This window comes from Scyliorhinus torazame, chromosome 12 (genome assembly GCF_047496885.1).
Source record: "Scyliorhinus torazame isolate Kashiwa2021f chromosome 12, sScyTor2.1, whole genome shotgun sequence".
NCBI lineage: Eukaryota > Metazoa > Chordata > Chondrichthyes > Carcharhiniformes > Scyliorhinidae > Scyliorhinus > Scyliorhinus torazame.
Genome location: NC_092718.1, coordinates 92,554,835 through 92,695,468, shown reverse-complemented (window position 1 = coordinate 92,695,468; position 140,634 = coordinate 92,554,835). Strand labels below are relative to the sequence as shown.

Below are 140,634 nucleotides of genomic sequence, written 5' to 3'. Positions count from 1 at the left end.
TCGCTATCCGATAAAGACACCTAGCCATCGACCTGTAGCAGCCTTTTGAATCCCGCGGGCCAGATCCGATTGGATAAGCCATTTGTTTCCCTGACCTGGTGGGCTCTTCCTAAAGTTAAGTATTGGCCAGTAGTGATAGGTTTATTATATAGATAGTAGGATTATTATGTAAACATTACTTGTATATAATAAATGACCGTTGATTTCAATCTTACTAAGCGGTGTGCTGACTTATTAATCATAACTTGAACTTGAACCACGTGGCGGTATCAGAAAGATACCTGGCGACTCGTGAGCAAAGGTGACGTAATCAGAGCTAATAAACTAAGGCTAAAAAGAGCAACATAATTGGCGACTCCGCCGGAACCCGACATAGAAGTGGAAAACCACTCCGGGAGAACCCCAACAATTTGAATAGAATCCAATCGAAAACAAAAACAAAAAAACCACAAGTGTTCAAGCGGTTCTGGTTAATAATTCACAATTCGGAAGTGTGTGTATGCATGCGTAACTAACAGGGTTATAAGGTAAAACTGATAGATTTTGTTGCGTCAAAACTGTCGGAAGTCGGTATTTTCGGAAATTAGCGTAAGCCGTACCCGCATCTACGACACCACCTTAGCCCCCTGTTCCAAATTTGAACTTAACGAGCAGATAAGAGAGATAGCCATGCAGGCAATGCAGCGCCTCATGAACCCCGAAGAATTTGCGGTCGCATCGATCAGCAGCGTTAGAGTGGGACAGTGTCCCATTTGGGAAGTGGAAATTCGCAAATTTCTGCAGGGCAAAGGATGACCCATGTGGAATGATTTCTGCAATAATGACGATTCAGGTCCCGGAAGCATAGGACATACTTGGTGGGAGAACCTGAGTGAGATCCATAAAAAGAGCTTAGCAAAAGCGCGCAAGCCGATGGCAATTGTATCCTGTCTGGCACAATTGCGAGGCACAGAGGAGGTCGTCAGGACGCTCCACAAAGAAATAGAAGGCATACATCGTATGAGTAAAATCGATGTATGCGATGTTGAGAAAGAGAACTTGGAATTAAAAAGGAAATTAGCAGCAAAGGACGAAGAGGTGGCTGATGCCAAACGAGGTCACCAGTCTTGTCTGGCACTTGAGTAGTTTCCAGTCCCAGTATGAAAAGGCTTAGCAGGGAACTTCCGGGTGCGGCGATGATCAGCTGAGTCGCACGTTTCGGCAGCTCCCTGTGAAATGGACTTTTGGGCTCTTGATAGGAGCCCCAACAGCAATTTTGACGGCTAAAAACACTGTGCGGTAAACCAGAAGGGAATCCCCCCTGGATACGGATGGAAAAAGGAGGAGAGAGTGGCCAGATTGCAGTGGATCCTTTAGAACAGCGGCAAGGAAGGCAAGCAAAAACCAAGATGGCGTCGGAAGGTGGCAGTTTAACATGGGGCCCTGAACAACAAGAGTTCTTGAAATGCTGTGTGGAAGAGATCAAAAAGGAAATGAAGAAAGAGCTGTTGGCCCCGATACTACAGGCGCTCGAAGGGCTAAAGGAGGAACAAAAGACCCAGGAGCGGGAGCTTCGGGTCGTGAAGGCAAAGGCAGCCGAGAATGAGGACGATATACAGGGCCTGGTGGTGAAGACGGAGATGCAGGAGGCACATCAGAAACAATGTGTGGAAAGGTTGCAGGCACTGGAAAACAACGCAAGGAGGAACAACCTGAGGATTCTTGGTCTTCCTGAAGGTGTGGAGGGAGCGGACGTCAGGGCATATGTGAGCACAATGCTGCACTCGTTAATGGGAGCGGAGGCCCCGGCGGGTCCGTTGGAGGTGGAGGGAGCATACCGAGTGATGGCGCGAGGACCGAGAGCAGGAGAAATTCCCAGAGCCATAGTGGTGAGATTCCTCCGTTTTAAGGATAGAGAAATGGTCCTTAGATGGGCGAAGAAAACTCGGAGCAGTAAATGGGAGAACGCGGTGATCCGCGTTTATCAAGACTGGAGTGCGGAGGTGGCGAGAAGGAGGGCGAGCTTTAATCGGGCCAAGGCGGTGCTTCATAAAAAGAAGATAAAATTTGGAATGCTGCAACCGGCAAGACTGTGGGTCACATATCAAGGGAGGCACCACTACTTTGAGATGGGGATGAAGCGTGGACTTTTATTGTGGAAGAAAAACTGGAAAGAGCGGGTTATTAAAAAGAACGTTCGAACAAAGTGGTGGGGCGAATGTGGGGGGCAAAGAGGGGTTTTGTGTACTAATCCTGAGATGTGGTAACTTTTCTCTCTCCCACAGGTGGTGATGGGGGGAGGAGGGGAGGTGGAGGAGATGGGGCGTTGGCCATTGGGGGCGGGGCCAAGGGAGAAGCGCGGGCTTGGTTCCCGCGCTATGATAATCATGGCGGGAATAGAGAAGCAGGAAGGAGGGGGCGTCGCACGGTGCGAGCCGAGGTCACGGGGGGAAGCCGAGGTCAGCCAGAGTTTGCTGACTTCTGGGAGCAACATGGGGGGAGTAATTACGCTAGCGGGGGATCTAGCGGGGGGGGTGGGAGGGGGGAATTACTGTGTTGCTGCTGCTGGGGAGAGGGGGGAGCTGGTATGGGAGAGGATGGGCGGGGGGGCACCGCCTGGGGGAGATACAGCTGCGTGGGAACCGGGTGAGGAGCTGGAAAAAGGTGATGGCTAAGCGACAAGGGGGGGGGGGTGTAGGAAGCCCCCCAACTCGGCTGATCACGTGGAACGTGAGAGGGCTGAACGGGCCGATAAAGAGGACACGGGTACTCGCACACCTTAAGAAACTTAAGGCAGATGTGGTTATGTTACAGGAAACGCACCTGAAACTGATAGACCAGGTTAGGCTACGCAAAGGATGGGTGGGGCAGGTGTTCCATTCGGGGCTAGATGCGAAAAACAGGGGGGTGGCTATATTAGTGGGGAAGCGGGTAATGTTCGAGGCAAAGACTATAGTGGCGGATAACGGGGGCAGATACGTGATGGTGAGTGGCAAACTACAGGGGGAGACGGTGGTTTTGGTAAACGTATATGCCCCGAACTGGGATGACGCCAATTTTATGAGGCGGATGCTAGGACGCATTCCGGACCTAGAGATGGGAAAGCTGATAATGGGGGGAGATTTTAATACGGTGTTGGAACCAGGGCTGGATAGGTCGAAGTCCAGGACTGGAAGGAGGCCGGCAGCAGCCAAGGTACTTAAAGATTTTATGGAGCAGATGGGAGGTGTAGACCCGTGGAGATTTAGCAGACCTAGGAGTAAGGAGTTCTCGTTTTTCTCCTATGTCCATAAAGTCTACTCGCGAATAGACTTTTTTGTGCTGGGTAGGGCATTGATCCCGAAGGTGAGGGGAACGGAGTATACGGCTATAGCCATTTCGGATCACGCTCCACACTGGGTGGACTTGGAGATAGGGGAGGAAACAGGAGGGCGCCCACCCTGGAGAATGGACATGGGACTAATGGCAGATGAGGGGGTGTGTCTAAGGGTGAGGGGGTGCATTGAAAAGTACTTGGAACTCAATGATAATGGGGAGGTCCAGGTGGGAGTGGTCTGGGAGGCGTTGAAGGCGGTGGTTAGAGGGGAGCTGATATCAATAAGGGCACATAAAGGGAAGCAGGAGAGTAAGGAACGGGAGCGGTTGCTGCAAGAACTTTTGAGGGTGGACAGACAATATGCGGAAGCACCGGAGGAGGGACTGTACAGGGAAAGGCAAAGGCTACATGTAGAATTTGACTTGCTGACTACAGGCACTGCAGAGGCACAATGGAGGAAGGCACAGGGTGTACAGTACGAATATGGGGAGAAGGCGAGCAGGTTGCTGGCACACCAATTGAGGAAAAGGGGAGCAGCGAGGGAAATAGGGGGAGTGAGGGATGAGGAAGGAGAGATGGAGCGGGGAGTGGAGAGAGTGAATGGAGTGTTCAAGACATTTTATAAAAAATTATATGAAGCTCAACCCCCGGATGGGAGGGAGAGAATGATGGGCTTCTTGGATCGGCTGGAATTTCCCAAGGTGGAAGAGCAGGAAAGGGTGGGACTGGGAGCACAGATCGAGGTAGAAGAAGTGGTGAAAGGAATTAGGAGCATGCAGGCGGGAAAGGCCCCGGGACCGGATGGATTCCCAGTCGAATTCTATAGAAAATATGTGGACTTGCTCGCCCCGGCAAAGGAAAGGGGACAACTGCCCCCGACTATGTCTGAAGCAACGATATCGCTTCTCTTAAAGAAGGAAAAGGACCGCTACAATGCGGGTCCTATAGACCTATTTCCCTCCTAAATGTAGATGCCAAGGTCCTGGCCAAGGTAATGGCAATGAGAATAGAGGAATGTGTCCCGGGGGTGGTCCACGAGGACCAAACTGGGTTTGTGAAGGGGAGACAGCTGAACACGTATATACGGAGGTTGATAGAGGTAATGATGATGGCCCCACCAGAGGGAGAAACGGAGATAGTAGTGGCGATGGATGCCGAGAAAGCATTTGATAGAGTGGAGTGGGATTATTTGTGGGAGGTGTTGAGGAGATTTGGTTTTGGAGAGGGGTATGTTAGATGGGTGCAGCTGTTGTATAGGGCCCCAGTGGCGAGCGTGGTCACGAATGGACGGGGATCTGCATATTTTCGGCTCCATAGAGGGACAAGGCAGGGATGCCCTCTGTCCCCATTATTGTTTGCACTGGCGATTGAGCCCCTGGCGATAGCGTTGAGGGGTTCCAAGAAGTGGAGGGGAGTACTTAGGGGAGGAGAAGAGCACCGGGTATCTTTGTATGCGGACGATTTGCTACTATACGTGGCGGACCCGGCGGAGGGGATGCCAGAAATAATGCGGATACTTGGGGAGTTTGGGGATTTTTCAGGGTATAAATTGAACATGGGGAAAAGTGAGTTGTTTGTGGTGCATCCAGGGGAGCAGAGTAGAGAAATAGAGGACCTACCGTTGAGGAAGGTAACAAGGGACTTTCGTTACCTGGGGATCCAGATAGCTAAGAATTGGGGCACATTGCATAGGTTAAATTTAACGCGGTTGGTGGAACAGATGGAGGAGGATTTCAAGAGATGGGATATGGTATCCCTGTCAATGGCAGGGAGGGTGCAGGCGGTTAAGATGGTGGTCCTCCCGAGATTCCTCTTTGTGTTTCAGTGCCTCCCGGTGGTGATCACGAAGGCTTTTTTTGAAAGGATTGAAAAGAGCATCATGGGTTTTGTGTGGGCCGGGAAGACCCCGAGAGTGAGGAAGGGATTCTTACAGCGTAGCAGGGATAGGGGGGGGCTGGCACTACCGAGCCTAAGTGAGTATTATTGGGCCGCTAATATTTCAATGGTGAGTAAGTGGATGGGAGAGGAGGAGGGAGCGGCGTGGAAGAGATTAGAGAGGGCGTCCTGTAGGGGGACTAGCCTACAGGCTATGGTGACAGCCCCATTGCCGTTCTCACCGAGGAACTACACCACAAGCCCGGTGGTGGTGGCTACACTGAAGATTTGGGGACAGTGGAGACGGCATAGGGGAAAGACTGGAGCCTTGGGGGGGTCCCCGATAAGAAACAACCATAGGTTTGCCCCGGGGGGAATGGATGGGGGATATGGAATGTGGCAAAGAGCAGGAATAACGCAACTGAAAGATCTGTTTGTGGATGGGAAGTTCGCGAGTCTGGGAGCGCTGACCGAGAAATATGGGTTGCCCCAAGGGAATGCATTCAGGTATATGCAACTGAGGGCTTTTGCGAGGCAACAGGTGAGGGAATTCCCGCAGCTCCCGACACAAGAGGTGCAGGACAGAGTGATCTCAAAGACATGGGTGGGGGATGGTAAGGTGTTAGATATATATAGGGAAATGAGGGACGAAGGGGAGACTATGGTAGATGAACTAAAAGGGAAATGGGAAGAAGAGCTGGGGGAGGAGATCGAGGAGGGGCTGTGGGCAGATGCCCTAAGCAGGGTAAACTCGTCGTCCTCGTGTGCCAGGCTAAGCCTGATTCAGTTTAAGGTATTACACAGGGCACATATGACTGGAGCACGGCTCAGTAAATTTTTTGGGGTGGAGGATAGGTGTGCGAGGTGCTCGAGAAGCCCAGCGAATCATACCCATATGTTTTGGTCATGCCCGGCACTACAGGGGTTTTGGATGGGGGTGACAAAGGTGCTTTCAAAAGTAGTAGGAGTCCGGGTCGAACCAAGCTGGGGGTTGGCTATATTTGGGGTTGCACAAGAGCCGGGAGTGCAGGAGGCGAGAGAGGCCGATGTTTTGGCCTTTGCGTCCCTAGTAGCCCGGCGCAGGATATTGCTAATGTGGGAAGAAGCCAAGCCCCCGGGGGTGGAGACCTGGATAAATGACATGGCGGGGTTTATAAAGCTAGAGCGGATTAAGTTCGTCCTAAGGGGGTCGGCTCAAGGGTTCACCAGGCGGTGGCAACCGTTCGTCGAATACCTCGCAGAAAGATAGACGGAATGGGAAAAAGAAGGCAGCAGCAGCAGCCCAGGATCGGTGGGGGGGGGGGGGGGGGGGGGAGGGGTGGGGGGGAGGGGTGGGGGGGGGGGGGAGGAACCAGAAGGACTCTCAGGGTTGTTAATATATACTGTATAGTATGTATAGGTCGTTGCTACAGATAATTATATATTGGACTGTTAAATTATATTTTTGGAGAGTGTTACTTGTGACAAGGCAGTTGCCAATTAGGGCTAGTTTTCATTTTTTGTTATTTATTATTTATTCATTTTTTGTTTATAAAATAGGTCATTGTTATTTGTGTTGTTATAATATTGTGTAAAGGATGCACAATGTACTGTGTTGGTTGACCAAAAATTTTCAATAAAATATTGAATAAAAAAAAAAGAAAAGGCTTAGCAGGACACGCAGCGTGCAGTCCTGGTAAAGAAAGAAACAGAAAAGCAGGTAGAGACACTCCAGAAACAATGCAGTGATCTCAAGGCAGCCTTGAGAGCGCTCCACGCTGCAACCATGGAACAAAGGCAGAGTACCTTGGACCATGCAAAGTGCAGAAAGCAAATTGCAAACCTGCAAGCAATGCTTTCTGTCCAAAAGGGATTCCAAGACACCTTTGGGGCAGGTTTAGACCAGGAAGACGGCCCTGATTGGGAAGAACTGCAAGAGACAGCGCAGAGATATGTTCAGGGAGCATGTGCGCAGGGAAAACCCCAAAGGAGGAGAGCACCCCCACCCCCCCACACAGCAGATAAGACAGGCTCCTATGAACCCTGTAACAACCCACTGCACCGCCACAGCAGACGAGGTGGAAGTCTTATATTCCAACCCCTCACAGTGACCCAATTACGGGACGCATGTGCGAAAATCACACCGTTCCTCCCCGCTTCAGACCCACACCATTTCTTTGCCACCGTCAAACACCAGGCGACCATGTACGGCCTGGATGAAAAGGAGCAGGTAAAGCTCACGGTCCTCAGCTTAGACCCATCGGTCGCAGCAGCCCTTCCCGACCCACAGAATGTAGGAGGAGGCACCCTTGCAGAAATGCATACCGCGATCCTGGATGCGATCGGGTACAACCGGGGCGACCCCGTAGACGGTCTGAATAAGTGCAGACAGAAAAGTTCTGAACACCCCACAGCGTTCGCAGGACGCTTGTGGATTCACTTTGAAGCCGTTTTCGGCAACGCAGACCGTGCCCATTTGTCCACAGACAATATGGCCAAATGGACCCGCACCCTTATCTCCCTTGCCACGGAAGCAGGACAGAATGCCTGTAGTAATTATGACCCCTCGGAGGAGGCTCATAATGAGAAGTGGGTGGTCAAAAGATTGTCCCGCGTTTGGGAACAAGCGGCTCACGGTAAACCCGCAGCTAGAACCCCTGAGGAAAACCAAGCTGCTGCAGACGTGCAGGCAGTAAGAACCACTCTCCACAACCCCGCCTGGGTAAACGAGGGAAAGAGCAGCCCCCCAGCAAAACCGCAAGAATGCTACAATTGCGGACCCTTGTACCCATCCAGATCGGAACCATTAATACAAAACACCCCATAGTGTTAGTCGACCTGCCCCCAACAGCAGAGCACATTTTAGGGATTGACTTTATGAACTCTCACCACCTCTCTTTCGATCCAGTCAACCAGTGTGTCTGGAAGATGGCGAAATCCCGTAGAGCCCCCGCAACGCTCAATATAGGGGACTACATGAACAAAATTAGCGCAGTAGGCGAGTTTTGGTTCAACCCCACCACACTCAGCACGGACCGACAGGTTAGGGCAGTCCTGCAAAAGAACAGGGCAGAATTTGCAACCCACAAACACGACTGTGGACGGATGACCGGTTCCGTACAGATAACCGGACCGGACCCAAGACCCCAAAAACAGTACGGATTTCCCCTAGAAGCAGAGGGAGAAATCCTAAAGGTCATAGAAAGCTTATTAGAACAGGGCGTCCTAAGATCAGTAGCCTCAACTAATAATGCCCCGATTTGGCTAGTAAGGAAACCCAACGGATCATGGCGTTTGACCATTGATTATCGGGAACTCAATAAAGTCACCCCCGCAGCAGCCCCCACCGTTGCAACAAGTCCCGAGACCATGCTCAAACAGGGACTCCATGCCCGATATTTCACGGTTTTGGACGTCAGTAATGGGTTCTGGTCCATTCCATTGGCAAAGGCGTGCCAGTATAAATTTGCCTTCACTTTCAGAGCGCAGCAGTACACGTGGACATGCCTGCCACAAGGCTTCCACAACTCCCCTTCCATTTCCACCGACAGCTGGCAAACGGACTAGCAACATTTTCTCGCCCCGAATGCCTGGTACAGTACGTAGACGATCGACTACTGCAGACAGACACAAAGGAAGAGCACATTGAGCTTCTGTCCGAACTCCTGGAATTACTACACTCCATTGGCTGTAAAGTAAACCGCAAAAAGGCCCAGATATTGGAAGAAAAGGTGATATATTTGGGTACTATCATCACACACGGCAAACGCGAGATCGAGCACAAAAGAATTGACTCGATCGCTAAATTGCCCCTTCCCCAACATGTTTCAGCCCTCCGGTCCGCAGCATATGGAGGCTGTGGAATCATTAAAACAGGTGCTCATAGCCGCCTCCGCACTACAAGTTCTCGACCCGCTTTCCCCTTACGCCATAGAGGTAGCGACCACAGACCGCACCCTTTCAGCCGTGCTCCTGCAGGAACGGCACGGCCAGCTAAGACCCGGAGCTTATGCCTCCCGAATTTTAGATGCTGTGGAGCAGGGATTCTCAGCCTGTGAGAGGCACCTGCTTGCAGTTTTCTGGGCAGTCCAGTACTTTTCCTACATTACCGGACTGAACCCCATCACCATCTTGACCGAACACACCCCCACCCAACTTTTACTAGACGGACGACTTAAAGACGGTACCGTCAGCCAAATCCGCGCTGCTAGGTGGACCCTTCTCTTACAAGGACGGGACATCACAGTAAAACGGACAAAGACTCACACATACTTAGCGGACAATCCTACGGTGACCCGGAACCCCCCATGAGTGTGAAATCATCTCGCCCCACCATAATACAGGCCCCTTTATAGCCAAAACACCCCCCAGAAAACTAGCCACTCCATCTCAGAACCCCCTCACCCGGACACGTGTGACCCCATTAGGATTTATGTGGATGGATCTTCCATGATCCTGGATGGGCAACGCATAACAGGTTGTGGGATTTATGTGGAGGACGCGCAGGGACGCACCCTCGAGGAAATCGCATTAAAATTACCCGGACACTTAGGCGCGCAGGCAGCAGAGCTTGCGGCCATCGCTTACATTGTAGAGCACCCAGATTCCTTCCCCAGCCCAGCAGACATATATTCAGACAGTCTATACGTCTGCAACAGCCTCACTGAATTTCTGCCCCTCTGGGAAACAAGAGGATTTGTTTCCGCGGATGGGAAACCCCTCCCCTCAGCCCCATTACTCCGCCATATTCTGGAAAAAGCCAAGAACATGACTTTTGGCATTATAAAAGTCCGCAGCCACCATCGTTCCTCCCCCCCTGGAAATGTAAAAGCCGACGCGCTGGCTAAGGCAGGATTCAGGCATGGGTACTTTTGGAAGCCCCCCGAGAGCGCCCCAGTGAGTGCGCCAGTGAGTGCAGTTCAGGTCACACAGACGAGGATCGAAGATCTAGTAGAGGCCCAGAAGCAGGATAGCGCTCTTACTGAAATCGTGAAAGGGAAGTTTCCAGCCTCCTACGAAAGGTACAGAAATACCATAACCACACATGACGGTGTGGTGCTAAAGGACACCCTTTATGTAGTTCCTGAGCAGGATAGGAATCAAGTGATCTGTTTCTTCCATGATGGTCATGGACACCAGGGAATCGAACCCATCGCAGCCCACCTCAAACAGCTTTGTTGGTGGCCTAATCTTAAAGAGGATGTATCCCATTACATCGAGAATTGCCTCATCTGCGCTCAGAACAACCCAGATAGATATGCCAAAAAGGCACATCTCAGCCACACCCGACCCGTTAACGGCCCCTGGACTAACCTCCAGATCGATTTTATAGGTCCATTGCCCCCTTGCAGGAATGGCTATAAATATGTTCTGGTGGTCATTGACACTTTTACAAAGTGGGTGGAAGCATTTCCAGCCCGCACCAACACCACGAAAACCACAGCCAAGATCCTAACCCACCACATTTTTACAAGATGGGGACTCCCCCACAGTATTGAGTCGGACCAAGGTTCTCACTTTACGGGACGGGTCATGCAGAACGTCCTCACGATATTTGGCATAACCCAAAAATTTCACATTGCGTACCACCCTCAGTCGAGTGGTATAGTGGAGCGCATGAATCGGACCCTAAAAACCACCCTTAGAAAAATGGTCCAGCAAAACAACACCACTTGGGATTCTGTCCTCCCCTTTGCGCTGATGTTTTTGCGTAACACTGTTTCCACCTCCACAGGTTTCACTCCACACACCCTCATGACCGGACGCCCCATGAAAGGGACAGAGTACTTGTTGGGTTTAGACCTGACCAGCCCTGAAGTTACGGCCCTCACCCACGAGAAAGCCATTGAACAATTACTTATAAATGTAAAAACGGCTCAGTTAGCAGCCGCTGTTAAACTGGGCATTAAAAGAAAACAGAGCAAGGCCTGTTTTGTTAAGGCAGTACATGCTACGGAGTACAATATAGGACAACAAGTGATGTTGTCCGTGTATAACCCCAGCACATTTCTGTCTCCGAAATACTCGGGTCCGTACTCCATTACGGATAAAATAAGCCCATCGGTATATAAAATGTAATACCAAAATGGTAAGACTGCATTGGTTCACATAAACCAGCTAAAGGTTTATGGAGCACAGTCAAACCACTCCCACCACGTCATGCTTGACTCGGCAGACCAAACCCAGCCCACAGCCAACGTAACCACACCCACACCTTCCACGTCCAGCCCAGACACGGACTCGCCCCCGACTCCACCCACAAACTTTACGCTCCGCCCCGGAACGCCCACAGACTGCAGCAGCACAGACAGCGACTGTGACTCTGACGACAGCCACAGCACGCCTCCCTACCATCCTGGTCCCACACCCAGCAACTCCGACTTCGACTCCAGTGACCCCTTCCTCATCACCTACTTAAATAAACCCCACCACCGACCACCGAACCACACGGACGACCCCGGCTTTGTCCCCACCCAACTCGACCCAACTCATTGGCACCGCGACAACTCCTGCAGACTCGTCCGCAACGACGAGAGCGACCCCAACTCACACCACGCAGCCCTTTCCGCCCTAATTCACTCCAGAGTTTGGCACCCGGGAGAAGGTGACGACCTCGGGTCTGACTCCCAAGCGGCCAACCCCTTTGCGACCCTGTTCGCGACAGAGAACTGAGGTGTCCACATGATGATTTAAAGGGGACACTTGGTGAAAAGTGTTGCCCTTCCTGATGGAACCTGCAGAATGTTTTGCGTTGTTTGTATGTTTGTTTAATGTTGTTCGTCCAACAGGAGAATTTTCTCACCGCCACACACCCATTCACCTGAACTTTTTAACTTTTCCCACTGACACCCACCGCGGCCACATGCCCATTCTGCCGAAACCTCTGAGGACTTGCCTCAGACACCCACCGCGGCCACACGCCCATTCTGCCGAAACCTCTGAGGACTTGCCCCAGACACCCGATCGTAACTGCTCTTCTGATTTGACGGGAGATTCAGAACAGTAACCCCACCATGATGACTACATTTTTGTCCGTTCTTGTTGGTTGCTCAGGCAGTGGAGAAACGGCGTGAGACCCGCCCTGCCTGGGGACCCCCCCGTTCGTCAAAAACGCTCGGGTAGGGGACATACGGTATTGGTAGCCATCCTACCCGGGGACTCCATCCAAATCTTACCCGTCGCGGCCCATACGCACCTCATTCGACCTTTTCCTTTCGAAAACAGGTTTATTTATTTAGGCAACCTTTGGGTTGCCGCCAAATGCTATTTACATCCTAGAACATTTGGATGCTAAACTTAGCACTGGTCCACCATTGGGAAGTGTGCCGTGTCCTAACATTTGTTTTGAAAAAAAACTGGGGGAGCAGTCACATATTGTGACCAATTATAAGGGTTTAATTGGCCCCAAAAAGGACAGACACACTAACACACCGGATATTAAACCAAGGTAGTTACAGATACTATGCTTGTCTTACAGAACTCCAGAAGCTCCAAGACCGGAGAAAACCAGCGAACACAGAACAAGAAAAGAAAGAGGACAACCATGAGGACTTCGGTCATCGTGCTCAACATCCTTTTGGACTTTTGATTGCGCGGGAACGCGGACCCCATTACTCCAAACCCCCCTGCCGTTAATGTTTCACTGCCCCGCAGTACCGAGGGCCCAGTCACCAGCCACGCTGCATTATCCTGGTGTGCCAAGTTCATAACTTGGTACTTCTTATCGTACATCATTGAGGCACTGTTAGCATTGGCCATACTCTGCTGTGCAGTACAGACCATGCGCCTCCGCAAATGGAAAAGGAGAGCGTACCACGCTCGAACCCCGGTATATCGGATCCGATCCCCAATATTCGGCTATGACCAGACCCCAGACCCCCGCGACCTATAAAGAATAAAGAGTATTCACTTGCATTATTACTGTAAATAAAGAGATGTACCAACGGTTTTCATTAAAAAAAAATGTATGACCCTGAGCTTGACTGCCAAGCCAGGAAAGAGTATATTGAATGTTGTGATTGTTGTTGTATGTTTAGGAAGATGGGATAATGCAATGTTTAGTGAGTATAGAGTATTGAGGTAAAATTAGAGGTTCCCAGTTCTATTTTTTTGATACATGCCCCTGCCTGACATAGCGCCCTCAAGAATTGTTTAGGTAAATATTTGTGCATAGCTAGGGTCAGAGTAGTGGCCATGTAGGAGGTGCCCCCACCCCCCCGGTCAGGGAACGAAAAGGACAAAATGTATGTGATCCTTCACGCTTCGCGTTGGATCACAAGGCGGGCATGTAGCCACGTAAAATGGCTGCTTCCCGATTAATTTGGCCAAAACCCGATTTAAAATGGCTAACCGGAAAGGCTGCTGGGAAAAGCAGGTAACAAGACACAAACGGACAGCTGCAGACAGAATAGCATTTTTGGCTCTGGGGAAGTTGGCCCAGATCGATACTCAGGGCTATTAACAGCCCATCCACCCAGACATCTGCAGTTTAATCAGCTATCCCCGGGAACAATTGCAACATATTAGCAATTGAATACCGGGCCAGACCTGTCGGCGCCTGCAGTGGCCGAAGCAAAGGCAGGCGAACGACCACCCCCGATCGGGGAATCGCCTCGCAATTGGACGTATCGAACCCAGTGATTGGGAACAAGTCCAATCACTTGGGACTCAGGGTCAAGGGCCGCCCCGGTTGGCGGGAAGCCCCTGGGCCCTATAAAGTGAGGGGCCAAGTTCAGATCTCTCTCTCTCTCTCCCTTCTTCGCCTGCTCGAGACCTCCGCAAGAACAGCAACCGGCAACCGTAAGTTTGAGTCCAGCGATCGCTATCCGATAAAGACTCCTAGCCATCGACCTGTAGCAGCCTTTTGAATCCCGCGGGCCAGATCCGATTGGATAAGCCATTTGTTTCCCTGACCTGGTGGGCTCTTCCTAAAGTTAAGTATTGGCCAGTAGTGATAGGTTTATTATATAGATAGTAGGATTATTGTGTAAACATTACTTGTTGTATATAATAAATGACCGTTGATTTCAATCTTACTAAGCGGTGTGCTGACTTATTAATCATAACTTGAACTTGAACCACGTGGCGGTATCAGAAAGATACCTGGCGACTTGTGAGCAAAGGTGACGTAATCAGAGCTAATAAACTAAGGCTAAAAAGAGCAACACTACCTTCCGTTCACGTCTTCATAAAAACAATAGGCTGAGGCTAATCTAACACTATTTCACGTTTATTACTTACCTTACTTTTCTAAATATAACATTTATTTTTGAGTAGGGGGTAATTAAAATATTGTATCCTTATGAACACTTTATTGAAAAACATTCTTGTCCAGATCACTATCACGAGTGCTATCACGTTGAAAATTCACGTTCGCATTGTGATTGCCTTTTCAACGGCTCCCCTTTTTTGTTACGACACATCATCTACTGTTTGTATTTCTGTCATAAATGTTAATAGTGTTTTAAATTATTTATAATTTTATATTAAATATATTTAGAATGAAACATCCTTAATTTGAACATTTCTTCATTTACAGCTAGCCTACATGATACTTTAATAACCTTTTAATTTTTATTTTAACTATTATTTTGTATTGAATTACACTATATTGTTAATATTTTTTTTTTTTTAAACTCCTTCTCATACAGTAGACCCAAAACGTTTAAGCAATGTGGACTAAAGTCGCTTCAGGGGCCTCTCCGGGATTAGGGGCCCTGAAGCTTAAGCTTCATTAGTTTCATAATAGATCCGCCCCTGGCCAGGTTGCTGGCTAAGATTCTGGCTTTGCGGATTGAGAATTGTGTGTCGGTGGTGATAGGGGGGGAACCAGACGGGATTCGCAAAAGGGAGACACATATCAGCCAATATCAGGCACCTGCACAATGTCATAATGATGCCCCCAGAGGGACGAAATGTGGAGGTGGCGGTCACGAAGGACGCGGAGAAGGCCTTTGATCGGGTAGAGTGTGAGTATTTGTGGGAGGTACTGGGGCGGTTTGGGTTTGGTAGGGGTTTGTAGATTGGATTTGATTGTTGTATTGGGCGCCAATGGCGAGTGTAAGAACGAATCGGGTGAATTCGGGGTACTTTAGGTTGCAGCGGGGGACGAGGCAGAGATGTCCACACTCCCCGTTGCTTTTCGCCTTGGCAATAGAGATACTAGCGATGGCGCTTAGAGCGTCTAGAGGTTTGAAAAGGATTATGCGGGGCGGGGTGGAGCTTAGGGTGTCCCTATATGCGGACAACCTGCTGTTGTATATATTGGACCCACAGAAAAACACCGGGTATTAAGGACATTTTGGTGAAATTCGGCCGGTTTGTGAAACATGTGAAAGAGTGAGGGCTTTCCCATTCAGGCGAGGGGCAGGAGAGGAGGCTGGACAGGCTGCCATTTAAGGTAGTGGGGCCGAGACTTAGGTATCCAGCTGGTGGGACAAATTATGTTCCCCCACCATTACCTTCTCGCCGGCCAGGTACTCCACGAGTCTTGTAGTCGTGGTGGCCCTGAGGGTGTGGAGACAGTGGCAACAACACTTGAGGCTTCAGGGGGCCTTGGTTTGGGCCCTGATCTGTGGGAATCACAGATTCACTCCGGGGAAACTGGACGGGGGTTTCAGGGTTGCTCGTGGGCAGGGATTGTTTGTCGAGGGCAGCTTCTTGAGTTTGGAAGGACTGGTGGTGGAGTACGATACTTACAGGTGCAGAAGTACGTGAGAAAGCAGGTGCCGTCCTTTCCTGATCTGCCGCCCCAGGGGTTGCAGGTCAAGGTGCTTTCGAAATCAAGGGTTGGAGAGGGCAGGGTGTCAGAGATATAAGGAATTGATTGTTTGGTAGGGCACCCCGTTAGGAGTAGTTAAGCGAAAGTGAGAAGAGGAGCTGGGGGATGAGCTGGAGGGTGGGTTATGGGAGGGAGCTTTGAGAAGGGTGAATGGGTCCTCCTCATGAGCCAGGTTGAGTCTCATCCAATTTAAGGTAGTCCATAGGGCACATATGACGGTGGCTAGAATGAGTAGGTTCTTTAAGGGGTGGAGGGGCGGTGTGCGGGGGTGGGGGGTGGGGGGGTGGCTGCGAATCATGTTCACATGTTTTGGGCCTGCCCGGAGTTGTAGGCATTTTGGTGGTGCTTCGCTGTCGTGATGTCGGAGGTACTGGGGGGTGAAGGTGGTCCCAAGTCCCGAAATGGCAGTGTTTGGATTGTCGGAAGACCCGGGAGTCCAGGAGTGAGAGAGGCCGACGTTCTGGCCTTTGCTTCTCTGATAGCCTGGAGACACATCCTGTTGGGGTGGACGGACTCGGAGCCTCTGAAGCCGGGGGTTTGGGTGAGCAACCTCAAGGATTTCCATAGGACGGAGAAAATTAAATTTGCCATAAGGGGGTCGATGGAAGGGTTCGCCCGGAGTTCATTGACTTCTTCCATGTCAGTTAAGTCAGCGGGTGGGGGGGGGGGGTTAGGGTGAACAAGAAAAAGTGGAGGCAGAGAGGGTGGGTGATATGGTAGGGTGGGTGGGTTGCGGTTTTTGGCTATTTATTGAGTAATGCTGTGTTCTCTTGTTTGTTATTTGTTGGTTATCTTTTTTATCATGGTTGTGGTTTTATTTGATCTTTACTTATAAATGCCTGAATAAAAATGTTAAATAAAAACTGTGAGCCAAGTTCCTCAAGAAACCAAGACTTGCTTCAGATGAACCACAATGAGATCCACCAGCTCCCACATCATGCATGAACAACACATCACCTGACCCTCCATCTCTATTTTATTAGTTTTGGTTTTTAAACTTTTAAGATTTAAAAAAAACTTTTGTATTGTATCTCCTGATTACCTCCGTCTGAATCAGAGCAAATCAAAGATCTTACGAATAGATACAGTCATATACGGCAACTTTAAAGATTTAGCAAAAGAATGTGTGTTTGATCCCCTGACTGATGAATAATTCAGTGGATGGCATTGTCTGCGGGGTCCACAGTGATCTTGTCCGTAAACAGGTTCTTCACAAGGTCTAAATGCAATCAGCATCTGCGAGATTAACGAACAATCCGAGAAAAGCAGCAAGGGGTCAAGGCGTAAAACAGACGTTTTCATGGGACAGGGCAAGCCGCTCACCAATTGCAATGGCTATCACCTTCAGAACAGCATGTTTGGTGCTTGGTAAATGCGGCAATAAATGTGGCAAGTGGAACCAATTTGCAAAATGCTGCAGATGGAAACCACAGCAGCCTTCCTCTGCCACCAGTCACATTGCAGCAGGTCAGTCCTCCAAGATTCAGAGCGTGAGCAAGCTATATGAGCTGGAGCTCAGTCAGAGTAACCAAACCCACTGAGCCTCCACCAACACTGAGAGCATCAACACTGTCACAACCCTGAACGTTGCAGCAATGCAAAACTAAAGGTAAAGATTGACACTGGAGCAAAGTGTAACGTACTGCCCAGGCAAATACTGCGAGAGCCAGACTAATATGCAGCACCACACCCAAACACCAGGTTGACTTCATGGCCAATGGTCGACGAACCATCCGCACTGAAGGTGCGGCCATTCTCCATCTCCAGAACAGCATCACACTGGGGCTCAACCAACTTTGGGGCTCAACCAATTGCTGCGGATGCTGGAATCTGAAATAAAAATGGAAAATACTGGACTATCTCAGCAGGCCTGGCAGTGTCTGTGGAGAGGGAAGGGAGCGGACGTTTCGAGTCCAGACCCAGACTCAAAACGTCACTCCCTTCTTTCTCCATAGAAGCTATCAGACCTGCTGCAATAGTCCAGCATTTTATGTTTTTGATGCAGAGGTACATAAGAACTAGGAGCAGGAGTAGGCCATCTGGCCCCTCGAGCCTGCTCCGCCATTCAATGAGACCATGGCTGATCTTTTGTGGACTCAGCTCCACTTTCCGGCCCGAACACCATAACCCTTAATCCCTTTATTCTTCAAAAAACTATCTATCTTTATCTTAAATACATTTAATGAAGGAGCCTCTACTGCTTCACTGGGCAAGGAATTCCATAGATTCACAACCCTTTGGGTGAAGAAGTTCCTCCTAAACTCAGTCCTAAATCTACGTCCCCTTATTTTGAGGCTATGCCCCCTAGTTCTGCTTTCACCCGCCAGTAGGAAACAATCTGCCCGCATCTATCCGCTCTATTCCCTTCATAATTTTATATGTTTCTATAAGATCCCCCCTCATCCTTCAAAATTCCAATGAGTACAGTCCCAGTCTACTCAACCTCTCCTCGTAATCCAACCCCTTCAGCTCTGGGATTAACCTAGTGAATCTCCTCTGCACACCCTCCAGTGCCAGTACGTCCTTTCTCAAGTAAGGAGACCAAAACTGAACACAATATTCCAGGTGTGGCCTCACTAACACCTTATACAATTGCAGCATAACCTTCCTAGTCTTAAACTCAATCCCTCTAGCAATGAAGGACAACATTCCAATTGCCTTCTTAATCACCTGTTGCACCTGTAAACCAACATTTTGCAACTCATGCACTAGCACACCCAGGTCTCTCTGCACAGCAGCATGTTTTAATATTTTATCATTTAAATAATAATCCCTTTTGCTGTTATTCCTACCAAAATGGATAACCTCACATTTGTCAATATTGTATTCCATCTGCCAGACCCTAGCCCATTCACTTAGCCTATCCAAATCCCTCTGCAGACTTCCATGCTCTACAACACCAGGCTCCGGAAAGGATAAGAATGTAAAGATCTTTTCAACATCACGTGTAATACACATATGAGGCTAGGTGACTTAGTGCCACCCACAGTCTGTGCTCTGGGGAAAGTACCAATCAGACCATAAGACATAGAAGAGGAAGTAAGGCCATTCGGCCCATCGAGTCCACTCCACCATTCAATCATGGCTGATTTCAACTCCATTTACCCGCTCTCTCTCCATAGCCCTTAATTCCTCGAGAAATCAAGAATTTATCAACTTCTGTCTTAAAGACACTCAACGTCCCGGCCTCCACCGCCCTCTGTGGCAATGAATTCCACAGACCCACCACTCTCTGGCTGAAGAAATTTCTCCTCATCTCTGTTCTAAAGTGACTCCCTTTTATTCTAAGGCTGTGGCCCCGGGTCCTAGTCTCCCCTGCTAATGGAAACAACTTCCCTACGTCCACCCTATCTAAGCCATTCATTATCTTGTAAGTTTCTATTAGATCTCCCCTCAACCTCCTAAACTCCAATTAATATAATCCCAGGATCCTCAGACGTTCATCGTATGTTAGGCCTACCATTCCCGGGATCATCCGTGTGAATCTCCGCTGGACCCGCTCCAGTGCCAGTATGTCCTTCCTGAGGTGTGGGGCCCAAAATTGCTCACAGTATTCTAAATGGGGCCTAACTAATGCTTTATAAAGCTTCAGAAGTACATCCCTGCTTTTATATTCCAAGCCTCTTGAGATAAATGACAACATTGCATTTGCTTTCTTAATTACGGACTCAACCTGCAAGTTTACCTTTAGAGAATCCTGGACTCGGGCTCCCAAGTCCCTTTGCACTTTAGCATTATGAATTTTGTCACCGTTTAGAAAATAGTCCATGCCTCTATTCTTTTTTCCAAAGTGCAAGACCTCGCATTTGCCCACGTTGAATTTCATCAGCCATTTCTTGGACCACTCTCCTAAACTGTCTAAATCTTTCTGCAGCCTCCCCACCTTCTCCATACTACCTGCCCCTCCACCTATCTTTGTATCATCGGCAAACTTAGCCAGAATGCCCCCAGTCCCGTCATCTAGATCGTTAATATATAAAGAGAACAGCTGTGGCCCCAATACCGAACCCTGCGGGTCGCCACTCGTCACCGGTTGCCATTCCAAAAAAGAACCTTTTATCCCAACTCTCTGCCTTCTGCCTGACAGCCAATCGTCAATCCATGTTAGTACCTTGCCTCGAATACCATGGGCCCTTATTTTACTCATCAGTCTCCCGTGAGGCACCTTATCAAAGGCCTTTTGGAAGTCAAGATAGATAACATCCATTGGCTCTCCTTGGTCTAACCTATTTGTTATCTCTTCAAAGAACTCTAACAGGTTTGTCAGGCACGACCTCCCCTTATTAAATCCATGCTGACTTGCCCTAATCCGACCCTGCACTTCCCAAGAATTTAGAAATCTCATCCTTAACAATGGATTCTAGAATCTTGCCAACAACCGAGGTTAGGCTAATTGGCCTATAATTTTCCATATTTTTCCTTGTTCTCTTCTTAAACAGGGGGGTTACAACAGCGATTTTCCAATCCTCTGGGACTTTCCCTGACTCCAGTGACTTTTGAAAGATCATAACTAATGACTCCACTATTTCTTCAGCTATCTTCTTTAGAACTCTAGGATGTAGCCCATCTTGGCCCGGAGATTTATCAATTTTTAGACCTCTTAGTTTCTCCAGCACTTTCTCCTTTGTGATGGCTACCATATTCAACTCTGCCCCATGACTCTCCTGAATTGTTGGGATATTATTCATGTCTTCTACTGTGAAGACTGACGCAAAGTACTTATTTAGTTCCTCAGCTATTTCCTTGTCTCCCATCACAAAATTACCAGCATCATTTTGGAGCGGCCCAATGTCTACTTTTGCCTCCCGTTTGTTTTTAATGTGTTTAAAGAAACTTTTACTATCATTCCTAATGTTACTGGCTAGCCTACCTTCATATTTGACCCTCTCTTTCCTTATTTCTCTCTTTGTTGTCCTCTGTTTGTTTTTATAGCCTTCCCAATCTTCTGACTTCCCACTACTCTTTGCCACATTATAGGCTTTCTCTTTTGCTTTGATGCATTCCCTAACTTCCTTTGTCAGCCATGGCTGCCTAATCCCCCCTCTGATAACCTTTCTTTTCTTTGGGATGAACCTCTGTCCCGTGTCCTCGATTACTCCCAGAAACTCCTGCCATTGCTGTTCTACTGTCTTTCCCACTAGGCTCTGCTCCCAGTCGATTTCCTCAGCTCCTCCCTCATGCCCCTGTAGTTACCTTTATTTAACTGTAACACCTTTACATCTGATTCTACCTTCTTTCTTTCAAATTGGAGATTGAATTCTACCATATTATGATCACTGCCTCCTAAGTGTTCCCTTACTTTAAGATCTTTAATCAAGTCTGTCTCATTGCATAACACTAAGTCCAGAATGGCCTGTCCCCTCGTGGGCTCCATCACAAGCTGTTCCAAAAAGCCCTCCTGTAAACATTCAATGAATTCCCTTTCCTTGGGTCCACTGGCAGAATTATTTACCCAGTCCACCTGCATATTGAAGTCCCCCATGATCACTGTGACCTTGCCTTTCTGACATGCACTTTCTATTTCGTGGTGCATTTTGTGCCCCCGGTCCTGACCACTGTTAGGAGGCCTGTACATAACTCGCATTATGGTTTTTTTGCCTTTGTGGTTCCTCAACTCTACCCACACAGACTCCACATCATCTGACCCTATGTCGTTTAGTGCTATTGATTTAATTTCATTCCTAATTAACAAGGCAACCCCGCCCCCTCTGCCCACCTCTCTGTCTTTTCGATAGGTTGTGAATCCCTGGATGTTTAAATGCCAGTCCTGAACCCCCTGCAACCACATCTCTGTGATGCCTACCACATCATACCTGCCAGTCACAATCTGGGCCACAAGCTCATCTACCTTGTTCCGTACACTGCCGCATTTAAATTAATTCTCTATTGACCGTCCCTTTTTGTTTTCTTGGAGTGGTGGACCTTGGTTTACTGAGCCTTTCCATACACTGTGTCATATTTTGTGGGATGGGGACTATCATAACCTCTCCTGAGTTCTGTCTTTTAGTGCTTTTTTGTATTCCTAAGCAGCTATGCTTCCCGCTGATTACTTCACCTCTTGGTTCCCTGACTTTCCCTTCCCCCCCAATCTCTAGTTTAAAGTCCTATTGACCACCCGATTTACTCTTTTCGCCAGAACACTGGTCCCAGCTCGGTTCAGGTGGAGACCGTCCCAACGGTATAGGTCCCCCCTGTCCCAAAACTGATGCCAGTGTCCCATGAAAAGGAACCCCTCTTTCCCACACCACTCTTTCAGCCACGTGTTAACTTCCCTTATTCTTGCCTCCCTATGCCAATTTGCACGTGGCTCGGGCAGTAATCCGGAGATTATGACCCTTGAGGACCTGTTTTTTAATTTGAATCCTAGCTCTTTATAATCTCTAAACAGGTCCTCTTTCCTAGACTTGCCTATGTTGTTGGTACCGACATGGACCACAACAACTGGATCCTCCCCCTCCCTCTCCAGTATCCTTTCAAGCCGGTCAGAGATGTCCCGCACCCTAGCACCGGGCAGGCAACATACCATGCGGGACTCTTTATCCTGCTCACAAAGGATCCTATCTATCCCCCTGATAATAGAATCCCCAACAACTACAACTTACCTATTTACTCCCTCCCCTTGAATGGCCTGCTGAACCATGGTGCCTTGGTCAGCTGACTCATCCTTCCTGCAGCCCTGTCGCCATCCACACAGGGAGCTAGTGCCTCATACCTGTTGGACAGAGACAAGGGCTGAGGCTCCTGAGTTCCTGACTGCTAGTTCCCTTTACCTGCCTGACTTGCAATCACACCCTGCTGTCCCTGGCCACTGGCAGGATTTAAACTACTTACTCTGACAGGTGTGACTGCCTCCTGAAACACAGTGTCCAGGTAAGTCTCCCCCTCCCGGACATGCCTCAGTGTTTGAAGCTCAGACCCCAGCTCATCAACTCTGAGCCGGAGATCTTCAGCAGCCAACACTTACTGCAGATGTGGTCGCTGCAGCTCGCAATGGGATCTGCCAGCTCCCACATCAAGCAACTCAAGCACATCACCTGACCAGCCATCACTAATTAATTAATTAGTTTAATTTAAGTTTACGAGTTTAGCTGTGTTTTTTTTTAAATTTGGGGCAGATTTGCTATCAACCAATCAGATCACAGCTTCCCTCTGATGTCACGTTTGAAAAGTTATGAAGCAGAAGATAACAACAACAAGAACAAAGAAATGTACAGCACAGGAACAGGCCCTTCGGCCCTCCAAGCCCGTGCCGACCATGCTGCCCGACTAAACTACAATCTTCTACACTTACTGGGTCCGTATCCCTCTATTCCCATCCTATTCATGTATTTGTCAAGATGCCCCTTAAATGTCACTATCGTCCCTGCTTCCATCACCTCCTCCGGTAGCGAGTTCCAGGCACCCACTACCCTCTGCGTAAAAAACTTGCCTCGTACATCTACTCTAAACCTTGCCCCTCGCACCTTAAACCTATGCCCCCTAGTAATTGACCCCTCTACCCTGGGGAAAAACCTCTGACTATCCACTCTGTCTATGCCCCTCATAATTTTGTAGACCTCTATCAGGTCTCCCCTCAACCTCCTTCGTTCCAGTGAGAACAAACCGAGTTTATTCAACCGCTCCTCATAGCTAATGCCCTCCATACCAGGCAACATTCTGGTAAATCTCTTCTGCACCCTCTCTAAAGCCTCCACATCCTTCTGGTAGTGTGGCGACCAGAATTGAACACTATACTCCAAGTGTGGCCTAACTAAGGTTCTATACAGCTGCAACATGACTTGCCAATTCTTATACTCAATGCCCCGGCCAATGAAGGCAAGCATGCCGTATGCCTTCTTGACTACCTTCTCCACCTGTGTTGCCCCTTTCAATGACCTGTGGACCTGTACTCCTAGATCTCTTTGACTTTCAATACTCTTGAGGGGTCTACCATTCACTGTATATTCCCTCCCTGCATTAGACCTTCCAAAATGCATTACCTCACATTTGTCCGGATTAAACTCCATCTGCCATCTCTCCGCCCAAGTCTCCAAACAATCTAAATCCTGCTGTATCCTCTGACAGTCCTCATCGCTATCCGCAATTCCACCAACCTTTGTGTCATCTGCAAACTTACTAATCAGACCAGTTACATTTTCCTCCAAATCATTTATATATACTACAAAGAGCAAAGGTCCCAGCACTGATCCCTGTGGAACACCACTGGTCACAGCCCTCCAATTAGAAGAGCATCCTTCCATTGCCACTCTCTGCCTTCTATGACCTAGCCAGTTCTGTATCCACCTTGCCAGCTCACCCCTGATCCCGTGTGACTTCACCTTTTGTACTAGTCTACCATGAGGGACCTTGTCAAAGGCCTTACTGAAGTCCATATAGACAACATCTACTGCCCTACCTGCATCAATCATCTTAGTGACCTCCTCGAAAAACTCTATTAAGTTAGTGAGACACGACCTCCCCTTCACAAAACCATGCTGCCTCTCACTAATACGTCCATTTGCTTCCAAATGGGAGTAGATCCTGTCTCGAAGAATTCTCTCCAGTAATTTCCCTACCACTGAAGTAAGGCTCACCGGCCTGTACTTCCCTGGATTATCCTTGCTACCCTTCTTAAACAGAGGAACAACATTGGCTATTCTCCAGTCCTCCAGGACATCTCCTGAAGACAGTGAGGATCCAAAGATTTCTGTCAAGGCCTCAGCAATTTCCTCTCCAGCCTCCTTCAGTATTCTGGGGTAGATCCCATCAGGCCCTGGGGACTTATCTACCTTAATATTTTTTAAGACACCCAACACCTCGTCTTTTTGGATCTCAATGTGACCCAGGCTATCTACACACCCTTCTCCAGACTCAACATCTACCAATTTCTTCTCTTTGGTGAATACTGATGCAAAGTATTCATTTAGTACCTCACCCATTTCCTCTGGCTCCACACATAGATTCCCTTGCCTATCCTTCAGTGGGCCAACCCTTTCCCTGGCTACCCTCTTGCTTTTTATGTACGTGTAAAAAGCCTTGGGATTTTCCTTAACCCTATTTGCCAATGACTTTTCGTGACCCCTTCTCGCCCTCCTGACTCCTTGCTTAAGTTCCTTCCTACTTTCCTTATATTCCACGCAGGCTTCGTCTGTTCCCAGCCTTTTAGCCCTGACAAATGCCTCCTTTTTCTTTCTGACGAGGCCTACAATATCTCTCGTTATCCAAGGTTCCCGAAAATTGCCGTATTTATCCTTCTTCCTCACAGGAACATGCCGGTCCTGAATTCCTTTCAACTGACACTTGAAAGCCTCCCACATGTCAGATGTTGATTTGCCCTCAAACATCCGCCCCCAATCTATGTTCTTCAGTTCCCGCCTAATATTGTTATAATTAGCCTTCCCCCAATTTAGCACATTCATCCTAGGACCACTCTTATCCTTGTCCACCAGTACTTTAAAACTTACTGAATTGTGGTCACTGTTACCGAAATGCTCCCCTACTGAAACATCTACCCCCTGGCCGGGCTCATTCCCCAATACCAGGTCCAGTACCGCCCCTTCCCTAGTTGGACTGTCTACATATTGTTTTAAGAAGCCCTCCTGGATGCTCCTTACAAACTCCGCCCCGTCTAAGCCCCTGGCACTAAGTGAGTCCCAGTCAATATTGGGGAAGTTGAAGTCTCCCATCACCACAACCCTGTTGTTTTTACTCTTTTCCAAAATCTGTCTACCTATCTGCTCCTCTATCTCCCGCTGGCTGTTTGGAGGCCTGTAGTAAACCCCCAACATTGTGACTGCACCCTTCTTATTCCTGATCTCTACCCATATAGCTTTACTGCCCTCTGAGGTGTCCTCCCGTAGTACAGCTGTGATATTCTCCCGAACCAGTAGCGCAACTCCACCTCCCCTTTTACATCCCCCTCTATCCCGCCTGAAACATCTAAATCCTGGAACGTTTAGCTGCCAATCCTGCCCTTCCCTCAACCAGGTCTCTGTAATGGCAACAACATCATAGTTCCAAGTACTAATCCAAGCTCTTAGTTCATCTGCCTTACCCGTAATACTTCTTGCATTAAAACATATGCACTTCAGGCCACCAGACCCGCTGTGTTCAGCAACTTCTCCCTGTCTGCTCTGCCTCAGAGCCCCACTGTCCCTATTCCCTAGTTCTCCCTCAATGCTCTCACCTTCTGACCTATTGCTCCCGTGTCCACCCCCCTGCCATACTAGTTTAAACCCTCCCGTGTGACACTAGCAAACCTCGCGGCCAGGATATTTATGCCTCTCCGGTTTAGATGCAACCCGTCCTTCATATATAGGTCACACCTGCCCCAGAAGAGCTCCCAGTGGTCCAGATAACGGAAACCCTCCCTCCTACACCAGCTGTTTAGCCACGTGTTTAGCTGTTCTATCTTCCTATTTCTAGCCTCACTGGCAAGTGGCACAGGGAGTAATCCCGAGATTACAACCCTAGAGGTCCTGTCTTTTAACTTTCTGCCTAGCTCTCTGAACTCCTGCTGCAGGACCTCATGCCCCTTCCTGCCTATGTCGTTAGTACCAATATGTACAACGACCTCTGCCTGTTTGCCCTCCCCCTTCAGGATGCCCTCTACCCGTTCGGAGACATCCTGGACCCTGGCACCAGGGAGGCAACATACCATCCTGGAGTCTCTTTCACGTCCACAGAAGCGCCTATCTGTGCCCCTGACTATAGAGTCCCCTATTACTATTGCTCTTCTGCGCTTTGACCCTCCCTTCTGAACATCAGAGCCAGCCGTGGTGCCACTGCTCTGGCTGCTGCTGTTTTCCCCTGATAGGCTATCCCTCCGACAGTATCCAAAGGGGTATACCTGTTCGAGAGGGGGACAACCACAGGGGATTACTGCACTGACTGCCTGCCCTTTCTGGTGGTCACCCATTTCTCTGCCTGCACCTTGGGTGTGACCACATTTACATAACTGCGATCTATGACGCTTTCCGCCACCTGCATGCTCCTAAGTGCATCCAATTGCTGCTCCAACCGAACCATGCGGTCTGTGAGGAGCTCCAGTTGGGTGCACTTTCTGCAGATGAAGCCATCTGGGAGGCTTTTAGCCTCCCGGACCTGCCACATCTCACAGTCAGAGCACTGCACCCCTCTAACTGACATTGCGTCAATTAATTAAAATTTTTAAAAAGTTTTTTTTTTATATATGTATTTTTTTAAATTTCAAAGTTACTGCTAACTATCTGTTTCCTAGCACTAGATTTCTAATATAAATGTGAAAGTTAAATATAGTACTCTCAGATTTCTAATATAAATGCGAAAGCTAAATATAGTACTCAGTTGATGAGCTGCACAGGATGACAACACTCAGTGTCATAACTCCTATAGACAAGGCCAGAGAGTGGGCTTCAGCAATGTGGCAGAAAATAAAGATGGCACGGTCAGGATTTGCACTGACCAAAGCACTTCAACGAGGCGCTGCTCAGACCTCAGCATCAAGTGACGATAGCGGAACAGGCGAATGCTGACATGCCCAATGCAAAGATCTTCAGCATCTTGGATGTGAGTTCTGGCATATCCTGCTAGATGAAGGACACAGTTTGCCAGAGTGTCAGGCTGTGACTGAAAACTGGCGTGTATATGTCCAGATGCATGCTGAGTTTGCAGCCCAGGGGCGGGATTCTCTGGTCCCCCAGAGTCCAGTTCATCAACTCTGAGCCAGAGTTCCTCAAGCCAACCAACATTTACTACAGATGTGATCACTGGGAACCACAATAACAATTTGTATTAGCGTCACAAGTAGGCCTACATTAACACTGCAAGAAGTTACTGTGAAAAGACCCTGGGGTCCACCAGCTCCCACATCATGCAGGAACAACGCATCACTTGAACCCCCATCTCTAGTTTATTTAATTAGTTTTTAATTTTGTTTTTTAAATTAATTTTTAAATAACTTTTTTATATCTCTCCTTACTACCTCAGTCTGAAAGCAATTTATAACCAGTAATTTATAGGATTTTCAAATTCAGCACAGCTTCCCGATTAGCCAATCAAATCACATTTCAGTTTTTCTCCTAAATTGGAACACTCGAGTCAGCAAATCAGTGAATCCACTAACATTCCCAGGCTGCAATCCGAATTTCTCCCACTCTGCTTAGCTCCGCTCCCTGGTCAGTGAATACATCGACATTCCCAGACTGCTGTCCGAATGTCTCCCGCTCTGCTCAGCCTTGCACTCTGTTACTACCAATTATAGCTCTTACAGATTATAACCCACAAAACATATCTTCAAACTATAAGTGATAAAAGTTGTAAAGACTTACTGACCTTACCCACTACTTACCAATCAGCTCTCACCCTTGTAGCCTCTGCTGCAGCAGGGCAAGACCCCTCTCTGAAGAGGTAAAAGTTACAAAGCAAGGAGTAAAAGCGAATAGCACCTCTTCCCGCTCTGCACTGAATTCCCACCCTGTTTCAAATTCTCAAATTTAAAGCTCCCTCTGTCTGTGCCTCCCTCTGGATGTGGCCTCTCCCACTGCTCGTGCACAAAGCTCACTGTGAGTGTCAAGACTGCCTGGCTGCGGGACTTCCGGTTGCGACTATGCGGAGCTAAGTCGCACATTCGGCAGCTCCCGCAAAAAACGGACTTTTGGGCTCTTTTCAGGGCCCCCAACGGCATTTAATTGATATTTCCCGCTGTGGGAAGGAGAGTACAATAGTTCCCTGACAGTATATGGCTTTTACCAGGAGCAGGGTGATTAAAAAAGTGGTGGTGGACCCGAAGAAGGTGCGAGGGAAGAAGAACAAAATGGCGGCGGGAGGGGACCAGGCAGCGTGGATGCAGTGGGCGCAGGAGCAACAGGAGGGTATCCAGCGCTGCTTCAGGGAGATTAAAGCGGACCTGCTTGAGCCGATGAAGGCTTCTTATGATCAGCTGCTGGAGACACAGACGGCTCAGGGGGTGACGATCCGTGAGGCCCGACAAAAGATCTCCGACAACGAGGACGAGATCTTAGGCCTGGCGGTAAAGGTGGAGGCGCACGAAGCGCTCCACAAGAAATGGCAGGAGCGGTTCGAGGAGATGGAGAATCGGTCGAGGCGGAAGGATTTGCGGATTCTGGGCGTCCCGGAGGGGCTGGAGGGGCCGGACGTGGGGGCCTCTGTGGTCACCATGTTGAACTCGCTGATGGGAGCGGGTTCCTTCCAGGGGCCCCTGGAGCTGGAAGGGGCACATAGAGTGCTGGCGAGGAGGCCCATGGCTAACGAGCCTCCGCGGGCGGTGCTGGTGCAGTTTCATCGGTTCGCTGATCGGGAGAGTGTGCTCAGGTGGGCCAAGAAGGAGAGGAGCAGCAGGTGGGAGAACGCGGAGGTTCGAATATACCAGGACTGGAATGCGGAGGTGGCGAAGAGGAGGGCCAGGTACAATCGAGCCAAGGCGGTGCTGCACAGGAAGGGGGTGAAGTTTGGCATGTTGCAGCCGGCACAACTGTGGGTCACCTACAAGGACCGGCACCATTATTTTGAGTCTCCGGAGGAGGCCTGGGCCTTTGTTCAGGCCGAGAAGTTGGACACAGATTGAGGGTCAGGATGGGCGTTTGGGGATTGCGGTTGATATGTTACTTTTTGAGGGGGGGTCCTTTGTTCTTGTTTTTTTCTTTCTGGTTCAGTGAGGGTGGTTAGGGCGGGTTGGGCACTGTTTTGGTTGGGTTGGTCGGGGGGGCTCTTGGAGGGGGGTAAGCAAATGGAACAGGGGTGGATGGCCGGCAGTGAGATGGAGCCCCGCGGGGGAGGGGGAGGCCCGAGTCGGGGGTGAGGGCAATGGGCCTGTAAAAGGAGCTGCGTCAGAGGTGGCGGGGCCGGGTAGGTGGAAAGCGCGGGCTTTTTCCCACGCTGAAGACTGGAGGGGGCGGGGCCGGGGCGGGGAAGCAAGGGTTGTTTCCCGCGCTTGGGATGGAACGGGGAGTTGGAGAGCCTGCGGATGGGGAATGGAAGAGGAGGGTGTGTCACACAATGGGAGGAGTCGAAGGAGAGACGGGAGTGGCCGGGGTCAGCAGGAGTCAGCTGACTTGCGGAAGTGCAATGGGGGGAGTAAAGCAGCTAGGATGGGTCCTAGCCGGAGGGTAGGGGATGGGGGGTGGGGGGGAATCCAGTTGCTGCTGTTATGGTCAAGGGGGAGCTGGAGCGAGTGGGGGGGGTCGAGACGGGGGTCTGCCGCTGTGGGGAACGGGCCGGGTGTGGGGTGCGGGCGCGTGGCTGGCCGAGGAGGGATTATGGCTAGTCGGCGGGGGAGGGGGGCGGGTAGCCCCCTGATCCGGCTGATAACCTGGAATGTAAGGCCACCCCCTAACCTGGAACGGGCTGGTCAAGCGGGCCCGCGTGTTCACGCACCTGAAGGGGCTGAAGGCGGATGTGGTCATGCTCCAGGAGACACACCTGAAGGTGGCAGACCAGGTAAGATTGAGTAAAGGGTGGGTTGGTCAGGTGTTTCACTCGGGGCTAGATGCCAAAAATCGAAGGGTGGCGATCTTGCTGGGAAAGAAGGTGTCGTTCGAGGTGTCGAGCATTGTGGCAGATAATGGCGGTAGGTACGTAATGGTTAGTGGTAAACTGCAGGGAGAGAGGGTGGTACTGATCAATGTGTATGCCCCGAACTGGGTCGATGTGGGTTTTATGCGGCGGATGTTGGGTCGGATCCCAGACTTGGAAGTCGGAGGCCTGATAATGGGGGGAGACTTTAACACGGTGTTGGATCCGACACTGGATAGGAAGCCGGCGGCGGCTAAGGTGCTGAGGGGGTTTATGGACCAGAAGGGAGGGGTGGACCCTTGGAGATTTGCAAGGCGGGGGCTAGGGAATTTTCATTCTTCTCACATGTCCATAAGGCTTATTCCCGGATCGACTTTTTTATTTTGAGCAGGGCGCTGATAGCGAGAGTAGAGGATACCGAGTACTCGGCGATAGCCATTTCGGATTACGCCCCGCATTGGGTGTACTTAGAGCTGGGGGAGGAGAGGGACCAGCGCCCATTGTGGCGCTTGGAGGTGGGGCTGTTGGCGGACGAGGAGGTGGGTGAGCGGGTCCGAGGAAGCATAGAGAGGTACCTGGAGGCCAACGACAACGGGGAGGTCCGAGTGGGGATGGTATGGGAGGCGCTGAAGGCGGTGGTTAGGGGAGAGCTGATCTCCATTAGGGCCCACAAGGAGAGGAGGTAGCAGAGGGAGAGGCTGGTGGGGGAGATGGTGAGGGTAGACAGGAGGTATGCGGAGGTGCCTGAGGAAGGACTGTTGAGGAAGAGGCACAGCCTCCAGGCCGAATTCGACCTGGTGACCACCAGGAAGGTGGAGGTGCAGTGGAGGAAGACCCAGGGGGCGATTTACGAATATGGGGAAAAGGCAAGCCGGATGCTGGCGCATCAGCTTCGGAAGCGGGATGCAGCTAGGGAGATCGGGGGTGTTAAGGACACGGGAGGGAGTGTGGTGCGGAGTGGGGTTGGCATCAATGGGGTCTTCAGGGACTTTTGTGAAGAATTGTATCGGTCCGAGCCCCCACTGGAGGAGGGAGGGATGGGCCGCTTTCTGGACCATTTGAGGTTTCCGAAGGTGGAGGAGGGACTGGTGGCGGGATTGGGAGCCCCGATTGGGCTGGAGGAGCTGACCAAAGGGATAGGGAGCATGCAGGCGGGGAAGGCACCGGGGCCGGACGGTTTCCCGGTCGAATTCTATAAAAAATATATGGACCTGTTGGGCCCGTTGCTCGTTTGGACCTTCAATGAGCCAATGAATACCCTAACCCTAACCCTAACCCTAATTTTTGCCCCCGACGATGTCCCGGGCACTGATCTCCTTGATCCTGAAGCGGGACAAGGATCCCCTGCAGTGTGGGTCTTACAGGCCGATTTCGTTGCTAAACGTAGATGCCAAGGTGCTGGCGAAGGTCTTAGCCACGAGGATTGAGGATTGTGTGCCGCAGGTCATCCACGAAGACCAGACGGGGTTCGTGAAGGGGAGGCAGTTGAACGCGAATGTGCGGAGGCTTCTGAACGTTATCGCGATGCCGGCGAAAGGGGGGGAGGCGGAGATAGTGGTGGCGATGGACGCTGAGAAAGCCTACGATAGGGTAGAGTGGGGGTACCTGTGGGAGGTGCTGAAGAGGTTTGGGTTTGGGGAGGGGTTTGTCAGGTGGGTTAGGCTGGTGTATGAGGTCCCGATGGCGAGTGTGGCCACGAACAGGAGGAGGTCTGAATACTTTCGGTTGCACCGAGGGACGAGGCAGGGGTGTCCCCTGTCCCCCCTGCTCTTCGCACTGGCGATTGAGCCCCTGGCTATGGCACTGAGGGAGTCGAGGAGCTGGAGGGGGTTGTTGCGGGGTGGGGAGGAGCATAGGGTGTCGCTCTATGCGGACGATTGCTGCTATATGTGGAGGACCCGGTGGGGGGAATGCCGGAGGTAATGAGGATCCTCAGGGAATTTGGGGATTTCTCGGGGGCCAAGCTCAACATGGGGAAGAGCGAGCTGTTCGTGGTTCACCCAGGGAACCAGGAGAGGGGGATTGGCGAGCTCCCACTAAAAAGGGCGGAGAGGAGCTTCAGGTATTTGGGGGTCCAGGTGGCCAGGAGCTGGGGGGCCATGCAGAGGCTTAATTTTACAAGGCTGGTGGAGCAAATGGAGGAGGAGTTCAAGAGGTGGGACGCGTTGCCGCTGTCCTTGGCGGGTAGGGTGCAGTCAGTCAAAATGACGGTGCTCCCAAGGTTTTTGTTCCTGTTCCAGTGCCTCCCCGTGTTTATCCCGAAGGCCTTCTTTAGACGGGTCAACAGGAGCATAATGGGGTTTGTGTGGGCACGAGGGACTCCGAGGGTGAGAAGGGTGTTCCTGGAGCGGAGTAGAGATAGGGGGGGACTGGCGCTGCCCAACCTCTGTGGGTACTACTGGCCGCCAATGCGACGATGGTGCGCAAGTGGGTGATGGAGGGGGAGGGGGCTGCATGGAAGAGGCTGGAGATGGCGTCTTGTGTGGGTACGAGTCTGGGGGCACTGGCAACGGCGCCGCTGCCGCTCCCTCCAATGAGGTATACCACGAGCCCGGTAGTGGCGGCTGCCCTCAAAATCTGGGGGCAGTGGAGGCGGCACAGGGGGGAAGTTGGGGCCTCGGTGTGGACCCCAATACGGGGGGACCACCGGTTCGTCCCAGGGAGAATAGATGGAGGGTTTTCGGGGTGGCCCAGGGCAGGGATACGAAGGTTGGGAGACCTGTTTGTGGACGGGAAGTTCGCGAGCCTGGTGAGCTGGAGGAGATGTATGGGCTCCCCCCGCGGAACACCTTCAGGTACTTACAGGTAAGGGCGTTTGCCAGGCGGCAAGTGGTGGAATTCCCGCGGCTGCTGCCACGCACAGTACAGGACAGGGTGCTCTCGGAGGGGTGGGTGGGAGTGGGGAAGATCTCGGAAACTTATCAGGTGATGCAGGAGGAGGAGGAGGCCTTGGTGGTGGAGGTGAAAGGTAAGTGGGAGGAGGAGTTGGGAGAGGAGATCGAAGAGGGGACGTGGGCAGATGCCCTAGGGAGGGTGAACTCTTCCTCATCGTGCGTAGGGCTCAGCCTCATACAGTTTAAGGTGTTGCACAGGGCACACATGACCGGGACAAGGATGAGCCGGTTCTTTGGGGCGAGGACAGGTGTGTTAGGTGTTTGGGGAGCCCAGCGAATCACACCATGTTCTGGGCATGCCCAGCGCTGGAGGAATTTTGGAGGGGTATAGCGAGGACAGTGTCGAGGGTGGTAGGTTCCAGGGTCAAGACGGGCTGGGGGCTCGCAATATTTGGGGTGGCAGAGGAGCCGGGAGTGCAGGAGGCGAAAGAGGCCGGAATTCTGGCCTTTGCGTCCCTGGTAGCCCGGCGGAGGATTCTTCTTCAGTGGAAGGATGCGAGGCCCCCAAGCGTGGAATCCTGGATCAACGATATGGTGGGGTTTATTAAGTTGGAGAGGGTAAAATTTGCCTTGAGAGGGTCGGTACAAGGGTTCTTTAGGTGGTGGCAACCGTTCTTAGACTTCCTGGCAGAACGGTAGACATTGGTCAATGGCAGCAGCAACTCGGGGGGCGGGGGGGGGATTTACTTTATTTTTGTTTTTGTCTATTTACACTGGGGGTTCTGAGGGGGTGTATATATTTGCTATGATTGCTTTGTGTTCAGTCGGGGTGTTAATTTATTATTTATGTACAGTGGGGAGACGGGTATGGAGGGTTGCTTTTTTAGACTGTACTTAACCATGTTGGGTTCCTTTTTAATTTTGTTACTGATATTTTATGAAAACCTTAATAAAAAAATTTTTTTTTAAAAGACCGCCTGGCTGCCACAACATATTAATAAGGGGAAGAGAGAGAGAAAGAGCAAGAGGGAGGGGGAGGAAGAGTGTTACTAAAATAGCCAATTAATTCCTTCAGATTTCTGCATCTTTAAATAGCCATTTCTAATGAATGGCTTAGGATCTAGGCACTTGGGTCCACAGCCATCAATAATAGGGTGATGAAAATCAGGATGCCTGATTAGAAAATGCAGAGACCTTACAACCAGGCTTTAGAGCTGGATGATGTTACAGAGATACACAGAGAGAGTGATTTGCATTTCAAAATTATCATTTTAAAAATTGACAGACATGGAGCATATTTCAGTTCATTTGAACAGGGTGATTGGTGAACAGAAGTTGGAGTTAGTTAAGATAGGGATAGCTTGCATGTTGTATGACCTCAAGTGGACAAAGAGCGAAAGGTGGGAAACCCTTCTGGAATAGTCAAGCCCAGAGTTAAAGCCATGGATGGATCATTCAGTAGCAACTGATTCAAGATGGAACCAAAATAGCTGACATTGTAGGGGTCCAGTGAAGCGGTCTTGGCAACAGTGCAGCTCTAGGTCACAAGCTCATCTGAATCAAGTGTGGTGCCAAGCTTGTGAAGAGTCTAGTTCAGCCTCCAATAGTGGACAATGAAAGGATTTGAGTCAGTGGCTAGGAAGCAGACTCTATGCTGGGGGCTGAAGACAGTGGATTCAATGATCCTTAGGTTTACTCGGGAGAAATTCCTGCTTGCCCAGTACTGGATGTTGTCCTTGCAATGTGATAGCTGACTTGTGGATGGGTTGAGGCTGTAGCATGTGGGAGCTCCTAGATAACCTTGTGATCCAGAGCTGAAAGTGTGGCTTGAGGAACTTCAGGTCAGAGGCATTGAGCTGGAGGCTAAGCTGCGGACACAGTAACACATCATCACATCAGTTACTTGGCCGCTTTCTTTCAGGAAGCAGTCATGCCCCTCATTTGGAAAGTGGTCAGGGACAGGAGTGTGTGACTGCAGCTGAGGCTGGTAAGGGGTTCCCGTGGGCAGGATGTCAGACTCTGAAATTGTCCAACGGCTTTGAAGTTCTCTCAGCTTGTATGGATGAGAGTGCGGACTGGCCATGGCACACAGTACAGGAAGTCATTCAAGTGGGAGGAGCATATATGAATGTAGTGGTAGTCATGGAAAGTATAGTGAGGGGGTTTGATGCTGTTCTCTTCAGCAAAGAGTGACAGTCCAGGCGGCTGTGTTTCCTGCTCGGTGCTAGGATTCGGCACATCTGCCCAGGGCTGGAGAGGAACTTGCAGTGGGAGGGGGATCCCATTGTAATGGTCCATGTAGGTACCAATTACATAGGTAGCATGAGGAAAGAGGTTCTACATTGAGAGTTTGAGGAGCTTGGCACTAAATTAACAACACAACCTCCAGAGTTATCATCTCTATTATTACCTGAGCCATGTGCAAAAACATTGTCTGTTTTCAAGAAGGAGTTAGATATAGCTCTCGGGGCTAAAGGAATCCAAGGATATGGGAAGGAAAGCGTGCAACAGATCACTGCGTTGGAAGATCAACCATGATCATAATGCATGGTGGAGCGGGCCCGAAGGGCCGAATGGCCTCCTCCTATTTTCTACGTTTCTATGAATTAGTGCTGGGGCCACAATTATTTACAATATATATTGATAACTTGGATGAGGAAATGAATATACTAATGCCAAATTTGAAGATGACACAAAAATAAGGGGGAAGGCAAGTGATGAGGATGATACAAGGAATGATATGGAGAGGTTAAGTGAGAGGGTAAAAACTTGGCAAATGGAATATAAAGAAGGAAAATATAAAGTTATGCACTTTGGTAGGTGGAATAAAGAAGCTGAATATTATTTATGGAGAAAGACTGCAGCAGAGAGGGATTTCGGGATCCTTGTGCATAAATTACAAAAGGTTCAGTGGGTAAGAGGGAAGGCAAATGGAATTATGACTTTTATTTCAAAGGGAATGGAGTATAAAAATAGGAAAATCTTGCTAAAACTATACAAGGTACTAGTTAGACCACACCTAGAACACTGTGAACTATTTGGACCCTTTTTCTAAGGAAAGACATACAGGCATTGGAGGCAGTCCAGAGAAGGCTCACGAGATTGACCCCGGGTATGGAGGGATTTTCTTATGAGGAGAGGTTGAGTAGGTCGTGCCTGTATTCACTGGAGTTTAGAAGAATAAGAGGTGACCTTATTGAGACACATAGGATTCTCAGGAGCTTGACAGGGTAGATGCTGAAAGGTTGCTTTGGTCAAGAGGACATAATCTCAGCGTAAGGGGTCATCCATTTATGACAGAGATTAGAAGGCATTTCTTCTCTCAGAGGGTGATGAATCTGTGGTGTTCTTTAACAGAGTGGCTTTAGAGCCTGGGTTGTTACGTATGTTCAGGGCTGAGATAGACAGGTTTTTAATCAGTAAGCGAATCAAGGGTTATGGGGATAAGGCGGGAAAGTGGATTTGATGATTAAATCAGGTCAGTCATGATCTCATTGAATGGCAGAACAGACTTGATGGACCCAATAGCCTACTTCTGCTCCGACATCTTATGGACATATGGTCGAAATGTGGTTTTGTAGAGCTGGGACTGGTCAGGTGCATATGGAATCTGTCATATTTTTGGATGATGATTCGCAGGGGTGGTCTCTATATGGGGCAAAGGATGTATCATTTGGGAAGTCCAGAGGTAAAGGCATAGGGGAAAGGTCAGGAGCCAATTCAGCTGATTGTGTTTACACCTTGACAGATAAAAATGGAACTATGCAGAGAAGAGGGAACACTGGACGAAAAGAAGAAAGGCATTGGATGAAGTTGGTGTGCTAATGTACAGTAAAATGGTGGATGTATAATTTATGAATCGCTCTGCGTAGTCTCTTTGGGTGATCATGTGATTCTTTTCTGAGCTGTCCTGTATGTGGTTTTGCAGAGTGGGAGTGGGAGCAGGCACAGCTAATCTGCTTTGAAAGCAGCAGCCTTGGTTTTTCCCCTCCTAGGCATATATTGAATGATACAAGCATATGAATCATCAAGAATCCATCTATCTCTGCCTTAAATATATTCAATAGTCCTGCCTCCACTGCTCACTAGGGCAACGACTTTCAAAAACTGACGACCACCTGGGAGAAAAGAATCTAGGGCGGGATTCTCTGACCCCAGGGCTGGGTCGGAAAATCGCAGAGCCGGGCGTGATTCTTGCGATGCCGCCCCGACACCGGTCAGCCGATTCTCATGTCACCGGAGAATCGGCACCGGCGTGGTTGCCGCCGGTCGGGGCCGCTCTACGCGCCCCCCTCCCCCCCGGCGATTCTCCACGCGGGATGGGTCGAGTGGCCGCCAAGATAGCCCGAGTCCCATCGCCGCCGTTCACATGTGGTCTTACCCGGCGGGACCTCGCCATCCATCCAGTGGGGGGGGGGGGGGGGGGGGGGCCTGGTTGGGGGGGGGTGGGGGGATCCGGCCCCGGAGCGGTGCCTCCACCGTGGCCTGGCCCGCGATCAGAGCCTACCGACCTGCGGGCCGGCTTCTCCTGGTGGGGCCTCTTTTACTCCACTGCGGCCCCTGTAGCTCTCCGCCATGTTGCGTCGGGGCCGGCGCGGAGAAGGAAGCTAGCTCTCATGCGCAAATTTGCGCCGGCTGCAGCACTCATGCGCATACCCGCAGTGTCCGTTGGATGCCGGTATCGGCAGCTGGAGCTGCATGAGTCGCTCCAGAGCCGGGCTGGCCCTCTGTAGGGCGCAGGATTGCTGCTCCTGGGGGCCTGTTGACGCCGTCGTAAAACGTGAGCCTCAGGATCAGAGGATCCCCCACCTAATCTCTGTTTTAAATGTTAGACCCTGATTGATAATCTGTGCTTCCTAGTCCTAGTCTTTCCTACAAAGGGAAACACCCTCTCAGCATCCACCCTGTCAAGTCCCCTCAGAATTCCTCATAGGATAACATTCCCACCGCAAGCATCGGGGGACTGAAACTTATCTGAAATCTTATAATGTATTTCTATCCATTCTGAGAAAGGGAAAGCAAAACAGCACCCAAGGAAGTCACTGGGACCAATAGTTTGAAGGAGCTGTCCAATTAATTTCACTGCCTTGTGAATAATAATAATAATAATAATCGCTTATTGTCACAAGTAGGCTTCAATGAAGTTACTGTGAAAAGCCCCCAGACGCCACATTCCGGCGCCTGTTCGGGGAGGTCGGTACGGGAATTGAACCCACGCGGCTGTCCTTATTCTGCATTACAAGCCAGCTGTTTAGCCCACTGTGCTAAACCACCCCAATTTCACCCTTTTATGTTCTTGGCTGGATTCTCAGTTTTTGGGACTGTTATGGGTCAGACGTTTTTAGAGAACTCGTAAGTGTATCGTGGAGTTCACCTGACCCACAACTTTTAATAGATTGTGGTATGGGGAGCACACGGCTCACTCTACAGGTGTGGTACAGCAGAAATGGCAAGTATTTTTAAAAACACAACAATGTTTATTCTTTCAACTCAAGTTAACCTTATTAAAACAAACAGTGAATACCTTAACACCCATTAATTCAAAGATAACCCCCAAAGACTGAGTAATCCTTTCAGCTGCCCTTTTAACATCCAAAAGACTTAACAAACCTTCAAACATTGAAATTGAAAATCGCTTATTGTCACAAGTAGGTTTCAATGAAGTTACTGTGAAAAGTCCCTAGTCGCCACATTCCGGTGCCTGTTCAGGGAGGCTGTTACAGGAATTGAACCGTGCTACTGGCCTGCCTTGGTCTGCTTTCAAAGCCAGCGATTTAGTCTTGTGCTAAACAGGAGCATATTAGGTTACATTCAATGTATCTATAGTCTTTGGATTGCAGAAATCAACAGTATAGTTCTTTGTTTCTCTTTAGATGCAGCTCACTGAAAAACACAGACACACCCAAGCTGCTTTCTCAAACCGAAAGCAAAAAGCAGAACTAGAGCTAGCTCCACCCACACTCTGACATCACTTCAGTAACATGAGCAGCTCCATTTCTTAAAGGTACATTTCTTAAACACCCATTTCTTAAAGGTACTCTCACATGACAGGACTATGTTCCCACGCCGTCGTGAAAACTGTGTTTTCTTACGCCAGGAAAGCTGGCGTCAAAAGGTCACAGATTCACCTGTAGCCACCTGAATTGGCCAACTCCCGATTTAAAATGGCGAACGGCAAAGGCTGACGGGAAATTCAGCCAACACAGACAGAAACCAGCAGGTGCAGGTTTGCTGTGTATTTAATTCTGCAAAAGCCCAGACAGCATCGATACCAACGACCATCAGCATAATAATATAGCAGCCATCTACATACTAATGAGCAATCCCCGGGAACAATAGCAACATTTGGGACACACAAAACTAAGCCAGACACCTCGGCGCCAGCAGGAGCCAACACAAAAGAGGTTAACGGACACCTCATGACCGCCCATCAATCAGGGAACCGCTCCTGTATTGGAGAAATCGAACCAAGCGATTGGAACGAAGTCCAATCACCTAGAACCAGATACAGGGTCCACCCCAAAAGGCGGGAAACCCCTGGGGACTATAAAGTTGAACCCCCAAGTTCAGCTCTCTCTCTTCTTCCTGCCTGGGTCACCCAGCAACACAAACCAATCTTGACCGTGACCGGTGCAGTGACCACCGAAAGCCCGCAAGTCTTAATTCAATACTCGCTACGAGATAGGCGCTCCTAGCTACCAATCCGTACCAACTTCGAATCCCGCAGACTCAGAACCCGAACGAAAGGCCATTTGTTCCCCTGACCTGGTGGGCCAGTCCGAAGTTAAGTATAGGCCTGTTAGTTGTAGAAGTAGCTTAGACGTAGAATTTGTGTATGAGTAGCGATTACTGTATATAATAAATGTGCTTTGATTTGAATCTTACTAATCGGTGTATTGAGTTATTGATCATTACTTGGACTTGAACCTCGTGGCGGTATCATAAAGATACCTGGCGACTCGAGAGCAAAGGTAATAAAACAGAGCAATTGAACCAACCGAAAAGTTAGCAACATTATTTGGCGACTCCGCCGGGACCCGATCTAGACGTGGCATAACCACTCCGGCAGAACCCAGAATTTGAATTAGAGATCCAATTGGAAACAGAAAACCACAAGTGTTCAAGCAGTTCTGATAAATCCTCATAATTCGGAAGTGTGTGTATGCATGCGTAACTAACAGGGCTATGAGGTAATACTGATAGATTTTTTGTTGCAACAAAACTGTCGGGAGTTTGTATTTCGGAAAGTAGCGAAAGCCGTACCAGTATTTACAGCACCGCCTTAATACCCCTGTCCCAAATTTGAAGAGCAGCATTCGGATAGGAAAGATGGCAATGCAGGCAATGCAACGCCTCATGAACCCAGTAGAATTTGCGGTCGCAGCGACCAGCCAGAAGTAGAGTAGGACAGTGTCCCGTATGGGAGGAAGAAATTAGGAAGTACCTCAAAGGGAAAGGATGGCCCCTTTGGAGCGAATTCTGTAGCAATGAGGAAACGGGTCCCGGGAGTATAGGACATACTTGGTGGGAGAACCTGAGCGAGATTCACAAGAAGAGCTTAGGAAAAGCTCGAAAGCCGATGGCAATCGTGTCCTGCTTGGCACAGTTGCGAGGCACAGAGGAGGTCATTAGGACGCTCCGGAAAGAGGTAGAAGGCATACATCGAATGAGTAAGGTCGATGTAAGTGAGGTAGAAAGAGAGAACTTAAAGTTGAGGAGGAAGTTGGCAGCAAAAGACGGAGAGGTGGATGACGCCAAAAGGGCTCACCAGTCTTGTCTGGCGCACTTAAGCAGCTTCCAGTCCCAATATGAAAAGGCCTATCTGGACACACAACATGCAGTCCTGGTACGTGAAGAAACAGAGAAGCAGGTAGAAGCATTGCAGAGGCAGTGTAGTGACCTGAAGGCAGCGTTACGAGCACTCCATGCTGCCACTACAGAGCAAAGACAAAGCTCACTAGACCACGCAATGTGCCGGAAGCAGATTGCAGAGCTGCAATCTCTGCTTTCAGTTCAGAAAGGATTCCAGGAAACCTTAGGAGCAAAGTTAGATGAGGAAGACGGCCCTGATTGGGAAGAATTAAACGAGACAGCACAGAGATATGTTCAGGGAACATATGCGCAGGGAAAGCCACAGAAGAGGAAAGCGCCCCAACCCCCCACAGAGCAGATAATTCAGGCTCCAATGAACCCAGTCACCACCCGCCATATTGGACGATATGGAATTTCTATACTACACCCCCTTAACAGTGACCCAATTACAGGACGTGTGCGATAAGATCACACCGTTCCTCCCCACCTCAGACCCCCACCATTTCTTTGCCAGAGTAAAGCAGCAGGCCTGGATGAGCGAGAGCATGTAAAGCTCACAGTTTTAAGTTTAGACCCTTCAGTCGCAGCAGCCCTTCCCGACCCACAGAATATAGGAGGAGGCACCCTTGCAGAAATGCATACCGCGATCCTGGATGCGGTCAGGAATAACCGGGGTGACCCCGTAGATGGCCTCAATAAATGCAGGCAAAAGAAAACCGAGCACCCCACAGCGTTTGCTGGACGCCTGTGGATCCACTTTGCAGCAGTCTTTGGAGACGTAGACGGTGCCCATTTGTCCCCAGACAACATGGCCAAATGGACCCGCACCCTTATCTCCCATGCCATAAAAACAGGACAAAAAGCGTGCGCGAATTATGATCCCTCAGAGGAGGCTCATAATGAAAAATGGGTAGTGAAAAGATTGTCCCGCACCTGGGAGCAATCTGTACAAAACAAACCCGCAGTTAAAAATCCCGAAGAAAAGCAGGCCGACGCAGATATACAGGCAGTTACAACACACCAGAACCCCGAATGGGTGAATGAAGGAAAGAACAGCCCCCCATTGAAGTCACAGGAGTGTTACAACTGTGGACAGTTGGGACACTTTGCAAGGGAATGCAATGCCCCACGAAAGCCATAGAGACCCCAGCAGACGGGCACTCTGAGTAAGAAGAAGACAGAGCCCATTCATAGTGTTAGCGCCCGTTCAGATCAGATGGACCTAACCGGAACGGACTGACGGTGTTCGGGCTCCCCCAGTTGGGTCTGCGACACCCTTTGAGATAGGTCCGGACGACCGGTAGTTGCAGCGAAAATTCGGGGACAGCCCATCGAATTTCTATGGGACACAGGAGGGTCCCGCACCACAATAAATTCCTCCACCGTTTCAAAAAGACACGTGGCCCACTACAGCCACCATCACCCTCAGCGGCTTTACAGGCCACTCACAGCAGGGACACATCACAGCCCCTGTACCCATTCAAATCGGTAACATCACCACCAAGCACCCCGTAGTTTTAGTTGACCTGCCCCACACAGCAGAACACATTCTGGGAATCGATTTTATGAATTCCCACAACTTATCATCATTTGATCCAGTCAACCAGTGTGTCTGGAAAATGGCAAAATCCGCAAGAGCCCCCGCAACGCTCAACATAGGAGAGTACACAAACAAAATTAGCGCAGTAGGCAAATTTTGGTTCAACCCGACCACGCTTAGCACGGACAAGCAGGTTAGGGCAGTTCTGCAAAAGAACAGGACAGTATTCGCGACCCACAAACACGACTGTGGCCGGATGACTGGTTCCGTACATATCACAGGACCTGACCCTAGACCCCCAAAACAGTATGGATTTCCCCAAGAGGCAGAGGGAGAAATCGCAAAGGTAATCGATAGCTTATTAGAGCAGGGCGTACTTAGATCAGTAGCCTCCACTAATAATGCCCCGATTTGGCCAGTGAGGAAGCCCGATGGATCATGGCGACTGACCATCGATTACCGGGAACTCAACAAAATCACCCCTGCAGCAGCCCCCACAATAGCAACAAGTCCCGAGACCATGCTCAAGCAGGGACTCAATTCCCGATTCTTTACGGTTTTGGATGTCAGTAATGGATTCTGGTCCATTCCATTGGCAAAGGCGTGCCAGTACAAATTTGCCCCTTTGCAGGTGGCCATTTCACATGGCTACATTCTGTCCTCTTGCTCCTGAACGCGAAGCAGTCTTGATCCCGTAGTCTACCTTATCAAGCCAGCCACTGGTCAGCCAGTTCAGGTCCTACTCTACTCTGTCCTAGAATTCATTGTACAATTTCACCTAATTCATTATAACATATATTCATTAAATCAATTCACTACTAATAGCTATTTCATTCCTAAAATTGGATTCATATAAAACATTTTAACTTAAATTATATAAAACAGTTGGTTTCTGATTAAACTGTCTAAACTACACTCATGCTGCTGCTTTTACATCACAAACTTATTTACAGCATAAAATTTAAAACAGCAGCATCACATTCCTCCTTATCCTATTTCATCAGTACAGGGGCACAAAGGGTCCATTTAGCAGTGGGGTTATCAGTTTTTTGTAAGTTGTACATTCTTAGTAGAGCTCTATTGGATTCCAAAGAGGGGGGCTCGAACTGTGTATATAGGGGGCCGGGAGGCTTTTGCCTTCCATTTACAGAGTTTGAATGTGAGGATTACTGCAATCAGGAGGAGGGTCTCTATTATGTATGAGAGTGGGTTCCATTTTGCAATGCCTTCCCACCAGGTGGGGGTTTCGGTCTCTACCTCTAACAGTTGTTGTGTGGTGTCCTGACTGGAGGTTGGCTGTGGGGTGGTGTCACTCGGGGCTAGTTTAGGTCCTACTCCAATTATGTGTATTGTCAAATTGCCTTTAGTGGGTGTCCCAGGATAATGTTGTCCGATTCTTATTGTGTTCCCTGCAATTTTATTTAAACATCCAATATCGGGGCATCCTTCATTAGTAAGTTCCCACCAACCTTCTGTTCCGGTTGTGCTAATGTAACATTCTGATGTGGACCCGTTGGGCTTTCTGTAAATTGTCCGATAGTTATTGCACCCAAATATGACGCTTGTGTTCTTATGCACCCATAGGATGCCACTCTCACAATTCCCTGCACCTGGGGGACGGTACCACAGACCGCCGGGCTGTGGAAAGTCTTGGGTATCCTGTGCTCGGAGTCGGGTAAGTGCGGCAATTATCCAGATGAAGATCATGCGTGCTGGGTTCATTCTGCAGTGTCTGGTTTCCGTGTAATCCTAGGGAATCAAGCATCGTATCATGTCAGTATCGTTGGTTAATATCTGTGTGTGTTAGTCTCTCTCTCTTAGTTCCAATGTTCCTTTATGATTGTCACCATGTGTGAGACGCTATTTTTTTTTTAATTTGGAGAGGTACTAATCCAAGTGTCTCAATTCAAGTATTCAAGTGTCTCTCAGCTTGTATGGTCGACGCGAGGAGTGGGCGGATGCTTTCTTCGACCATTCTCCATCTTTACTCGCAACCATAGGAGGTTGAGGCTTTGCTTAACCAGCCGAATTTCAGGGCGGCCAATTTTATAGAGTTTTGTCCCAGGGGCTCAGAGGTAGCAGCAGTGATCAGCAACCAGTGTTTTAAGTGTAAATAGCATTTGGAGCTGACCTGAAGGGGTCTGAAAGAATAGTGGAAGAAACAAGGGTTTAGATTTGGAGCAGAAAGGAAGATTGAAGACCTGCCCAAAGTAGAGAAGGGTGTAGTAAACCATTCCAGAGAGCATGATGAGAAACGCGGGGTGCGTGTGGGCCGCTGCGGGACAAGAATGGGTGGGATCCCCGGGTAGGGCGGGGATTAGTGCCGTTACTCTACTACCCGAGCATGATTAATCAGATAATTTTGAGGCCCTCAGGTAGGGCGGGGATCAGTGCCGTGACTCCCTACCAGGGTGACCGGGATGACCGGAAAGAATTTGTAGTCGTATCGCAGTGCATTCAACTGCCATTGGTCAGTAGACCATGTCTGACGGTTTAATCAGAAAAGCAATTATGACTGCATAGCCGAGTGTCGGGCCGACATAGATTAAAACCATGTTTTGGAGAGAAGAGGAGGTTAAAACAAGAAGACGGGCAGGCTCCATCAGAAATTTGGACACCTTAATTCTTAGGTGGTGTCCGTTTTTCATCATCTGGACACCTCAAATATTTGCATGCATCAGTTCCGTTAAATCATTTCCCAGAAGGGGCTCATCGCTTAAATCATCACCTTCTCCTGGTTGCCAGGCTCGTGTCTGCAGATTCCGGGCGGTAGCCGCGTAGGCCTGTGGGTGGTCCGATTCTTCATGTCTTACCAACCTGTAGGAATTATCACGGTGCCAAAAGGGAGTATCGGGGTTGTCGTGTAATAGAACATAGAACATAGAACAATACAGCGCAGTACAGGCCCTTCGGCCCACGATGTTGCACCGAAACAAAAGCCATCTAACCTACACTATACCATTATCATCCATATGTTTATTCAATAAACTTTTAAATGCCCTCAATGTTGGCGAGTTCACTACTGTAGCAGGTAGGGCATTCCACGGCCTCACTACTCTTTGCGTAAAGAACCTACCCCTGACCTCTGTCCTATATCTATTACCCCTCAGTTTAAAGCTATGTCCCCTCGTGCTAGCCATTTCCATCCGCGGGAGAAGGCTCTCACTGTCCACCCTATCTAACCCTCTGATCATTTTGTATGCCTCTATTAAGTCTCCTCTTAACCTTCTTCTCTCTAACGAAAACAACCTCAAGTCCATCAGCCTTTCCTCATAAGATTTTCCCTCCATACCAGGCAACATCCTGGTAAATCTCCTCTGCACCCGTTCCAAAGCCTCCACGTCCTTCCTATAATGCGGTGACCAGAACTGTACGCAATACTCCAAATGCGGCCGTACCAGAGTTCTGTACAGCTGCAACATGACCTCCTGACTCCGGAACTCAATCCCTCTACCAATAAAGGCCAACACTCCATAGGCCTTCTTCACCACCCTATCAACCTGGGTGGCAACTTTCAGGGATCTATGTACATGGACACCTAGATCCCTCTGCTCATCCACACTTTCAAGAACTTTTCCATTAGCCAAATATTCCACATTCCTGTTTTTCCTTCCAAAGTGAATCACCTCACACTTCTCTACATTAAACTCCATTTGCCACCTCTCAGCCCAGCTCTGCAGCTTATCTATATCCCTCTGTAACCTGCTACTTCCTTCCACACTATCGACAACACTACCGACTTTAGTATCGTCTGCAAATTTACTCACCCACCCTTCTGCGCCTTCCTCTAGGTCATTGATAAAAATGACAAACAGCAACGGCCCCAGAACAGATCCTTGTGGTACTCCACTTGTGACAGAACTCCATTCTGAACATTTCCCATCAACCACCACCCTCTGTCTTCTTTCAGCTAGCCAATTTCTGATCCACATCTCTAAATCACCCACAATCCCCAGCCTCCGTATTTTCTGCAATAGCCTACCGTGGGGAACCTTATCAAACGCTTTGCTGAAATCCATATACACCACATCAACTGCTCTACCCTCGTCTACCTGTTCAGTCACCTTCTCAAAGAACTCGATAAGGTTTGTGAGGCATGACCTACCCTTCACAAAGCCATGCTGACTATCCCTGATCATATTATTCCTATCTAGATGATTATAAATCTTGTCTCTTATAATCCCCTCCAAGACTTTACCCACTACAGACGTGAGGCTCACCGGTCTATAGTTGCCGGGGTTGTCTCTGCTCCCCTTTTTGAACAAAGGGACCACATTTGCTATCCTCCAGTCCTCTGGCACTATTCCTGTATCCAATGATGACATAAAAATCAAAGCCAATGGTCCAGCAATCTCTTCCCTGGCCTCCCAGAGAATCCTAGGATAAATCCCATCAGGTCCCGGGGACTTATCTATTTTCAGCCTGTCCAGAATTGCCAACACCTCTTCCCTACGTACCTCAATGCCATCTAATCTATTTACCTGGAGCTCAGCATTCTCCTCCATAACATTATCTTTTTCCTGAGTGAATACTGACGAAAAATATTCATTTAGTACCTCGCCTATCTCTTCAGACTCTACACACAACTTCCCATCCCTGTCCTTGACTGGTCCTACTCTGTCCCTAGTCATTCGCTTATTCCTGACATACCTATAGAAAGCTTTTGGGTTTTCCTTGATCCTTCCTGCCAAATACTTCTCATGTCCCCTCCTTGCTCGTCTCAGCTCTCTCTTTAGATCCTTCCTCGCTACCTTGTAACTATCCATCGCCCCAACTGAAACTTCACACCTCATCTTCACATAGGCCTCCTTCTTCCTCTTAACAAGAGATTCCACTTCTTTGGTAAACCACGGTTCCCTCGCTCGGCACCTTCCTTCCTGCCTGACCGGTACATACTTATCAAGAACACGCAGTAGCTGATCCTTGAACAAGCTCCACTTATCCAGTGTGTCCAAAACTTGCAGCCTACTTCTCCACCTTATCCCCCCCCAAGTCACGTCTAATGGCATCATAATTTCCCTTCCCCCAGCTATAACTCTTGCCCTGCGGTGTATACTTATCCCTTTCCATCCTTAACGTAAACGTCACCGAATTGTGGTCACTGTCCCCAAAGTGCTCACCTACCTCCAAATCCAACACCTGGCCTGGTTCATTACCCAAAACCAAATCCAATGTGGCCTCGCCTCTTGTTGGCCTGTCAACAAACTGTGTCAGGAAACCCTCCTGCACACACTGTACAAAAAACGACCCATCTAATGTACTCGAACTATATCTTTTCCAGTCAATATTTGGAAAGTTAAAGTCTCCCATAATAACTACCCTATTACTTTCGCTCTTATCCAGGATCATCCTCGCCATCCTTTCCTCTACATCCCTAGAACTATTTGGAGGCCTATAGAAAACTCCCAACAGGGTGACCTCTCCTTTCCTGTTTCTAACCTCAGCCCATACTACATCGGAAGATGAGTCCCCATCTAGCATCCTCTCTGCCACCGTAATACTGCTCTTGACTAGCAGCGCCACACCGCCCCCTCTTTTGCCTCCTTCTCTGAGCTTACTAAAACACCTAAACCCCGGAACCTGCAACATCCATTCCTGTCCCTGCTCTATCCATGTCTCCGAAATGGCCACAACATCGAAGTCCCAGGTACCAACCCATGCTGCCAGTTCCCCTACCTTATTTCGTATACTCCTGGCATTGAAGTAGACACACTTCAAACCACCTACCTGAACACTGGCCCCCTCCTGCGACGTCAAATCTGAGCTCCTGACCTCTATACTCTCATTCTCCCTTACCCTAAAACTACAATCCAGGTTCCCATGCCCCTGCTGCATTCGTTTAAACCCCCCCAAAGAGCACTAACAAATCTCCCCCCCAGGATATTTGTGCCCCGCAGATTCAGATGTAGACCATCCTGTCTGTAGAGGTCCCACCTTCCCCAGAAAGAGCCCCAGTTATCCAGAAATCTGAATCCCTCCCGCCTGCACCATCCCTGTAGCCACGTGTTTAATTGCTCTCTCTCCCTATTCCTCATCTCACTATCACGTGGCACGGGCAACAACCCAGAGATAACAACTCTGTTTGTTCTAGTTCTGAGCTTCCATCCTAGCTCCCTGAAAGCCTGCCTGACATCCTTATCCCCTTTCCTACCTATGTCGTTAGTGCCAATGTGGACCACGACTTGGGGCTGCTCCCCCTCCCCCTTAAGGACCCGGAAAACACGATCCGAGACATCACGTACCCTTGCACCTGGGAGGCAACATACCAAACGTGAGTCTCTCACGCTCCCACAAAATCTCCTATCTGTGCCCCTGACTATAGAGTCCCCAATTACTAATGCTCTGCTCCTCTCCCCCCTTCCCTTCTGAGCAACAGGGACAGACTCTGTGCCAGAGGCCCGTACCCCATGGCTTACCCCTGGTAAGCCCCCCCCCCACAAGTATCCAAAGCGGTATACTTGTTTCTCAGGGGAACGACCGCAGGGGATCGCTGCACTGACTGTTTTTTCCCCGTCCCTCTTACAGTTACCCATCTATCTCCAATCTTTGGTGTAACTAATTCCCTGAAGCTGCTATCTATGACCCCCTCTGCCTCCCGAATGATCCGAAGTTCTTCCAACTCCAGCTCCAGTTCCCTAATGGAGGGGAATTGGGAACTGGTGTACTGGAAGTGGAGGCAATGTTGCTGGGAGTGGGCATAGGAAAAGTCGTTGGGCGTGGACGGTCGTACAAGGGGTCGGAAAAATCCTAGGCGTCGTTCCGGGGGCTTGGGTAGCTGATGGTGGGGAGGTCGCTAGGGATGGTAGTTAAATCCGGGAGGCTCTCATCAGAGTCAAGTTCGAGGTTGAAACCTGTGATTATGGGCTGAGTTGAGGAGAGAGTGTCATCCGGACCGGGAGTGGGGTGGGGAGGGTTGGGGTGGGCGTCGTGCAGAGTCGCCAGTGGGCAGGGCATCATCCTCTCCCATTACCAAGGCTAAGTGGTGGGCGTGACTACGTTGTGATCCGTAGAGTTTGAGTTGGTTGATGTGGAACCAACCAGTCTTACCTTTGGGGAACTCTATCTTGTACACAGAGGGGCTTACTTTGTCAGAGATGGAGTAGGGGCCTGCAAATTTAGGGGCCAGGAAGGAGCTGCGGTTGTACAATGAAATCATAACTTGTTGGCCAACTGTATACTCTATGGGGTGAACCTTTTTGTCAAAGCTGGCTTTACTCTGCTTTTTCCTAGCGCCTAGTCAGACAGCAGCAGCAAGTTGTGCCTCTTTAATGTTTTCTGTGACCTGTTGGACTGCTTTTCGTGGGTGAGCGCCGTTACTGTGGGATTTGCCAAATCGAGCCCTAATAAATATTCAATGCCTTTCATGGGTCTCCCTGCCATAAAGGTGTGGGGGGTGAAACCTGTGGAACTGGAAACTGTGTTCCTGATAATCATGAGAGCAAAGGGTACTACCGTGTCCCAAGTAGAATTGTTCTGTTGTACCGTTTTCCTAATGGGCATTTTTAAAGTGCGGTTCATGCGCTCTACTATGCCGCTGGACTGGAGTTGGTAGGCTATGTGGAATTTCTGGTTGATACCGAAAATGGTCATAACATTTTGCATTACTCTGCCGGTGAAGTGGGAACCTTGAACTGACTCAATGCTGCGTGGAAGACCCCAGTGCGTAAATATCTGATGGGTCAAAATTTTAGCGGTGGCCTTTGCTGTGTTTGAACGTGTGGGGAATGCTTCGAACCATTTTGTAAATGTATCTATGGCGACCAGCACGTACTTGAAACCGTTTCTGCAGGGGGATGGGACCAATGTAATCAATTTGCAGATTTGTCCAGGGGCCTTCTAGAGGTCAGGTGTGTCTTAATTGTCCCTTCTTTGCATAATGTTCTGGATCGTTCTGAGCGCAAATGAGGCAATTGTCAACATAATGTGCAACATCGCTTTTTAATTCGGGCCACCAGCCCAAGGGTCTTAAATGGGCAATGGTTGTGTCTATTCCCTGATGTCGTGTCCGTCATGGAATTGGTAGATTAACTTGTTTCTGTCTTTGGTGGGGACCACATAAATTCCGTCCTTTAACACTTTTCCGTCCTGTATTGTGAGTGTGTCCTTCCATTTATCATAAGGGGCTGGGTAGATGCCGTTCAGTACCTGTTTCAGGGAATCGTCTGCTTTCTGTGCCTGAGATAAATCCCCAATATTGGTTTGGGAGACCTGGATTGAATGTATCTGTTGCCAGGAGTGACCAGTGCATGATCCAGCTTTAGCTAAGGCGTTGGCCTTGTGATTCCCCAGTTTGGGGGGGGGGGGGCGGGGGGGGTGGTGATGGCTCTTTACTTTAATGATGCCGTATGTGCGGCCGGTGGCTTTTTAAAGAATATGTTGCAGGAGAGCGGCGGAGGGTGGGGGTTTTCCGTCGGCGGATACAAAACCTCGAGATTCCCAAAGGGGAAGGAATTCTGTTAGACTGTTGCAAACATACCAGCTGCCTGAGTGTATGTCCGCAGGCGTTAGAAAGGAGTCTGGGTGATCAATTACATAAGTAGAGGGCAGTAGAGCGGAGCTGCTGATTGGCTGTTGTGGGGGAAATTTGCATATGTGCATTGTGGTCACCCTAACTTGAAGGTGTACCTGAGCAAGAGACCCTAGCTGTTCAAGTGAAGACAACCATCCAGCAGAAGGCAGTAGAACGGAGCTGCTGATTGCTTGTTGCGGGGGAAATTTGCATACATGCATTGTGGTCACCCAAACTTGAAGGTGGTTTGTGAAGGAGCTGTTGTCAAGTGACACTTAAACCCGAAACACTTCTTCAGTGTTTCCCTCCCTACAACCTCCTCTAACCAAAAAAAAAACAACCACTGTAAAGATCAAGAGGAAGGCTCGAGGGCAGGTAGACGTAGAAAGAAATTGAACCCTGACGTCACAGCCTGCAGGTAAGGGATTGGCTGGTGACTGGTAAGTAGTTTTTCTTTTCCCTTAGGTATTATCGTGCGGGGCGCAGAGGTTGCTGAATGAGTGCTGAGAAGGGGAGTAAATTTTTTTTAAAAAACTTACTGTCGGGAGTTTCCAGCTGAATCCGGTCAGAGTGAGGATAGAGTGACTACTGGGTAAACAGTAAAGATTTAAGTTGTTTGCGCAGGCCAATAACAGCTGATTGCTGTTTTTGTGTGGTGCGCAGTGGTTGTTGGTTAAGTGTTTTATTTTTACCTGTATTTAAGTTGGGCAGTTTCTAAACCCTAGACACTACACATGTAGTGCTCCCCCACCCTTCCACCTCCTTTAACCTAAGGGGTAGAGTGAATAACAGGTAAGCTCTTTCTTTTGTTTTCTTTTTTTATCTAGAGGGGATGGCAGGGAAGGTAGTGCAATGTTCCTCCTGCAGAATGTTTGAGGTGAGGGACGCCGTCAGTGTCCCTGCTGATTTCATCTGTGGGAAGTGCACTCATCTCCAGCTCCTCAGAAACTACGTTAGGGAACTGGAGCTGGATGAACTTCGGATCATTCGGGAGGCAGAGGTGATCATAGATAGAAGCTTCAGGGATATAGTTACTCCGAAGAATAAAGATAGATGGGTGACAGTGAGAGGGGCTGGGAGGAAGCAGTCTGTACAGGGATCCCCTGTGGTCGTTCCCTGTAGTAACAAGTATACCGCTTTGGATACTGTTGGGGGGGGGGACTTACCAGGGGTAAGCCATGGGGTACAGGTCTCTGGCACTGAGTCTGTCCCTGTTGCTCAGAAGGGAAGGGGGGAGAGGAGTAGAGCATTCGTCATTGGAGACTCCATAGTTAGGGGGATAGATAGGAGATTCTGTGGGAACGAGAGAGACTGGTGTGTTGCCTCCCAGGTGCCAGGGTCCGTGATGTCTCGGATCATGTTTTCGGGATCCTTAAGGGGGAGGGGGAGCAGCCCCAAGTCGTGGTCCACATAGGTACCAATGACATAGGTAGGAAAAGGGATAGGGGTGTAAGGCAGGAATTCAGGGAGCTAGGGTGGAAACTTAGATCTAGGGCAAACAATTATCTCTGGGTTGTTACCCATGCCATGTGCTAGCGAGCCGAGGAATAGGGAGAGAGAGGAGTTGAACATGTGGCTACAGGGATGGTGCAGGAGGGAGGGTTTCAGATTTCTGGAAAATTGGGGCTCATTCTGGGGTCGGTGGGACCTCTACAAATGGGATGGTCTACACCTGGACCAGAGGGGTACCAATATCCTGGAGGGGGAATTTGCTAATGCTCTTCGGGAGGGTTTAAACTAGTTCAGCAGGGGATTGGGAACCTGAATTGTAGCTCCAGTATACAGGAGGTTGAGAGTAGTGAGGTCATGAGTAAGGTTTCAAAGTTGCAGGAGTGTACCGGCAGGCAGGTAGGTGATTTAAAGTGTGTCTTCTTCAATGCCAGGAGCATCCGGAATATGGTGGGTGAACGTGTGGCATGGGTTGGTACCTGGGACTTCGATGTTGTGGCCATTTCGGACACATGGATAGAGCAGGGACAGGAATGGTTGTTGCAGGTGCTGGGGTTTAGATATTTCAGTAAGCTCAGGGAAGGTGGTAAAAGAGAGGGAGGGGTGGCATTGTTAGTCAAGGACAGTATTACGGTGGCAGAAAGGACATTTGATGAGGACACGTCTACTGAGGTAGTATGGGCTGAGGTTAGAAGCAGGAAAGGAGAGGTCACCCTGTTAGGGGTTTTCTATAGGCCTCCGAAAACTGCAGGGGATGGGCACAATGGAAATGTGGATCTTGTTCAAGGAACAGCTACTGCGTGTCCTTGATAAGTACGTACCTGTCAGGCAGGTCGAGCGAGGGAACCGTGGTTTACTAAAGCAGTCGAAACACTTGTCAAGAGTAAGAAGGAGGCTTATGTAAAGATGAGACATGAAGGTTCAGTTAGGGCGCTCAAGAGTTACAAGTTAGCTAGGAAGGACCTAAAGAGAGAGCGAAGAAGAGCCAGGCGGGGACATGAGAAGTCTTTGGCAGGTAGGATCAAGGATAACCCTAAAGCTTTCTAAAGATATGTCAGGAATAAAAGAATGACGAGAGTAAGCATAGGGCCAGTCAAGGACAGTAGTAGGAAGTTGTGCTTGGAGTCCGAGGAGATAGGAAAGGTGCTAAATGAATATTTTTCGTCAGTATTCACACAGGAAAAAGACAATGTTGTCGAGGAGAATACTGAGATTCAGGCTACTAGACTAGAAGGGCTTGAGGTTCATAAGGAGGAGGTGTTAGCAATTCTGGAAAGTGTGAAAATAGTTAAGTCCCCTGGGCCAGATGGAATTTATCCTAGGATTCTCTGGGAAGCTAGGGAGGAGATTGCTGATCCTTTGGCGTTGATCTTTAAGTCATCTTTGTCTACAGGAATAGTGCCAGAAGACTGGAGGATAGCAAATGTTGTCCCCTTGTTCAAGAAGGGGAGTAGAGACAACCCAGTAACTATAGACCAGTGAGCCTTGCTTCTGTTGTGGGCAAAGTCTTGGAAAGGTTTATAAGAGATAGGATGTATAATCATCTGGAAGGGAATAATTTGATTAGAGATAGTCAACACGGTTTTGTGAAGGGTAGATCATGCCTCACAAACCTTAGTGAGTTCTTTGAGAAGGTGACCAAATAGGTGGATAAGGTTCCCCACGGTAGGCTACTGCAGAAAATATGGAGGCATGGGATTCAGGGTGATTTAGCAGTTTGGATCAAAAATTGCCCAGCTGGAAGAAGACAAAGGGTGGTGGTTGATGGGAAATGTTCAGACTGGAGTCCAGTTACTAGTGGTGTACCATAAGGATCTGTTTTTGGGCCACTGCTGTTTGTCATTTTTATAAATGACCTGGAGGAGGGAGTAGAAGGATGGGTGAGTAAATTTGCAGATGACATTAAAATCGGTGGAGTTGTGGACAGTGCGGAAGGATGTTACAAGTTCAAGAGGGACATAGATAAGCTGCAGCGCTGGGCTGAGAGGGGACAAATGGAGTTTAATGCAGAAAAGTGTGAGGTGATTCATTTTGGAAGGAATAACAGGAAGAGAGAGTACTGGGCTAATGGTAAGATTCTTGGTAGTGTGGCTGAGCAGAGAGATCTCGGTGTCCATGTACATAGATCCCAGAAAGTTGCCACACATGTTGAGAGGGTTGTTAAGAAGGCATACGGTGTGTTAGCTTTTATTGGTAGAGGGATTGAGTTTCGGAGCCATGAGGTCATGTTGCAGCTGTACAATACTCTGGTGCGGCCACATTTGGAGTATTGCATGCAATTCTGGTCGCCACATTATAGGAAGGATGTGGAAGCATTGGAAAGGGTGCAGAGGAGATTTACCAGAATGTTGCCTGGTATGGAGTGAAGATCTTATGAGGAAAGGCTGAGGGATATGAGGCTGTTTTCTTTAGAGAGAAGAAAGTTAAGAGGTGACTTAATTGAGGCATACCGGATGATCAGAGGATTGGATAGGGGGGACAGTGAGAGCCTTTTTTCTCGGATGGTGATGTCTCGCACGAGGGGGACATACCTTTAAATTGAGGGGAGATAGATATAAGACAGATGTCAGAGGTAGGTTCTTTACTCAGAGAGTAGTAAGGGCGTGGATTGCCCTGCCTGCAACAGTAGTGGACTCGCCAACACTAAGGGCATTCAAATGGTCATTGGATAGACATATGGACGATAAGGGAATAGTGTAGATGGGCTTTAGAGTGGTTTCACAGGTCGGCGCAACATTGAGGGCCGAAGGGCCTGTACTGCGCTGTAATGTTCTATGTTCTAAGCTATGGCTTCCAGTTCGGCTGCCTGCGAACCCTCGTGGCCGGGTAATTTTAAAGATACCTCTTCTAGTGGGCGTCCCTGTGAGTCCTTCATGTAAATCCCACATCCTCTGATTCTTACTCCATCCTCAACAGTGGAGGAGCCATCTACATAGATCTTTACTGTGTCCCCTGTGTCTTGGGAACTTTGGGCGGGATTCTCCGACCCCCCGCCGGGTCGGAGAATCGCCGGGGGGGGGGGGGGGGGGGGGGGGGGCGGAGTGAATCCCGCCCTGCCGCTCCGACACCGGCTGCTGAATTCTCCGGCGCCGGTTTTTGGGTGGGGGCGGGGATCACATCTCGCCGGTTGGAGGCCGTTGGCTGTGGCCCCCCCCGGCGATTTGATGGGCCGAGCGACCGCCCGTTTTCAGCCAGTCCCGCCAGCGAGGATTAGACAAGGTCCACACTGGCGGTACCTGGCTTTGAGGGTGGCTTGCGGGGTCCTCGGGGGGACGCGGGGGGGATCCTGTCCCGGGGGGGCCCCCACGGTGGCCTGGCCCGCGATCGGGGCCCAACAATCTGTGGGCGGGCCTGTGCCATGGGGGCACTCTTTCCCTCCACGCCGGCCTGTGTAAGCCTCCGCGATGGCCAGCGTGGAGAAGAAACCCCCTGCGCATGCGCAGGAATCACACCAGCGATTCTGCGCACGCGCCAGAACACGCTGGCACTCCTGCGCATGCGCCAACTCACGCCGGCCGGCAGAGGCCCTTCGGCTCCAGTTGGCATGACGGCAACCATTCCACCGCCGGTCTAGCCCCCGGAAGTGCGGAGGATTCCGCACCTTCCGGGCGGCCCGACGCCAGAGTGGTTCACGCCGCTCTTTGGCGCTGGTACGGCCCGCCCCGCCGATTGCGGGAGAATCCCGGCCTTTGTGTCTCACCGTTTACATGTGGTTGCAGCGATTTGGGAACAAAGGGTCCTGTGGGGTGCGTGGCTACAATTATCTGGTATTTGTGTAGGGTTCCTGCGTATTGCAAATTGTCTGCTAAAAATGTGTGGGTCTTGATGCGTTTCACAGAAATATCCCTGCATTGTAATAAGAGTGTCCAGCGAACTGCTCTGATCTGGCAAACTGAACCATCCTTTAGTTTGCCATCTAACAACAGTTTGGTGGGGGTGTGCTTTGTTAATATCGTGACTGGGTTGAGGCCTGTAATGTAGGAAAAGTACTGGACTGCCCAGAAGACTGCAAGCAAGTGTCGTTCACAGGCAGAAAATCCTTGTTCTACGGGGTCTAAAACGCTAGAGGCTTAGGCTACCGGTTCTAATCGGTCATGGCATTTCTGGAGGAGCACTGTTGACAGGGTTTGGTCGGTGGTTGCTACCTCTGTGGCATTGGGCAAGTTGGGGTCGGGGACTTGTAAAGCGGGAGCTGTACCTAGGGCCCGTTTTAAATCGTCTATGGCGTCTGTGTGCTGGGGAAGCCAATTCCATGGGGTTTTCTTTTTCAGAAGCTCTGAGAGCGGGGCGGCCTTGGTGGCAAAACTATCGATATAATTTCTGCAGTATCCCACTAAACCTAGAAATGAGCGGAGTGCACTTACATTACGGGGCAGGGGCAATTTCACAATGGAGTCAATTCGTTTTTGTTCAATTTCACGTTTGCCGTGAGTAATAGTGGTGCCTAAATAAAGTACCTTTTCCCTCACTATCTCTGCCTTTTGGGGTTTACCTTACATCCGATGGACTGTAGCAGGGTTAGTAATTCGGCCAATAGAGCCACGTGCTCTTCCCTGGTATCGGTTTGCAGGAGCAGGTCGTCTACATACTGAATTAGGCATTCGAGGTGGGAGAATTTGGAAAGACCAGCAGCTAGCTGTCTGTGGAAAATGGAGGGGGAATTATGGAAGCCTTGGGGGGGACATGTCCACGTGTACTGTTGTCCTTGAAAAGTGAATGCGAATTTATACTGGCAAGCCTGATCTAGGGGAATAGACCAAAAACCATTGCTGATATCCAGCACGGTGAAATACTTTGCTTGCACTCCCTGCTTAAGCATGGTCGCGGGACTCGTGGCAACGGTGGGGGCTGTTAAAGGGGTAACTTTGTTTAGTTTGCGGTAGTCAATGGTGAGTCGCCATGAACCGTCTGGGTTCTTTACGGGCCAAATCGGGGCATTATTAGTGGAAGCTATGGGTCGAATCACTCCTTGTTTGAACAGACTGTTAATTACCTTTAAAATTTCACCCTCAGCCTGCTGTGCAAATCCATATTGTTTCTGTGGTTTGGGGTCGGGATCTGAGATCATAATTGTACCTGGAATGTGCCCGCAGTCGTGCTTGTGTTGGGCAAACACACCTTTGTGTGTGGCTAATACCCGTCTAATGGTATCGTCTGTGCCAATTGCCGAAGGGCTAAACCAATAGTCGCCTACTGAGCAAATCCTGTTTTCGTAATCTCCCACTGGGAGCGTGGCGGGGGCTCTAGCTGTCTTGGACATTCGCCAGACACACTTGTTTATGGGGTCGCAGGAGAGGCTATGGGAGTTCATAAAGTTGATGCCTAGGCTGTGTTCTGCAGTCTGGGGTAGGTCTACTAGAATAATGGGGTGGGTAGTGGTTACGTTTCTTTTTGGACGGATATAGGGGCTGTGATCTATCCCTCTTGCATGTGGCCTGTGAATCCACTGAGTGTGATGGTATCTGTGGTGGGCCAGGGTGTTTTCTGGAATAGGTTTGCCGAGTTTAGTGTGGTTCGGGATCCTCCTGTGTCCCAAAGAAAATCAACTGCTTGTCCCCGGACTGTGCCTGTGACTATCGATCGGTCTTCTGACGTTATCCCAGCACGTGTCACAGACACATGTTGGAGACTCTGCACACCGTCAATCTAGGGAGTTATAAGTGAGGTTATCTGATCGGGTGTTTACGTTATGCATGGGGCGAGCGTTGCCTTCTAGCTGTCGTGGCTGGCGACCGTGGTCTGGCCTACTGTTTCTGGGTGGGGGGTTGGGCTGTTGGGGTCGTTGGTGGTGTGGGGGATTTTATCCGCAATCGCGGGAAAAATGTCCTACTTGTCCACAATTGTAACATGAACCTCATGGTGCATGGGGTACTGATCTTGGGGTAATGTTCCTCTCTTCTGCCCTCATTTATCCATGCGGGTTCCTGGCTAGTTCTGATTGGGTACATTGTGGCTTCTAATCCGTTCTGGTCCATCTGATCCTGAAGTGACTGTTCCCATGCCCTGGATAGGGGTCTAGGTACCCAAATCACATTATGTGTGGTATCTGCCGGGTCATAATTTGCACAAGCCCTTTTTCCTGCTTCCATGGCATGCAAAACTAAGGTATGGGACCATTTAGTTGTTTATGTCTTGATAGGCCTTGTCGTACTGGGTTTGGAAGCTGCTAATGTATTCTATGCAAGACTGGTGGGTGCGTTTAACATCAGCGATTTCCCTGTCTTTGGCGGCTAACCTCTCCCAGAGTTCCTGAATAATTTTCTCGCTTTCCTTACTGTTTCCTTCATTCTCCGCTTCCTTCTCTACTAACTGTCTGCGGAGCGTCTCGATGACCTCCTTGTTGCCTCGCAACTGTGCAAAGCAGCACACTATTCCATTGGCTTCCTGAACTTATCTGCGTTTTTCTTATATATCTCACAAAGATTCTCCCGCCAAGTCTGTCCTATCTTTCCTAGACCTGTCTCGGTGTTTGCACAAAAATTCGACCAAAGGGGCCATCCTTTCCCCTTTAAATACTTTCTCAACACATCCTCCCATACGGGGCACTGCTCTGATTTGTTGACTACTGCGACCTCGGGTTGCTGCTGTAGATTCATCATTCTCTCTATCATTTGCGCTGCCATCTCTTTTCTACTTAAAATTTGGAACAAGGGGGAATAAGGAGTCGATCGAACAACAGGTACAGCTTACGGCTATATTCCGGTTCACAATCCCTCTAGATTTGCATGCAAGCCTGACGAGTTTACCTTACCCTTCCCTGTTCGTTACGCAAGCGGTTAGTGCACACTTCCGAAATTCGGTTATTTGGTCGATATACATAGAATTTTACAGTGCAGAAGGAGGTCATTCGGCCCATCGAGTCGGCACCGGCTCTTGGAAAGAGCATCCCACCTAAGATCAACACCGCCACCCTATCCCCATAACCCAGTAACCCCATCCAACACCAAGGGCAATTTTGGACACTAAGGGCAATTTATAATGGCCAATCCACCTAACCTGCACATCTTTGGACTGTGGGAGGAAACCGGAGCACCCGGAGGAAACCCACGCACACACGGGGAGGATGTGCAGACTCCGCACAGACAGTGACCCAAGCTGGAATCGAACCTGGGACCCTGGAGCTGTGAAGCAATTGTGCTATCCACAAGGCTACCATGCTGCCCGAAATTGCCCGAAATATGAAATTTACTCTTGTGGTTCGTTCTCTTTTCTCCAATTTAATTCAAAGTTGTGGGATCCCTCGGAGTAACAAAGTCACTTCTAATCGAGTCCTGCCAGAGTCGCCAATAAATGTTGCCTTTTTACCCTTTATGTGAACCACAAGCTGTTTCTTGTATTGACCAAATGACTACACAACCAGTATGTTAGCTCAAAACACAGTTTATTAATAACACAAGACTTGTATCTCTATGCAATAATACACGCGGCTCCGTACTAAACTACACTTAACAACTAAGATGACCTTTACTTAACTTCGAGTGACTGGCACTGTGCGAGATAAGGCCTTTCGGAGATCCATGTGGTCGGTTGGAATGCTATTGTCTTGGGGAAAATGGTAATCGATTCTCAATGGATGCAAGTTTCAGCCAAGTCTGGTTTCTCGGCACAATACACAGTGGCTGTGTACTCGTCTGTGTCTCAAATTAACCATAATTACCATGGTCCTTTGCAGGTGGCCATTTTACATGGCTACAGCCATTGTAAATGCCATTGCATTTCCCGAAGGCATCAACATGGCCTCAGGAGCAGCAATTCTGACCCCTACAGGGGGCCAGCACGGCACTGGAGCGACCCATGTCACTCCAGCTGCCGATCCCGTTGCCAGATGGGCCTCGCGGGTTTGCGCATGTGCATTGGAGCTGGCACCAATGTGCGCATGCGCAGTGGGACCGGCGCAATTTCCGCGCATGCGCGGTGACTCCCTTCTCCACACCGGCCCCGATGCAACATGGCATAGGGCTACAGGGGCCAGCGCGGAACAAAGGAGGCCCCCAGCCCGAGAGGCCGGCCCGCCGATCGGTAGTCCCCGATCACGGGCCAGGCAACAGCGGAGGCCCTCCCTGGGTCAGACCCCACTCCCCCTCCACCAGGCCGCCCCCCGGATCCATTCACGCCGAGGTCCCACCGGATAAGACCAGGTTAGAACGGCACCAGCGGGATTCGGGTTTTTTCGTACAGCCGCTCGGCCCATCCCGGGTGGAGAATCGCTGTTGGGTGTGGGGGGGAGGGGGGGGGGAGAGAGCTGCCCCCGACCGGTGCCTCGCTGGCGCCAATGGCGCCGGTTCTCCGACCCAGCGCGGCCTCGGAGAATCCCGCCCCCTATCTCTCAGAATCCTTTCCAATATTTTGTTCACCACAGACGTAAGACTGACTGGTCTGTAATTCCCAGGGATTTCCCTATTCCCTTTCTTGATGTGGAGATGCCGGCGTTGGACTGGGGTGAGCACAGTAAGAAGTCTTACAACACCAGGTTAAAGTCCAACAGGTTTGTTTCGATGTCACTAGCTTTCGGAGCGCTGCTCCTTCCTCAGGTGAACAGGGGAACCCTTTCTTGAACAGGGGAACAACATTCGCTTCACTCCAATCATCCGGTACTACTCCAGTGGAGAGTGAGGACGCAAAGATCATTGCCAACGGTGCAGCAATCTCCTCCCATAGTAACCTTGCGTATATCCCGTCAGTTCCAGCGGACTTATCTATCCTGATGCTTTACAAAATTTCCAGCACATCCTCCTTCTTAATATCAACCTGTTTGAGTCTATTAACCTGGTTCACACTGTTCTCCTGAGCAACAAGGTCCCTGTCTCTAGTGAATACTGAAGCAAAATATTCAATTAGGGCCTCCCCTATCTCCTCAGACTCTGGACGCAAGTTCCCTCCACTATCCTTAATCGGCCCTACTCTCACTCTGATCATCCTTTTATTTCTCACATTAGTGTAGAACCCCTTGGGTTTTTCCCTAATCCTTCCCGCCAGGGCTTTTTCATGACCCCTTCTAGCTCGCCTAAGTGCATTTTTGAGTTCCTTCCTGGCTACCTTGTAACCCTCTAGAGCTGTGACAGATCCTTGCTTCCTCAACTTTACATAAGCGTCCTTCTTCCTCTTGACTAGAAGCTCCACTTCTCTTTTCACCCAAGGCTCCTTCACCTTACCATTCCTTCCTCGTCTCAGTGGGACGAAACTATCTAGCACTTGCAGCAAGTGCTCCTTAAACAACCTCCACATTTCTGTTGTGTATTTCCCTGAGAACTGCTCCCACTTTATGCTCCTCAGCTCCTGTCTAATAACAGTATAATTTCCCCTTCCCCAATTAACTACCTTCCCATACGGTCTGTCCTATCCCTCTCCATGACTATGGCAAAGGTTAAGGGATTGTGGTCACTGGCACCAAAATGCACTCCCACCGAGACATCTGACACCTGGTCTGGTTCGTTGCCAAGCACCAAATCCAATATGGTCTCTCCCCTAGTCGGTGTATCTTCATATTGAGTCAGGAATCCTTCCTGGACACACCTGACAAAATCTGCTCCATCCAAACCATTTGCAGTAAGGAGGTTCCAGTCAATACTAGGGAAGTTGAAGTCACCCATAACAACAACTCTGTTACTTCTGTACCTTTCCAAGATCTGCCGCCCAATCTGTTCCTCCATCTCTCTGCTGCTATTGGGTGGTGGTCTATAGAAAACTCCCAATAAAGTGACAGCTCCTTTCTTGTTTCTGACTTCCACCCATATTGACTCAGTAGACAAACTCTCCTCGACTACCTCCTTTTCTGCAGCTGTGATGCACTCCCTAGTTAACAGTGCTACTCCCCCTCCTCTTTTACCTCCCTCCCTATTCTTATTAAAACATCTAAACCCCGGAGCATCTAACAACCATTCCTGCTCCTGTGAAATCCATGTCTCCGTAATGGCCATAATATCGTAGTTCCAAGTACTGGTCCATGCTCTCAGTTCATCTCCCTTATTCCTGACACTCCTTGCATTGAAACAGACACACTTTAATTCATTCCACTGAGTGCAACTTTGCCCCATCAACTGTCTATCCTTCCTCACAGACTCACTGCATACTATTTCTGCCTGTTCAACAGCTACCCTATCCTCTGATCCATAGCTCTGGTTCCCATCCTCCTGCCAAACTAGTTTAAACCCTCCCGAAGAGCTCTAGCAAACCTCCCACCCAGGATATTGATGCCCCTACAGTTTAGGTTCAATCCATCCTTCATATACAGGTCCCACCTTCCCCAGAAGGTATCCCAATGGTCCACATATCTGAAGCCTTCTCTCCTGCACCAGCCCTGTAGCCACGTGTTCAGCTGCACTCACTCTCTGTTCCTTGCCTCACTTGCACGTGGCACCGGTAGCAAACCTGAGATCACTACTCTACTTGTCCTGCTCATGAGCTTCCAACCTAACTCCCTAAAATCACTTTTTAGATCCTCATCCCTTTTCTCAGCTATGTCGTTGGTGCCTATGTCCACCACGACTTCTGGTTGCTCCCCCTCTCCCTTAAGAATCCTGTAGACTCGATCTGAGACATCTCTGACCCTGGCACCCGGGAGGCAACACACCTTCTGGGAATCTCGTTCATGACCACAGAATCGCCTATCCGTCCCCCTAACCATTGTGTCTCCTATCACTATCGCTTTTCTATTCTCCCCTCTTCCCTTCTGAGCCACAGAGCCAGGCTCAGTGCCAGAGACCTGGCCACTAGGGCCTTCCCCTAGTAGATCGTCTCCCCCAACAGCATCCAAAACGGTATACTTGTTTTGAAGGGGAATGGCCACGGGGGATCCCTGCACTATCTGCCTGTTCCTTTCCCTTCCCCTGACTGTAACCCAGCTACTCTTGTGGGTAACTCCTTTCTATCGCACCCTCTGCTTTCCTGATGATCCAAAGTTCATCCAGCTCCAGCTCCAGTTCCCTGATGCAGTCTCTGAAGGATTGGAGTTGGGTGCACTTCCCGCAGGTGTAGTCAGTGAGGACACCAGTGGTGGCCCTCACCACCCACATCCTACAGGAGGAGCATGCAACTGCCTTAGCTTCCATTCCCTCTGATCTGAATTCCCAAAGAGATTTAAAAGGAAAATACAGATTAAACACATGTTAGGCCCTTAAAAAAAAACATATATATACACTGCTGCTACTCTCTCAAGTGAACCCTCTAAAATTGGTGATTCTGCTAAATGATACAAAGATAGCTTGCTGCCCCCAAAAAACACAAACAAAACTAAAAAAAAAATAAAACAACTCTTACCTTACAGAATGTAGCTGCACTGTGACCCAACTGGAACTCCACCCTCCGACTCTACTCCCAGTCAGCTGCAATCTCTATAAACTCCTGGCTCCCTTCATGCTCTTTGAGGAAATGCAGGAAATGAAAGGAGCACCTTGCTCCCTCCTCACCTAACTCCCTCAGTCACCAAACTCTCACTATAGCACTCAAATGCACCTAAATTCAGCACTCGGTGCAAACAAACTCAGCACTGTAAGATGGATCACCTTTATACTGTCTGACTCCAGCCTCTGAAAACTGGCTTAATCCAATTAACTAATTAACAAGTTGCAGCTGTAAGTACAGCCTGAGTAAACTCTGTTTAAAGCTGGTTTAAAACTCACCTTCTTCTAACCCAAACAGCAACTTTTAAGTTGATTTACTAAATAAAAGAAAGACTGGACTTAAGATAAAACTGACCCCTTAATATCCCTCAGTCACCAAACTCACTATAGCACTCTAATGCAACCCAGTCAGCACTCAGTGCAAATAAAGTTAGCACTGTAAGATGGCTCAACTTTATATTGCCTGACCCTAGCCTCTGAAAACTGGCTTAATCCAATTAACTAGCTGAAACTGCAAGTAGAGCATGATTAAATTGTTTAAAGCTGGTTTAAAACTCTCCTTCTAACCCAAACAGCAACTTTTAAGATAATTTACTAAATAAAAGAAAGACTAGACTTTAAATAAAAATCAATCCTTAATATCCCTCAGTCACCAAACTCTCACTATAGCACTCAAATGCAACCCAGTCAGCACTCAGTGCTTGATGTAGTGGAAGGATTACCAGGTGTCCGCGTTTACATCGATAACATCATAATCTGGGGATCACATGGAGGAGCATGGTTAAAGGCTACTTCGAGTACTACAAAGGGTAAAAATATGGCCTGAAGCTCAATCAGACAAAATGCCAAATTGGAGTTGATACTGTTGGTGAGAAAATTTTGTCTCTCACATTATATGATTGTGGGACATGTTGGTGGGAAATCCTGCTTTTTACAATATATAACTAATTCTTAACTATGTTGCAAATTGTATCTAACTCTGCAGTTCGATGTACTTTCTGTGTCTGCTACTGGAATAACAGCCCTGTGTGCAAAACAAATGACTCATCGCCAGGTGCTTCCTCAGAGACAATGGGCTATTAACAAACTTTGCCCAAAGTCTGAATGCCTTAAGATATCCCTGCTCTGCCCGGCTAGCCACAAGCTGAAGAATTAGCAACAACAGGAAAAGGCTGTAGATTACAAACTAATAACCATTTATGGCAGGGACTGAGATAATGGAGGACTAATTAGTTGCATGTAATGAATTGTGACGTGAATAAAGGTGATTGGCTGAATGTAAATGAGATTACAAACTGATCTCCCTTTCGAATCTGTACATTAACCCATGTGAACCTTAGCTCAAGTGAGAAAGAGTACTGAGCAAAGGCTGCAGAGCCTCAGGCCTTTCTCCCAGAATTCTGATATAATAAACTGCTTCTTTACTCATCCAAAAGGCCTTCGTGTGAATATTTTTGCCTCTAACAGTGTGCATGTACACCGGTCCCTTAAGGTGGCAGGTGGATAAAGTGGCCGAGGCACAGAGTTTACGAGCAGAAGGTTATGCTGGAACTGTATAAAACGTTGGTTAGGCCACAGCTAGAGTATTGTGTGCAGTTCTGGAATCCACATTATAGGAGGGATGTGATAGAACAGGAAAGAGTGCAGAGGAGATTTACCAGGATGTTGCCTGGCCTGGAGACTTTTATTTATGCAGAGAGATTGGATAGACTGGTGTTGTTTTCCTTCAAGCAGAGGAGACTGAGGAGGCATGATTGAGATGTATAAAATTATGGGTAGATAGACAGGAAGAAACTTTCCCCCTTGGTTCTGGGATTAATGATTAGGGGGATAGATTTAAGGTAAGGGGCAGGAAGTTTTCGCCCAGAGGGTGGTGAGAGTCTGGAACTAACTACCTAAAAGGGTGGTGGAAGCAGAGACCCTCATAACATTTAATATGTCTTTAGATGTGCACTTCGGGCCTCCCCGAACAGGCGCCAGAATGTGGCGACTAGGGGCTTTTCACAGTAACTTCATTGAAGCCTACTTGTAACAATAAGCGATTTTCATTTCATTTTTCACTATTTTTAGGTTATGAGCCAACTGCTAGAAAATGAGATTCGAATACTTAGGTGACCTTTTCTGTGCTATAGACCTCCAGGACCCTAAATGAAAATGAACTACCCGTGGAATCACAAAGTTTCAAAAACGGAACTGGAATATTGGAAGGGAGAATCATGCAGGTCCCCAAGTAAAAGACAGGTGGCGTGGGATTAATTGCATAGATCTTTCAATGATGAGCTGAATGGGTTCCTTAACTTGTGCTGTGATACTTTAGAATCAAGAAGGAAGATAAACATTCGAGACTGAGGATTGGATGACTAACCCCACCCTAAACCCTACTTTTTAAAACGAGGAATCAGCTGGAATTTCGACCCAACAGACTCGACTCATTGGCAGGACAGACAGGCCAATGAGCAATCACAGATTTGGGATTTCCCACCAATCAGGGATAATCGAGGGCGGGGTTTCATCCTCCCCGCCCATGCTACTCATTGATTGGCGGGCAGACGAGTGGTTGACATGAATCTTATCCAATCAGACAGTTAGCAGAGAGTGAGTTTTGTTCAGTCCAGCAGCAGTAAAGAGGTAGAGACTGGGGGCAGAATATTAAGGTAGGAGATCCGAATTCATGCTGATAGGGAACTCTGGTACGCCCCATTATTTGAGGAGGTATCGGAAAGCTACGATCATGTTGCATTATTCGGATCTCGGACAGTCCACCCGCCGAGAAAACGGAGTCGATGGGCCGATGTACCTCTTTCTGTAATCCCACGGATACCACGCCCTACCCAGGGCATGTCAAGGTTATGACTATCCTGCGCCACAATGTGCCTTTTCCTGGAGTGTGGGTGCCTGTTGGACCTAATGCTTCCACACACAATATCTGCGACACACTTAATGAGGACTCTGGAAACTGCTCTCCAGCTGTTTGCTATATTCAGTTTCAGATATCTGAAACGTAGATGACCTTGACTGAGAAGGAAAAGCACAACCGACTTTACCCAGAATGGCGGGTGTTGATAAAATGAACAGGATAGAATTCCCAATATGCTGTTATTGAGGGATAGAAAAACTCTATCTCTTCCTTCCCCGTTACTTTTTAAAAATGTGTTTTATGGAATGTGGGCATCGCTGGCTAGCATTTATTGCCCTTCAGTAGGTGGTGGTGTGCTGTCACCTTGAACCACTGCAATCCCTGAGGTGTAGGTAGACCCACAGTGCTGTTAGGGAGGGAATTCCAGGATGTTCACCTGTAACTGTGAAGGAATGACAATATATTTCCAAATCAGAATTGTGAGTGACTTGGGGAAGAACCTCCAGGTGCTGGTGTTCTTCGTGATGGTAGTGATGGTGGATTTGGTGCTGCCTAAAGAACCTTGGTGAGTTCCGGCAGTAGATGCAATATATGGCTGCCACTGTCCATCTGTGGATAGATGTTTATGATCGGTGCAGGTTGGAGGGCCGAAGGGCCGAAGGGCCTGTTCCTGTGCTGTGCTGTTCTTTGGAAGGGGTAGAATCAAGCGGGCTGCCTTGTCCTTGATGATGATGATAATTGCTTACTGTCACAAGTAGGCTTCAGTGAAGTTACTGTGAAAAGCCCCTAGGATGCCGGGTTTTGTTGAAGCTTTACTCGTCCAGGCAAGTGGAGACTATTCCATTACACTCCTGACTTGTGTCTTGTAGATGGTGGTCAGAATTTGGGAGATTAGGAGGTGAGTTACTCGTTGTAGGATTTCTAATCTTTGATCTGACCTTGCAGCCACAGTATTTATATGGCTGGTCTAGTTCAATTTCTGGTCAATGTAATCCCCAGGATGTTGATAGTGGGGGATTCAGCGATAGTAATCCCATTGAATGTCAAGGAACGATAGTTACTTACTTACTTGTTGGAAATGGTCATTTCCTGGCACTTCTGTGGCATGAATATTACTTTCCACTTGCCAGCCCAAGCCTGGATATTCTCTGGATCTTGCTGCATTTGGACATGAACTGCTTCAGTATCTGAGGAGTCATGAATGGTGCTGAACATTGTGTAATCATCAGCGAACATCCCCACATTTGACCTTATGATGGAAGGAAGGTAATTGAAGCAGGTGAAGATGGTTGGGCCTAGGACATTACAAAGAACAAAGAAAAGTACAGCACAAGAACAGGCCCTTTGGCCCCCCAAGCCTGTGCCGATCATGATGATTTAACTAAAAAAAAAACTTCTGTCCTTACTCGGTCCGCTATCCCTCTATTTCCTCTCTGTGCATGTACCCATCCAGATGCCTCTTAAATGTTGCTACTGTGCCTGCTTTCACCACATCCTGTGGTAGTGCCACCCACCATTCTCTGCGTGAAAACTTACCCTGCACATCTCCCTTAAACTTCACCCCCCTCCTTGAACCTATGCCCCCTTGTAATTGACATTTCCACCCTTGGGAAAAGCCTCTGAATATCCAACCTGTCTGTGCCTCTCATAATTTTGTAGACGCCTATCGGGTCTCTCAGCTTCCGTCTTTCCAGTGAAAATAATCAAGTTTATTCAACCTCTCCTCAAAGCCAACACCCTCGAGACCAGGCTGTATCCTGGTGAACCTTCTTTGAACTCTCTCCAAAGCATCCAAGTCCTTCTGATAATGACCAGAACTGCATGCAAAACTCCAAATGCGCCCTAACCAAGGGTTTATATAACTGCAACATGATTTCCCAATTCCTGTACTCAATGCCCCAGCTGATGAAGGCAAGCATGCCATATTTTCGATTATTCTGTCTCTCCTCCCACGCTGTTTTCACTGTCCCGGCTGTCTATCCTCTCGTGCTGTTTTCACTCTCCCGGCTGTCTCTCCTCCCGCGCTGTTTTCACTGTCCCGGCTGTCTCTCCTCCCACGCTGTTTTCACTGTCCTGGTTGTCTCTCCTCCCGCGCTGTTTTCACTGTCCCGGCTGTCTCTCCTCTCGCGCTGCTTTCGCACTCCTGGCTGTCTCTCCTCCCGCGCTGTTTTCACTCTCCCAGCTGTCTCTCCTCTCGCGCTGTTTTCAGCGTCCCGGCTGTCTCTCCTCCCGCGCTGTTTTGACTGTCCCGGCTGTCTCTCTTCCCGCGCTGTTTTCACTGTCCCGGCTGTCTCTCCTCTCGCGCTGTTTTCACTCAGAGCCCCTTAACTCATACTTTATCTTCTCCAATTGCAGGAGTGCCGACCGACGCGCCAGTAAAATTGGCTGCCGTGCAATGAGAGAGGCGAAGGCCACGACATCGGCCTTCCACCTTTCCATGAGCTCTGGCTTCTCTGAAACCCACGGGTCCACCTCCTCCTCTACTATCCTGGCTAAGACCGCGAACACTCCTGCCTAGAGTCTTCCCAATTTCTTGTAACCCCAAAACATGTGTGCGAGATTCGCTGGACTCCTGCCTACACCTCTCACACTCATCTGCTACCCCCTGAAAGAACCCACTCATTCTCGCCCAAGTCATATGCACCCTGTGCACCACCTTAAAATGTATCAGGCTCATCCTTGCACAAGTGGAGGTCTGGTTTATTCAAGGCAGTGCCTCGCTCCATACTCCCCCATTGATCTCCCCTCCCAACTCCGCTTCCCATTTTTCCTTGATTTTCACCACCCGCTCGCCTCCCTGCTCCCCAACCACCTGTATATATCCCCAATTCTTCCCTTCCCCTTTCAGCAGGGTGTATCCCAGCAACCTAGGGAACCCCCTCCAGACCTTTCGCGCAAAGTCCCTAACCTGCAGATACCTGAACTCACTCTCCCTCGGCAGCTCTACCTTCGCCCTTAGCTCCTCCTGACTGGCGAACATTTCCTCCAAATACAGATCCTGCACCTTGACCAGCCCCACTTCCCTCCACCTCCTGTATACATTATCCATCTCCCCTAGCTCAAACCCACGATTCTTGCACAGCGACGTTAACACCAACATCCCTTCCACCCTAAAATGACTCCTCAACTGATTCCATATCTTCACCTTGGACTGCACTACCAGGCTCCCTGAATACCTACTTGGAGCCATTGGCAACGCTGTCATCACCACTGCCCTCAAACTAGACCCCTGACAAGATTCCTCCTCCATCCTAACCCACTCTACCCTTCTCCTTCCCACCACCGCCGTATCCTGTCCACATTCGGTGTTAAGTAATGGAATGGGTTAAGAAACATTCCAATTCGATGTTTCATTGATCCAATAATTGGCACTGATATATAAAGAGGCTTCAGGTGGCCTTTGTGTTAGGTGATGTGAAGATAGAGTTTTGTGCAGAGTCTGTTAAAGTGAAATAAAGGTGTTTGTGGAAAAGGAGCAGAACCTTTGACTCTTTATACAACAGCAGCTAAACGTATAACAAATGGTAGCAGAGGATGGTTGCTGTGCAAATGTGAAGGGTTAAAAGATACAACTCTTCCAGACCCAACCAAGGAGTGAGTGAGAAGAAAAAAAAGAATATATGGCTGAACCTAGGATAAAGATGGCCGGATATGACTACTCTCCCTTATTTTCTGAAAGGGGATCGTAATACCAATGGAGAAGTGCAGTAGTTATGTGGACTAAGGTAACTGCCTTGGGAAAGAGAAAACAAGGTATGGCATTGGCTCTTTCTCTACCTTATGAAAGTAAAATCTGAAGCAAAGTGTTTTCTGAGCTGGAATTGGAACAATTAGACTCAGAAGAAAGTCTGGAGACTCTATTACGTTTTATGGATAAGATTTATAAAAATGATGACTTGTTAAGTGTGTATGAAGCATAGTAGGATTTTGATAGGTTCAGGAAAATAGATGATTTCTCCATGGAAGACTATATAATGGAATTTGGCAGACTATATAAAAGGCTGCAGAAACACAACCTGGAATTTCCACAGTCTGCGTTGGCCTTTAAATTACTTGACTGCTAGAGTGAGCAACATGGATAGGCTCCTGGTTTTGACAGGAGTTCAGTTTGCGGATAAGGATACCTTATTTGATCAGATGACAGAAGCTTTAAAAAGGTTTCTGGGGAAACATTCAATTCCGATGGCTTTGATGGCCCAAATAGGTCAGTCTGCAATAAAGCAGAATATGAAAGATACACTGCTCACAGGATGGCGAAATCGCACAGCTACAAACCGGTTCCAAGACTATAGAAGGAGATCGGGACCCGGAAATTATGAAGACAGAAACCCAGTTAGAACCTACAATAGGAAGATGTACCCCAGAAATGCCCAGATGTTTTCGATGTGACTCTCAATACCATTATGCTTTCAACTGTCCAACACGTTATAATAGTGTTCGAAGCGACACATGACACGGAAGAGTCAGAAGAGGAAAAAGATAAGTGACCAGGAAGAAGGCATTGTCATATTAACAAGCAGTTTTACGCCAGTAATGAGGGTGTTGGTTGCAGAATCCTTCAATTGTGCTGTATTGGACAGTGGCTGCACATATACTGTGCGTGGAATTGACTGGTTCAAATGTTACCTGGACCCCTTGAATGCTGAAAATCGTAACAAGATTAAGGAATTTGAAAGTTCCACAAGTTTCAGGTTTGGGCATGATAATACTCTGAAGTCGCTGAAAGGAGTGGCGATCCCTTGCAATATTGCCGGAGTGAATCATTTCATGAGCACGGATGTTGTATCAAGTGAGATACCTTTGCTTCTGAGCAGACCGTCGATGAAGAAAGCACTCGTGAAACTGGATATGGAACAGGATAAGGCAACAGTTTTTGGAAAGACAGTGGACTTACAATTTACACAGTCGGGACACTATTGTATCCCATTACTGACAATTAATATTTCAAGTACGGTTGTTAAGGATGTGTTAATGGCAGTTGAAAATGTGACTTTAGCTGATAAAAAGCTTGTATTAAAACTGCATAGGCAATTTGCGCATCCGTCTTCTCGGAGGCTGAAAAATTTATTAAATGATGCAGGGGTAAGGGATGAAGACTATACTAAACCGATAGAACAGGTTAGTGATCGCTGTGAAGTTTGTAGGAAGTACAGAAGGGCACCAGCACGACCGATCGTAACCCTACCTTTGGCCAGAGATTTTAACGACATTGTGGCCATGGATCTTAAGATCTGGGATAAAGCCAATAAAATATTTATTTTGCATTTTGTAGATTTAGCAACCTGATTTAGTCTATCAACAAGTGAACGAAGTAAAGAAAAGAGAGTAATTCTGGATCAAATCATGGAAAAATGGATAGGGACAGGAATGGACCCAAAGGCAAAATTCCTTACGGACAATGGGGGAGAATTTGCAATGATGAGTTTCGGGATATGTGTGAAAAAGTGAATATCACAGTTATGAATACGGCTGCGGAAAGCCCTTTTAGTAATGGTGTGTGAGAAAGAAACCATGCGGTAATAGATGACCTGCTCCGGAAAATTTTGGCAGATAGACCAAACTGCAAGCTAAATTCAACTTTTGCATGGGCAAAGAATTCATTGCAAATGGTTGGGGGCTACAGTCCCTATCAATTAGTATTTGGTAGAAATCCTAAAATTCTGTCCATTTTAGATGACCAGCCTCCAGCTTGGGAAAGGACTACAATTAGCTCTGCCTTTGCTGAGCATTTAAATGCATTACATAGCAGTAGACAAGCTTTTTTGGAAGCCGAAGTCTCTGAAAGAATTCGCAGCGCTTTAAGACATAATGTATGGCCATCAAATACCGTTTTGTAGCAAGGAGACATAGTATACTATAAGAGAGACAATTTTAATGAATGGAAAAGCCTGGGGAAGATCATAGGCATAGATGGCAAAACAATTATTTTGCAACATGGCAATCAAACTGTTAGGGTACATTCATCAAGGATAATGGGTACAGTTTACAAATGTTCAAATTTAGACTGAGCAGACAGACATGCCGAGGAACCAGAGTCATCTGGTACGCATGTGTTACAGAACTATAAGGACCAATTAACTGATATAGACAGGGTTTCTGTAGAGGAACACAACACTTCTGATGAATTAGAACAGGCCATTTTTCCGAAAGGACAACTGCCAAAAGTTGGTGCAAAAGTAACATACTTGCCGAAAGGGTCTAGTCAATGGAAGGATGCAACTGTTATTAGTGGAGCAGGGAAAGCCACTGGAAAGTATAAACATTGGTTGAATGTACAACATTCAGGGGAGGGAGTCAAGACAATGGATTGGGAAAACGAAGTTCAAAAATGGAGGGCAGAGAAATGCAGTACCCGTTCAGATAGTACATCAGATAGTGAACAGGTCCGCAGGAAAAGGTTGAGAACTATTGAAAGGACATCCCACAGCAGAGGGGAAAGATCAAGCAGTAGCAGTACAGAACGAGATACCAGGTGGGAGAGGGGACGTAGTTTATCAAGATCTCGGAACATGAGTAAGACTACATACTAATAGGAGTAGAAGCCCACATTCATGTGAGATTTTGGTGTTTTCCAATAAATTAGATGGAAAAGTTATCAAAGATGTCAAACAGCAAGAACTGCATAGTTGGAGTGAATTTGGGGTATACACGGAAGTACCCGATGGGGAACAAAGAGCTCAATTCACAGATGGATTTGCACGGAAAAGGTTCTTCCGGAAGGAACTTGTAAGGCAAAGGCTAGGCTTGTGGCAAGGGGATTTGAAGAAAACGTAGAAGATCAGGATTTAAGGGTAGCTTCACCAACGGCAGGAAAGGTTATTTTAAAGACCTTCTTGGCTCTATTGGCCACAAAGGCATGGGAATGCAAATCTATAGATATAAAAGCTGCCTTTTTGCAGGGGCATCAGCTCCAGAGAGACATTTTTCTCCGTCCTCCTAAAGAGGCAGCTAACACAGAAGGGGTACTCGGGAAGTTGAACAAGCCTTGTCTTACCAAGACCGCACGTTACGTGTCCTGGTAGGCCTTTTACTGGGTCTGAAAACTACTCAAATGGGCGAGACAAGATTGGTGTGCTCTCTTGGCATCATCCACCTCTCTGTCCCTCGCTGCTAACTGTTCTCTCAAATCTTTATTCTCTTTCTCAAACTCGCTCACATCTCCCTCACTATTTCTGTCTCTCTCTCCTCTATCTCTCTACGGAGCGTCCTAACAACCTCCTCTATGCCTCGCAATTATGCCAAGCAGGACACGATTGCCATTGGCTTGCTAGCTTTCCCTAAGTTCTTCTTGTGGATCTCTGACAGGTTCTCCCACCAAGTATGTCCTATACACCCGGGACCTGTTTCATCATTCGCGCAGAATTCACTCCAAAGGGGCCATCCTTTCCCTTTGAGGTACTTTCTGATTTCCTCTTCCAAACGGGACACTGTCCTACTCTACTGGTCGCTGCGACCTCAAATTCCTGGGGGTTCATAAGGCGTTCCATTGCCGTCATTGCCATTTTCTCTATCTGGGTTCTCTACTGAATTTGGAACAGGGGGTGATAAAGTGGTGATGTAAACATGGGTATGGCTTATGCTAATTTGTGGCCTACAAAACTCCCGACAGTTTTACGCAACAAAATCTCTCGGGTTTACCTTATATCCCTGTTAGTACGCATGCATTAACACACTTCCGAATCTCGGAAGTTTGATTAGTATTGTTCTTTCACTTGTGGTTTTCTGTTTCCAATTGGATTCCAATTCAAATTTGGGTTCTCTCGGAGTGGTTAGGCCACTTCTAAGTCGAGTCCCATCAGATGTCGCCAGTAAATGTTGCTAATTGTGTTTCTCTTAATTTGGCTCTGAATATGGCAGCCAATATGGTCGCCATCCTTAATTCTAATTACGTTTGCTCTAGAGACGCCAGGGTTCTTTCGATACCGCCACAAGGTTCAAAACCGAATACTCGATACAAAGACTCGATACACCAGTTAGTAAGTTCAAACTCAATGCTCATTTATTTACACACACAGTCAAATATACTCATGCATAAAACTCTACAAACTAAACTATCACTACTGCTAAAAGCCTATACTTAGCTTCGGGTGCCCACTCAGTCAGAGGAACAATGGCCGTTGTTCGGTTCTGAGGCTGCTGGGGTCGAATTGGTACGGAATAACAGCTAGGAGCGTCTGTCTCGTAGCGTGCGTTGACCTTGGACTTGTTCTGATGTTGCTTTGGCAGGTCTCTCCTTGGTGAGAGCCGGAGCCATGAGAGCGATTCTCTCTTGGGGGATTCTTCTTATACCCAAAAGGGGCTTTGCGCGCTTTTGGGCGGGCTTTGAACTTGGCCCCAATTAATTGGGCCGTTTCCCAATCATTCCTATCAATTTCCTCCAATAGAGGGGTGGGTGCCCTGATTGCTGGGCGTGTCCTAGGTGGCCGTTGGCCTGCTTTGTTCTGGTCTCCTCTGGTGCCGGGGTGTCTATCCTGGTATTGTTTACTTAAAGGTTACCTTTTTGTCCCTGGGGATGGCTCATTAGTATGGTAATAGTTTTGCAGTATCGGTCTTGTCTGGGAGCTACGGCTCCAATCAACAGACAAACCTTGCACCTGCTTGCTTTCTCAGAACTGTCCATTTTCTCTGCAATCTTTGCAAAGTGTCCATTTTGTAATAGGGAAGTGGCCATCCCAGATGGCCAAAGTTAGGTAGACAGACTAGACCGGACGTGAGTTTTGATGTCTTAGAGTTGAATACAAGAATGAATGATCCCAAAGTGGAAGACATAATAAGAGCAAATAAAGCATTAGTCGAACTAAAAATGCAGAAGTGTGTTTTGAGATTGCCGGTTTTAGGTGATCTTGGGCACTTGAAACTCATAGTTTATAGTGAAGTTTATAGTGATGTGTCCTATGCAAATTTATGTGATGGGATTTCAAGCGCAGGAGGTTTTATAATTTTGCTTTTGGGGAACAATGGTAAATGTTGCCCTCTTGTGTGGGAAACGAAGAAAATAAGGAGAGTGGTCAAAAGCACTTTGTCTGCTGAGACGTTAAGGCCTTGTAGAGGCGGTGGATATGGCCTTTTATATATCTCCGATATTGACAGAAATTTTGGGATTAGGGGATTTGGGTAATATACCTATTGAATGTCACATTGACAATAAATCCCTGTGGGAAATTGTGCACTCTACAAAAAGTATTAATGAAAAAAGATTAAAGATAGACATCGCCAGTTTGAAGCAGATGTTGGACAGAGGGGAGATAGCAAAAATTAAATGGGTCGATAGTAGCTATCAATTGTCAGACAGTTTTGCAAAAAGAGGGGCTTGTTCACAGAAACCTTTGGATATTGTTAATGAAGGGCACCTGTTTCTATGACTTTTTTTTCTTCCGAAAAAAAAAGAGAAGGGGGGAAATTGCGTGTGTATTTTTGAGTTTCTTGTAATTTTGTTTTCAACTAATTTTTTTTTCTCCAAGAAAGGAGAGACTGTTAAGTAATGGGTTAAAAGACATTCCAATTAGTTGTCTCATTTATGTCAAGTATCCAATAATTGACACTGATATGTAAAGAGGCTTCAGGTGGCCTTTGTGTTGGTGATGTGAAGATAGAGTTTTGTGCAGAGTCTGTTAAAGTAAAATAAAGGTGTTTGTGGAAAAGGAGCAGAAGCTTTGACTCTTTATACAACAGCAGCTAAACGTCTAACATTCGCCACCCAATAATAATGAAGCAAGTTCAGCAACGTCAACCCACCCTGCTGCCTCTGTACCAGGGTCCTCCCCACCCTCTGAATCTTCCTGCTCCACACAATGTCCAAAATGATCGTGTCCACTTTCCGAAAAAAGGCCTTTGGTATAAAGATCGGAAAGGGCTGGTTTATCACGGAGGGGCTGGTTTAGCACAGGGCTAAGTCGCTGGCTTTGAAAGCAGACCAAGGCAGGCCAGCAGCACGGTTCATTTCCCGTAACCAGCCTCCCCGAACAGGCGCCAGAATGTGGCGACTAGGGGCTTTTTACAGTAATGTCATTTGAAGCCTACTCGTGACAATAAACGATTTTCATTCATTTCAAGAGCCTGAAAGATAAACATGAACCTCGGCAGAATATTCATTTTCACCACTTGGACCCTCCCCACCAACGTTAAGTACAATGTATCCCACCTCTGAAAATCCTCCCTGGCCTTCTCCACCAGTGTTGTTAAGTTCCACTTAGGGAGTCCCGTCCATTCCCTTGCTACCTGAATCCCCAAATACCCAAACCTATCCCTCGCTACTGTAAATTACATCCCGCTTTCCCAGCTCTTTCGCCGGGAATACCTTGCTTTTCCCGACATTCAGTTTGTACCCCGAGAACTCTCCAAACCTCCCCAGCAGGCCCATAATCCTTCCCATACTCTCCAATGGATACGAAACATACATCAAGAGGCCATCGTCACAGAGCGACACCCGGCTGGCTCCATGGCCAGCGCAAACAATAATGGGGACAGCGAGCACCCCTGTGTCAGTCAAAGCTTCATGAGCTCATATCACTCGTCCTCACACTCGCCCTTGGTACCACATACAGCAACCGCACCCATGCCACAAATCTCGGCCCAAACCAAAACCTCGAACAGGTACCGCCGCTCCACCCGATCAAATTCCTTCTCCGCGTCCATGGACACCACAACCTCCGGTACCAGAGCCCCCGACGGATTCATCACCACATTCAATAGCCTTCTTATATTACCCGTGCTGCCTGCCCTTCACGAAGCCTGTTTGATCTTCTGTAACCACCCCCGGGACACAATCCTCCATCCTCCCCGCCAACAACGAAGTCAATGCTTTCACATCCGTGTTCAATAGTGATACGGGCCTATACGATCCACATTCCACCGGGTCCTTCCCCTTTTTGGGGATTAGTGTGATTACTGCCTGCATCATCGTCTCCAGCAACTCCCCCATCACCAGTGCTTCATGAAACGCCCCCAACAAATATGGTGATAGGTCCGTCGCAAATTCCTTATAAAATTACGCCGGGCACCCATCCGGCCCATGTGGCTCCATGACTTCACACCCCTGATACTATCCAGCGCCTCCCTCAGTCCCAGGGGCTCCTCCAACACCTGCCTCTTTGCTTCCTGCACCTGGGGAAATTCCAGCTCGTCCAGAAACTGTCCCATGTCCCCCTCCTCTCCCCCGGGTCCGCCTCATACAGTCCCTGGTAATACTCCCAAAACGCCTCGTTTATCTTCCCTGGCTCCGACACCACATCCCCAGCCCCAATCCGTATCTTCAATATTTCCGACGCGGCCTGCCTTCACAGCTGGTGCGCCAGCATGCGGCTCGCCTTTTCCCCATACTCGTATTGCACCCCTCTTGCCTTACCCAGTTGCCCTACTGCGCTCCCCGTTGTCAGCCTGTCAAACTGCCCCTGCAACGTTTTCCTGCTCGCCAATCCCTCCGCAGTGGGCACTCTTCGAATATACCCTGTCCACCTCCACTATCTCACTCACTAGACGGTCATGTTTTTCCCTATCCGCACAAGCCTTAAACAAAATAATTTCCCCCGGACCGTTGCCTTCAGTGCTTCTGACACCTCCCCACTCTAATTCAACTCCACATAATCCTTAATCGATGCCGCACCTTATCACAAAACCTCCATCCACCAACAACCCCGAGTCAAACCCCCACCCCGGCCTCTGCTCTGATCCCGATCTAAACCGAATCTCCAGCTAGTGGGGTGCATGGTCCGAGATAACTAGCCCCGCATACTCTGCCCCCCTCCACCCTAACCAAAATCACCCGACTCACTACAACGTACTCAATCCTTGAATACATCTTATAAACGTGTGAAAAGGAGGAATACTCCCTCCCGCTGGGTTCTGAAAGCACCATGGGTCCACCATACCCATCCTCTCCATAAACCCTCCCAGATCCCTTGCCATTTGTACTCTACCCATCGACCTGGGCCTCGACCTATCTACCCTCGGCTCTAGGACACAGTTAAAATCTCCTCCCAAGGTCAGCTGGGGCATGGCCAAATCCGGGATGGCTGCCAGCAACTCCCTCATAAAACCCACATCATCCCAATTTTGGGGATACACATTTACCAACACTATCGGTGCCCCTTCCAATACCCCACTCACAATCACATATCTCCCACCTGGATCCCTCACCTCCTTCACACTCACAAATCCCGTTTTTTTACTCCATTAAAATTGCCACTCCCCTCGATTTCGAATCAAACCCCGAGTAGAAAACCTGCCCGCCCCACCCCTTCCTTAGCCTTACCTGGTCCTTCACACGGAGGTGTGTCTCCTGCAGAAAGACAACCCCCGCTTTCAAGCTCCTGAGGTGCGCAAGCACCCGCGACCTTTTAACCGGCCCATTCAGTTCCCGGACATTCCACATTACCGGAAGCTTACACCTCCAATCCCCTCTATTATCTGTCACCTTCCCCACTTAATTCCTGCCCTCTTAATTCCACCCTATACCTAGCCCATTCCAGATGGCCCCCTTCTCCACCCCTGACCATCTTTCCCCCCCCCCCCCCCCCCCTCCCCTCCCCCCTTTCGGTCTTCTCCCCCACTACCTCATTTCCATTCACCAGCATCACCTGCTAGTGCGGCAGCCCCTGCCCAAAGGCACCTCCCAATGACCCCCCCCCACAACCCCACAGCTCAAGGAGGAAGGCTTCCTGGTGACCCTTGCCCACCCAAACAAAGACTTCTCCTGAACTCCAGGCAGCCTTCTCAAAAAGCAAACAAACAAATGATAAACACAAACAGACCCATAAAACAGGAGAGGGGGGCGTGGGAACATCCATCCCCACATAAACTTTCCTTTCCTACAACCGCTTACAATCCCAACAGTAAACAGCAACCCCCCCAAAAAAAGACTAAAATCCCCCAATCCCTACCCCTACTTCAAACATGCTCCCAACCATTACGAAGTGCCAGCACCTGGTCCCCAAGCAATGTCTGCTCAATTCTCCCCCGGTTTATGCGCCTTATGAAGTCTTCGGCCGCTTCTGGAGTCTCAAAATAATACTCCCGGCCTCCGATAATTTTGCCGGGTAGAGCACTCCAAACCTGATCTGCCGCCGGTACAGCACTGCCTTGGCCTTGTTGAAGCCTGCCTGCCATTTTGCCAACTCGGCTCCGATGTCCTGATAAATTCGGACCTTATTCCCCTCACAGTTGCAGATACGCTTCTACCTGGCCCATCGCAAAATCTTCTCTTTCTCCACAAATTTGTGGAGTCTCACGATCACCGCCTGCGGCGGCACCCCAGCTCTAGGCTTCTGCCTCGGGGACCTATGCGCTTGGTCCACTTCCGGCACCTTATCTAGCACCCTTTCCGGCACCAGCCCCGCCAGCATCTTCGAGACATACTCGTGGCACTCACACCTTCCACTCCTTCAGGCAGGTCCGGGTTGGATTCGGCTCCGATGCAGGAAATTCCTTTTGGACTCGGTGCTTGTTTTTAAATCCAGTATTGGATATCAATGGTTCTGGTGTAGGCATTGGACTGGGATGAGTTCCCCAGCTCTTGCTGTGTCTCCTCTGGAGTTGCCAATGTGGCAGTTGCAGTTTCTTTGGAAAGAACCGAGTGATTCCCACCCTGGCTTCAGCAGCTCTGAAATGGTAAAGTGTGAGTGAGAATCAGGAAAAGGATAGGGGGCAGCACGGTAGCATAGTGGATAGCACAATTGCTTCACAGCTCCAGGGTCCCAGGTTTGATTCCCGGCTTGGGTCACTGTCTGTGTGGAGTCTGCACGTCCTCCCCGTGTGTGCGTGGGTTTCCTCTGGGTGCTCCGGTTTCCTCCCACAGTCCAAAGATGTGCAGGTTAGGTGGATTGGCCGTGTTAAATTGTCCTTAGTGTCCAAAATTGCCCTTAGTGTTGGGTGGGGTTACTGGGTTATGGGGATAGGGTGGAGGTGTGGGCTTGGGTAGGGTGCTCTTTCCAAGAGCCGGTGCAGACTCGATGGGCCGAATGGCCTCCTTCTGCACTGTAAATTCTATGAAATAAAGACTGTCCTGATCCACAATGTGCCTCTTCTCAGGGTGTGGGTTACAGTTGCAGTAAATATTTCTACACACTATAGTGGAGGCACATATAAATGTTGCAGACAATACAGAAACGGTACACCCACTCCCGCAGGGAAAGTGGGCTCTGGAAATCCCCACCTGCTCTCAAGCGGATTGATATCCAATGTCAGACACCTGAAATACAGATGACGGTGACTTTGGAGGGAAATCAGGAAACGACAATACAAGTGTTTACCCAGAATAGAGAGTGCTAATAAAATGGACAGGATAAAGTTTCCAATATACTGCTGGAGGGATAGGATGTGCTGCACCCCTTCCAAAGCCCAGCCAACATGTTTCTGTGTGTTTCTTTCAATAGCGGGAGAGTTTCTGATGGATAGTCTGGAGACAGACAATTGTTCTGAGTTACCATGTCAACCACAATCGGCGAATGAAGCGGACATGAGCTCCAAGAGGGATGCAAACTCTCTCGATCATTGTAAGTGAGAGAAAGGAAAGCTATCATCTGGGCCCTGAGAGTATGGACTCTCGAATGGGGCTGGGACCTCAATGCAGATGACCCTTGTGGGTTAGGATGTTGTTTCTTGTGGTCTGAGAGAAACATGGGCTTGCTGTGTGCTTTTGACCTGGGGAAACCCCTAAGTGCAGGGGCCCAGTGGGCTAAGAAACTCCAACTTTCTTAAATTCCATGAGTGTCCTGTCTCGATGTAAAGTTTTATCGAGTCTCCTGTCCTGGCCCGACAAGCCTCCATCCCTGTCCCCCAGTCCTGGTGTGACCCAGTGATTGGTCACCCCATATCGAGCAGTCAACAACAGTTGTTGTAGTTTCTTTGGGAGGGGCAAGTAATCCGTACTGGTTTGTGTTCTGAAGCGGTAAAGTGTGACTGAGAATCAAGATAATGACTACCCTCGCCCACACTGTACCTCTTGTCAGGGTGGTGGGTTACAGTTGGGGTTATTGTTTCCAAACACGACAGTGGAGATCAGTTTAATGTAACAGCTGGAGTTAATGTTGGGGACGACACAGAACTATACATCCAGTCTGGAAGAAAAGAAGGGCTCTGGAAACTCCTGCGAGCTTTCAAGCTGATAATCACTGAATACCACCGTCAAATATCTGAAACATAGGGAACAGTAACTTAGGAGGGAAGTCAAGAAAAGTATAAGAGAGCAAGTCTTTCCTCATAATAGAAAGTGGTCAAATTCACAGCATAGAATTCCTAATATATTGTCATTGGAGATATAGACCACCTGCCTTGTTCCTTACAACTGCCAAGTATTTCCACATTACCCAAACAAAGGTATTTAATTGACATGTGTTTCTTCCACTAGCAGATGAGTTTCTGACAGATCCCTTGATACGACATGGTAGTTGTGATTCGAGCTGGTGGAAAGTGTTGACCGATTCAGATGACAGCTCAGAAGGCAACGTAGAAAATGTGAATGAATGTAAGTAAGAGCAAGAGCAGCTGTAATGTGACTCTGGGGTGGGGCTAAGACAGCTGGCTCTCACCTGCAGGAACCTCCTGTAGATTCTGACCCTTTTTGATATAGCGTTGAATATCTACGGCTTGGCTGTCAGCTTTGAATCTGGGAACAACTCCTTGATGCAAGGGCTCAGTGTGCTGAAGGATTTCTCTGTCAGGTTTCATTGACTTCCCTCACTGTTCTGACACAGTGGCGGGCCTCACTGTGCTGCGGGACCAAATGATAATCCACCACAACTCCTGCTGTGTCACATCTCAACTACCAACAGTAGTTGTTGCAGTTTCATTGGAAAGACATGAGCAGTTACCATCATGGCTTCAGGTGTTCCAACACCAGAGAGAATGAGAAACAGGATCAGCAAGAAATGTCAATATTGTAAGGGTCCTGCCTGATGATTCCCTTATTTCCTCTTTTTTTATTTTTTTGCTATTATAATTGTGATCCATGGATGCTTAATGGACATGTATCTTTAACTCAAGCCGCATAAAGAATGAGGAATTCAAAAAGTTGCGACATAGTATATGGGTGCTAGCTTTTGAGCAGCAGAACTCAGACTCTGTGGCACCCTAGAGACAGGGTGAGATACTATTCAATTGGTTGGCTGGTGGCCAATAAATTGGCCAAAAGACTGTATTCTGCCCGAATGCAGGTGGTGATTAGATCCTGCCTAAGTAGAATGATTTCCAGAGACCTACGGAAAGCAGAGTTGGAGACCTGGATGCTGAGGGACAGGGACCTGCTTTTTCTCTTCATGTTTTCTCCAGAAAAGCTAGTGAAAATCATCAAAGACTGGAAAAGAGAGACCTCCACTTGAGAGCCTGGTTTGAAGGAAGGTGTGCGTAAACACAACCATCTGAAACAAAGACTCTTTATCTTTTATTTATTATTTCGTCCCTCTCTTCCCTTCTGTGTTTGTTTGTCTGTGTCTGTGTGTATTGTTGCTATATTTATTTGGTTCTAAGTATGGCGGTCAATATGGTCGCCTTCCTTAATCCTAATTAAGTTTGCTTTAGAGTCGGCAGGTATCTTTTGATACCGCCACAAGGTTCAAACCCGAATACTGATCAAAGAGCCGATACACCAGGTAGTAGTTCAAAGTCAATACTATTTATTTACACACACAGTAATATCTACTCATGCACAAAAAACTACATACTAAATTATCTCTAATGCTAAAGCCTATACTTGGCTTCGGGTGCCCACTCAGTCAGAGGAACAATGGTCGTTATTCGGATCTGAGGCTGCTGGGGTCGAAGTGGTAAAGGAGAACAGCTAAGGTCATCCGTCTGGTAGCGAGCGTTGACCTTGGATTTACTTGCTTCTGGTACAGCTGGTGGACGGGTCTCTCCGCTTTGAGAGCCAAGTCCAAGAGAGCGATTCTCTCTCGGGGCCTTCTTCTTTTACCTGAAAGGGGCTTTGCGCGCTTTTGGGCGGGCCTTGAACTTGGCCCCAATCAATTGGGCCGTATCTTGATCACTCGTATTGATCTTGACCAATAGAGGGGCAGGTGCCCTGATGGCTGGGCGTGTCCTAGGTGGCCGTTGGCCTGGCTTTGTTTGCGCTTTCGGTTTGGGGAACTGGCGCCGCGAGGTCTGGAGCTAGATCGGTTACTTGAGTGTCTTTCCTTTGTTCCCGGAGATGGGCCATCAATATACTAATAGACCTACAGTTTCAGTCTCGTCTGGGAGCTGTGGTCCCAATACACGTACAGGCTCTGTGCCTGCCTGCTTTCTTAACATTGTCCATAGTTCCCTGCAGTCTTTACAAACATCCATTTTGTATTCTGGAAGTGGCCATCCCAGATGGCTACACTTCCTCCTTGTGATCCTCAACGCGAAGCGTGAAGGATCAAATTACTGCATCTTCTTCGTTCTCCTCCGAAGTCGGGTGCCCATAAGCAATGACAGGCTCTACACTACTCTGTCCTATGAATTGAAACTTTTATCTAAATTATTTTATGTACATACATCATGATAAAATTCTACGGGGCGCTATGACATTCAGGCATGCATTACAAAATAAAAAACTGGAACCTCTAACTGTCCTTAACCAAACTATCCTTAATCAATCAGAAGAATTTACAACATTCTAAACTGTACAATAGCAGCAACGCAGGTCTCTCTGGATTGGCAGTCAAGCACAGAGCTTTACATTTCTTTATTAGAACAAAACAAACACACACAAAGGGTTGCCATAAACAAACAGAAGAGTTTTGAACTAAAAGTGCCAAAATGGGGTGCGTATGGGCTGCGGCGGGTAAGAATGGGTGGAATTCCTGGGTAGGATGGTGACCAGTGCCGTATGTGCTCTACCAGAGCGTAGCTGACCAGAGGGGGGTCCTCAGGCAGGGCGGGGACCAGTGCCGTTTCTCCACTGCCTGAGCGACCGGCAAGAACGGTAAGAATCTGTGGTCGTCGTGGGGGTTGCATTTGTTGCTAACTTCTACCTTCAAAGCAGAAGAGTAATTATGAACGGTTGTCTGTGGACAAACTTGTTACATTAACTGCCAGCGGGCATTAAAAGAGTGATGGCGTGGGGCCATGGTAAACTTTAAATTAACAAACAACATTTAACATTCACAATAACAAACAAACATACATAACAAACATGGTGTAGGTTCCATCAGAAAGGACACCATAAATCTCCATCGGTTCCTTTTTTACCATCATCTAGACACCTCATTGTTCTAAAGTGAACAGAGTCGCAAAGGGATTCATTTGGTGGGAGTCAGACTCTAGGTCATCACCTTCTCCCGGCTGCCATACTCTTGACTGGAGTAGGTTTGCTAAAGCTGCTTGGGGCGAATTGGGGTCCATCTCATCATTCCGGATGAGCCTGAATGAATTGTCTTGGTGCCAGAATCTTGTGTCGAGGTTGGAGCTGCAAGGGTTTAATCCATAATCGTCGGGCGGTGGGTCTGGATCAGGGGCTTTAATATACGTTATCTCGAAGGGGTCGCTGGAATCATGTTCGGAGGTGCTGGGAGTGGGGCCTGGTGCAGGGGTGAAATTGTAGCGTGGTGTGCTGGGGCTGTCACTATCGCTATCGCTGTTGCTGCTGGTTGAAGGAAGGGAGGTGGGGTTGTGCCTCTGGGGGTGGAGTCGAAGTCGTGTCTGAAGACGGGCTGGACAGGTTGGGGGAGGGTAGGAATACGTCGTTCATGGGCGGGGTGTGCTCATCTGCTGCTGCAAGCGAGATGTGGTGTGAATGGTTGTTCTCCGAGCCATAAGCCTTAAGCTGGTTTATGTGAAACCACACAGACTTGCCATTGGGATAGGTGATTTTGTACAGAGGGGCTGACTTTATCTGAGATGGAGTACCGTCCGGCGAATTTGGGGGAAAGGAATGAACTGGGGCTGTATAGGGATAGCATAACTTGCTGCCCTACTACAAACTGTGGCGTGTACTGTCTTATCGAAGCAAACTTTGCTTTGCTTCTTGCGTGGCCCTAGTCTAACGGCTGCTGCAAGCTGGGCTGCCTTCACATTCTCTAAAATCTGTTGCACTGCTTTCTCATGCGTGAGGGCGGTGACTGCGGGGCTGGCCAAATCCAGTCCTAATGAATATTCTGTGCCTTTCATGGGACGTCCAGTCATGAGGGTGTATCCTGTGGACGTGGATACTGTGTTTCGAATGAACATTAATGCAAATGGGAGAACTGTGTCCCAGGTGTTGTATTATTGCACCATTTTCCTGAGGGTCGCTTTTAAAGTTCTGTTCATTCTTTCTACTATGCCGCTTGATTAGGGGTGGTGTGCAATATGGAACTTTTGTTTTATGCCGAAAATTGTGAGGATGTTTCTCATTACTCGTCCTGTAAAATGGGAGCCTTGATCGGACTCTATACTGCGTGGGAATCCCATCTTGTAAAGATGTGCTGAGTGAGGATTTTAGCTGTCGTTTTGGCAGTGTTTGTTCTGGATGGAAAGGCTTCCCCCCCATTTTGTGAAGGTGTCGATGACCACCAACACATACTTAAAACCATTTCTGCAGGGGTTTGGGATCCTATGTAGTCGATTTGCAAGTTCGTCCAGGGGCCATTAACGGGGCGGGTGTGACTAAGCTGAGCTTTTCTTACATATCTGTCTGGATTGTTCTGGGCACAGATTAAGCAATTTGCGATGTAATGTATAACATTGGCTTTTAAATCAGGCACCAGCAGAGAGGTCTGAGGTGGGCTAGGGTGGCTTCTATGCCTTGATGTCCATGATTATCATGGAATTGACAAATAATTTGATTCCTGTCCTGGCTGGGGACTACATAAATGCCGTCTTTTAAAATCACACCGTCATGTGTGGTTAACGCATTTTTAAACTTATCATAAGGGGCTGGGAAGTTGCCTTTTAAAACTTCCCTGAGCTTCTCATCTTCCTTTTGAGCCTTTGCCAAATCATGAATGTTGGTATGCGAGACCTGAACCGCGTGTACTGGGGTGCTTCGGGGGGGTTCCAAAAGTGACCGTGTCTGGAACTTGCTTTTGCTAGGGCATCTGCCTTAACGTTACCGGGGGGGGGGGGAAGAACGATGATGGCTGCGAACTTTGGTGATTCCATATTTCCTATCTTTGGCTGTTCTCAGAATATGCTGGAGCAATGGGGCTGAGGGTAAGGGTTTTCCGTCTGCGGAAACGAATCCTCTAGTTTCCCACAGGGCTAAAATTCGGTTAAACTGTTGCAGACATATAGACTGTCAGAATATATGTCGGCTGGGGTCGGAAACAAGTCTGGATGATCAACAATATAAGCTACGGCCGCCAGTTCTGCTGCCTGCAAGCCTAAATGTCTTGGCAATTTTAACGAAATCTCTTCTAGCGTGCGTCCCTGCATGTCCTCTACATAAATACCGCAACCGGTAATTCTTTTCCCGTTTAAAACTGTGGAGCAGCCATCCACATAGATTCTAAGGGGTGCGCATGCGTCTGTGGGCTGGGGTCTCTGGGGTGTAGTACCTGGTTTCGGGGGAGCTGACTTTGGTGCAAAGGGTCCTGTATTATGCTTAGTGGATATTATTTCACACATGTGGGGTGCCTGCATATTGTAAATTGTCAGCGAGGAAAGTGTGTGTTTTTGTCCTCTTAACTGTTATGTCCCGTCCCTGTAAAAGAAGCGTCCAACGGGCTGCGTGGATCTGGCTGACTGTGCCATCCTTAAGTCTACCATCAAGTAGGAGTTGTGTTGGGGTGTGTTCAGTTAGAATGGTGATGGGGTTGAATCCTATAATGTAGGCGAAGTATTGTACTGCCCAAAAAACTGCGAGCAGGTGCTTTTCGCAGGCAGAAAATCCTTGCTCGACTGGATCTAATATGCGCGAGGCGTATGCCACGGGGCCTAATCGATCATGTCGTTCTTGGAGGAGCACAGCCGAAAGGGTTTGGTCGGTAGTTCCATCCTCAATTGCGTACGAGGAAAGTGAATCTGGGACCTGTAGTGTGGGGGCTGTGCTGATGGCTCTTTTTAAAGCATCCACGGCATCCGTGTGCTGTGGAAGCCATTCCCATGGGGCTTGCTTCTGGAGAAGTTTGGATAGGGGGGCTGCCTTTGTGGCAAAACCGTCGATATGGTTTCGGCAGTAGCCAACCAGTCCTAGAAATGATCGGAGTGCTGTGACATTATGGGGCAGGGGTAATTTGACAATCGAGTCGATTCTTTTCTGCTTGATCTCGTGTTTGCCATGTGTGATTACTATTCCTAAGTAAATCACTTTTTCCTGTAAAATCTGGGCCTTCTTTGGGTTCACTTTACAGCTAATTTGTTGTAGGAGTCCTAATAACTCAGCGAGAAGCGAAATGTGATCTGCCTTTGTGTCCATCTGTAGTCGCAGATCATCTGAAAATGAAAATCGTTTATTGTCGCGAGTAGGCTTCAATGAAGTTACTGTGAAAAGCCCCTAGTCGCCACATTCCGGTGCTTGTTCGGGGAGGTTGCTACGGGAATTGAACCATGCTGTTGGCCTGCCTTGGTCTGCTTTAAAAGCCAGTGATTTAGCCCAGTGTGCTAAACCAGCCCCTATCTACATATTGGACCAAACAATCGGGTCTGGAAAATTTTGCTCATCCATTTGCCAGCTGTCGGTGGAAAATGGAGCGCAAGTTGTGGAAGCCTTGTGGAAGGCATGTCCACGTATATTGCTGTCCCTGGAATGTGAATGCAAATTTGTATTGGCACGCTTTATCCAATGGAATGGACCAAAAGCCGTTGCTAATGTCCAAAACCAAATTTTTTTTTGACTGTAGTCCCTGTTTCAGCATGGTCTCGGGACTCGTGGTTACGGTGGGGGCTGCTACTGGGGTTACTTTGTTCAGGTCCCGGTAATCAATGGTCACTCGCCATGATCCAGCGAGTTTCCTGACGTGCCAAATTCGTGCATTATTCATGGAGGCTACTGATCGGAGTACGCCTTGATCAAGCAAACTCTGTATTACTTTTGAGATTTCTCCCTCTGCTTCTTGGGGAAAACCGTACTGCTTTAGGGGTCTGGGGTCGGGACCTGTAATATTCACCAAGCCAGCGATCTTGCCACAGTCGTGATTGTGCTGAGCAAATGCTGCTGTGTGTTTTTGTAAGACTTCCCTAACTTGTTCATTCTGACTCATGGCTCGAGAGTCGAACCAGAAGTCTTCTACTGCGCTGATCCGATTTTTATACTTTCCAACTGTGAGCGTGGCAGGGGCTCGTGCTGCCTTTGCCATTCTCCACACACATTTATTCACTGGATCAAATGAGAGGTTGTGAGAGCTCATTAAATCAATGCCTAAAATGTGTTCAGCTGTCTGGGGTAGATTGACCAGAACTATGGGGTGTTTTGTTTTAATATTCCCTATCTGGATTGCTACAGGGGCTGTGATGTGTCCCTGCTGTAAATGGCCTGTAAAACCGCTGAGTGTAATGGTGTCGGTGGTGGGTCGCTGAAACATAGTGGAGGAATTGAGCGTGGTGCGGGACCCTCCTGGTGTCCCAAAGAAATTCTACGGGGTGTCCCCGGACTGTACCTGCCACTACCGGTCTACCGGACTTGTCCCAAAGGGTGTCGCAGGCCCAAGTTGGGGAGCCCGAACACAGTCAGTCGGTGCCGTTGATATCTGTGCTATCCGCACGGGAGCTAATACTGTGGATTGGCTTCGCCCTATTCTTATTTAGGGTGCCTGTCTGCTGGTTTCTCTGCTGCTTCTGGGGCGCATTGCATTCCAGTGAATTGTGTCCTAATTGGCCGCAATTATAACACTCCTGGGATTTGGGTTGCTGTGGGCTGTTCTTTCCCTCATTTACCCATGCGGGGTTCTGGTGCGTCCTAACTGGATGCATGTCTGCCTGTTCTTCCTCTGCTTTAATAAACGCTGTTTTGCATTGGTGGACTGTTCCCAAGTGCGGGACAATCTCTTCAAAATCCATTTCTCGTTGTGTGCCTCGTCTGAGGGGTCATAATTTGCGCAAGCTCTCTGTCCTGCCTCTGTTGCATGAGAGACAAGGATGCGGTTCCATTTCGCCATATTATCTAGGGACAAATGGGCCCGGGCTAACTCTCCAAACACCGCAGTAAACTGTATCCACAAGCGTCCAGCAAACGCTGAGGGGTGCTCTGTTTTCTTTTGCCTACACTTGTTTAGGCCTTCTTTTTTATAACCGATCGCATCTAGGATCGCTGTATGCATTTCTTGGAGTGTGCCTCCTCCTACATTTTGTGGGTCGGGAAGAGCTGCCACAACTGAAGGGTTGAGGCTCAAAACTGTGAGCTTCACTTGCTCCTTTTCATCCAGGCCGTACATGCTGTTTTACTGTGGCAAAGAATTTGGGGTCCGATGTGGGTAGGAACGGTGTTATTTTATCACACGCGTCCCGTAATTGAGTGATGGTTAACGGGGTAGTGTATTGGAAATCTGGGTCTCCTTCTTCTGTTGTGGCCCTGCGCTGTGTGGTTACAGGGTTCATAGGGGTGTGATCTGTCTGTGCAGTCGGGGGTTGGAGCGCTTTTCGTTTCTGGAGTCTGTCCTGTGTACATGTCCCATGTACATATGTGGGCAGTCTCATTTAACTCCTGCCAATCGGGGCCATTTTCTTGGTCTAACTGGGGTCCAAACGTACTCTGAAACCCATTCTGAACAGAAAGCAGACATTGCAATTCTGCAATTTGCTTCGGGCACTTTGCGTGATCTACCGAGCTCTGCCTTTGTTCCGTTGTGGAAGTGTGGATTGCTCGTAGGGCTGCTTTTAAGTCGTTGCACTGTTTCTACAACTGCTCAATTGTTCGGTTTCCTGTCTTACCAACACCGCGCGTTGCGTGTCTTGGTAGGCTTTGTCATATTGGGACTGAAAGCTGCTCAAATGGGCGAGACAAGATTGGTGTGCCCGCTTGGCATCAGCCATCTCCTTGCCCCTCGCCGCTAACTGCTCTCTCAGTTCCTTGTTCTCTCTCTCATATCCACTCACATCTCCTTCACTATTCTTGTCTCTCTCCTCAATCTCTCTACGGAGCGTCCTAACGGCTTCCTCTGTGCCTCGCAATTGTGCCAAGCAGGACACGATTGCCATCGGCTTGCGAGCTTTCCCTAAGCTCGTCTTATGGATCTCTGTCAGGTTCTCCCACCAAGTATGACCTTTACTTCTGGGACCGGTTTCTTCATTCGCGCAGAATTCACTCCAAAGGGGCCATCCTTTCCCTTTGAGATCTTTTCTGATTTCCTCTTCCCATACGGGACACTGTCGTACTCTACTGGTCGCTTCAACCTCAAAGTCTTGGGGGTTCATAAGGCGTTCCATTGCCTTCATTGCCATTTCTCTCTATCTCTGTGGTCTCTACCGAATTTGGAACAGGGGGTGATAAAGTGGTGATGTAAACACGGGTACGGCTTACGCTAATTTCCAGCCTCCCGGCAGTTTTACGCAACAAAATCTCAGGTTTACCTTATATCCCTGTTGGTACGCATGCAAATAACACGCTTCCGAATCTTGGAGGTTTGATCAGTATTGGTCTTACACTTGTTTCCAATTGGATTCCAATTCAAATTTGGGTTCTCTCGGAGTGACTAAGCCACTTCTAGGTCGAGTGCCACCGAAGTCGCCAGTAAATGTTACTATATTTATTTGGTTCTAAGTATGGCGGTCAATATGGTCGCCTTCCTTAATCCTAATTACATTTGCTTTAGAGTCGGCAGGTATCTTTCGATACCGCCACAAGGTTCAAACCCGAATACTGATCAAAGAGCCGATACACCAGTTAGTAGTTCAAAGTCAATACTACTTATTTACACACACAGTAATATCTACTCATGCACAAAATACTACAGACTAAACTATCTCTAATGCTAAAGCTTATACTTAGCTTCGGGTGGCCACTCAGTCAGAGGAACAATGGCCGTTGTTCGGATCTGAGGCTACTGGGATCGAAGTGGTAAAGGAGAACAGCTAAGGTCGTCTGTCTGGTAGCGAGCGTTGACCTTGGACTTATTTGCTTCTGGTGCAGCTGGTGGACGGGTCTCTCTGCTGTGAGAACCAAGTCCAAGAGATCGATTCTCTCTCTGTGCTTTCTTCTTATACCTGAAAGGGGCTTCGCGCGCTTTTGGGAGGGCCTTGAACTTGGCCCCAATCAATTGGGTCGTATCTTGATCACTCGTATTGATCTGGACCAATAGGGGGGTGGATGCCCTGATGGCTGGGCGTGTCCCTGGTGGCCGTTGGCCAGGCTTTGTTTGTGCTTTCGGTTTGGGGAACTGGTGCCGCGAGGTCTGGAGCCAGATCGGTTACTTGAGTGTCTTTACTTTGTTCCCGGAGATGGGCCATCAATATGCTAATAGACCTACAGTTTCAGTCTAGTCTGGGAGCTGCGGTCCCAATACAATACAGGCTCTGTGCCTGCCTGCTTTCTTACCATTGTCCATAGTTCCCTGCAGTCTTTACAAACATCCATTTTGTATTGTGGAAGTGGCCATCCCAGATGGTTACAGTATAGAGGGTGGGGCCAAGTAAAAGTGGGAATTAGGAATTAGATAATAGTTAACCAGTTGTATTTGCTGCATATTTCATTATAGCTCTTGTTATAAATAAAAATTAATTATGTTTAAATTTACAAACCTGGTGATCGTAATTATTGGTCAACCAAGGGCTAAAGAATTTGGGTATTTTGCTAAGAATTATTGGTTAATTCAATTGCATTGCAACACCAGGTGTTTCTATCTTTAAGTGGCTATAAATATGGCGGTTAATAAGGTCGCCTTAATCTTAATTATGAATATGCTTTTCAGTCGCCAGGTATGAAAAAATGAAAATCGCTTATTGTCACAAGTAGGCTTCAAATGAAGTTACTGTAAAAAGCACCTAGTCGCCACATTCCGGCGCCTGTTCGGGGAGGCTGGTACGGGAATTGAACCATGCTGCTGGCCTGCCTTGGTCTGCTTTCAAAGCCAGCTATTTAGCCCAGTGTGCTAAACCAGTGTATCTCTTGATACCGCCACAAGGTTCAACCGAATACTGATCAAAGAGCCAATACACCAGTTAGTTAGTTCAAAGTCAATGGTACTTTATTTACACACAGTATGGTTTACTCATGCACAATAACACTATAGGCTAAACTATATCTATCACTAACACCTATACTTAACTTCGGGTACCCGCTTAGGTCAGAGGAACAGTGGTCGTTGTTCGGATCTGACGCTGTTGGGTTCGACGAGGTAACAGGAGTACAGCTAAGGTCGTCCGTCTGGTAGCGAGCGTTGAACTTGAACTTACTTGCTTCTGGTGGTGCAGGTGGAGGGGTCTCTCCAGTTGAGAGCCGAATCCAAGAGAGCGAACACATGGCGGGGTTCCTTCTTATACTCGGGGGGGGCTTCGCGCGCTTTTAGGCGGGCCTTAAACTTGGTCCCAATTAATTGGGCAGCTTCTCGATCACTGCCATCGATCTGAGCCAATAAAGGGGCGGGTGCCTTGATGGCTGTGCGTGTCCTAAGTGGCCGTTGGCCTTGCTTTGTTTGTATCTTCTTGCTGAGGTAGTGGCGCCGGAATGTCTGGGACGGTATCGGCTACCTGAGCACTAGTCTTTTGTTTATCGGAAATGGGCCATCAATGTGCAAATCGGCAAGAGTTTTGGTTCTGTCTGCAGTCTGTCTTCTAAATACACATTCAGGCTCTGTGCCTGCTTGTTTGCATTGTCCATTTTTCCCTGTATGCTTTGCGAGTGTCCATTTTATATGCTGAAAGTGGCCATCCCAGATGGCTATACAGGTCAAGGGGGGCTGGAATTGACAGTGCCCTAGCCCAGCGGTCCTAACAATATACTGACCATACTCTTAAGCATTGTGCGCTCTGTTAGTGTATGGGTTACTGTTGGGATAAATGTTTCACAAAATAGGGCAGGTTTAATGGAGCATGTAGAGGTGGAAGCTGGGTGACAACACAAAATCGTTAAGTCAGGTCTGGCGCGGTGGGACAGTTGATAGCGCTGCTGCCTCACTGCGCCGAGGAGCCGGTTTCGATCCTGGCCCCGAGTCACTGTCCGTATGGAGTTTGCACTTTCTCCCTGTGTCTGTGTGGGTCTCATCCCCACATCCTTCAGTAGCTAGCAGCCTGAATCACACAGGCTGCTCGCTGCTAAATTCTCAAAGACAGAAAACCAGTGTTGTAAAACCAGTTGCTTCAGCTCAAGACTGTGTACACTGAGTATTCAAGAACCAATACTATATTAATTCTAGGGAGGCTGGAGTCCCACAAAAATACAATTGATCATTATGCAGTGCAGCCATCTAGATGGCCACTTACAAGAAGTAACATGGACACTTGCAAAGCGTAATGGGAAATATGGACAACATAAGGTTCAGGCAGGAACGGAGCCTGAATGTATATTTGTGAACAAACAGAATGTAGACAGCATCAAAACTCTTCGCCAATTTACATATTGATGGCCCATCTCCGCAAGACAAAGGCTGGTGCTCAGGTATCCGATACAGTCCCAGACATTTTGGCACCACTCCCCTCAATAAGAAGGCACAAACAAGCGAGGTCAATGACCGCTTAGGACACGCCCAGCCATCAAGGCACCCGCCCCTTTATTGGCTCAGATCGAAGGCAGTGATCGAGAACTACCCAATTAATTGGACCCAAGCTTAAGGACCGCCCAAAAGCGCGCAAAGCCCCCTAGGGATAAAAATGAACACTGCCATGTGTTCGGCCTCTCTTGGATCCGGCTTTCAGCGATCAAGGCCATCCAGTTGCAGCAACACCACCAGAAGCAAGTTCGTTCAATGCTCGCGACCAGACAGATGATCCTAGCTGTACCCCTGTTATCTCTCCAAAACCAATAGATCCAGATTCGAACAAAGGCCACTATTCTTCTGAACTAAGCCGGGTACCCAAAGTTAAGTACAGGTTGTGATAGTAATAGGAGTAATTTAGCTTGTAGTGTTTATCTTGCATGAGTAAGTTAAACTTGTGTGTAAATAAAATACCATTGACCTTGAACTAACTAACTGGTTGTTTGGCTCTTTCATCGATATTCGGTTGAACCTTGTGGCGGTATCAATTGATACCTGGCGACTCTGAAAGCATATCATATTCATAATTAGATTAAGAAAGGCAACCTTATTGACTGCCATATTAAAAGTAAGTAAAAGATAGCAACAGCAGCTGCAGCTCATGTGTGTTCACTAACACACGGGATAATGGGGAAGGGAGTATGGTACACCACTGGTGAGACACATGTCTAACAGTTATTAGATAAGTAGAGACAAATATGTGCTTGGCGATATAATTAAACATACATGCCCAGATTATGATTGGTTAATTATACTCTTGTTATACATTATGTAATCCTGATTATTAGTTTTGAATGGATACAGATAATTCCTACACCAATGTGCTCTTTTGATTGGTATATGCCAATTTATTGTATTCAAATCTTGTGCATAACTCCCTGTATGCCTTGAATCAGGGCAGTCTGGCATGTCAACTTGGAATGTTAGCAGCCCATGCTATAGCTGTAGTAAAGGCCTTGAGCCTTCGTCTGGTTTCTCGTGAGCGGGAGAGTGAAGTACACGTTAGCCAAATCGTTGCATTATTTCCCCTCTCAGGAGGGAAATCAGGAAAGCACAATACATGTTTTTACCCAGAATAGAGTGCTGATAAAATGCTCAGGATAGAATTCTCAATATACTGTCGTTCGAGAGATTGAAAAGTACTTTGTTCTGTACAACAGCCAACTGTTTTCATGTTACCCATACAAAGTATTTCAATTGACCTATGCTTCGTCCTTTAGCAGATGGATTTCTGACAGGTTCCTTGAGACGACATGGCAGTTGTGATTCGAGCTGGTGGAAAGTGTTGACTGATTCAGATATCAGCTCTGAAGGCAACGTGGAACATGTGGATGAATGTAAGTAAGAGAGAGAGCTGGAGGAGCTGTTGTGGGACTCTGCGATGGGGCTAAGATACATGCCTCAGGGCTCTGAAAGGTCCCACCTGCAAGAAGCCCTTCTGTATTCTGACCCTGTTTGATATAGTGTTAGAATTCTACAGCCTGACTGTCTGCTTTGGCTCTGGGAGTGATTCCTCAACGCAAGGGCTCAATGTTCTGAGGAGCTCCTCTGTCAGGTTCCATGGACCTCCCGTCTTGGTCTCACCTGGTTCTACATAGAACATGGAACATACAATGCAGAAGGAGGCCATTCGGCCCATCGAGTCTGCACCGATCCACTTAAGCCCTCACTTCCACCCTATCCCCATAACCCAACAACCCCTCCTAGCCTTTTTGGACACTAAGGGCAATTTATCATGGCCAATCCACCTAACCTGCACGTCTTTGGACTGTGGGAGGAAACCGGAGCACCCGGAGGAAACCCACGCAGACACGGGGAGAACGTGCAGACTCCGCACAGACAGTGACCCAGCGAGGAATGGAACCTGGGACCCTGGCGCTGTGAAGCCACAGTGCTAACCACTTGTGCTACCGTGTTGCCCAGGTTCTGTCACTGTCCCACCTGTAATGCAGAGCTGGGCCTGCTGGTCCTGCCATGACATGGCCCTGGACCTCTATTGTCCTGCCATGACTCGATGTGGCCTGGTGTTGGGTCTATCTCATCAGACCCCAATGAAGCACAGAACCCAGTCAGTTGCTGGGAGAGAAGGGCAACTGTAATAACTCTTGTGGGCTCTGAGGCTGATTAATATCGAGTGTCAGATATATGAAATTTGGAAAATAGTGACTGAGTAGGGAGATCAGGAAAAACACTAGAGCTAGTGTTTCCCCAGAATAGAGAGTGCTGAGAAAATGCACAGGATAGAATTTCCAATATACAGTCCTTGAAGGGATGGAAATACTGCCCTGTTTGTCCCTCCCTCCCCATTACTGTTAATGAGCAGTAGCAGGGAACGAATGAGCATTTGCACAATACCCAGCCATCACGTTTCTGATTGATGTGTGCTTCTTCCAGTTCCAGAGGATCTTCCGATGATTCCCTCAATATGGTTCACAATAAAGCCACACGAGCTGAGTGATATGGGGGTGAGAGAGATAAAGGAGAATAATTTGGTTGAAGGTAAGTGAGGCTAGAATCCTGCTGCAGGATACTCCTGTTGATTTTTTCACTGTCTGATAGTCTCTTATACCTGTGCTTTGGATCTTGGGGCAATGGGTCTCAGTGGGCTGAAGCCTCCCTCTTTCTATCATCCTAGCCTGAGCTAGTAATGGCCCTCCCCCACCGTCCCAGTCTTAGCCAGTGACTGGTCGCCTCGCATCTCAACCGGAGACAGCAACAAAGAGTTCTTGCTGTGTCTCTTCTCCAGCTGTTACAGTTTTGGTTCCCATTCTGGTTTCAGATTCTCTGGAGCAGTAGAGTAAGAGGGAATTGCAGTGATCTCTGTATGTACATGTACATAAGAGGTTAATGTGTAATCAGTAGCATCACATGATCACTGGAGGGCGAGGCCAACAGGGGTAGAAAATAAACCACATTGGGTCTCTCTTGCTCTCTCTTGGGTGTACTGTGACCAGGGCAGTATCAGATTAGTTCAGATGGTTAGTGGAGTCACATATAGTTACTGTAGTTAGATCTTGTTAACCTTATCACTGGTATCAAAGTTATAAATTGTTATAGTTACTCAGTAAACCTTTTGTTACTACTGGCCGAGTTTGAGTCTTCTTCTTCGAGATTCAGAAGACCTCATCATTAACCAAGGTTTGAGTAACACATACAAAGAGAAGGTAATACAGGAGTGTAATAAAAGATGGTACCAGGCGTGTTGGCTTTAAAAGAACTAGTTAGATTAAGTTAGACAAAGAGAGAAGAAAATTCAAACCGGATATTCGACTGTGGAAGTCTTCGCAGCAGATGGATCCTCGACGACTAAAAGATTCGATGGACCTCGTTCAAGTAGCAATGTAGCTGAAAACTGACGGTAATTTAAGTAACTGGAAAATATTTATACAAAGGTTCCAAGTATATATGGCAGCTAATGATTTAAATACAGTCTCTGAAGAAAGGAAAATAGCAATATTACTCAGCGTAGCAGGACATGAAGCTATAGGCATCTATAACTCCTTTAATTTCTTGGAAGGTGAAGACAAAACTAAATTTAAAGTGATTATCGCAAAATTTGAAGAACACTGTAAAAGTTGGTCTGGTGAAATGCTGGAAAGATCTAACTTTTGGCATAGATGCCAGAGAAACGGAGAGCCCATCACTGACTTTATTACAGACCTCAAGTTAATAGCACAAGGCTGTAATTATGCTGATTGCAGAGACGCTATGATAATGGATCAATTAATTTATGGACTATCTGCTAAAAATTTAAGGGAAGAACTTTCACAAAAAAAGTAGTTAACATTAGAAATCGCTATACACAAATGCCTTGCTTATGAACAAACACAAACTCAATACTTTGAGTCTTTACAAAGACAGAATCATTATCTAGAAAACAAAATCCGTAAAAAAGGCACGAAAACTTACCACGAGGTGAAGGCAGTATCTCACTCGATGCAACAGCACATTTTGAATGGCAGTCGTCTTGAGAGAGAGCGTTCCAGCCAGTACGCACATGCGCACTTCTCAAAAAGAAGAAAAACGACAAAATACACTTGCGCGCATGTGCAGGTAGCCACGCATGCGCAATTGTGAAAAGAGCGCATGCGCAATCGATTCCTACACATGACGTCAGAGGACCTGGACCATGCCCACTTAAAGGGGAAATACCCGAAAATTGAAAATAAGAATTTTAAAGCTGCAAAACCCAATTTTCTTAGCTCTAAATGCAGAACAATGCCTGAACTTATACCAGCAGTTGAAAATAACTTTCACAACACCCTGGAACAAGCCGTCTGCACCACCCAAAGTGAAGAGAACGATGCCAACTCCGAAACAAAAAGAGATGATTTGTCTATCAAACAATACGCACAGTACTGCTCAGACATGGCTGAGTTATTCGCATATGCTGATCACAGCATCAGCAACACGGTTGCAAAGCTCAACACGACTCTATTCATGGTAGATGAATCCAATACCATGATGCAATGGCAGATCGTCGATACATTGGATGACAGCAACCTGTCAAATAGACAAGAAGAAAACAACGTCACACTGAGCACAGAATTACTCTGTTGAGAGAGCACAGATCATCTCCACAGAGAGAACACTGCATGACTCCACACAGAGAGCGATGAAAGACTCCACAAAGAGAGCGACATAAGCCTCCACTGAGAGCTCGTTGACAGACTCCAAAATGGAAGCAATTAAAGACTCCATAGCGAACGCCATGCATGAACAAGACCATGAAGGTCTACCCACAGTGTCTGAGCAACCAGAGCAGAAAGTCTACCAAGCTCACATAATCAAGAAGAAGACAATGTAAGTCTACCCACTGTATGTGAAAACAGTGACAATATGATCACAATCGACATACAGGATGTGCAGGATCACAGCGAGACCGACAGATCTCAGCTTATCTGTACAGAAGCACCGAGTAGGGCCACTCATGAGTCCAGAGAGAGACCACGTCAATTGAAACCTCATCCAATCTAAACTACCCACAAGAAAAGAAAATAGTGAAGATTTTGACTCCAGAAGAGGAGTACCAAGAAACCAAAGTTGAATCAAGTGAACCAGAAATAACTCCAGAAGAGGAGCACAAAGGGATCTCAGGTGAAGCAAATGAACCAGAAATGACTCCAGAAGAGGAGCACCAAGGAAGCGAAGAAGAGGAATCAAATCCACCACAAATGACTGATGTCACCAAGACCGATGCAACATCAGATCATTCTCACAATCCTTCAGAAGAAACGCTCAATGAAACGCTCAATGAAACAGCAGATACCACAAAGGACACTGACTCAAATTATCCACATGGAGCGCAACGCGAACAATAAAAACCACAAGAAGCACAGCAGAAACAAGAACAGCAACAGCAACACCAAAAACTACAAGCACAACAAAAACAACAACAAGAACGACAACAAAGACTGAAACGACAACAATGAAACAGTAACATGTACAACTCTGCACATGAAGGACAATGCAAGATTAGACTCCAAAGCAATGACAAGAATACAAACATGCCATGGCATGACAAAGAATCTCACAAATTCACATCTGCTCCAGAACAAGCAAGCACACCAGCTTTCAAGAAAGATGACATACAGAAAATACCGCAAGCACAGGAAAAAGTCCAGGTCTGACAACAAAGATGTAACACAGAATCGCTACCACAAGTATAGAAAAAAAACGTCAAAATCAGACAACAAAGTGATTCGACCAGTGAAACACCTCATGATGACTTCTTGGTTACTTAAACACAAGAACACTGACGAAGTTCACAAAGAAATGACAACATCAACACTTCAAAAGAAGAAAGCAACTTACTTAACAAATTCATAAAGTTTGGACTCACAAATTTTTAAAATTAAGATTGGACTCAAATATTAGTTGGCTTTGTATAATCATCAATATCATCACAACTTGTTCATAACATCATTTGTCTACAATGAGAAAAGAAAACCTAAGAGACTAAATGTATTAACATCTGACTGATTAACTCATTGATTTTATGTCATGCATTTGCAAACTACATCCAGTATGTTTGTTCAATTTTCTTTACAACATACGGAAAATATGTAACACAAGAAAAAAAAGGAGAGGATGTAGTGATCTCTTTGTGCATGTATATAAGTGGTTAATGTGTAATCAGTAGCATCACATGATCACTAGAGGGCCGGATCAACAGGGGTATAAAAGAAACCACATTGTGTCTCTGTCGCTCTCTCTTGGGTGTACTGTGACCAGGGGAGCATCAGATTAGTTCAGATGGTTAGTGGAGTTACATGTAGTTAGATCTTGTTAGCCTTATCACTAGTATCAAAGTTAAAGTAAAGAACTCATGCAATTATTGTTATAGTTACTCAGTAAACCTTTTGTTACTACTGGACGAGTTTGTGTCTTCATCGAGATTCAGAAGACATCATTAACCAAGGTTTGAGTAACACATATTACACTCCGTAGTATTACACTCCGTAGTATATCAAGACACACAGAGAAGTGTAATAAAAGATAATACAGGAGTGTAATAAAACAGGAATGACAGGAAGGTCGTAGTTACACCTATCCTGCTCCACGGGTGTAGGTTACCGTTGGAATAAATTTCTCACACCCTGAGGTGTGAACAGATTTAATGTGACAGCTGGAGGTTAAAGTTGGGGGATAAAACAGAACTGTACAACCAGTCAGTGACCCGCCAGAAAGAAGGAGGATTCTGGAAACTCTTACGGGCCCTCAACTATTATATTTTTTCTTTATTCATTCATGAAATGTTAACATTGCTGTCAAGGCCAGCATTTGGTGGCAATCCCTAATTTTGTTTGAACAGTGTGGCTTACAAGGCCAATTTAGAGGATAGTTAGAGTCAACCACAATGCTCTGGGTCTGGTGTGTAAGCCAGACTAGGGAAGGTGGCAAATTTCTTAGTTTGCCAGATTTTTGCAATGACAGTTGTCATGGTCACCAACACTGAGACTAGCTTTATATTCCAGATTTATTAATTGAATTGTAATGTCATGGCAGGATTGGGACTGTTGTTCCCGGAACATTAACCTGGGCCTCCGGATTACTATTCCTGTAACAGTGCCACTCGACCACCATTTCCCCTCATGTCAGATATCTGAAGTACAGATACTGTGACTTCAGAAGGAATCATGAAAACGCTATGGGGCGTGGTGATAAAGTAGACAGGATAGAATTCCCAATATACCTTTGCTGAAGGGATAGAATAATTGCCTTGTTCTCTACAACTGCCAACTGTTTCCACATTTCCCAACTAACTGCTTTCTAATTGCCATGTTTCTGACAGATTCAAGTTGGGGGGAAGAGTCAACTGATTCAGAGTTCAGCTCGAATAACAAGGCGGAACATCTGGATAAACGTAAGAGAGAGCAAAAGGTGCTGTTGTGGGGAGGGACTATGCCATAGTTCCCCGAGTCTGGGCCCGATTGCAGGAAGCTCTTGTGTTGTCACATTGTTTGATAAAGTGTCAATTATCTGCACTGTTGACAGTAAGAGTTTATTTTCAATGGTAACCCCAAGGATGAGGATGCTGAGGGAGTCATTTATGGTAATGCCATTGAATGGCAAGGGGAGACAGTTAGATTCTCTCTTCTTGGAGATGGTCATTGCCTGACATTTGTGTGGCATGAATGTTACTTGCCAGCCCAAGCCTGGATATTGTCCTGAATAGGTTTTATGCATTTAGAATCCCTACAGTGCAGAAGGAGGACATCCGGCAAGTCTGCACTGACCCTCCGAAAGAGCACCCTACCCAGATCCAGACCCCTGCCTTATCCCCATAAACCCACCTAACCTGCACATTTTAGGACTGTGGAAGAAACCGGAGCACCCAGAGGAAATCCACGCAGGCATTGAGGAAGTGCAAACTCCACACTGACAGTCACGCAAGGCTGGAATTGAATCTGGGTCCCTGTGAGGCAGCAGTGTTAACCCCGGTGCCACTGTGGACACAGACTGCTTCAGTATCTATGGACTTGCAAATATAGCCTTCAGAACTGACAGTCAGATGCAGAGAAGAGTATCCTCTTGACTACCGTCCCCATACTAATACTACATTTCTTCCCTCCTCTTGAATAACCCCACTATCACGGTGCTGTGGCCTGCCCCTGCTCTCATTTGGACAGGCTGCAAGAGCCTCAAATCAGTTGGACAAGTCCAAGTCTGAGACACCTCCAGTTCTGCCTTTTGGATTCCCATATTCGTCTTGCTCATAACCACGAGGATAAATTCCTGAGCTTTCATTCTTCATGAGACATCCAAAAACTGCACTCTAAATTCATTGTTCCTTCAACTGCAGTGCAAACAAAGAGTTCCCTAAACTCAGCCTTCCAGTAGCTCCTCTGCTAAACGAACACTTTACCGAGCCTTAGAACAGATTATTCCATTAACTACTATTTCAAAAGCCTTGTAGATTTCCTCCTCAATTTCCTGTCATCTCTCTCTGGCACACACTGAATTTCCATGTCAGATTTTCCACGACCGATACAACCAAAGCAGATTTCTCAATAATCCATCCAAATTTTGGGTTGTCTCACAATATGACAATCTCAGTGAAACTTTGTCTTTCTCATGAGGGTTTCCAATCTCCGCACTTGAAAATTTTGCCTTTAATTCTTTCCAAGAGATGCTCACAGTCGGACAGTTTCAATCATGCCTCACAGGATTTCAGTCTCCTTTTCTGCGATTGCTTTCCCCTGGATTTGTTGAGTGCGTTGAAGTACCACCATCCAAACGCAGTATTGCATCTTTGGCAGTGCCAAGCAGAACACCACTGCTTCAAAGGGGTACCTTTGCCCCAACAGCCTGCAGCACTGAATCACCAGCCTTCAGCTGCCTTCTCAGATCTTCAGGGCTTCTCTCAAGTCCACTCCACCTCAAGTCGGTCCACTGCAGCTCTTTCTTGAAATCGGTTTCTATGCTCCTTTCTTTTGGCCTAACTTATCCTGATCCCCGTCTTTGTTCCTTATGGGACCTCACCTCTCCTTCTCCCTCTCCCCTCCCATTTCCTACTCCCTGGTACACCTACTTGGTAATGATGCTCCAGTTCAGGTCATCTGACCTGCTTTTTTCATGCTATTTGCCCTTCCTTGCTACTGTACAAAACCAGTTCCTGGAAACAAGTTGATTTATTGTCCACACTATAAAGGCCCTGGAGGCCGAGAAGTAGGGTGAATACTGGTTTATTCACGGTCAGATCTGTGATAAATACACACACGGTATTCGTCCAATTCTGGACTACCAGCATGCCGGTTCCTGCCTGGTCGGCCTTAATAAGATAATTATGAGCCCCAGCTGGATGGGCCTTGGCTCACGAGCATGAAAGCTCATATTCCACGAGTCCCTTCCCACATTTCCTAAAGTTCCTCCTCAGTAACAATTGAGGAGGCTTCTTTGCACGCTGTTGTGCTACTGCAAGCGGTGGGTCTGGGTCAAGTGGGCATGTAGCGATTTATCGATCGCCTTTTCCGAGACGACCGATGGAAGGACACTGCCGGGGTGTGAATTCGACCATGGCGTTGTTCGTGAGCACGGACACTTCAGTGTCCATCTTCGAGCTTAAGTCATCATCATCCTGACAGTCCGGTCCTTGGACCACAGCAGGTTGTACTCCTTGACTACTGAGAGGTCCCATAGGTGGCGGAGGTACTGAGGTCCCTGGTGGAGCTCCCTCGGAGGCGGTCTCTCTGCCTTTATGGTGGTCCACATGTTTACGCAAGGTCTCCCCTTGGGTTCTGACCAAGAAAGATACGGGCCGTTTTCTCCAACATGATCCCCAGGAGCCAATGGGCACCGTCTCCGAAATTGCGGACATCTTCAGCATCCCCCATTTGGAAACCTCTCTCCGGCGTTCTGTACTTGTGATATTTCTTCTGACTATCTTGTTTAAACTCATCTGTCTGCCAAGACTTACAAAAATCAGTCGCAAGCGAGTTTGGAGGTGCCAGCCCATCAGCAGCTCTGCTATTGCTACCCCTATCGTGACATGGGGCATGGTCCTGTAATGAAAAAGGAACCTTGCCAGTGATGTATCCAGGGAGCCCCCTGTCTGCTTCTGTATGCCGCGCTTAAAATGTTGTGCTGCCCACTCTGCCAAATCACTTGAGGATGGGTGGTAAGGGGCAGTCTGGATGTGTCTTACCTTGTTGGCCCGCAGAAACATTAAGAACTCCTCGCTTGTGACCAGGCTCCTGTTATCTGTAACCGGTACCTCTGGTATCCCATGGGTACTAAACAAGCATCGTAATTTGTCAATAGTGGCTCACGTGGTGGTGGAGGTCATCCTGTGCACATCCAGCCACTAAAGTGGGTGTCTACAAGGATAAATACATAGACAGCACTATAGACTCTTGGCACGGCCGCGGGATGACCACATGGGCTCCTCGTAGGAGAATGCCATCCTCCACACTTGGATCCTGCTACTTCACAACGTAGGGCTGCAGGGGGCTTCCCCTGTAATCCACCATGCAAAATAACACGGCTAAGTTTTGCCAATGTGGGATCTCTGGGTACATGTGTGAATCTATGCGGCTGTTACTGGCAGAGTATCCATGAAATTTAAGAGTCGCCACAACTTTGTCTGCCAATCTGGCCTTCGTATCATGCAGGTTTAATGGCAAGATTACCATGGGAAGTCAGCGGAAGGTCTACTGACCAATGATGGTGACGGCAGCCATTGTGTCTATCTTCATCACTAGGCGGTGTCCAGTTACCTGCAGTTTGACCCGAATTGTTGCCACTTTAGGGGCCATGATGCAGTCCAACTGCATCATGTCATTCTCCTTGGGATGGGCCATGTGCAAGGCCCTGGTTTGAGGCGACCGTATCATCTGTCCAGGGTGATGTTTTTTGCTGATTCTGGTGGCTTTAGTTGCCATGCGTTCTGCAACCACAGGCTTGGCAATGTTGCCTGTACTCCCGTCGTCCTCTGGGGAGGTGTCACATGGTTTGTGGTGGCCCTTGACCATTTGAGTCCTATTAAGTCACCCTGGGCAAGTTCAGTCAATTCCAGCCCCTCATGCCCCGGAATCACAATGCAAGTGAATTAATCAATAGTTCTCATTAAAATTCCTGAAATCTTTGGCCCTTGGATGCCCAGTAATTACAGTCACCAGGTTTGTAAGTTGAAACACAATACTGTTTATTTATAACAATGGGAATAAAAATTAAACATGCAGTAATTACAACTGGATAACAAGCAAGCTAACCTCCTACTCCCTTTAACTGTCTCACCCTCTACTCACACACACACACACACAAGACATACAAACACCGAGGGATGGAAAGGGGTAACAAATATTAAGGATTCAGGTCAAAAGAAGAGTTGTTCAGTGCACCTTCTTCATAGTAGGAGTGTGGTTTTGTGGTTTACAGTCTGTGGCCACAACCCGTAATGATCTTTGCAGTTCAGCAATATATCTTACTCTCAGATTTTCTAGGAGAAGCTCTGGCTTCACAGCCACTTGACTGCAGAAAGAGTGTGATCAGGTTCTGGATCTTCTTCATGTCAACCTTTTCTGCAGAGAAAGAGAGAGAGTATCAGATTCACAGTGGCCTTTTGGCGAGAATTAACTGGATATTTCTGGAGTGAGTTGGTTTGACTCCTCCACCCAGCCTGCAGAACCAAAAGTTAAACAAACTCAAATCTTGTACAATGAGAAACATGTGAATGTGACCAGAACCAATCATGACTGGCAACCGGACAGGGCACAGACACATGAGCAAGTTCATTGGCCACCAGCCAAGTCAAACAAAGTGAGTAGTCACTACTGCCTTCCAGATTCTTCCTGCTTGATTTAAAGATACAGGCCATTGCTTCTACTTGAGTTAAAGATACATTCTGCATTAACCAGATCCATTACGCATCCATGGATCAAAATGGTAACAGCAAAAATAAAAGGAAAAAAAGGAACAAACAGGAAGGACCCTTACATTCCGGACGCAGCATTGCACCATTCATTGCTGTTTTGGCGGCGGTCTGGTCATCGGATCACTGCCCTGAGAAGGGCGCTGGATTCCAGTGCAGGAGTCGACCAATACTATGGACTCTCTAGTCCACAGAACCTCAGAGTTCCTGAACCCCTTCTCTGTGTTCTCGCGGGACAATGCTGGTTCAATAGCTCTCTTCAAATTGTGTAGGCTCCACTAACTGCATCCTCTGAGTGGCCATATTATTAATCCCGCACACCAACCGGTCCCTTAACATCGCCAAGAGGGATGAACCAAACTCGCAATGCTCAGCCAACTTTTGGAGTAAAGTTTAAAAGTCTGTAACTGACTTCCCTGGAGTCCACAGTAGTATTGAATCGGTACCATTGCATAATCACGAATGGTTTTGGGTAATAATGGTTAGATACCAACTCCATCAATTCGTCAAAAGAGCAGCCGAGTTTCTGAGGCTTTTAATTTTGCCGAAGGTTGGGGCCCCACAGGCAGTCAGAAGGATTACCTTCTGTCGGATCTCATTCGCTCAGCGTACTGGGCCTAATCTTCCAAGACTGCATCGAAGATCTCTAACTGCTCAAAGAGCGGAATTTTCCGAAAGTCTGTCCAGCATGATGCTGCAAAAGACCAAGGAGGCCGAGAAGTATGATGAATGCTGGTTTATTAATGGTCAAAAGGATTTGCCCTAAAAGCGGTAAATACGCACACACTATTAGTCCCATTTGAGACTACCAACATGCCAGTCCCTGTCTGGGCCTCCGCCCGCTAGTGGGGAAACTCTTATTCCATTGGTGCTACAGGGATATCAATCAGGGTATCCCCATGGGATGGGGGGGGTGGGGTTGGAGTGAATTATTACACGTTCATTATTGGATTTCGAGTGGCACTTTGAATCCTGACACACAAGTTTATAGGTTTGCAACTTTACACTTTTTCTGCGTTCAACTAATATTTTATAAAGTATAATTTTCACGTACCGGCCTCCCCGAACAGGCGCCGGAATGTGGCGACTAGGGGCTTTTCACAATAACTTCATGAAGCCTACTTGTGACAATAAGCGATTATTGTTATTATTTAATGCAATCGATTTCAATTTCAGATTTATCAAAGCAGAAATACCCACACACTTCATATTCAAGGCACCATGTTGTTCATCGTTTATCTATAGACCAGAGGTAAGGGGTGGGATTCTCCGGTCTCCGACACCAAAATCACGTTCGGCAATCAGCCGGAGAATCCCCGTTGGCGGCGGAATTGGGGGCGGTGGCGCTTTTGCGATGCTCCGCCCCCTCCAAAGTGGCATACTCGCAGAGTACGCCACACGCTGTCGGGACGGCCTCAGGACGTTACATCAGGCCCTCCCCTGATGCTCCGTCCCCAATGGGCCAATTTCCCGATGGCGTGGGGCGGTGCACTCTTTTTTTTCTTTTCTTTTCGGGAAACCGGTGTCGCGGCTGCGGACTAAGTCCAGCGCCGCCAGTCGGGGGAGGAGCCGATCCAAGGGCGGGGGGGGGGTGGGGGGGTGCTTTGGCAGGGGTTGTGGGCACTGGTGGCAGGTGGTCGGGTGGCGAACCTGGCCAAAGGGGGGCACTATTTGGCAGGCCGGGTCCACGTGCAGCTGGCACCATGTTGCAAGGCGCTGCCGCTGTAGGCCGCCACCGTGCGCATGCGCGGCTATGAACCCAGCAATTCTACAGCCGTATCCGCAGCTAGTGCCGTGGGTTCTACGCTACATGCATGCTAGCCCCCCCATCAGATGGAGTTTCGGGCATAAAGCGCCACTGTTCCCACCCCAGCCTCAGCACATAGTCTCCCAAACGGAGAATCTAGCCCAAGATGCCTTGATCAGAAAGTGTATTTCCAGAGCAGACAAGAAAATGGTTACTTAGTTTGAACAAATCCACTTGAGATCTAACTGTTTCTTCTCTTCCTCTACTTTGGCAGTGCCCTTGAAACTCTGAGGAGCCATCTGTGTATGTACAAACCTCCGGAAAAATGTGTGGACTGTACAAACATCTTGCTGTTTGGCATGGTAGGAGCTGGTAAATCATCCACCATTAATACATTCCTCTCTGCCCTGGATCCAGATAGAAGAACAATGAACTGTGCCCCAACTGGACAGCATCCTGACTCTCTCACAGTCAAGGTACCCTCTCCCACGTGTTTTTAAAATGTAATTCTATAAAAGTATGTATTGTGGCAAGACTGGCATTTATTGCACATCCTTTGTTACCCTGATACAAACTGAGGCTTCGTAATCACACTGACTGAGACTGGTGCTTTATTCGAAGGTTTTTAAAACTGTACTTAAATTCTGAAACGGCTCTGAACTCGCCTTCTATGATTAGTCCCATACAGCAGCCTTTACATGATTGGACTATAAATTGATTTGTTATATGAAGCATGATTATGAGTCAGAGGTTTGTGAGTTCAAATCTCATTCCGGAGACTTAAATACAATTATTCACACACTCCCAGTGCCAGTATTAGGAGGGTTCTGTGATGTTTGAGGTGCCATCTTTTGGATAAGACATTAACAAATGTCACGTCTGTCCCCTCAAGTGTCTGGAAAACATCCTACAGCCACTATTTTGAATAGCAGACTTCTTCCCAGTGCCGCTAAAACAGACAATCTAGTCATTATCTCAATCGCTTTTTGTGGGTGCTCTCTGTGCAGTAATTAGCTCCCATATTTCCTAAGTTACAGTATTAATCACATTGAAAAAACTACTTATTTGGCAATATGGTGCTTTAGGGTATCCTGAGGTTGTGAAAGGAACTGTATTAATGCACATCTTTTTAACAATTATTTAACAGCTTACATCCTACAAGTCAAACTCATTGAAGTTTTGGGACACGGCTGGTTGGAATTCATTGGATGATCCAGTTAAGACAAAGAAAGTGTTCAGGATGATCCTGGAAGGAAGGGTGCCACTAGGAACCAATGTGAGTTTACCTATTTCATGCTTTTAAGATGTACCATTTTTGATCATCATGAAATTCAAAATGCCTTTTGGAATGAAAAAGAAACAAAATATTGACCTATTAAGACTTCCTTTAATCAGTAGTAGTTAAGCGGAAAGCACTGTCACCTCCAACAAGAGGTTGTAGGTTCAAATCCCCTCCAGCGATCAGAGTCCATAGTGCAGGAACTGGAGGAGTGTTGCGCTGTCAGACTGAGACACGATCTACCCATTCAGCTTTCCAAACCACAAGCACCAGCAACCAAAGTTCCCAGATACATTGACAAAACGGACATCTGTAAACTCTCGCTCTCTCTCTCCCAGTCCCGACAGTCCAACCAACCGAGCAACACACATGGTCACAGATTGGTCCTCTAATACAAACTCTCAGCTCTTTAGCATACTTGAGCTACTCACACTGCTTTTATCATTTGGTCTCTTTTAACTCAAACCTGCAGAAACTTTGTGTGAGTGTTTTCTTACTGCCAAGCAGGAAACTGATCTATTCGTAGAGTGCTTTGCTTGCTTCCACTCACATGAATTCTGAGTTATATGTACCTGCTCAGACCAGCTGCCACAGAACAAGCTGGAACACAACAGCACTCCAATTAGCTTTCATCCCTGTGGCAACCTCAGTTTAACTTCTCAGAACATAATGAGTTCATAAACAGGAATCCAGTTACCACTCTTTCCAAAATGCTCTCTGTGCTGGCTCAGAACCATGAAATGAAGCAAAATAAAACCATCTTCAGCCACCATAAGAGTGCCTTTTGTCTTCAGAAAGCAGAGTTTTATTCAAAAGTTTTGGGAATTCAACACACTGGAATGAAACGGTGTGATATATATTTCTTATAGCAACATTGGATGCCTTGTGGTAATATTACTGAAATTTCATGTTTTGAATATCTATGGGAAAAGTTGCCAAAAGGGGTGTTGATTTGTTAGTTGGCCAGGTAGAAGTCTTTTAGGGGGAAATGTTTTGTAAGACTAATGTTAGCTTGTATATGTAATTTTGTGTGTTTTAAGTTTACTTTTGTTAATAAATTGATGTAGTAGCTTGCCAAGTTTCTCTTGCACTTGCCATCTGCCAGATCATAACAGTTCGTTTTACACACACAAAAATACAGGGAGCGGAAGTGGGTTTTTTAATGTAGCCCCCAGTACATTTGCATGATAAAAGAGGGATAAGGTAAAGAAAGAGGTGCTGGACAAAGACCACCGTCAAAATAAGAATTATTGTTTCACGTGACTCAAAAGTCCAATGTGTATTCTTCAGAGAGGTTAGCCACCTGAAACTGATGCAGTTTTCCAGCAGCACTAACTTTCACGATAGGAGAAGCACATGGAGATGAATCAGGTCTACAGTTAACACTAGTATGGAAGTTCAGACATTCCATTAGATGAGGGCCAGGCAATTTAAACCTGGACAGAGCTCTGAGTCTGCTGCTGTTTGTTGATGGAAAATGGCAGATCGCTTGGCTTCAGCGCCACACAACAATTTTACAGGTTCTAGCAGCTTGGGAGGAGGGGGGTCATGTGACAGCACTCCTACTACTCCCCTTGGTTCAAGAGGTTTCAGGGCCCCTTTGTCCTCGCAGGCGTATCAAACCAATGGTCAGAGCTTTGCCTTAGAAAATAAAATGTATCTTTGTGCATTTCCTTTGAATTAGAGGTCTGCAGACAAAGGGGCATTAATGCACCTTTATAGATAATAGGATTCTGCTACTTTCTGAAGGCTAGAACTTCCTTTTTGTGTGGGCTTACCTAGTCGGTCAGTGTAAACACTTCATCCATTTAAAAGATAAGATTTTATTTGGTAGCCAGAATGATATATATTTACAATCCTAGATAAAAACCTGACTATTTTCAAAACTGTGAGGAAAGGTTATTGTATCCATGAATAGCAACGCTGGCCAATAGGTATATTTTATGTTAAAACAAGCTTTAAAAAACAGAATTAACCACATTAACAACAGAGAAATAGCTTTACAGCTAACAGTTACAAAGTAAAAGAAGAAACTTGAACTTACTTCCTAAACCTGCCACTATATTCCAATGAAGCAAACCAGTATAGTTCAAATACCATTCATGAATAAAGTTAACAAACAGGTTTACTTGTTTTTCCCTGTGCAGTATCTTTGGAGAGAGAACCTTTCAGGATCAACAGTGAAACACCTCTGTTCAGATTGAAATCCTAGGGAGAACTAACTTTTCAGACAGATCTGGCTCCTCCCCTTAATTGCATCATCAGTACTCAAAGCACAAGGCATTCTTTGTCTCCACCCACAAGACGTCCCATGACCTGTTTAGACAGGGCCGTCTCAATACCCCTCAAATTATCTACACGCCAGTTGTTCTTCAAAGGTAAATAATGTTCCATTAGCTAGCTAGTTGTAAACAAGTAAATGGTTCTCAAATCTATTAGTGGAACACTTCACCTGCAAAATCAATCACTCTTAAAATCCCTTTTCACAGCTTTAGCAAGCATACCGACTGTATGCATCTTAACCCAGGTTTTAATAACATTACTGAAAATATATAAAATATGGCAATATCTTGCATTCATCTCAATTTATGCTTCTATGTCTTCTGGGCACTACAGTAGTCTGAGTAAAGCACATATTCAGAGCAAATATAGGGAATAGTCAAGTCATGGAAGAACACATCAGAAAAGATTCGAGAATAGTCATGGAGTAATACACTGGTCAGAACAATAAAATTGAGAAACATGCAGTAGTATAATCTTTATTGTCACAAGTAGGCTTACATTAACACTGCAATGAAGTTACTGTGAAAAGCCCCTAGTCGCCACATTCCGACACCTGTTTGGGTACACAGAGGGAGAATTCAGAATGTCCAAATGACCTGATAGCTCGTCTTTTGGGACTTGTGGGAGGAAACCGGAGCACCCGGAGAAAAGCACGCAGACACAGGGAGAACATGCAGACTCCGCACAGATAGTGACCCATGCTGGAAATCGAACCTGGGACCCTGGCACTGTGAAGCCACAGTGCTTGCTACTGTGCCAACCACAAACCTTTGTACGGGCACACTTGGAATATTACAATTCTGGTCACCACACTACCAGAAGTGGAGGCTTTGGAGAGGGTGCAGAGGAGGTTTACCAGGGTGTTGCCTGTTCTGGAGGGTGTTAGCTATGCAGAGAGGCCGAATAGTCTCTGACTGTTTTCATTAGAACGACGGAGGTTGAGGGGTGACCTGATAGAGGCCTACAAGATTATGAGGGGCATGGATAGAGTGGATGGGTAGGCATTCCCAAGGGGCAGAGGTTTAGGGAGTAATAGAAATATAGAGAATGGTCCAAGAATATCACACGGGCAGAGTAATTGGAACATTCAAATGCACAGAGAAAGAAATTATGGGAGGAAGAGATACAGTAGAGTTTTATTGGAGCAGGAGGACGACTGTTGATCGCAATAGAATTGGTGAATGAAATGAATGGGCCTTGTTTGATGGGACTAGGGACCTCTTCATTTGCTTTCACCTTCGTTCTGAATAATTGTGAACTTTTATGTCGCTGGTAGCTATTTGTATAACCAATTGACTTTTCTTTAATTTAGTTGAAGAATTTCAATCCTGATGCAGATGATGCTCGGAATGTAGTCATTCAGGAAAATGTAATTCATGGAGTTGCATTTATTTTTAACACCTTTACCATGGACAACATTGATCTGGATTTGTTGAAGCAGTTTCAGGATCTACAAAATATTGTTGCACAGAAATGCAAGTCTCTGTTTTGCTCTCTGCTGATATAACCCTTGTCACCATTCAATTTGATGTTTAACATGCCTATTTATGACAAATGTCTCTTTTCAGACATTTACAAGATTGTGATTGGGACAAACTTTGACCGATTAAGGATACCAGCGAAAAGCTATAATCACATTTATGAAAATGCTAAACTAAAACGGAAGGTAATTGAAGTGTTTTCATTTGTGGATTCAGATGTACTGATACAATTAAAATACAATGATTCACAGGATGTGCGCATCACTGACAAGCTTGGCATCCCTATTCCATTTGGAGGTGGTATTGAACCACTAATCCAGGTGTTGTAGGTACACTTGTAGCGCTGTTAGGAAGGGGTTTGCAGGATTTTGACCCAGCGACAGTGAAGGAACAGCCAACATGTTTCCTCAATACTTTGTGTCTTATTACTTTGTGCCAGTGTTCACTCGTGAGAGGGACAGTGTGGGTATAGAAATCAGGAAGAAGGCCTGTGATAAAATTAAAGAGATTAACATAGACAGAGAGGCAGTTCTGAGTGGTTTGGCAGGCTTATAGGTCGACAAACTTCCAGGGCCAGATGAAAATGTATCCCAGGCTGCTGAGTGAGGCAAAGGAGGAAATAGCATGGGCGCTGGCAATAATTTTCCATTCCTCTCTGGCCACAGAAGAGGTGCCGGAGGACTGGAGGATAGCCAATGTGGTACCATTATTCAAGAAAGGAGGAAGGGATAAACCAGCAAACTACAGGCCAGTCAATCTACCGCAGTGGTGAGGAAACTATTGGAAGCAATTCGGAGGGTCAGAACTCATCTGAATTTGGAGAGGCAGCGATTAATCAAGAACAGTCAGCATGGTTTTGTTAAGGGGAAGTCATGTTTGAGCAACTTGATTGAGTTTTTCAAAGAGATGTATATGATGGAAATGTATTTGATGTAGTCTCCTTGGACTTAAGCAAGGCTTTTGATAAGGTCCTACATGGGAGACTGATAGTGAAGGTAAGAGCCCATGATATCCAAGGAAATTTGGCAAATTGGATCCAAAATTGGTGGAGTGGCAGAAAACAGAGGGTGATGGTCAAAGGGTATTTTTCTGACTGGAAGCCTGTGTCCAGTGGGGTCCCACAGGGATCAGTGTTGGGACCCTTGCTGTTTGTGGTTTATATACATGATTTAGATACGAATGTAGGAGGGTTGATCAGTAGGTTTGCGGATGATACAAGAACAGCCTTCGATTACAGGGGGATATAGACGGGCTAGTCAGATGGGCTGATCAGTGGCAAGTGGAATTAAATCCGGATAAGTGTGAGGCACTTGGGAAGGACAAACCAGGCAAGGGAACACATAATAAATGCAGGACCTTGGGAGCACTGATGATCAGAGGGATATTGGTGTGTATGTACACCGGTCCCTTAAGGTAGCAGAGCAGGTGGATAGTGGTTAAGAAGGCTTATGGTATACTTGCCATTATTAACCAAGGCATAAGAGTTCAGGAGCAGGGAGGTTTTTCTGAAACTGCTAGAGTATTGTGTGCAGTTCTGGAATCCACATTACAGGAGGGATGTGATAGCACTGGAAAGGGTGCAGAGGAGATTTACCAGGATGTTGCCTGGGCTGGAGAGTGTTGATTATGAAGAGAGATTGGATAGACTAGGATTGTTTTCCTTGGAGCAGAGGAGACTGAGGGAGGACATTATTGAGATGTATAAAATTATGAGAGGCGTAGATAGAGTAGACAGGAACAAACGTTTCCTCTTGGTGGAGGGGTCAATGACCAGGGCGCATAGATACAAGGTAAGGGGCAGGAGGTTTAGAGGGGATGTGAGGAAAAACATTTTTACCAGAGGGTGATGGGAGTTTGGAATTCGCTATATGAAAAGGGTGATGGAGGCAGACACCCTCATAACATTTAAGATGTATTTAGATGTGCACTTGAGATCCCAGGGCATACAAGGCTATGGGCCAAGTGCTGGAAAATGGGATGAGAATGGTTAGGTGGTGGATTTTGACCGACGCAGACACGATGGATGTGCCGAAGGGCCTTTTCTGTGCTGTATGATTCCATGGCTCATTAAAATAGTGTGAGAATTGGAGGGGAATGTACAGATGATGGTGTTGTCATGGGGCTGCAGCCTTTGTTCTTCTAGGTGGTAGAAGTTGCAGGTTTGAAATATGCTGTTGAAAGATCCTTAACAAGTTGCTGCAGTGAAACTTGTAGATAGTGTTAGCCTCTGGCTGCCGTTGAGTAAAGAGATCTGCTCCTTTTCCCAAACACCTTTTATTTTTCCTTCAACACACACTGCGCCAAAACCTGATCACATCACATGCTCCAAAGGCCACCTGTAGCCTCTTTACATATCAGTGTCAATTATTGGATCAATGGGACATCTAATTGGAATGTTTCTTAACCCATTCCTTAACAGTCTCCCCTTCCTTGGAGAAAAAAAATAATTTGGTGAAAACAAAATTTCAAGAAACACGCAATTTCCCCCCTTCTTTTTTTTTTTGAGAAAAAAAAGTCATAGAAACAGGTGCCCTTCATTAACAATATCCAAAAGTTTCTGTGAACTAGCGCCTCTTTTTGCAAAACTGTCTGACAATTGATAGCTACTGTCCACCCATTTAATTTTTGCTATCTCCCATCTGTCCAACATCTGCTTCAAACTTGCGATGTCTATCCTTAATCATTTCTCATTGACACTTTTTGTAGAGTGCACATTTTCCCACAGGGATTTATTGTCAATGTGACACTCAATGGGTATGTTACCCAAATCCCCAAATTTCTGTCAAGATCAGAGATATATACAAGGTCATATCCACCGCCTCTACAAGGCTTAATGTCTCAGCAGACAAAGTGCTTTTGACCAAGAAACCTTGTCTATATCAGTTAACTGGTCCTCAGTTCTGTAACACGTGCATACCAGATGACCCTGGTTCCTCATGATGTCTGTCTGCTCAGTCTAAACTTGAAAATTTGTAATCTGTATCCATTATTGTTGATGAATGTAACCTAACAGTCTGATTGCCATGTTGCAAAATAATTGTTTTGCCATCTATGCCCATGATCTTCCCTGGGCCCTTCCATTCATTAAAATGGTCTCTCTTGTAGTATACTATGTCTCCTTGCTGAAAAACGGTATTTGATGGCCGTACGTTATGCCTTAAAGCTCTGCGAATTCTTTTAGAGACATCGGCTTCCAAAAAAGCTTTTCTACTGCTATGTAATGCATTTAAATGCTCAGCAAAGGCAGAGCTAATTGTAGTCCCTTCCCAAGCTGGAGGCTAGTCATCCAAAATGGATGGAATTTTAGGATTTCTACCAAACACTAATTGATAGCCCCCAACCATCTGCAACAAATTCTTTGCATGTACTGTCTATGCGAAGACTGAATTTAACTTGCAATTTGGTCTGTCTGCCAACATTTTCCGGAGCATGTCATCTATTACTGCATGGTTTATTTCACACATACCATTACTAAATGGGCTTTCCGCAGCCGTATTCATAACTGTGATATTTAGGTTTTCACACATATACCTAAACTCATCATTAGCAAATTCTCCCCCGTTGTCTGCAAGGAATTGTCAGTGGGCCCATTCCTGTCCCTATCCATTTTTCCATGATCTGATCCAGGATTACTCTCTTCTTTACTTCGTACAATGGTTGATTGATTAAATCTGCTTGCTAAATCTACAAAATGTAAAATAAATATATTGTTAGCTTTATTAAGGTCCATGGCCACAATGTCGTTAAAATCCTGGCCCAAGGTAGGGTTTCTCTCGGTTGTGATGGTGTCCTTCTGTACTTCCTACAAACCTCCCAACGATCACTAACCTGTTCTATCAGCTTAGTATAGTCTTCATCCCTTAAGCCTGTATCCTTTAATAAATTTTACAGCCTCCTAGGAGACGGATGTGCAAATTGCCTCTGCAGTTTTAATACAAGCTTTTTATCAGCTAAAGTCCCATTTCCAGCTGCCAATAACACATCCTTAACAACTGCACCTGAAATATTATTTGTCAGTAATGGAATACAATAGTGTCCTGACTGTGTAAATTGTAAGTCCACAGTCTTTCCAAAAACTGTTGCCTTATCCTGTTCCAATAAGTTATCATGATCCACAAACTTAACTCCTGTCAAAACCAGGAGCTTATCCATATTGGACACTCTAGCACAGTCCAGTAACTTAAATGCCAACACAGATTGTGGAAATTCTGTTTGTGCAGCCTTCTGTATAGTCTGCTAAATTCCATTGTATAGTCCTCAATAGAGATATCCTCTGTTTTCCAGAATTGATCGAATTCTGACCAGGCTTCATACGCACTTAACAAGTCTTCCTTTTGATAAATCTTATCCATAAAACCTATCTCCAGACTTTCTTCTGAGTCTAATTGTTCCAATTCCAGCTCAGAAAACACTTTGCTTCAGATTTTACTTTCATAAGGTAGAGAAAGAGCCAATGCCATACCTTGTTTTCTCTTTCCCAAGGCAGTTACCTTAGTCCACATAACAACTGCACTTCTCCATTGGTCGTACGACCCCCCTTTCAGAAAATAATGGTGGGTGGTCATATCCGGCCATCTTTATCCTAGGTTCAGCCATATTTTCTTTTTTTATTTCCTTCTCACTCACTCCTTGGTTGATTTTTTTTTTCCCACGAAAAGTATCTTTTCACCCTTTACATTTACACAGCAACCATCCTCTACTACCGCTGTTAACCTCTGGCTGCTGTTGAGTAAAGAGATCTGTTCCTTTTCCCAAACACCTTTATTTTTCCTTCAACACACACTGCACCAAAGCCTGATCATCACATCACATGCTCCAAAGGCCACCTGTAGCCTTTTTATATATCAGTGCCAATTATTGGATCAGTGAAACATCTAATTGGAATGTTTCTTAACCCATTCCTTAACAGATAGTACGTACACACCGTTGTCATGGTGCAATTATAGATTCTGGATAGGGCTTTGAGCTAAAAGGTGTATTGGGGGGGGGGGGGGGTCAAAGTGATCAGCAAATAGTGGTAGAAAATCTAAAATGAAAAGACATTTATCTGAATGCTGCATTTTTTACAAGACAGACAAATTAGTAGCACTATAAAAATGAATAAACAGTCCAGACATGAATACAAAGTGACCATGGTTGGGAAATAAGTACATAACATTTTTAAGAAGTCAGTGTTGATAGTAAAGGATGACATAAGGATAGCAGTAAGAAAGGATCTTGCCAGAAGATCAGGAAGAAGAATCCGTATGGGTGGAGATTCGGGTCAGAAGACGCTGGTGGAAGTAGTTTATTGGCTTCCTCACAGTGTCATGCTGTTGGATAGAGCATTAAGAAATAATTGGAGCTTGTAACAAAGGCCACGTAATCATTATGAAGGACTTTAAACTTCATATGCACTGGATCAATAAAATTGGCAAAGTTGGGACATGAGCTGTGTTTTTAGATGCTTTCCAAACAATTTCCCGGAATATATTGTGGAGCCAATCAGGGATTAAGCTAATTCAGATCTCCTCTAATGAGGCAGTTAATTAGTAAATTCATAGTAAAAGATCCTGAATTGAGATTCTGCAACTCTCTTCTAACAGCACAGTGGATGTACCTACACCACCTGGACTCCAGCGGTTCAAGGCAATGGCCCACCACCACCACCTCTAGGGTAATTAGAAATGCACAATAAATGCTGGCCTAGCCAACACCCATGAAAGAATATAAAAATATAGATTAAAAGAAGAGACATTTAATGTTTCAAAGAACAACAGTAAGTCTGAGGATTGGGAGGATTCTAAACCAACAAAAAGCTACCAAAAATGTTATAAAAAGGAAAAAGAATGAATAAGAGAACAAACTAGCCAGCAGTATAAAAATAGAGCTTCTATAAGTAGATAAACAAAGGAGAGTGGATAAAGTTGGTCCCTTAGAGGCAGACATAGGAGACATTATCATGAGGTTTGGGGAAATGGCAAAGACGTTGAACAAATATTTTGTATCTCTGTTCACAGCAGAAGAGAAAAAATGAATTCCAGATATAGTGGGGATGTAAGTGGCTAATAAAAGTGAGGAATTTACAGTAATTAATATCAGCAGAGAAAATGTATTGGAGAAAAGAAAGGGACAGAAATTGATCGATTCTCGGCACCTGATGGCCTAGATCCTCGTTCTAAGAGTTATGGTTGCAGTCATAGTAGATGCACTGGTTATGCTTTTCCAAAATCCCCTAGATTCTAGAACAGGTCCAGGGGATTGGCAATTGGAACATGACTGTTCAAGAAAGCAGGGAGAGAAAACCGCTAACTGAAGGCTCCGAATCTTCCGATGAGTGGAAATTGCTACACTCCTACTTCTATGAATCACAACGGAGCTTGGCATTTCTGGCCTGGTTGCTCACCCCCGGCTTCAGAGAAGAGCGGTCTTCCATCAAACTGTTTCCTCAGTGCTGGATCGTTCTGAGGTGCTGGCAGGATGGAGGGTGGTGGGAATGGAAGAGAACTCATTTCCCCATTTATGGGACTAGTCGCTGAATCCTGGTAACTCTTTACTAACTCATTCAACAGCTTTTGGACATCTGAGCGAACGGGTGGGCGGGTAGAGAGGGTGATGTGAATAGGGTGGCAGATGGGTGAAGTCGGTAGGGTGTGTGAGTGGGTCGGGGGTTCGACAGGTCAGGGCGGGTTGTCAGGTTTGTTTGGTGGGGCAGTCGAGGGGGTCAGTAGTGGTGTTGCATGGTGAGGAAGAGTCGGGTCAGATGGTGGCATAGTGGTTAACACTGCTGCATCACAGTGCCAGGGCCCAGGTTAAATTCCAGACTTGGGTGACTGTGTGGAGTTTGCACATTCTTCCTGACTTTCGTGGGTTTCCTCCAGTTTCCTCCCACAGTCCAAAGATATTCACGTTGGGTGGATTGGCCATGTTAAATTGTCCTTTAGTGTCCAAATGTGTAGTTTAGGTAGGGTTATGGGAGTAAGGGAGGGGACAGGGGAGTGGGCCTCGATATGCTGCTCTTTTAGAGGCCCATCAATGTCGACTTGATGGGCCGAATAGCTTCTGCGCTCTAGGAATTTTATGTTTCTATGGTTGTGGGGATGATGGGGGGGGGGGGGGGGGAGGGGAGAGGGGTGTAAGGGGGGTAGTTGGGGGTTGGGGTGTGGAGGGTGTCAGTTGTCTAGTTACCAGGAGTTAGACTAGGATTTTTGTCTAAACTTCCCAAGTAATGATATAGATAAAAATGTCGGAACTCTCCAATTCTAACTCCGAGTTAGAGACATTTTCAAAGGGTCTGGGGAGCAGAGAAATTGCGCATTGGAAATTCAATCCTTCTGGGGAATTCCCAGAGTCACTGCATTGGGACTGCCACGAGGTCCCAAAGTGCATCTTGAGGGTTGGAGTGGGGGGAGATATGTCTGGTCTCTGACAATCCAGAGACCGGAAGATCAAGATCCAGGGAATTTGGTCTGACAGTGGAAGGAAAAAATCTTTGGAATGTATAGTCAACATGGTTTTACAAAAGGGAAATCATGTTGCCAATTTATTTTTTAGGATGTAATTTGTTTTTCTTTATTCTTTCACGGGATGTCAGCATTACTGGTATGGCCAGTATTTGTTGTCTATCCCTATTTGCCCTCAAAGGTGATGGTGAGTTGTCACATTGAACCACTGCAGTCAATGTTGAAGTTACACCCAAAGTTGTTTTAGGAGCAAATTCCAGGAATTTGACCCAGTGAAGGAATGGTGATTAATTCTAAGCCTGGATGGTGCAGAACAAGTAGGCTGATTTATCCTGGAGGGTAGCAAACTTCTTGAGTATTGTTCGAGCTTTACTCATTCAGGCAAGTGGGCAGTATTCCATCACACTCCTGACTTGTATGGTGTGTAGAATCCCAAGTTTCTTTACCCGTCAGTCTGGCCTCAATAAAAGTCGAGATGGATTTGCAGGTACAGCATTAGTTACTTTATTTAGCTTGCAAGCTTGATTCCTTTCACAGAAACATAGGACACATCCAGCCTCCTACATCCAGGAAAGCGAATGAACAAAGAGACAAAGGGATCTCTGCAAATCAATTCAAATGGTATCAAGTTTCACATACTCGACGCCCATAGGTCATCCTATATCCCTCCTGACCTGTTTGATCTATTCTGATTGGCTCACTTCCAATCCCTTCCTCTGGCCCCTATTACTCAGCATCCTTTTCTCCTGCTTTGGTGGACACACCTCTTCCTGCTTTGCCATGCGGTCTGAAATCCTTTCTCTGTGAACTCACCAGAATTAGACTGGCCTACCTCTACATTACATTAACTAATATCTCTAAAGTAACTATTTTATATCACATTCGTCAGGTGTAGATGGTGGACAGGCTTTGAGGAATCAGGATGTGAGTTATTTGCCACAGAACCCACTCAGTCTCCGATTTGCATTAGCCACAGTGTTGATATGACTGGTCTAGTTAAGTTTCTGGTCAATGGCAACCTCCCCAGGTGTTAGTGGGGTATTCGGCTATTCAATTGTGATTCAACGTGAAGAGGTGATGATTCGAGTCTCCCATATTGGAGACGGCCGTTGTCTAATATTTTGTGGCACGAATTTACTTGCTACTTATCAGCCTGAATGTTGCCCAGTTTTTGCTGCATATGAACATGGACTATTTCAGTCTATGAGAAGTTGTAAATGGTACGGAATGCTGTGTAATCATCAAGTTTAAACTTATGATGGAGAGGTGGTCGTTGATGAGACAACTGAAGATGGTTGAACCTAGGACACTACCGAAAGGAGCTTCTGCAGTGAGCTTCTGTAGTCGCTCTTGGAATGTACGAAATGCAGCAGCCAACTTGTGCACAGCAAACTCCCACAAGCAGCAATAAGTGGCTAGATTTTGTTTTAGTAAATATTGGTTCAGATTAGTAATGTAGAACATATAATCATCTTCACTGGCTCATAATTACTTTACCTGTTTCTTTCTGTTTTTCTCTTAGTTTGCAAAGTTGTCAGATTATATTGGAATGAAAAAACGCACCATGTTTGTCATTTCGAATGAGTGGAAAGGTTATAAGATTGAGAAGACAAAATGTGTTCTTGCTTTGTACATACTGAAAAATATGGTCAGAAACATAGACCCTGGGCAGGATTCTTCGTCGGGAAATGCAATTGGGCGGAGAATCGGTTTTGACGCAGAAATCGTGGCAGGTGCCAGTTTCACGCCAAATCGCAATTCTCTGCTGCCTCAACAGCGACATTCCAGAACGCACATACAGTAAACACCATTGGCATATCATTAGCGGGCCTGACCCGGTATTCTCTGGAGTCTCCGCGATGCCCCGCCTCCACTGGGGCAAATTTCCGACGGTGAGGTTCACTTGTGCTTTTTAAAAATCGGGAATGCAGTAGACTTTATGAAAGAGAATAAACTGATAGAAGGATGACCTTGAACTTTGACTGTGGGGAACTGATCAATGCTCTGTAAAACTTTTAACTTTTGATTTGCGATGTTTGGACCTATTTCGGAGATTCTGTTTGTTTCTTTTTGTTTTTTCGGTTCTGTTTGGGGTTAGGTTAGAATATAGTACTTTGTTAAGGGAGGAGGGGTGGGCCTTTGTGCTCGGACCTTGGGAGGGATTGTTTGTTTGTGTTTGCTTCATGCCTTTGTTTCGATTGTTTGCACTAAGAGCGGAGGGAAGGGAACCAGCTAGGCACCAGGGGCGGGGGCTGCCAGGCTCGCTGGGAGGGCTAGTTCACAGAAGCAAAGTGGGGGGTGAGCTGAAGACCGATGTGGGGGAGGGAATGGGAGGGGGAGGGGGGTGGGGGGTGGGGGGGGGCGGGGGGGGGGGGGGGGGGGACTAGACTGCTGACGGGGAGGAGACTTTCAAGGTGGTGGAAAAGGAGGGTTGATGACGACAGTTGGCCGAGGGCGGGCCAGGAGAGGTGCGGGACATGGGCCGAAGTTAGCAAAGGAAAGGCCCAGCGGTCGCAGTGGAGGTTAGGTGTGGGGCTGCTAGCGGAGGAAGAGGTGTGCGAGCGGGTGAGGAAGGCCATTCGGGAAAACATAAGGATCAATGACACGGGTAAAATCTCGGCAGGGGTGGTTTGGGAGGCACTGAAGGCGGTTATTAGGGGGGAACTCATCTCAATTCGGGCCCATAAGGAGAAGGCTGAGCGGGCGGAACCGGACAGGCTAGTGGGCGAAATCTTACAGATGGACAGGAGGTATGTGGAGTCTCCAGATGATGGGCTTCTGAAGTAGCGTCAGAGACTACAGCTGGAATTTGGGCTCCCGTCCACAGGTAAGGCGGAGGAGGGACAGCTGAGGAGGGTCAAGGGGGCGGTCTATGAATATGGGGAAAAGCTAGCAGGATGCTGGTGCATCAGCTGAGGAAACAGGAGGCGGCGAGAGATTAGGAAAGTAAAGGACACAGCGGGGGAAGGTGGTTTTGGACCCGGCAGGGGTGAATGATGTATTTCGGGAATTTTACAGTAGACTGTATAAATTGGAACCCCCAGCTGGGGAGGAGGGTATGAAGCGATTCTTGGGGGGGCTGGATTCCGAGTGTATATGAGGAGTTGGTGGAAGGTTTGGGAGCCCCAATTGGACTTGGGAAGGTCACAGACGGGTTGGGGGCAATGCAATCGGGTAAGGCCCGGGACCGGATGGATACCTGGTTGAGTTAGACAAAACGTTTTCCGGGCTGCTGAGGCTGCTCCTGAAAAGGCTTTTAATGAGTCCAAGGAGCTGGGAATGTTCCCCCGAATGTTATCGCAGGCATCGATTTCCCTTATAAAACATTCGGCCCATCGAGTCTGCACCAACCCACTTAAGCCCTCACTTCCACCCTAGCCCGTAACCCAATAACCCCTCCTAACCTTTTTGGTCACTAAGGGCAATTTATCATGATTAATCCACCTAACCTGCATGTCTTTGGCCTGTGGGAGGAAACCGGAGCACCCGGAAGAAACCCAATCAGACACGGGGAGAATGTGCAGACTCCGCACAGACGGTGACTCAGCGGGGAATCGAACCTGGGACCCTGGCGCTGTGAAGCCGCAGTGCTAGCCACTTATGCTACCGTGCTGCCTAAAATTTGAAGCGGGATAAGAACCCGGAGAGCTGTGGATCGTATAGGCAAATCTCCCTTTTAAATGTGGATGCAAAATTGCTGGCAAATATCTTGGCCACACGCATAGAGGATTGTGTCCCGGGGGTAATAGGGGTGGACCAGACGGGGTTTGTAAAGGGACGTCACCTGACGTCCAATATTAGACGGATCCTAAATGTGATGATGATGCCGGCGGAGGGGCGCGAGGTCGAGGTGGTGGTAGCCATGGATGCAGAAAAGGCCTTTGATTGGGTAGAGTAGAAGTCCTTGTGGGATGTCCTGCGAAGGTTTGGGTTTGGGCAGGGATTTGTGGACTTGGTCCTGTTGCTGTATCAGGCACCAGTGGCGAATGTAAGGACCAACTGGATCCGGTCAGAGTATTTTAGTCTGTGTAGGGGGACAAGGCAGGGATGTCCACTCTCCCCACTACTGTTTGCCCTGGCCATAGAGCCTGTTGGCAATGGTGCTTAGGTCATTGAACATTTGGCGGGGGATAGTGAGAGAGGTGGGGTGGAGCATAGGGTCTCGCTCTATGCGGATGATTTGCTTCTTTACATAACAGACCCGTTGGGGGGAATTGCTGGAATTATGGAGATACTGGAGGAATTTGGTCGGTTCTCAGGTTACAAATTAAACATGAGCAAGAGCGAGGTATTCACGATCCAGGCATGGGGACAGGAGAGGAGGCTGAGGGAGATGCCGTTTAAAGTAGTGGGAAGGAGTTTTAGGTACCTGGGGATTCAGCTGGCAAGGGACTGGGGTCAGCTCCATCAGTTAAATTTGGGCAGGGCAATTGAGCAAATGAAAAGGGACTTCCACAGGTGGGACGTGCTCCCGCTGTCATTGACAGGGAGGGTACAGACTGTGAAGATGACATTCCTCCCGAGATTGTTGTTTGTGTTTCAATGCCTTCCAATTTTCATCCCTAAGGCATTTTTCAGGAAGATGAACGCAGCGATCGCGGGTTTTGTATGGGGTAGGAAAGCCTCGAGGGTGAAGAAGTCCTTCTGCAACGGAGGTGCGGGGTGGGGGCTTCCGAACTTTATCAATTATTACTGGGTGGCTAATATATCAATGGTTAGGAAGTGGATAGTGGGGGAGGGGTCGGTGTGGGAGCGAGTGGAGGCACGAGTCTGGAGGCTCTATTGACGGCACCTCTGCCGTTCTCGCCTGTTCGATATTCCACAAGCCCAGTGGTAGTGGCAGTGGCGGCCCTGAGGGTGTGGGGGCAATGGAGGCAGCACATGGGACTGGAGGGGGCTTCGGTGTGGTCACCGATCTGTGATAATCACCGGTTTGCTCCGGGGCGGCTGGACGGGGGCTTTAGGTGGCAGCAGGCAGGGATTGAGAGATTTGGGGATCTCTTCATTGAGGAGGGTTTCCCGAGCCTGGAGAAATTAGAGGAGTTTGAGTTGCCGGGTGGGAATGGATTTCTGTACCTGCAGGTACAGGACTTTGTTCGGAGGCAGGTTCCAGGCTTCCCTCGCCTCCCACTAAGGGGACTACAGGATAAGATGATGTCAAAAACAGGGGTTGGAGAGGGGAGGGTCTCGGAAATATATAAGGAATTGATGAAGTGGGAAGGGGTCCCAATCGGGGAGGTGAAGAGGAAGTGGGAGGACGAATTGGGAGGGGAGTTGGAAGTCGGGTTATGGGCGAAGGTCCTGAGGAGAGTCAATTCATCCTCCATGTGCCAGGCTTGGCCTGATCCAGTTCAAGGTGGTCCATAGGGCTCATAGGACTGTGGCCCGGATGAGTAGGTTTTTCGAGGAGGGGAGGACAGGTGTGGGGGAAGTCTAGCGAATCACGTACTCATGTTTTGGGCGTGTCCGAAGCTGAGGGGTTTTGGCAGGGATTCTCAGATGTCATGTCAGAGGTCCTGGAAGGGAGGGTTACTCCGAGTCCAGAGATGGCAATGTTTGGAGTGTCGGAAGATCCGGTAGCCGGGGGGGGAGGGGGTGGGGGGGCGGGGAGGCCGACGTTTTGGCCTTTGCCTTCCTGGTGGCCCGGAGACGGATTTTGCTGCGTTGAGGAACTCGGAGCCTCCAAAGTCAGGAGTGTGGGTTAGTGACATGGCAGGGTTTCTCAGGCTAGAGAAGATCAAGTTCGCCTGAAGGGGTTCAATGCAGGGGTTCGCTCGGAGGTGGCAGCCGTTCATCGACTTCTTTAAGGAAAACTGATCATCAGTACAAGGTGGGGGGGGGGGGGGGTCGAAAAAGGGAGGCATGGCAGTGAAGAATAAGTGTAGGGAATCTGATATTTGGGTCGTCAGGAGGTAGGGCGGGCGAGTTGGTATGTCAATGTAAGGTTGTTGCGTGTGTCGGACCGCTCTGTTTAGAATGTTAAAATGTTAAAATTATGAATGCTTCAATAAAATGTTTTCTAAAAAAAAATTGTGAAACAAGCGCCGCGGCTGCTGAGAGGGGGTATGGAAAGTGTCCAACATCGCCATAGTTTGCTGACAGTCGTGCTGATGGCTGGGGGACTTCTGCTAGGGCCGGGGGGGGGGGGGGGCGGGGGGAGTAGTGGCGGGTGGCCAAGAGGTAGGCTGTGGGGTCGGGGTGGACGGGCACGGAGCACCATTGCTGCGGCCTGCAGAGCAGCCATGCCACTGACTATCCACTGCGAACTTAGGGCCACAGATCGTATGGGTATCCCCCAGGGCACCCCCCTAGGTGCCATCTGGCTCCAACCGATCCATCAGTGAGATGGGCATGTTCCAGCGTCATCTTGTTGGCTACGACGAGTGTAATGTGTTTATATGCGGCTGCAGCTTGTCAGCCTCTCGAGTGTCAATCACGAACTCGCCGAATCCCGCACCGTTTCTCATTGGAATCGATTGTGTTCCACGTGGCACCGGTGCTAGCCCCTCCACGGTCGCTGAATCGGTCCAGGTACCCGCCAGTCGGAAGTTCACGAATCCTGCCCCAACATCAACACATGTCTCAGGAACGCAGAATCCCGCCGCTTATCTTCAATGCTTCAAAGGCAAACTTGATCTTAAAAGAGAACTGTTTAAGAGATCCTGGGTGGGATTCTCCATCCCGCCCCACCTGTTTTCTGGTGTGGCGCGCCCATGCCACCAGTGGGATCCTGCGTCCCGCCAGCCGGTCAATGGGGTTTCCCATTGTGGGCACACCCATGCCATCGGGAAATCCATGGCGCGAGTGCGCTGCTGGCGAAGGATCCTGCCGATGGGAAAATCCAGCCCCTATTCCTATTTCTGTACATAGAAACTGAGTAAGTCTACTTCAAATGTCTTGATATGAAAATCCATGATTGATCGATACCTAGTTTGTGATTTAGAAGTTAGCAGTTAATATAAATGTTAAAAAAAACAAAATGCTGCAAAACTGAAATAAAAAACAGTAAATGTAGGAAATACTCAGCAGGTAGGCAGCGTCTGTGGAGAGAGAAACAATTTTTGGTTGAGGAGGATCTTTCTTCAGAATTGTCAGTTTCCCTCCGACCTGAAATGTTTACTGTTTCTCTCTCCACAGTGCTGCAAGACCTGCTGTGTATTTCCTTCATTTTACATTTTGGGGTGGTTGGTTTGTGAGGGTTCAGTGTATTTGTCCTCAAGGAAACATATGTAATCATAGAATCGATTAGCACAGGAAAAGGCCATTCAATCTATTGTGCCTGCTGACTCTGGAAGAGCCATTCAATCAGCCCAACTCGCACCTGCTTCTTCCACATAGCCCGACAAATGTTTATTTTCAACTCCTTTTGAAAGCTCCTATTAAATCTGCTTCCACCACCCTTTCAGGTAGTACATTCCAGATCATAACGACTCACTGAGTAAAATAAAATTCTCCTCATCTCCCCCTCTGGTTCTTTTACTTCAATCTGGGGCAAGTGCATCTTTCCTGAGATAAGACGTCCAAAAGTGTGCACCTGCTTCATGTGTCTAATTTCCTCCTGGTATAATGATTTTTTTTTTAAAAACTCAATACATGGGCATTGCTGCCAAGGCCAGTCCTGGTTGCCTATTCCCAATTGCTGTTGAGAAGGTGATGGTGAGCTGCCTTCTTGAACTGCTGCAGTCCTTGTATTGTAGGTACATCCACAGTGCTGCTCGGAAGGAGGGTCTACATTTTGGCCCCCGGAACAGTAAAGGAATGATGATATATTTCCGAGTCAGGATGGTGTAAGACTTGGGAGGGCAGCTTGCCTGTCGCAGTATATACTGATTGCAGCTTTTGTAATCATGTTTATACATTAAATATTTGACTTGTTTTGTTCTTTGAAATTCATTTTAATTCTTGTATCAATAAAGCCTATTCACTGGGACTATGACACCTTTTCTACATTGACCACAATGAGATTTTCTGAGAAATGGCTGAAATATTTTACTGTTTTTATTACCAAATAGACACAATGGGCTGAATGGCCTGCTTCTGTGCGGTGGATCACAATGGTGTCAAGTATAAATTTGAAAAATATTGCATACCTTCATTGTACTATTGTATTGTATTAAACTTCTGATGGACCAAAGGGCCTCTTCTGTACTGTATTTTCTATTGTAATAGTTTTTTTTCTAATACAGGGGACTGGATTCTCCGGCCGGCGATGCCAGAATCGCATTCGGTGACGGGCCGGAGAATCCAAATTCCCGACAGAATCGGGAGCGGCATACTCGCCACGTATCCACGGGGGCCATTGCCTGAGACCTGCCCCCCGATGCTCCGCCCCCGACCGGCCAAGTTCCCGACGGCATGGGTCGCGTGTGGTCTCACCTGTTGGGAGCTCAGTGTGGCGGCGGTGGACTCAGTCCAGCGCCGCCTCAGTTGGGGCAGGGCCGATCCGCAGGTAGGGGGGGGGCATTGTTAGGGGCTGGGGGCACTGTGGTGGGGCGGTCCGGGGTGTGTGAGCCAGGTGAAGGGGGGGTGCTATTTCGCGGGCCAGGTCCGCAAGCGGCATCCACCATGAAGCACGGCCCGGCCGCTGCAGGCCGCCGCCGTGCGCATGCGCGGTCATGGACCCGGCAATTCTCCAGGCTGTATCGGCAGGTAGAGCCGGGTGCTCTATGTTGCTCAGCTGTTAGCCCCCAGCAAAATGGGGTATCGGTGGCCGTTTTGCACAAGTGTTCCTCACCGTTCCCACGCCGGCATGGAGGCAAAGTCTCCAAATCGGAGAATCCAGCCCAGGATTTCTTCCAGACCCTTGCATCAGGCAGAAGGTACCGAAGTCTGAAGATCTACACATCCAGGCATAGGAACAGCTTCTTCCCCACAGCTACAAGACTCCTCAACGACTCCCCCACGGACTGATCTGTTCCATGTAAGGACACTATTCTCAATGCCCTATGCTGCTCTTGCTCATGTATTTGCTTTGTTTGACCCCTTGTTCCGCATTGTAACCAATCACGGTTTGTCGATGTACCATTTGTCAATGTTCTCTGTTGATTATTCTCTTTGTCTACTATGTACATACTGTGTACGTTCCCTCAGCCGCAGAAAAATACTTTTCACTGTACTTTGGTACATGTGACAAATTAAATCAATCAATCAAGTCACTCTCACCAAATACTTGAATTACCTGCAAATGCTCACTTCAAAGCATTGTCTTGCATCTTTGACTTTGTCTATAATATATGTTTCTGGAACATACCTCTTCATTCACCTGAGGAAGGAGCAGTGCTCCTAAAGCTAGTGTTTGAAACAAACCTGTTGGACTTTAACCTGGTGTTGTAAGACTTCTTACTGTGCTCACCCCAGTCCAACGTCGGCATCTCCACATCATGACCAAATACTTGAGCAGAATCAGAACTGTTTTGTCAATGTGTAATGAAATAAGAAACTGTTTCTTCTGAGTGTTTGTCAAGTGCTCACTAATTACCTACTTAAATGTATTGTACAAAACGGGGATTGTCAGGTTTTTAAAGAAAATGCAAATCGTAGCTGAAAATGCACTAATTGCAAAGTTATAACTACTGAAGTATTTTAACATTCCGAACGGTCATCCAAAATACTTAATTCAGATCCTGTGTGCTTATACATTGTCAAGTATTTGCTGGTAATCAATGGTTTTGTAAACAGATATTTTTCAATTCAAAAATTGCTCAGTATGATAGTGAATGAAAAAATGTCTGTTGCTTTTTAAATAATAACGTAGGAAATAGGAGTAGATCTTACGGCCTCTTGAGCTGTCTCTACTATTCAATACAATCATGGTTGATCATTTATATTAACTGACCTTCTCACCTACATCCCTTATCTCTCGATTTTCTTAATGATGAAAAGTCTCTCTATCTCAGTTTAGAATCTACACAAATGAAGTATACAAAGCCCTTTGAGGTAGTGAATTCCAAAGATTCAGGTGCACTGAACAAACAGATTTCCCCATCACACATGTGAAAACAGTTTCTCTGAGATTTGATTAAGGTGCTCAAAATCCTGAGATAAGAATAAACATGGGGCAGAATTTTATGCTGCCTGGACAGACACGCACCCAACATGGAGCTTGTGGCGATGTCAGGTGTACACCCTAACGTCATCATGCAATATTTCAGTCAGGCACAAGCGCAGATCGACCATTTGCTTCACAGCGCCAGTGACCCAGATTCAATTCCTGGATTGGGTCACAGTCTGTTCAGAATTTGCACGTTCTCCCCGTGTCTCCGTGGGTTTCCTCCGGGTTCTCCAGTTTCCTCTCTCAAGTCCAGAAAGACATGCTTATTAGGTGAATTGGACATTCTGAATGCTCCCTCAGTGTACCCGAACAGGTGCCGTAGTGTGCCGACTAGGATTTTCGCAGTAACTTCATTGCAATGTTAATGTAAGCCTACTTGTGACACAAATAAAGATTATTATTTGCCAGTCAACAATTTGTCAACAATTATGGAGGCACTTAAGAGGATTGAATCTCCAATTGACTGGAATATTACGTGGCACACAGGCAACACAGTCAGGCAGACAAACTATTGTTGCAGTTTTCTCAACGAAGGGCAGGATAAAAGGGGCTGTGTTAGGTGTTTTGAGGGTTAGGTTTGGAGCATTCTGAGCATTTTCTCTACATTCTTTGGCGGCCTCGGCATCTATTTGGCGCTTTCAAGATATTGCAGTCCTTTGATATCGGAGATTTGCGACTGGCACCCTCCTAGCATGGGTCAGCCTCATTTGTTTCTCTGCAGATGGGTATTGTGTACTCAGCAAGGAGCACCTCCTATGAGGAAGTGGACGTGGGACAAAGAGAGGGGAGGCCAAGTGGTAACAGGTATCATCTTAGAGCAGAGGCACAGGATGCTCAGGGCCAGTAGGGAGAACAAGGAGGACATCCCCGCAGAAGATGCCACTACCCAGCTGCCAGGAGGTACAGGCAACGATCCAACTACCTTGGCGTGACAGATGTCCAGTACCACTGGAGGCTTCGGCTATCAACGGATGCTGTCACGACCATTTGGCAGATGATTGGGCCAGAAGCAGCCTCCAATTCTGTGGATGGAGCTCATGGTCTGAAGGTCATTTGACACTTAATAGCACGGTAGCATTGTGGATAGCACAATTGCTTCACAGCTCCAGGGTCCCAGGTTCGATTCCGGCTTGGGTCACTATCTGTGCGGAGTCTGCACATCCTCCCAGTGTGTGCGTGGGTTTCCTCCGGGTGCTCCGGTTTTCTCCACAGTCCAAAGATGTGCAGGTTAGGTGGATTGGCTATGATAAATTGTCCTTTGTGTCCAAAATTGCCTTTAGTGTTGGGTGGGGTTACTGGGGTATGGGGATAGGGTGGTGTTGACCTTGGGTAGGGTGCTCTTTCCAAGAGCCGGTGCAGACTCGATGGGACGAATGACCTCCTGCACTGTAATTTCTATGATCAAATTCTATGATTAATCTTTATGCTTCTGGATCTTTCCCGGGCTCTGTGGGTGATCTTTGCGGAGACTCCCAATCAGTTGTGTCAAGCTGGTGACGTGACGCTTTGGTCAGGCGGTGAGAGCATTCATACATTTCAGGACAGATCACGTCAGCCACACTGAGCGGACCAGAGGCTGCACATGTTGGGTTCCCTTGCATCCAGGGTGCCATTAACTGCACCCATGTGACCATCAAGGTGCCAGCTGTGTATGGTGAGAATGTTCCTAACTACGTGTGGGATGCGAAGACATATTTATAGGACTACATACATGAGAACTAAGCTATTTACATGGGAAGGTGCCTGGCGCAGAGAAGCAGTATGCAACAAGAATAACGAGGTGAACACTATATACAGACCAGATAAATGATCAAACAAAGCAACAAAACAATTCAGAAAGTCTATAAGTCCGTAAAGTTCATAAATTAAGTCTGTGAGGTGGGCGACGAATTCTGGTTGACCGTCTCAAAGGTGGGTCGAGAGCCGCCGGTTCAGGAGCGGGCTGGACTGCGTCAGAGTCAGGGGGATGCAGAGTGACAGGGATTTCTGCATAGTCCGTGGGAGGGTCAGCAGGAGGGCGAGGCGACAGAGGAGGATCACGTAGCGTGGGTGGAACAAGACGAAGGGCGCGTTGTTTGCAGCGCCGAATGGAGCCATCAGGTAGACGAACCAGGAACGAGCGGGGGCCACCTGCCGAAGGACAACAGCGGTCGCAGACCAGCCACCATCCGGAAGATGGATGTGGACATTGTCATCTGCAGCCAGAGCCGGGAGATCAGCTGCACGGGAGTCATGAGCCGCCTTGTGCTGTGCACGAGACGTCTGCGTCCGGCGAAGGACCGGAACATGGTCGAGGTCTGGGACATGAATGGACGGCACCGTCGTCCTCAGGGTACGACCCATGAGCAACTGGGCTGGCGACAGGCCAGTGGACAGTGGGGCGGAGCGATAGGCCAGCAAGGCGAGGTAGAAATCAGACCCAGCATCGGCAGCCTTGCAGAGGAGCCGTTTGACTATATGTACTCCCTTCTCCGCTTTGCCGTTGGATTGGGGTACAGGGGATTGGATGTTACATGGGCAAAATTGTACCGCCTGGCAAAGTTGGACCATTCCTGGCTGGCGAAGCAGGGGCCATTGTCCGACATAACCGTGAGCGGGATGCCGTGTCGAGCAAAGGTTTCCTTACAGGCACGAATGACTGCAGACAAGGTGATGTTGTGCAACCGTATTAACATCGGGTAATTCGAAAAGTAGTCCACGATCAGGACATAGGAAGCGCTGACAAGTGCGGCAGTTGAGCACTGTGTTGGCTATGTTCTCATTGATGCCGGGCCAGTACACTGCCTCTCTGGCCCGTCAGCGGCACTTTTCCACGCCCAGGTGGCCCTCGTGTAGTTGTTCCAGGACAAGCTGGCGCATGCTATGCGGGATGACAATGCGGTCCAGTTTCAGAAGAACCCCGTCTACTACCGCCAAATCATCTCTGACATTATAGAACTGAGGACATTGGCCCTTGAGCCACCCGTCTGTTAGGTGGCGCATGACACGCTGTAGTAAAGGGTCAGCCGCCGTCTCGCGGTGAATTTGGACGAGGCGTTCATCCGTAGCAGGTAGATTGGAGGCCACGAATGCCACATGGGCATCAACCTGGCAGACAAATCCCACTGGGATACATGGTGTGTTGACTGCCCTGGAGAGAGCGTCAGCAATGATGAGGTCTTTGCCAGGGGTGTCCACCAGCTGAAAGTCATATCGCCGGAGCTTGAGAAGAATACGCTGAAGGCGAGGCGTCATGTCGTTCAAGTCTTTCTGGACTATATTGACCAGCGGGCAATGGTCTGTCTCGACAGTGAATTGAAGTCGGTAAACATAATCGTGAAACTTAACCACACCGGTCAGAAGGCCCAGGCACACTTTTTCTATCTGCGCGTAGCGCTGCTCCGTGGGGGTCATGGCGTGTGACGCATATGCAACGGGGGCCCATGATGAGGTGTCATCACGTTGAAGGAGCACTGCCCCAATGCCGGATTGGCTGGCATCGGTCAAAATTTTGGTCTCTTTTGCTGGATCAAAGAAAGCTAAGACCGGGGCCGTGGTAAGTTTTGTTTTGAGTTCTCTCCATTTGCGCTCGTGGGCAGGGAGCCATTGGAAGTCTGTCGTCTTCCGGACCGGGTTCCTGAGAGCCGTGGTATGAGAGGCGAGGTTAGGGATGAACTTCCCTAAAAAATTGACCATGCCCAGAAATCGGAGGACCGCTTCTTGTCCTCTGATGCTTCATAGCTGTGATAGCAGCTACCTTGTCCGCATCCGGCTGCACACCCAACTGGGAGATGTGGTCCCCGAGGAACTTGAGCTCCGCCTGACCAAAAGAGCATTTGGCCCTGTTGAGGCGGAGGCCATGCTCATGTATACATTTGAATACGCGCTGGAGGCGACTGACATGCTCCTGCGGGGTGGTGGACCAAATGATTATGTCGTTGACATAGATGCGAACACCTTCAATGGCTTCCATCATTTGTTCCATCTGAAGCAGATATGATCCCAAACGACATCCTGTTGTAACAATATCTGCCAAAGAGGGTATTAAATGTGCAAAGTTTCCTGCTGGATTTGTCGAGCTGGATTTGCCAGAATCCTTTTGAGGCGTCAAGTTTGGTGAAGAGCTTGGCGCGAGCCATCTCGCATGTGAGCTCTTCGCGCTTGCGAATTGGCTAATGCTCCCTCATGATATTGTGATTTAGATCCTTGGGATCAATGCAAATTCTCAATTTGCCGGAAGGCTTTTTTACACAGACCATGGAACTGATCCAGTCGGTTGGTTCCGTGACTTTGGAAATCGCTCCTTGGGCCTTGAGGTACTGCAGCTGCTGCTTGAGGTGATCCTTAAGGGGTGCTGGGACCCTGCGAGTACGTGCACCACACGCGTGGCATTCTGTTTTAATAAGATCTTGTAGGTGTATGGGAGCGTGCCCATGCCCTCAAAGACATCGTGGTGCTGGTTGATAATGGCGTTGAGTTGCACCCTGAAGTCTGTGTCCTGAAAGGCAGATGTGTCATCAGGAGAGAGAGAGTGAACTCTCTGAACTAGGTTCAACAGCTTGCATGCTTGCGCGCCAAGCATGGAGGCTTTCGATGAGCCCATGATTTCAAAAGGAAGGATGGCTTTGCGTGACCTGTGCGTCACTTCAAGTTGGCACGAGCCGCTGGCATCAACGGCATTGCCATTGTAATCTAATAGCTGGCAGGCTGATGGAAGGATGGCTGGTTTGACACGAAGGCTTTGGAGTTCAGACCGCGGAATGAGATTGGCGGAGGCACCAGTGTCCAGGCGGAATCGTATTTGGGACCGGTTGACCGGCAGGGTGGCACACCACTCATCGTCTGGATCGATGCTGTATACCGATAGAGGCTGGATTCTTTGCTTCACGGACACCCTTTTTTGTAACGATACCGACTCGAAAAGGCACCTTAGGGTCCTCTGTGTCAATGTTGGGTAGTAGGTCCGCATCGTACTCGGTGACCGTGGGTTGAATGGCCCGGACATTCCTGCGAGGCTGGCTGAAGCGACGTGAGTTGGCAGGCTGAGCTGCTCTGCATAAGGCAACATAGTGTCCAAGTTTGCCACATCTCAGGCATTGTCGGGATTTGGCAGGGCGGAGCCACAGTTGCCGCACGTCAGAGCGTCAGTACGTTCGCCGACGTCGCCGTCCCCTCGTTTGGTGCGCACAAGCACGGGAGACCGTGAAAAGCGTGCGAAATGGCCGCCCTCATCCAGGCTGAGGCCCTAGAGTTGCTCGATTGCTTGGACCCGTTCTGCCTCGTGGGGACCTTGCCTCGCCATTTCAGCCGCTTGGATGTGGGAATACCGACTTATGGCGTTTTCGTGTAGCACGCAGGTCTCGATTGCGATCGCTAGGGTGAGCTGCTTTACCTTGAGGAGATGCTGGCGTAGGGGTCCGACTGAACACCGAAAACGATCTGGTCGCGTATCATGGAGTCGGAGGTGCGCCCATAGCTACAGGACTGCGCAAGGATGCGGAGGTGGGTGAGAAAGGACTGGAAAGGTTCATCCTTACCCTGCAAACGCTGTTGGAATACATAGCGCTCGAAACTTTCATTCACCTCTATGCTGCAGTGAATGTCAAACTTGAGGAGGACCGTCTTGAACTTTGTTTTATCTTCATCATCCGCAAAGGTGAGAGAATTGAAAATGTGGATGGCATGGTCCCCAGCCGTGGATAGGAAGAGAGCGATCTTCCTGGTGTCCGAGGCATCCTCACGGTCTGTGGCTTCAAGGTAGAATTGGAAGCGTTGTTTGAATATCTTCCAATTGGCCCCTAGGTTACCGGTGATGCGGAGCAGCCGCGGCGGGCAGACGCTGTCCATTTTGCAGGATGACGGTATGCTGGTGGAAGGCAGATCACTTGCAGGTAGGTCTAAGAAGTTCTAATATCCCTCAACTCCTAGTATCATGATGTGTTGGGTGCTCTGGATCCGTGGAACACATACAGGTCACCAACACTTAAAATAGTGCAACACAATTTTATTAAATCAGAAACTGTTGAACATACTTTCACTGTGGGTTAACACGATATTAGATTGAACTAAAGACTTATGCCTTGTCCTAACCAGTGTATGCACTCAGCACATGGTGAAGATCTGTGCTGCAGGCTGTGAGCTCTGTCCTACTAGGAGGCTGCAGCTAGAATGAGCGGGAACTCTGATGCCCCCTGTCTTTATAGTGCGTGTGCTCTAACTGGTGATTGTCTGCGGTGCTGTGTGTGCTGATTGGTCCCGCTGTGTGTCCATCAGTATGTGTGTATCTGCACCATGATATACTGGTGTATATTATGACATTAAAGATTTTCCTCTGAACAGAACAGGAGTCTTTTGCCAAATGCTGGGAAGTTAAACAATAATTTGACACAGGCAAGAATTTGCAAGTTAGTTCCTGAAGGATCTGTCTCGCTCAAAGCACTTTATCCAAAACACCTTTATAAAGCAAGTATTTCTGGGTCTGCTAACAATACATAAAAGTGGGTTTTAACTTAAGATGATCTTTGTTTGATTGGAGATAAAACGATATCAGTTAGAAGTTAAAGTGTTTCCTGGCATTTGTAAGCATTGTTTAACTGGTAAGTTAACTTTTTTTGTATGATGCTAAAGTGAATTTAATGCTGTGTTAGTAAGGAAGTTTGTTTCAATATACCATATCCCTATTTGAATCACTCCTGGAGCAAAGTATCTTTTCCTCAGTCTTACAAATTAAAATAAAATATTGGGGTTTATATCCAGTATCCTAGCAACTGTTGGGGTCTGATCCAGGATTGTAATATGCTGATGCTGAGGTTTGGATACCTGGGCTGTTCCCGGGGAGCCCTGCATTGTCCTCCAGAGCAAGTGTCACTCATCATTATTTTCAACTTACCTTTCTCTTTGGGGGAATCACTGGACCAGGTCGCCTCGGCACCTGTGGAGGAGGAACCTAATGAAGACTCAGATATAGCGCCTGGGCACGCACATGGCAAGGACAAAAGGTCTGAAATGAGGAACCTTCAGGAGCACCAGGGATGGCTTTATTCAGTGCAAGTTCATCTAGGCTACAAGGCTTGCCTTCCACATGAGTCCTTGGGCACCACCTCCATCCCAAATGTCTCACACATAACCATACCATGAGCCCAAAATGGCATCACAGCCTTAGTAATTCGTTTTGATGCCCCTAATATCTTTCACCAGGCATTGATGAATAAAACACCATCAAATGCACAGGTCTCTCCTGGCTTGTAAACAAGTAGTATCTTTTTTATTTATTCAGGGGATGTGGGTGTCACTGGCTGGGCCAGCATTTATTTCCCATGCCTAATTGTCCATGAATTGAGTGGTTTTGCAGGCCATTTTAAAGGGCATTTGAGTAAACCACATTAATTGTGGGTCTGGATCACATGTAGGCCAGGCCTGGCAAGGGCAATTTCCTTCTGTAAAGAACATTAATGAACCAGATGGGTTTGTTTAACAATTGTTTCATTGTCATAATTAGAATTTTAATTCCAGATTTTTATTGAATTCAAATTTCACCATCTGCTGTGGTGGGATTCAAATCCAAGTCCCCAGAAATTACCCTGGATCCCTGGACCACCCTACCGCTGCCTCCCCTAGATAGTCCTCCAAGGGACTTGTCAGCCTTTAGTTCCATTAGTTTCTCAAGTGGTCATGATTTGTTGTAAGTTTCTCCCTCCCTCCTTTATGTCCCCCCCCCCCCCCCTTATTTTCTTCTCAGGATGTTTTAGTGTTTTTTTTTTAAACTGTGAAGGCCAGGTACAAATGCTGCTGTTATCTTGTTTCCCATTATTAATTCCCTAGTCGCCCAAGGGTGGCACAGCGCCAGAGATCCGGGTTCAATTCCAGCCTTGGGTAACTGTGTGGAGTTTGCATGTTCTCCCCGTGTCTGCATGGTGTCATGTGAGAGTGCCTTTAAGAACTGGATGTTTATGCAATGTACCTTTAAGAAAACAGTGATGTTTCTCGTTTTTTTTTTTGTTACGGGGGGGGGGGTTATTGTTTGTAAGGGAGAAAAATTGTGTTAAAAAACTTTAATAAATATATTTTTTTTAAAAGAAAACAGTGATGTCATAGAGTGGGTGGAGCTCAGCTCAGTTCAGCCATTTTACAGTCTGTGTTTTGCAGATTTTTAGTTTCAGTTTTTAAAGCAGAGTCTGTTTCCAGAGAGCTGCAAGTTTTGCAGTTTGATTTTGCTGAGAGCAGTTTAAAAGTAGAAACCCAGTTTGCGACAGTCTCTGCCATTCTACAGAAAAAATATATATCCTTTAACCTGATGTGATACTGTTTAAAGGTGTTAAGTCTCTTGGAAGTTTGAAGGAACATTGTAAGGAATTATTTACTGTTGCAATATTTTCTGAGTTATCTTTGAAGTAAGGGGTGTTAAGAGATCCAATGTTTATTTAAGATGTTAAGTTGAGTTCATGGAATAAACAGTGTTTTGTGTTTAAAAACCCACGTGTCCATAATTGTAATCCCACACCTAGGGGAAAAGCCGTGTGCTCGGAAAAGCAACAAATCCATTAAAGGCAGAGGTTGGTTGAACTCCATGATACATTTTGGGGTTCTGAAAAGCCTCGCCCATATCAATGGGTTTCATCTGGCTGCTCCGGTTTCCTCCAACAGTTCAAAGATGTGCAGGTTAGGTGGATTCGCTGTGATAAATTGGAACTGGTAATCAAGGCTATCTGCCAATTCGATATGAAGATTAAATTTGCCCACAATTATCTCATTACCTTTCTTGCATGCTGTATTATTTCTTGATTTATACTCTGTCCCACAGAGTAGCTACAGTTTGGGAGCAGCACGGTGGCATAGTGGTTTGCACAATGGCTTCACAGCGCCAGGGTCCCAGGTTCGATTCCCGACTTGGGCCACATTCTGGGTGACTGTGCGGAGTCTGCACATTTTCCGTGTGTCTGTGTAGGTTTCCTCCGGGTGCTCCAGTTTCCTCCCACAAGTCCCGAAAGACATGCCATTAGGTAGTTTGGTCATTCTGGTTTCTCCCACTGTGTACCCGAACAGGGGCCGGAATGTGGCGACTGGGGGCTTTTCACAGGAACTTCATTGCAGTCTTCATGTAAGCCTAATTGTGACAATACAGATTATTAAAATTATTAGAAACCACTCCCATGATGACTTATTTACCTTTTATTGTTACAATCCCAATGAAGACTTAAATCTTGTAGATATGTAGCATTTTACAGAAATGGCCTCATTGGTATTCCAGCAAAGGTTCACTCCTAGCCATCCTAGGTCAAAACCTCCAGCGTCCATCAACAATCATTCCACTCAGCTTGAGATTCCAAGGATACAATTATACTCATCAAGGAACACTTTGGCTGTCTTTTCTTTAAATCTTAGAAGTCCCATCTCTTCTGATCCCTTTCTTCTGCATCTAAAATACCATTAGTGTTTTTTTCTATTTGAAACACTGTGAAAAGGTTCAAGATTACCACATAGCTTCAATGGGTTTCTGTTTGTGTTTCTCTCCTCATTGCAACCGATTCACATGGGCATTTCACCAAATAGAAATCATTATCATGACATCACCTTAAATTAGAGGGAAAAATTTACCCACCCCCCAGAGCTAGTTGAAATGAAATGAAAATCGCTTATTGTCACAAGTAGGCTTCAAATGAAGTTACTGTGAAAAGCCCCTAGTTGCCACATTCCGGTGCCTGTTCGGGGAGACTGGTACAGTAATTGAACCCGCGCTGCTTGGTCTGCTTTAAAAGCCAGCTATTTAGCCCTGTGCTGGATGTCAGGGGTTTAGTGCTGAGGGACTCTAAACTGTTGGAAATGCTATCTTCCATATGACATTGACCCGATGCTCCAGCTGCCTTCTCAGGTGGATGTACAGCTGCCTTCTTGGGTGGATGTACAGGTTATCATGGCCACTGTGGATAGAAGAGCAAAGGGGAAGCCAGGACTAATGTTGTTTGAGAGAGAAATATCCCTGAAATATGATCCCAAATCGCTGTGTGTGGGATCCTTGCTTGTGCACATGTTGGCTGCTGCATATCATACATTGCAACTGTGGCCATGCTTCCAGAAATACTTCTTTAGCTGTGAAATCCTGCACGGTGAAAGTTTTTATTTTTATTTTTGTGCGTATTACCCGAAAATACTTTTGGTTTCAGGCCCATCTGCCCTTCAATCCTCTTTTGTCATTCAATGTAATCATGGCTGATCCCCTAGCTCAACGC

At 47.6% G+C, this 140,634-nt stretch overlaps 1 protein-coding gene across 1 annotated transcript; it reads left to right on the top strand.

Annotated features, from left to right (window-relative positions):
* The first annotated feature begins 66,538 nt into the window (after positions 1-66,538).
* On the top strand, positions 66,539-122,685 carry LOC140386557 (interferon-induced protein 44-like). The gene is made up of 12 exons (XM_072468980.1): positions 66,539-66,556; positions 74,660-74,735; positions 82,103-82,219; positions 95,495-95,611; positions 96,669-96,773; positions 101,569-101,640; positions 107,323-107,398; positions 108,168-108,369; positions 109,041-109,169; positions 112,768-112,930; positions 113,024-113,121; positions 121,901-122,685. The coding sequence occupies exons 5-12, from the start codon at positions 96,686-96,688 to the stop codon at positions 122,180-122,182; spliced, it is 1,110 nt and encodes a 369-aa protein (XP_072325081.1). The 5' UTR covers positions 66,539-66,556; positions 74,660-74,735; positions 82,103-82,219; positions 95,495-95,611; positions 96,669-96,685; the 3' UTR covers positions 122,183-122,685.
* The last annotated feature ends 17,949 nt before the right edge of the window (positions 122,686-140,634 follow it).

Bases quoted from the DNA above. Each gene is read 5' to 3' on its own strand.
- LOC140386557 (XM_072468980.1), top strand. From the start codon at position 96,686: ATGATTCCCTCAATATGGTTCACAATAAAGCCACACGAGCTGAGTGAT. The intron at 101,641-107,322 runs GTAAGAGAGAGC...TTTCAATTTCAG, and splicing joins GGCGGAACATCTGGATAAAC to ATTTATCAAAGCAGAAATAC. The intron at 108,370-109,040 runs GTACCCTCTCCC...ATTATTTAACAG, and splicing joins CTGACTCTCTCACAGTCAAG to CTTACATCCTACAAGTCAAA.